This window comes from Maylandia zebra, linkage group LG23, assembly GCF_041146795.1.
Source record: "Maylandia zebra isolate NMK-2024a linkage group LG23, Mzebra_GT3a, whole genome shotgun sequence".
NCBI lineage: Eukaryota > Metazoa > Chordata > Actinopteri > Cichliformes > Cichlidae > Maylandia > Maylandia zebra.
The window spans coordinates 22,079,653-22,196,121 of NC_135188.1; the positions used below are offsets into that span (position 1 = coordinate 22,079,653).

Consider the following 116,469-nt stretch of genomic DNA (forward strand, 5'->3'; position numbering starts at 1 on the left):
TTTCCAGGCCACGGCGTTGGCCTGCCAATGGCCGGAGGATGAATGGGCCTGGACTGTTTGGGCCTCTCGGCGGTGGTTCCGAGCCAGCAGGATGACAGGAGGGGAGCGGCCATTTGCTTAGGCTCGTCAGCTGGAGGATGCAGCAGCTAGGTGGGTGCGGCCGGGACTTCACCAGAGGAAGCTCAGCTGCTCAATCTGGTTGTCCTCGAGCAGTTCCTGGAGGGGTTGCCGGAGGCTACGGCTCACTGGGTCCGCTGCCACCGCCCGGCGACTCTGACGGCGGTGGTCACGCTGGCGGAGGACCATCTAGCAGCGGTCCCAGGACTTGCACGGGAGGAGCCACGGCAGAACAGCCGGGGCCCGTCATAGCGGCTGCCCGGAGTGGCAGGTTGGAGGGGGGGATGGCGGCCGCGGCGGAAAGGAACACAAGGTGGAGCTCTAGAAACCCATTCCTACCGCTGCTTCCAGCTGGGACTCCAGTAGCGGCTGGTGCTGCCCTGGAGCCACAAGGAGCCGCACAGACGCCGGGGCCGGAGTGCTGGAAGTGCGGGTGGCCAGGGCATCTGCGCCGGGAGTGTCTGCTTATGGAGGTCAGGCAGGTGTTCCTGGTCGCTGGGACTCCAGCACCCGCCCCGGTTCAGGAGGGACATACCACATACCGGTAAGGTGTCAAGGGTGTATAAGCCATGCCTTGGTCGACACGGGCTGCACGGAGACCCTGGTGCACAAGAGCCTGGTTCGTCCCGGGGCATTGTTGGAAGCAGAGTGGGTGGAGGTGAGATGTGTGCACGGGGATATTCACAAGAATCCGGTAGCGTCGCTGCTGCTAAAATTTAGGGGCAAAACGCATAGGTTAAATCCGGCGGTTAGCCGTCAGGTCATCTCCCGGGTCGGTATTCCGAAAGAAATACTGACTAACCAGGGCACATCGTTCATGTCTCGCACTTTGAGCTGTAAGAATTACTGGGCATTAAATCTATTCGGACTAGCATCTACCATCCTCAGACTGATGGGCTGGGCTCAGTGGGCTCGTTAATATTTTAATCAAACTTTGAATTCTAATTTAACACAAAAACAAACACTGTAAACAAATCCACAGAACAAAAGCAGAACCAAACTCAGTAGCCAAACAGTATGTCCTCAGTGCAGGTTAACATTCAGAAAAATCAAATGCCTCAGCTTTGATAGGCTGATGCGGTTCCTCCTCTTAGTTAGTGTTGCAAAATCTGTTTATGTTGTCCTAGTAAGGCTACCATGGGGGCAGCCACTAGAGGTCACTAGAATACTGGTGTGTATATGTTTTTCAGAAATTGATGTAGCCACGTACACTGCTGCTACAATTCAATAAAAGCGGTTCATGCTTGAGAACCCTGCGTCTTATTGCCTCCGATCATGACAGTATCTGCTTCTTCTTCTTTTAACTGCAGTCAGATGCTGCTTCATTTATGGGTGTCAGTCATATTTTGCAACGCACTCACACTCTCCTCCTCACTGCTGTCTACCATCGCATTCACTTACTGAGGGGTAGTGATGTGAGGAGCGATCCTGAAATATCTATATTTCCATTACCAGCCTTTCATGTTGCAGGATCAATTCCCATATGAAAATATCAATATCCAATTTGATTAAACTTTTTAATTTGTAACTTTTTTATTTTTAATTGTAAATATGACATACAGACAAAAGCAAACTCGCCAGTTAGCAGGATAGTCAGTAATACACTATTAATAGGAACTACAATCGCCTCTCATTTATGTGTGTACTATGCTCTGCAAGAGTGCGAGCCAATGAGAAATCCGAGGCACAAAACATTAGACCACAAAACACGCAATCTTGACTTTGTTCACAGATCATAACTGAGTTTACGTTCAGCATATAGACAGTATGTTGTGTGCGATGTATTTGGGAAGACGGTTAAATACTGTGGAAACACAACACACTTGTGGTCACTTTATATCACATATATCAGTATATTGACAGGATAGACCGCTACTCCTTCACGTCCTTTCAAGAGTTCTGTCCCCTCGCGCTGGAAGATTTCTGGGGTGCTGGGAATACCAAATGGTAGCCTGCTGAAGTAGTATCTGTCAAATGAGGTTATAAAAGTTGTCAGTTTGGTGCTGTCCATATAAAGTGGTATTGGCCAGAACCTGCTTGCAGCATCTAACAGAAAAAATACTTTGGCACCTGCAAGTTTAGGCAAAATGTCATCAAAAGTTGGTAAAACATATTTTTCTTTTTATGGTGCCTTATTCAGCTCTTACAAATCAACACGGATTCTGATCTGTTTCTTGTTTCCAACAGAAATTTATCGGAGCACATCACTCAGTTGGCTCTGGAATTGGTTGAATCACACCACAGTTTGCCAAATGATCCAGTTCTTTCTTCACTTTTGGTAACATGGATACTGACATTATCCTTGCAGTCATCACACTGTAAGGAAGTGCACGCTCTCGGAGTGTGATCCTGATGGGTTTGATTTCAACCTCCCCTCACAGATTTGTTCTGAAGCTCCTATTTCTTCCATGAGTTTTATCAGGCCCATGGTAGCTGCAACATTGTGACTTAAGAGGTGAATGCCTTGTGAAGCTTTATTCATGTTGACTTTAAACCTCATTCTTTTCTCCTTCCTCATTGTGGTGGCTATAAAATAAACTACCTACACAGTTCAGTTTGCTTCCAGGGCTGTATAACTGCTTCACTGGTTTTTTATTTCTTAGTTTTGGCTTACAGGCAAGTTTATCAGATGCTGTCTGTTGGTATAACACTATCAATCTCTGAGTCAATCTTAAAGATTATTTGAGAACCTTGTATTAGTAGTTTTACAGTCCATCCCTTTGTAGAATCTTCCACATCTGTGATTCCTCGTAGAAAGTAGGTCGCATTACTTTCACTTTCTTGTGTGGTGCAAACACTTTATTGACCACACGGGAGCGACTAGCAAACGTGAAATGGCCCAGCTTTTTACAGCTACCACGTTTCACATTTCTGCCCTGACGTTTATCGTTCTTTGGATGTACTCAACTATATCTTGTACATTTGTGACATTTATTCACATTTTGGTACTGTTTCACTTTGACTCCTGTGTTCTGTGCTTTGTTTGCATGGCTTTTACTGTGCTTCTGCTTGTCCCTGTGTAGCTGGGTTTTGTAAGCAACTTAACTTAGGTTTGCACAAGCACTAGCCCCTCGCTGTCTCACAAGCTCCACTGTTTTATTGAGGGTTAAATCAGGCATCTTTTTCAGCTTGTCTGATATCTTTTTGTTGAGTATTCCAATGACCAATCATTCAAGGGTATTTTCTTCTTTAACACAGCCAAAATTACAGGTGTCTGCTAACACATGGGGTGTTCTTATGTATTTCTCTGTGGTTTCCCCCAACCTTTGAGTGTGCTGATGAAAACAAGCTCTTTCATGTATTGTGTTCACTTTGGGGATGAAATAGTTGTCTCATGCTCACCTTCATCTTCCCCTTCTTCAAATGTGAGGGTCTTTAACACTTGCTCTGCTTCTTTCCCAAGTGAATATAGCAGTGTAGCGACCCGGACATCGCCTTCCACTAGGCTGAGCTTCGTAGCAACACAGGCCACTGCTTCAGCCTTGAGAAATCAAAGGCTTCGGCAGATGGGAATTTCACCATCTTCAGATGTCCTCTGACATCATGTAGTGTTATGCTGAGTCAAGGATATGATATACAGTACTGTGCAAAAGTTTTAGGCAGGTGTGGAAAAAAGTCTGTAAACAAAGAATGCTTTCAGAAATATAAATCATTGTTTATTGGCCCCAAATGTGTTCTGCAGCAGGACAACGGCCCCAAACATACATCCAAAATCATTAAGAACTATCTTCAGCTTAAAGAAGAACAAGTAGTAGTGGAAGTGATGGTATGGCCCCCACAGAGCCCTGATCTCAACATCATCTAGTGTGTTTGGGATTACATGAAGAGACAGAAGGATTAGTTCTCCAGCTGAGTTCCTTAAAATATGTGTGCAAGTGTACCTAGAAGAGCTGATGCTGTGCTGAAGGCAAAGGGTGGTCACACCAAATATTGATTTGATTTAGATTTCTCTTGTGTTCATGCAATGCATTTTGTTGATTGATAAAAATAAATGATTAACACTTCAATTTTTGAAAGCATTCTTTGTTTACAGCATTTTTTCGACACTTGGCTAAAACTTTTGCACAGCACCGTAAATCTGGTTTAGTTGAAGCTTCCTTTGATGTCATCATAACACCTTACATTACATATGCATATGATCAACCTATCTCTCTAAGTCATCCAAGATGCTGCAGCAAGAGTACTGACAGGGACTAGAAAGAGAGCATATTTCTCCTGTATTGGCTTCCCTTCATTGGCTCCCTGTTAAATCCAAAAATTAATTCAAAAGCCTGCACCTCACATACAAGGTCTTAAATAATCAGGCCCCATCTTATCTTAATGACCTATAGTACAACTCTAGCACTTTGTTCTCGCACATCAGACATACTTGCTGTTCCTAGAGTATTTAAAAGTAGAATGGGAGGCAGGTCCTTCAGTTTTCAGGCCAGCTTCTATGGAACCAGCTTCTAGTTTGGATTTGGGAGACAGACACTATCTTTACTTTTAAGATTAGGCTTAAAACTTTCCTTTTTGCTCAATCATATAGTTAGGGCTGGATCAGGTGACCCTGAATCCTCCCTTAGTAATGCTGCAACAGGTGTAGGCTGCTGGGGATTCCCATGATGCATTGAGCATTTCTTCTTCCGTCACCTTTCTTACTCACTATGTGCTAATAAACCTCTGCATTTAATCATATGTTATTAATTTCTGGCTCTCTTCCACGGCATGTCTTTTATCCTGTCTTCCTTCTCTCACCCAACCAGTCACAGCAGATGGCCGCCCCTCTCTGAGCCTGGTTCTGCTGGAGATTTTTTCCTGTTAAAAGGGAGTTTTTCCTTCCCACTGACCCCTTATGAGTCATGCTCATAAGGGGTCATATGATTGTTGGGTTTTTTCTCTCTTTGTATTATTGTAGGGTCTGCCTTATAGTTTAAAGCGCCTTAAGGCGACTGTTGTTGTGATTTGGCGCCTGTATAAATAAAACTGAACTGAACTTAATATAAGAATTATGTATGTTGTCTCACTTCAACATCCCTGGTATATCCGTCACTTACAAGAATATCACTTACATCATATGTTTGGTTTGAATTAATGATCCAGGATCTATTACCTGACTGCTTCATGGATTGTTATTAATATTTTAGGGGGAGCAGCAAATAAATGTAGTCTGATCAGTGCCGCTATTAAATCAACTCTCATTTCATCCCTTTAAAAAATGTGAAAACACACTGGTTTCAGCAGCGTTACAGTCATATTTCCTGCAGTAGACTCACACAAGTCTGCTCTCTCAAAGCTAAATGTGAGCTCATATGTTGTGGTGACAGTCATAAATCAGTGATATCATAATACTTTAGTATTGCATAGAACTGAATGGAACTGCATAGTATACATCACATATCAGATGACTAACACTGGGTTACACTGTCAGCAATTATTAGTAGTAGTTTTTAAAAAGATGTTCGAACAGCAGGAACGAAACCTGAACAGCAGAAAAAGAATCAGATCATGTGGAAATATTGTATTATTAAAGTTTTACAGAATAACAGATGAACAGGCTTATTATTTAGCTCTGGTCTGTTGTGGATTCTATTATGACATATATATCTCTACACACTAGACATGTAATCATAGTTACTTTCATAAAATGTGTGTAATCATATATACTCATGTATACTGTGTGTCATGGTCCGCGGCCCGGCGTCCGGGGTGCTGATGGGATGCCCACGCCCACGGGCGTGGCTGCTAACCCCACACCTGCATCCCATCCCAGGCGATCACCAGGTGAACTATTTAATCCTGCCCTACCTGCTGCTTCACGCCAGTCCGTAGTCGTCTCTCAGCGATCACAACTCGGCGTTTTTTGTGAGCCACCTGCCTGTCCACCTGCCCGCCTGAGATTTGGATCACGATCAGCCCCGCCGCCTCGACCCCTTAGGAGCCCCCCCTCTGGTTCACTCTGCCCGGCTATCACCGTAAGACGCATACTCCCCCTTCCCTCGTATGCTGCCATTTTTCCGCACCCCAGTAATCTGTTTCTCCTTTTATTTTGCAGCCTCCCACAGCCCTGCTCTCGGCGTTCCCTGCGCGACTAACCTCCCCGGTCCTACGGTGTTTTCTGGTTCCACACGTTGTTTTTTCCGGCTACCCTTACGGGACACCTTTAGTTATAATAAAATTTGGTTTCTTTATTCTCTCCTACCCTGGTGTGTGAGTTCTGCTTCTGGGTCCAGCTTGCGCACGGAACTTCGGTTCATGACAGTACGGACTGGCCAGTATGGACCCAGCAGATCCACTCCGCTCCGCCATTAATAAACAGGGCGCTATCCTCGGTCGCCACGATCAGCAGCTCCAGTCTCTCCAAGACCGTTACCAAGAGCTCAGTGACACTCAGGATGAGCACGAACTAGACCGCCCGACCCCCTGCACCGCAGCGTTTCACCTCCGCCGCTGGAACCCTTCCACGGGGAGTTAGACCTGTGTGGGGGGTTCCTTTTTCAGTGCTCCTTGTTTTTCAGCCGCACGCCACACGCCTTTCCCACGGATGCTGCTAAGATCTCCCACTTCGTGGGATTGTTACGGGGGCGTGCTCTAGCATGGGCTGAGGCTTACTTAACCTCTCACCCCATTCGTGATTGCGCTTACGATGAGTTCCTGGAGGAGTTCCAGGCTACATTCTCCCCTCCGGTTTCGGAGGACGATGGAGCGCAGAAGTTGCTGGGGCTCCGTCAGGGGCGGCGCAGTATTGCGGAGTACCTTGTACCAGAGCGGTCGCCGTGGGTTGGCCTGATTTGGCCCTCCGTGGGGTTTTTTTACGGTCATTAACCGACCAGATGAAGGACCAACTAGCGTGTCACGAAGAAACGAAATCCTTCGAAGAATTGGCTTCCCTCACCAGTAGGATCGATAGACGCTTGCGGGAGAGGGATGCCGAGCGGCGGCTTAAGCCTATGGGCTCCGTATTGCGCCCCGGGATCCGCGTTTCTCCGCCCCCGCCCACAGCCGCGTGTGCGCGCTCTCCGTCGCCTCCCCCGCCCGAACCCATGCAGATCGGACGCTCTCGGCTTTCTCCGGAGGAGAGGGAACGCCGATTTCGGGCTGGGGATTGCCTGTACTGTGGGAGGCCCGGTCACCGCATCGCTGTTTGCCCGGTCCGCCCAAACGACCTGGCCCACCGGTAAGTCCGGGGATACGGGTGGGCAGTGCTCTAAGCACTACTAGACCCCGATTGTTACTGTCCGTTACCATCGTGACTAATAACCAGACTTTTACATGCCCCGCATTGGTGGACTCCGGGGCGGAACAGAACCTCATAGATGAGAAGCTGGCTAAGAGGTTAGCTGTGTCTCTTACCCCACTCGAACCGCCCATCCCTGCGTCCACATTGAATAACCAAGTGTTTGCGTACATAACTCACCAAACCGCGCCAGTACAGTTAGTCTCATCAGGTAACCACCAAGAGCAGCTGTCCTTTTTTACTTTTCCCGCTCCTGACACCCCGCTTATCTTAGGCTACCCCTGGCTACAGAGACATAACCCACACATTAATTGGGCCGGAAAGAGCATCGCGAGCTGGAGTGTGTTTTGTCTGGCGAACTGCTTGAGGTCAGCCGTTCCCTCCGCCTCAACGGAACAGAGCCCCGCCCCGCCACCCGCACTGGATCCCTCTTCCGTGCCCCCCGACTATCACGATCTTCGGCAGGTGTTCAGTAAAGACGAAGCGCTCTCACTCCCGCCTCACCGTCCGTATGACTGTGCCATTGATCTGCTCCCGGGTGCATCGCTGCCCTCCAGCAGACTGTACAACCTGTCTCGCCCCGAAAGAGAAACCATGGAGAATTACATCCAGGAGTCGCTAACAGCAGGACGAATTAGGCCGTCATCCTCCCCCGTAGCTGCGGGTTTCTTCTTCGTGGGAAAAAAGGACGGACGCTCCGCCCGTGCATCGATTACAGGGGGCTGAACGACATCACCGTCAAAAATAAATATCCCCTCCCACTCATTAGTTCTGTTTTTGACTCACTCCAGGAAGCCACAGTCTTCACCAAGCTGGACCTGCGGAACGCCTACCACCTGGTTCGGATACGTGAGGGCGACGAGTGGAAGACCGCCTTCAATACCCCACTAGGGCATTTCGAATATCTGGTGATGCCGTTCGGGTTAACTAACGCCCCGGCGGTTTTTCAAGCCCTAGTCAACGACGTGTTACGGGATTTCCTGAACGTGTTTGTTTTTGTATACCTGGATGATATTCTGGTCTTTTCCAAGACGCCCGAGGAACATCGCATCCATGTGAGGAGCGTGCTACAACAGCTGCTCGAAAACAGACTGTACGTCAAGGCGGAAAAATGTGAGTTCCACGTCTCATCCATTTCCTTCTTGGGCTACATCCTCGCAGGTGGGCAGGTGAAGACCGACCCGGTGAAGGTCAAAGCGGTATTGGAATGGCCGGTTCCGGAGTCACGGAAGAAGCTTCAGAGCTTCCTGGGGTTTGCGAACTTTTACCGCCGCTTCATTCGGAACTACAGCCAGGTGGCCGCGCCTCTCACCCAACTCACCTCACCCAAGGTGCCTTTCACCTGGTCCCCTGAGGCCCACGCAGCCTTCGCTAAGTTGAAGCGATTGTTCACGTCCACACCCATTCTAACCCATCCAGACTCTTCAAAACAGTTTATTGTGGAGGTTGACGCGTCCGATGCGGGAGTTGGGGCGGTTCTCTCCCAGCGGCCCCTGAATAAACTCCGGCCGTGCGCCTTCTTCTCACGCCGACTCACCCCCGCGGAGAGGAATTACGACATCGGCGACAGGGAACTCCTAGCGGTAAAACTCACGTTGGAGGAATGGCGCCACTGGCTGGAAGGGGCCGAACAGCCCTTCCTTATATGGACAGATCATAAGAACCTGCTGTACCTTAGAACCGCTAAGAGGTTGAATCCACGCCAAGCTCGCTGGTCTCTGTTCTTCGCCCGCTTCAACTTCACGCTCTCCTATCGTCCAGGGTCACGGAACATCAAACCCGATGCGCTCTCCCGTCAGTATTCCCCCGACAGTGAGGCGCCCCCCCCCCCCCCCCCCCCCCCCCCCCCCGCCACCATCCTACCCGCCGCCTGCGTGGTGGGCGCTCTCACCTGGGAGATTGAGGAGACCATTCGCCGAGCTCTCCTGGGGGACCCTGATCCAGGGACTGGACCACTGGACCACCCGGACAGCGCTTCGTTCCCGCCGCCGCCCGGGGAGCGGTCATCCACTGGATCCACACAGCACGATTCACGTGCCACCCGGGCGTGAGCAGAACGGCGCACCTCCTCAGCAGACACTTCTGGTGGAAATCGCTAATACGGGACGTGAGGGACTGCGTGTCTGCCTGTGCCGTCTGCGCTCGTAATAAGTCATCCACCAAGCATCCCGTAGGTCAGCTCCACCCGCTCACTACACCCCACCGGCCCTGGTCTCACATCTCCCTCGACTTTGTTACCGGTCTCCCTACCTCTTCTGGAAAGTGTGTCATCCTCACCATTGTAGATCGGTTTTCTAAGGCCGCTCACTTCATCCCGCTAGCCAAGCTGCCCTCGGCCGCTGAGACTGCCCAAGCATTGATCACTGATGTTTTCAGGCTCCACGGAATCCCCCTGGAAATCGTCTCCGATCGAGGTCCCCAGTTCACCTCACAAGTGTGGAAGACCTTCTGTTCAGGTCAGTCTGAGTTCCGGTTTCCACCCACAATCCAATGGACAAACTGAACGTCTTAATCAGGAGCTGGAGACTATGCTGAGGTGCGTGGTTAGTCAAAACCCCTCCTCCTGGGTTGCTTACCTGCCCTGGGTGGAGTACGCCCACAACACTCTCACCTCGTCCTCCACCGGTTTGTCTCCTTTCGAAGCGTCCCTCGGATATCAGCCTCCACTCTTCCCGGAAGAAGACCTAACTCTATCCGTCCCGTCGGCCCCTCATCACCTCCGGCGCTGCCAACGTGTGTGGCGCAGCGTTCGCCGTGCCCTCCTGCGCGCGAAGGAACGACATGCGCACTACGCCGATCGCCGCCGCGCCCCAGCCCCTGACTACCAGCCGGGACAGAAGGTTTGGTTGGCAGCTGGGAATATCCCGCTCCGGGGCACGTCCCGCAAACTGGCTCCCCGTTTCATCGGGCCGTACGAGGTGGACCGAGTCATCAACCCGGTGGCTGTCAGGCTCCGGCTTCCGGCCTCCTGGCGAGTGCACCCCAGGTTCCATGTGTCTCAGCTTAAGCCGGTCCGCCTCAGCCCCTTGTGCCCTCCTTCCGTGCCCCCTCCTCCCGCCCGGCTTGTCGGCGGCCATCCGGCCTATGCGGTCCGGCGGATCCTGGATGCGCGCCGGCGCGGGCGCAGCTGGCAGTGTCTCGTGGATTGGGAGGGGTACGGCCCCGAGGACCGCCTCTGAGTCCCGCACTCCTTCATTCTGGACCGTCGTCTCATCTCTGCTTTCCGTGCTTCTCTCCGCAGGTGGGGTCCCGGCCGGTCGCCTGGGGGCGACCCTTGAGGGGGGGGTGCTGTCATGGTCCGCGGCCCGGCGTCCGGGGTGCTGATGGGATGCCCACGCCCACGGGCGTGGCTGCTAACCCCACACCTGCATCCCATCCCAGGCGATCACCAGGTGGACTATTTAATCCTGCCCTACCTGCTGCTCCACGCCAGTCCGTAGTCGTCTCTCAGCGATCACAACTCGGCGTTTTTTGTGAGCCACCTGCCTGTCCACCTTTGGATTTGGATCACGATCAGCCCCGCCGCCTCGACCCCTTTTGGAGCCCCACCTCTGGTTCACTCTGCCCGGCTATCACCGTAAGATGCATACTCCCCCTTCCCTCGTATACTGCCATTTTTCCGCACCCCAGTAATCTTGTTTCTCCTTTTTTTTTTTTTGCAGCCTCCCACAGCCCTGCTCTCGGCGTTCCCTGCGCGACTCACCTCCCCGGTCCTTCGGTGTTTTCTTGTTCCACACGTTGTTTTTTCCGGCTACCCTCACGGGACACCTTTAGTTATAATAAAATTTGGTTTCTTTATTCTCTCCTACCCTGGTGTGTGAGTTCTGCTTCTGGGTCCAGCTTGCTCACGGAACTTTGGTTCATGACACTGTGCATACTCACAATAAAGTGTTTATAGTGGAGTCACTGTGTTAACCCTTGTATGGTGTTCGGGTCTGTGAGACCCGTGTTCAGTTTTTTTCAAAAGAAAAATTAAACAATTAATTATTTTTTCACGTGCAAATGTGTTGTGTCTTTCCACTCACTCCACTTGATTATAACTGATTTATTTATAACATTTTATATAAAAGAAAAACGAGAAGCACATTAATTCATAAATGTGATCTAACAAAGGTAAAGGGAAAAAATTAACCATGTTTGCTGTTCATATGTCTTGTAATTGGGATGAAGTAAACATCTGTTGAGTAATTTAACATAAAATTGTTTGATAGTGTTAATTTGGAAAGCCAAAACTCTAGCGGGTCCACCAGACCCATGAACACTGGCTGAGTAACAAAAATACGAACACCACACAAGGGTTAAGCATTTAACTTGCATGCTCACATCACATGGCCCATTTATTTAGGTTAAATATATCTACCATTATATTAAGAAAATTTTTTGCTATTTGTTCTCTGAACACATGCAGATTAATACTGTTTAAAATTGTAACAATGAGGATCAGTAAGAAACCTTTGATAGTGTTATGGCCAACTGTTACTGGTCCAACAAAAGGTTAATTCAGCTTGACACTGCTAAAGTATGCACATAGGACCCTGTAAAGGTTGTAAAGCAAATGACTGTGGCCCTTTCTGGGGCTGTAAGATAAAAGCGTATGGCCCCTTAAACGGGTGCAAGACAAAAGCATACAGCTCTGTGAATGACTGTAAAGCCAAAGCAGGCAACTCTTTAAATGACTGTAAAGCAGAAGTACAGCCCTTTCAATATCTCTATAAGTAAATAACCTGGCCTTTGCAGGGCATGCACCTGGGACTCTGGTTCTCGTCTCAAACACCAGAAGGCGAAGAAGTAAACCCTTACTCAGCATGGATAGCACTTTATGTCTGGCATGCGCACCCAACAAAATTGTTGAATGGATTTACTGATTAACAGCCTTTCTGCAGACTTTTAGACTCACTTTGGCCATAAAACTGACAAAAGAACCCAATGCAATGATGGCTGAAATGCTGGTTTGCAAGAAGTTATGGTGTAGGGTTGTTTATATCATAAGTGGAAGATGAAAAGAAAAACAAAGTATGAAAGGGTACCCAATGATGGGAGGGGGGAATCACTATCCCTATATAACATGAGTCTGATATGCATTGAGTAGCTTTTCTCTGCTGCTTCTTTCCTGTCTGTCTTTTGTGTGTGTTTTCTTTTTGTGTTTTAAGGCTCTGCACCCCAGAGTTGCTTCACTTTTCGTTTGCTTGCTTTTTATGTGTTATTTCTGCTTTTAAATGTACTGTTCTGCTGTTCATATGACAATGTTTAATAAACTCTGTTCTAAGAATTCTACTCTTTTCCAGAGAATCATTATGAGTCTGGAGGAAGCTTGACCTCCACAGCGTTGGTGGGATAAGGTTATCGTATTGGCTTCAAAATTTGTGACCTGACAGATCCTTCAATGTGTCAGAACATTAAACTCCTCCGGACCAGAAACCAGTGCCTATTGAAAAATCATATCTCTTGAAAACAGCATCACCATCCCTGTAAGATCCCTCAGTCTGCAGATGACAGGAAACAGTTTTAGGTTGAAGTGTCAAATCTTTTTTAGCTCACAGGCTACAAACAGCCAGTCAACAAGTTCAATCTGGAAATGTTCACCTGAGCCACAACCAAGATTTTTAAAAAGCTGAAACCAGGAGCCCAAAGTAAAAGACACGCCTTTATTTATCTTCCTTGAAATAGTAGAAAGTCTTATTTAAAGATCAGTCATGTCACAAAACAGATGAAGGACAACCTGAGATGAACCGGATGAACAGTATATCTTAGTTTTTACACATCTTAGTGTGCTGCCATTACATGTTCATTACAGTTTAAAACGACAGTATTTTTATGTCGTGATTCAGACTGCTCATTGAGATCTCGATATATCAGAATCTTTCCAAACATTTTCACTCTAAAAGGAATAGTGATCAATTTTATTGAAAATTGGATGAATTACAGAATGCCACGCCATGCAGCTTTCTCTGCTGAGCATCAGTGAGACAATTTTCAAGCATTTTCATAGTTCTATCAGCTTTGTGGTGGGAGTGTGGACAGACTGATGGTGCAGTGGACTCAGCGCAGTGCCAGGAGGCTGGCAGAGCAACCAGGGCTGTTTGGTTCGTCTTGTACTTGCTAGTTCAGTAGCCAGCTGGGACCGAAGGGAGGGCTGTGCCAGAAATAAGTCAGCTAGAAAGCTGCACAAAGCAACCTGAACAAGAGAATGCTGTAAATAAATGTCATGAGCCCTGTAACAATGTGTATGTGTCGGGGACTTTGTGTCACAATGGTGCCTAAAACTGAGTTGTAGGATGACAGATCCATGACCAGTGCAGCCAGTAGGAGTACTGGACGATGCTGGTGGAGCTAGCCGCCATGCTCCGGGAGCTGGGGGTGGTGCATCAAGATCAGTTCAACTGGCTATGGGACCAGGCTGAGCACCAGATAAGCTGCTTCACTCAGCTACAGTGGTGATGATGCTTCACCGGATGGATGCTTCTGCTGTTGGGGCTAGCCTAGGCAACCGACCTCAATCTGCCCAAAGTGGTGATGGCCCATCTTGAGGATGTCAACCAGGCAATAATGGACCACCCGGACCTTGTGCTCAAGGACTAATGCTGACGCTTCCAGGGGGTTGGATGGGGTTGGAGGATAACCACATTACATGCGCCAGGTGGTTGAGTGATGCAGTGGCCAGATGGCTACAGTCACACAAAGTGGAAGGGCTTATGAATCTGATTTTCTTTAAGTGGTTTGTGGGGGGCTCCCAGCAGGGACGCAACAGTGGGTCCGCTGCCACCAGTCAGTGAGCCTTGATGTTGCTGTGCCACAGGCTGAGAAACACCCATCAGCTTGGCCGACCCATCAGTCGGTTCTGGCCTTGAGGAGGCTGCTCCTGCTCCACAGGCTGGCAACAGCAAGCCTTTAATAGGTGTCCTGTGTCACCAGCCCCCTTTTGGTTACTTTGACTTCAAGGGAAATTATTTCATGTCACTACAACAATTCAAACATCAACCTTGATTTTAGCCTAAACAGTGCTGCATAAAAAGCAATCTTGTTCATATAAATGTCACATAAAAAGTTGGGTGATCAGATATGAACATGTACATGGACCCCCCAATGTTCAGGAAGCTACACTCTGTGAGCAATCAGCTGCGGCCAACTTCCCAAAAGAGAGTAACATTTCTTAGCACTTCACAGAGTTTTATATGAGAGCGTGCATCTATTTGACTGGTTAAAACTGGTGGAGAGAAGCTGCTTGTATTGCAGGAATTGCTAAAAAGTGGTGATGACTGATATCAGGTGCCAGTTATCGTGTCTGCAACTGGCCATCTAACATTCTTTTAAATTTATGTGTGCATGTTTCTAAGTAGTGCAGGTGATTGAAGCAAAAATTAACAATCAGGATATTTGTCTTTAAACACTGAAAGAAGAGAAAAGGAGAGTTTGAGAGAAAGACAGATTGGACTTTTTGGGTAAACAGTATAAGCAGTTTAACAAAAAAATGAAATACAGGTCAGGTTATTACAGTAGCTTGTTCTGCAAAGTCTAACCATATAACCTGGTCTCCAACAGCAGGTGCAGTTTGCGCAGCTCTGTTTTTAGGACTTCTTCTCTATGTTGGCTTAAATGATGAGATTAACCTGATTTTGATCTGATTTCCTCATGGAGAAAGATCGGACTGACTGATTGACAGGACAGATGATCAGAGGTGCAGAGTTATCATCATCATTAACACCAGGACAGAAGAATGGGTAGAGTTTCCCGGTGAAGGAGCAGCCAGTAAAGGAATAGATAAGAGCTGCATGATCTGCATCAAAAAAGGAGACCAGACCCTCCTCATAATCCACAAACACCCCGACCTTGTCAGGATAAGACTGAAGAGGGAGACGGACTTCAGGATCCTCAAAAGCTACACAAATGTTTTCATATACTCCTACAGTCCAGTAACCTTTCTCAGGACTCGGTGTGATTTTTTTCTTCCTGTTGACTGACTCTGTGACCACTCCTAAAGCCCATTCGGTCTTCCCTTTAACCAGAACTTCAAAGTAAAATCTGCCTGAAGAGAAACTCTGCTTTCCGGAAACAACAATCTCTTCAGAAAATCTCTCTGGGTTGTCTGGACATTTCTTCTTATCACCACAGTGTACTTGTTTTCCATCATCAGACAGGATGAGTTTAGGATGTGCTGTATCGGGATCAAGAGTCACATCCACTGCATACTGCTGGACCCTCTTCAGCTCAGCCTCAAACAGCTTCTTCATGTCTTTACTGAATATCTCTTTCAGCTGATCCACAGCTCCCACCACAGTCCCCTCATATAATGGTGGATGGATACTGACCTCTGTCCAGTCCTTGGTGGTTGGAACAGCTTTCAGGGATGAGAAGCTTTGGAGGAGGTGGAGGTGATCTTTAGCGCGTGAAAGCTGGCCCACCTCAGAGCTTCTCTTCATCAGCTCAGAGATTTCTTGTTCCAGATCTGTGATGAAACCTTCAGCCTGTTTGTCTGTTGTTTCCTGTTTGTCTTCAATCTCCTTTATCAGTTCATTCAGGCATCTGGCAACAGACTCCTTCAGAGCAGTGAAGACCCGAACACCTTCTGCTTTCTCTCTGTCTGCAGCATCTTTACTCATCTTCACTGACTCTTTGATCTCCTGAATCTTCAGCCATGTCTTCTGGATCATCTGTTGAATTTCAGCCTCAGTCTTCCCCAGTTCTGACTTCGGTCCTTCATATTCTTCTCTCAGAGGAAGAAACTCATGAGTCTTGTGGTCAACAACAAAGCAGAGCATGCAGACACATGTCTGATCGGTCTTGTTTTTCAGGTTCTCCTCAGGATCAGAATCAGCTGATGTTGTTTTAGACTTGAAGCAGCCAGGTGAGGCTGCAGGTGAGTCTGACAGTAGGAGGCAAGACACACCAAGCAGGACTTCAGGGCCTTCAGTTTGGTTGCAGTGCAGATGTCACAGGGAACTTCTCCTGGTTTGGCAGCTTGTTGCTCTGAGCTGCTGCTGCTGACTTTCTGCTGCGCTTCATGTCTGAACTGAGCCAGTGTTGGGGAGTAATGGAATACATGTTATGTATTTAAAATACAAAATATGAGTAACTGTATTCTGTCATTAGGGGGTCCTCTTGGGGGGATACTCCCACAGGGCTTAAATCTGGGACTCACCATTTGATTCAAGTTTAGAGGTTTGTTTTTTTCTTTTTTACTGTTTAAAAAACTGGACTGGATTGGATTGTTTTTTTGTGTTTTGTGATTGTGTTGTGTTTAACTACCCCTGTTATTTCATAGTGGTCTATCAACCATTATATATAACCTTATCTCCCTGGTTAGGTCAGTTTAGTTTGTTTGGGCAGTCATTTGGGATGTGGAGTCCTCATTTTGTTTGCCTGAATTCAGTCTGGTTTCTTTGACCTCTTTTTTTAGATTGACATTTATTATTTTGGTGAATGTAATTTTTAGGATTAAATAAAGGAAACCCCTCTTTTCATAATAATTCCTGGGACTGATCCTGCTTTTCAACTAAGTCCGTCACAGCAATCTGGACACACCCATGAAACCTGTAAATTAAATTCCTGGGTTTAATAGTTTTCACTTTTTGAAGACTTTGTATCTAAAACAGATAAAGGCCCTGTTGCAAATTAAAAAAAAAAGGGGCAAGATTAAAGGTACAAGGTGACTTGGCTCTTGCATTGAGTTAAGTTCAAAAACTGTAGTATCTGTTTCTGTACAGAGCTCTGGTTAGGAGGAAAATTCCAACCCTTGGAAAATTGAAATACTCAACTGTTGCCCATCTCGAAGAGCAGGATGTTACATCCTGCGGTGTCTTTGTATGCAAGGTAGCTATAATGGTCATGATGTATTGCACTTGAATAAGCACAAACTTTAATTAACATGAAATGCTCAGCTCCTATCACATACAACAATAGTTTCCTGTTGACCAAGAGGGGATTGCCAGGCTAAGACTGGACATGTGCTCTCTCAGGTATGCTTCAGAAACGGCTCTCTCAATATTAATTTAAAATATTTATATGCATATCCTCACTGTTGCATATATTTTCAGATCATCTTTACCAGCTCTGCTGTGTTGAGAGAAGCTCTGGTGCAGAAACTGATGAGTGGGTAAGATAATGAAATCCAGACCTAAGACTGAAGCACAGAATTCTGAGGTAACTGAACATTTACACATCTTTAGTTGGTTCATTAAACAAACTGACTTTAAATGAATGACTGACAACATTAAATGTTTCTCTCTTCAGATTGAATGCATCTGCTGTGGAAAGTCCCACACAAGACCCACACAGTGTGCATGGACTTCTCTATCCGGTCTTTAATTCTGACGTTATTAGCCATGTCTGGGCCCAAACTCTGCTGCAGGTCCCTAAGTCAAATGATCACTTCAGCATTACTGAGAGTTGAAAAACCGTCTAAATTCTTTCATCTGTAATAAAATGATCACTGTGGCTGCTCTACCAGGTGTAACAATTAAATTTAACATCCAGGCATCCATGAAAATAGAATTTATGACATTTAACCGAGTTAGAAGTTAGCAGGGAGTTAGCTCGCTTGCTTCCCTCTAAATATAATATACCATGTTCAGAATGAGGGATTTAAGAAACAAATTAAGACATACAGCTCTGCTATCACTTCCAACATAAATGAAGACAGGAAAGTAAACAGCAGTGACGTTTGTAGGGTTACTGAAGTTGGGCTAGCTGGTATATTATGTGCTAAGTGATCGCTAGCGCGACAAAGCTATGTTAGCATAACATAAACAGTAAAGCTGGAGGACGAACGCTAACAAACGGAGGACTTTTTTCCACTCGATAAAAGTTTATGTGAGGGTTCCCAACGGTTAGGGACAAATGCAATCGCATGGCAGGATGCTGTAAACGGACCAATCATCAGTCAGAAGAACCACCGAGATAATCCATCCACAATATGAGGTTAGTTATTAATATACTGCTGCATGGGCTGGGCTGTAGTTACATCGTAAGGATTTAAAAACTGAGCTTTAAAGTGATTAGCGGTAATAAAAACCGAGAGAAGCTGAGAGTGACCACTGGCTGTTTTTAGGGGCTTGTTGAGATTAAACAGAACTAGATAAAAAGCATTAAAACATGTTAAAAACACTACAGCCTTATTAAATGCAGACTACTTTGGGCCCGGAAGCAGGATTCATCACGTCATCACTTAAAGACCGGATTGCAGAAGGCGATTAACTATGACACATTTTAAATAAACAGAAATAAATGATTCATGCTTAATGACTGATTTTAGTCTTGATAATTCAATGTACTGGCATTGAATATTTAAACATGTTTGTGGGTTGATTTGAATGCTTCAGGTGTGAGTGCAGCCACTCAGCCTCCACTCAATGTCCTGACAGAGCCAGGTGCAGATGTGTCACAAGTTACTCTGCTTGTAGGCTATGACACATGGCCACAGGCGGCACTAGTGGACTGGACTCACTTTGAGTGCAGACACTGTAAAGTCCATGCTTTAGTCCGCAGGCAACAATGCTGAAATCAGATCAGAGTAATAAAATTTTAGAAGAATAATGATGAAGACAGCAAGATTCTCGATAACCTAAACTGACAGACTGTATTTGAACCACACAAATGTCACAGATATATCCAGTGTTTGTTTCCTGGTTTGTCTGCGGCTCCTGAAAAGCATATCTGTTTGACCAACACCAATTATTCTAAAATGCCAGATAATCTGAAAATGTGGTGACATGAAGTTATTTGCTCATGATTATGTTTTTGTGGCATGACTTTTGACATTAATATGCTTCCACACAGGGACGGTCCTAGCCTGTTTGGTGCCCTGGGTGAACACTCCCTCTGGTGCGTCCCCCACCTCCCCCTCACACACACACACACACACACACACACACACACACACACACACACACACATATAAAACATATTAAGGATTGCGCATTAACATATTTTATTGTGATAACTGTTGTCGGAACTATAATGAATTTGAACAGATAAACAAACACACACACACAGAAAGAGAGTATGCATAGTATGCAAACGGCTAACAAACAGCCATTATAATTCGTAAAGGAGACAAATCAGCAATACACCTCTTCCAATTAATGTCTAATTAATATTGTGCTGAACACTGTCTGCCCACTGTCTATTATCATGGCTTTGACCTTTCCTTGTCCATCTTCCATTGGTGTTAGTTTTGCACTCCAATATCTGATTGACTGATTGACAGAACAGGTGATGATCAATTATCATGGTCATCATCATCATCCTCATCACCATCACCATCACCTATCATCACAGGACAGATGATCAGAGGTGCAGAGTTTTTACCATCATCATCAACATTCCAGGGACAGAAGAATGGGTAGAGTTTCCCGGTGAAGGAGCAGCCAGTAAAGGAGTAGATAAGAGCTGCATCATCTACATCATGAAAGGAGACCAGACCCTCCTCATAATCCACAAACACCCCCACCTTCTCAGGATCTGACTGAAGGGAGAGACAGACTGGAAGACCCTCCAGAGCTATATAATTATTTTTATATACTCCTACAATCCAGTAACCTTTCGTTCGGTTCAGTTCAACCGTGAATTTTTCCTTCCTGTTGACTGACTCTGTGACCACTCCTAACATCAATTTCGTCTTGTATTTTACTTGAACTTCAAAGTAAAATCTGCCTGATGACAAACTCTGCTTTCCTAAAACAATGAGAAATTCAGAAAATCTCTCTGGGTTGTCTGGAAGATCATTCTCCTCTTCACCACAGTGTACTTGTTTCCCATCATCAGACAGGATGAGTTTAGGATGTGCTGTATCAGGATCAAGAGTCACATCCACTGCATACTGCTGGACCCTCTTCAACTCAGCTTCAAACAACTTCTTCATTTCTTTATTGAGTGTCTCCTTCAGTTGACTAACAGCTCTCACCCCAGCTCTCACCACAGTCCCCTCATATGATGGTGGATGGATACTGACCTCTGTCCAGTCCTTGGTGGTTGGAGCAGCTTTCAGGGATGAGAAGCTTTGGAGGAGATGGAGGTGATCTTTAGAGCGTGAGAGCTGCTCCACCTCAGAGCTTCTCTTCATCAACTCAGAAATTTCCTGTTCCAGATCTGTGATGAAACCTTCAGCCTGTTTCTTTGTTGATTCTTGTTTGTCTTCGATCTCCTTTATGAACTCATTCATACGTTTGTCAACAGACTCCTTCAGAGCAGTGAAGACCTGAACACCTTCTGCTTTCTTTCTGTCTGCAGCATCTTTACTCATCTTCACTGACTTTTTGATCTTTCGAATCTTAAGTAGTCTCTTTATGATCATCTGTTGAATTTCAGCTTCAGTCTTGACCAGCTCTGCCTTCTTTACTTCATATTCTTCTCTCAGAGGAACAAACTCATGAGTCTTGTGGTCAAAAACACAGCAGAGCATGCAGACACATGTCTGATCGGTCTTACAGAACAGCTCCAGAGGTTTATCATGCTTCATACACATCCTGCTTTCCAGGTTCTCCTCAGGATCAATCAGCTGATGTCTTTTCAAACCTTTCATTGTCAGATGAGGCTCCAGGTGAGTCTGACAGTAGGAGGCCAGACACACCAGGCAGGACTTCAGAGCCTTCAGTTTGGTTCCAGTGCAGATGTCACAGAGAACTTCTCCTGGTTTGGCAGCTTGTTGCTCTGAGCTGCTGCTGCTGACTTTCTGCTGAGCTTCATGTCTGAACTGAGAAACCATGTCAGATATGAAAGTGTTGATGTGCAGCTCAGGTCTGGTCTGAAAGACCTTTTTACACAAAGGACACTGACACCTGTCACTGATATCCCAGTGTTGACTGATGCAGCTTTTGCAGAAGTTGTGTCCACATGGTGTGGAGACTGGATCAGTGAAGACATTCAGACAGATGGAGCACAGAAACCGATCTTTCGATAGAAGACAGCTGGCAGCAGACATGTCTGCACTCTGAGTGAGAAAGAAAAGAAAATGATTTTATTTCAAATTCACTTTTCATTATGTTTAAAGTGGACTTTTTCTGCTTTTCCTTCTTTCCTGTCAAATATCTCCTATTGTTCACCTTGTGAATGTTCATTTTTAAATAATAAGGTTAGTGTATGTAATCCCTGTGAGCTCAAAGTTCAGACTACAGATTGCTCTACAAACTGAGTTTCAGATAACTTTCTCTACGTGGGACAAATGCAGCCACTAGGAGGGTCACAATCCAGTCCCCTCCTAGTGCTGACCTCAAGCCTGGGGAAGAAGGGAGGGGGAAGGCATGTTCAAGCACAGTGAGAGATAAGGAGAGGCATCCATGTGGAGATGAGAATACAGACTAAATGTAGCAGCTATGACTGGTAAAGTGCTGATATTATTGAGAGAGTATAGGTAAATGAGTTGTGTATGCATTAAAAAAAACATAGCAAGGAAGCACAACTATGACCATCAGAGGTAGCTTAAAGCTGTTCTACCACAGTGTAGGTAGGAAGAGAAACAGTGTATGGATAATCTTGAAGGATGAGTATGTCAGTGCTGTTGTGGAGGTGTTAGACATGATCAGGAATGTCTCACCAGTTGGGCAGTAGAGAAAGAGGAATTGTGGAGTAAGTTTGATGAAGTTTCACTATGTTTGTTATCATATATCTGTGAATATCGGGAGCAGTCCAACCTTATTAACATTTCCTGCCCTTTTTCCAACATTGTCTTCATTAAGTACATGTAAAATGTTCATTACTGTCACAACTCCACTTTTACACTTGGTATAATGTCCATCACTGATCACCATGCAGGGCTCGCAAAATTTCAAAATCCCTGGTGGCCCTTTGGGCAGAGACTCTTCAGTTTTTGGTAGCCCAAAATAAATTTAAGTAGCCCGAATAAAAAAGAGCAATTTTTTGATTGATGTTTTGTTTCCTGTTTTGTTTCTGTTACAATATTATACATTAAAGTATAATATTGTAACGGAAACAAAACATTAATCAAAAAATTGTTGAAACACAAATTACAACATTGTATAAAAATTACAATCATCAACTCAAATACTTGGTTCTAATTGAACAGAAATTTCTATGAACTTGTAAAAACTGTGTAGAACATGAATCAGTCTGTGTCAGATCCTGAATTTGAAATTTCCACTGAAGTCACGGGTAAGAGCATAGCTGGACTGGCCATCGGGCATACCGGGCACTTGCCCGGTGGGCCGCTGGCGATTTTTTGTTTTTATGGGCCGATGGATTATTTTTTTTTAATTAATTAATTAATTTTTTTTTAGGAAGGGTATATATAATGAAAGGTGTTGGATTGGCCAATTGGTCATGATCGACTCTGGGCTGGACCAATTACAGCCGAGGAGGCCGGATGCACCCTCCCCCTTGTTTAGCAATCATGTGATTTTCGCGCATTGCATGCCGGGAACTCGTGGCAAAACAATCCAAGTACCGCATCAAATGCAAGCATTTGCAGCACCGCAAAACGTTCATCCTCCGATTCCAATACCTTCTTGTTTTTTCTTTGCCGCACAAAAAAGGAATGTACAAAACAAAAGGAGAACAATGCCGGTCCGTACAAAGACAGACGCCACGAAAAGACAAAGAAAAGATACGAGGAAAAAAATCAAAGGAGTGAAAGGGTCAGACCCTTACGTGCACACAGAGTGGACAAAAGACGTTAGCGTGCTGCCCAACTTTCACCACGCTCATATTTATAATTATACGGTTCTTTGAGTGAGTGCATACACTCATGAAGTTTAGTAACTTCAGGTCACTGCAACAAGACCAGGTACAGTTTACCGACGGATGGGTGCAGGACCTTGAAATGCACCGTGTAGAACGAAAGACCATCGTACGAACAAAGGTAAGTTTACCAGTCTCACATATCATTGTCATAAATACACATTCGTTAACCGTTTATTAATATAACCTTTGAGCTCAATGGTAATTAATTAGTAGTGGAAATAATTTCTGGTAGCATTACAGAAATGTAGCAGTGACAATAATATTGTATGCTGTAATCGCACTGGACAATTAGTGATACAAACAACTGTTTTATCCTGTGAATAAAAGTTTATGTTTTTGTCAATGTACCATGGTAATAACAAGCGAAACGCAATATTGTGTCAGGAAAATTCACTATTTATGCACAATAAACAAAGGAGCATAGCGCGACAATTTCTGTTCAGCGCCAGACATGCTTGTAACCTATATCACCAATTATGTTATGAAAATGACGCATTAACAGCAGACTGACCTTTGTGGGAATGCTTGGAGCAGACTAACCTGTGAGCTGGAGTGTTCTGGGACGTTATATTTGGTATATCCAGACCATCCGTCGGCTCTTACTTCGGAAACATGGCTCAAAAAAATTTCTCTTCAACGACGTAATCCGATAAAAAAAAAAAACGATCTCTTTACCCGTCGGCTTCCCGTGGCTGTCATGCGACCGGTGTTGTGCCAAAAAGTGATTGCCTGCCAAAAAGTGATTTCCAATGTTTCCGTGTATTTTTTATGTGTAATATCTTTACGTATGTTGGTAAATAGACTTCGGTGAACAGCGTTTACAAAGGGGTTATATATAGAATTAAAAGATTATCTGTTTTTTCAAGTATCTTTATAACTCTGTGTTATTGTACTCACATTATAACCAATCCGGTCCTTTTTCCCCACTTACAATATTTTTACAGAACTATTGTAATATTTGCTGCCATTTCTGCTGTCTTACTCTTACAAAAGACATTTTTAATGTTAATGAGATTTTTTTTAACTGCATAAATAAAGGTTCTATAAAAGTCGCTGCCAAAAACTGATTGCGGCTTCTACCTTGTTACACGAATGTTGTTTGTGGCTCAATATGACTTTGTGTCATCCATGAGGGATGCATTTGACATATGTTTCACATATTATAGGCCAACAAGTTACTTATACCAGTTTAAATACGAGCAATCAGTTTTTGGCAAATACCGGAAATCAGTTTTTGGCAGACAATCACTTTTTGGCACAACACCGGCTATTGCAGTTAATAATACAACAGCTTCTTGCCATTTTTTGTGTTTCTTTTTATCGCTGTGTAACTGAGTTCAATTGAAAGCCTGCGTGCGCTAGTACCTCTTGCCACAAGTTCCCAGAATCCTTTGCGGTTTTACCCCTGAATGACGTCACATTTTCAATCTTTATCCTGGTGGGCCGGTCTCTAGTCAAAATGCCCGGGCCGATTTTTTGTCCCAGTCCAGCCTTGGGTAAGAGGCAAGTGGAACCAAGATCTAGGCCATTTGCTTTTTGAAGTTTGCAAAGACTGCTAAATTGTGCCAGTGGTAGTTCACTCTTTGCAACATAGTACGCTGTTCTAAACAGATTTTTCAGGTTTATTTTTAGTATGTTATTTGCAATTGGTGTTTGTTCTGGAAAAGATATTGCAGACTGAGCAATAATGCATTTCTTGCATTTCTCACAGGTTCTAATGGAGGCCTTTCTTAAAATGACTGGTCCCAGTAACAAAGGCGCTTGTCGACTCAGAAATCGAGGGAAAACCAACAACACACCCGGCAGAACATTATGTTATTTACACGGGTGCACATAAGTGGTCCGCATGTGCGCATTCGCTGTCAAAATAAAAGACACACCAGACGCACCAGATAAGAAGTTGCAACGCGCGTTTGCGTCCATATAAAAAGCACTGTTTTTGAGTGGGCACATTCCGCACCACATCTCTGTGCGTTCATCATTTGTTTGAAGCCAGCTCACCTCCTGCAACCACTTTTCCGAGAATACGCGCTTCTTTTGTGGTTCGGACTCCTTCTGACATTTGTTTGGAGGTGGAGGAACTCCAAAGTAATTGCTTAAAGGAGCTTCTTCGACATCTTTAAGAGTTCTAAACAAATGTCTGTCCTCCTCCTGAAAATCTTATGTACACAAACACACGTTGCAACTTCTTATCTTGTGCGCGTTTTTTATTTTGACAGCGAATGCGCACCTGCGGACCACTTATGTGCAGCCCCGGTTATATAGCTCGTCATATCGCAGCCACAAATTCTTTTGTCCATGAAACCATAAAGCTGCACTTTCTTTTTGCCTTATAGTCTGATTTGTCATAACTTCTCCGTTTTGTGGTAAGCTTTTCTTTGGCTGTCACTTCTTCACCCTGACCTGTCTTATCTGGCTCAGCAGAACTAAAATATATATCCTGCTGCTTTTACACACACACACACACACACTCAGCGATTCTCTGCCCGATCAACCGCTCATATGTTTAAGCTTGCTGCGGGAGATTTCACTTGTCATGTTTGCATAGTAAGCTAACGACTGATAAGACGATGTCAGAGGAATTGGTGCGCAAATTATCGTCACTCACCAATCAGTGCTGTCGCTCTCTATACACAGTTCGCGCGATTGCAAAGTGAAAGCAAAAAACAAGCGCAAATTCAAACGCGATTTCAATATGCCACATATTGACAGCGGCTCACCGATGCCAATGACATAATTACCCAGCTACATTTCCGAAAGAATGCAAAAGCATTGACATATATTTTTCCTTCCTATGATAGGCCGATGGGCAGGGCAGAGATAAATTTTGGTAGCCCGACTGGAAAAATCGCTAGCCCCGGGACGTCGGGCTAGCGATTTTGCGAGCCCTGCCATGTCTATAAATTTCCCGTGAGCTTCTCCAAGATCTTATCCATATTGCATTCAAAACACAGTCTGAGTACTCACAGCTTGCCCATCGTCAATCATGTCGGCCAGCCTTGTGGGGTTTTAAACAGCTCTGCTTCAATAAGCCAGGTCCGAGCCAGCTCCAATCAGCCAGAATTCTGTTATCAGGATTCCTAATGGTAGATAGATGTCACTCAATGTCCTACATCGAGAGTGTCACCAGGCACACGATGCAACCGACCATCGCGTAACGTCTCTGCAGGAAAATCGGGCTCTCCTGAGCCCAGGCTTCTCTAGGGTGTCAGTTTCGTTCAGGGACCAGTTGATCAATGATCAATGAGTAATCTCTGCCAAACCAATTTACTCACGAACAAATAAAATACTGAAAAAAGTCAAACAATAACATTCATAAGTTATCTAAGAGTCTTATATATATGTCCACAAAGGCTTCTAGACTTCTGATTGGCCAACATTTCTTCATGGTTAGGAATATATTGCCACCTGTTGCTTTGACATGTTTCTAGCAGCGTTTTCCTTTGTTTTTGGCGTTTATGTGTGGACAGAATTTTTTTTTTTTTTCTTTAAAAACGAAAACGGAAAATCTCCGTTTTAAAAAATGCCCATGTACATGTGAACGTAGCCTGAAATTCTGGATTCTCCCGGAAAAATCGGGAGGGTTGGCATGTATGGTCCAAGACAATTGTCATGCAATGCTACTCTAGGACAGTCCAAGTATAAAAATGTGTAGCTGGAAACAAGCAGAATAAGTCCACTTTAAAAACTGTTAGGATGTGATCATCAGTCATTTGGATGCTGTAAAAGGTAGAGTGATGAGCAGGTTAAACAGGATCAACTGTTACTGATAAATGGTTCATGTTCTGTTGTGTAGATTGTTTTTTATTAAAGAACATCCCTGTTAACAAAGCTCTGCTTACTCAGTGTCACACGTACTATATTTCCTGTCACTCCTTCACAATAAAATAAATCCTTGGCTATGTTTTTACTGTGAACGATAAAAAAAAGAAATAGAAACAGTAAGTACAAGAAGTAGTGAATAAACGGTAATAAAAGCAAGCAGACTGAAATACAAACCATGTAATTCACTTCCAAAGTCCGGAGAAGTGACAAGTTTCCACAGTGGATTTGTGGCTGAATGATAGCATTTTTAGAAGAGATCATTTTTCTGATTTTCAGACGCAGGACCACACCTCCATACATGCCCTTTCCTGTTCTCTGTCTATATATGATCCCCCTGCACTACAGGCTGTTCTTATTTCCATGCCCCTCCCTTTTTCAGTTAATTTACTTCTCATTAGTACACAATGATCTGCCAGGCCAGGGGAGCCACCACCCTCCGCAAACCGGAGCCTCAAGTCATGCTCAAGTTATCTGCCAGTATCTGTTAGAAATGCTGTCAAACCTCATGAGGATGTGGTCCAAGCTAGTGAATTGGAACTAATGTGACTGTGATGAGATCAAAGATTTTAACTGTAAACTTCTTTGTCTCAATCCAACACATGTAGTCTGATGAGTGCCGCTATAAAGTCAACTCTCATTTCAACCTTTTTGAAACAACAACTGAAGAACAAAACAAGTTTGTTGCATTTCAGCCTCTGTGCAGAGCTGAAGTTCAGCATCTGGAAAGAAGAAGCTGCACCGCTGACCTTTGTAGGTAATCCTGATGTCTTTAACTCATTAAGAATATTTCTAGGGTCTTTTTATGAGTCTCCTCATGCTCTGAATCCAGTTCATTCCCCTTTAATTGGTTAGTTTTACTCTGAATCGGCACTGCTGACGGACTTAATGAACAGAAAGTGTCTTGTCACACCGGGGTCTCCCCTCATCCTGTTTACAGGTTTATAAAGTAGGAGGATCAACAGTTGCCCTTTACAACAGTGTGATCATGGACATCTGTACTTACCAGTGTTGAACAGAAGCTCTGCTGTGCTGCTGAGAAAGGTTGGATGAGCAGTTTGATGCACTTTTGAAGAGAAACTCACTTTTTAGATTCTTTCAGATGCTGCTCCGCCTCTTCCTTCTGCCGGCTCAGCGGCAACTTTTAATGTAATGTATACCTTATTGATCCCCATGGGGAATCAATATGAATATTTATCAGGATACATTCAAATGTAGTCTGATTAAGTTGAGTCTCCGCTTCTTTCTGTAGTTCCTGCAGGTACTTATGGACCTGCATGCATGTGTGTTATATTTCAGTCACATGGAGCAGGCTTTTTGGAAAAGCTGAATTCAAAATCTTTGTGCTGATATTTTCTGTTTGGTTTGAATTCTGAAATGCTGTTCTGTCTTAATCTGCATTTTTTATTTCCCCAAATCTGTACAACATCTGTTGAAGAGCACAAAGTTAGTCATACCATTGTGACACATTACACCTGAAATTGAATTTTTAAATGTCTATCTTTGTGTAACTAATGCTCCAGATATGAGAAGACCAAAGCCACACAGAGCATCCTGGCAGATAAGCAGCGCCATGTGGAGAACGCTCAAGACACTCACACAAGTGGCGAGCACCAGGAAAGAGGAAGTAGCAGGACTCAGACCTTTGTTTCAGTTCTTCAGCTGAAACAGTGATGAGACAAACAAGGACTATCTTGCACACTTATGGAAAAACAGCAAAACTTTTTTTTTTATGATGGAATCAAAGAAAGTGAATCGTCTGCTGTTTGATATGAAGCCTCAACTCAAGTATATTCAAACACTGAATCTGGAAAAAAAACACCATTTACACTGAGTCATACTTTATTGTCCTTTAGGAATATTTGCTGTGGGCTCAGTTGCTGTCATTGAAGCTTCCTTCACAAAGTGTTAATAAACATTTGAATAAAAGAGAAATAAATAAATTGATAAAGAACAGAAGTCTATCTGTTAATAACCAGTCAATTTAGTGAAAACAAACACTCCACAATTCTCATATTGCACAGATAACTTTAAAAATGATCATTAAAAACCCTGATTGACATGCAGACAAATTAATTTTTAATGCTATTCAGCATTTTGGGACTCTGTTTCTTCTGCCAGAAGGCAAGAGCTACTCCTCAGGGTGGAGGATAGATGAGGGTCTAATAAAGCTCTGTAACTCAATGAATACAGGTCACTCATGAATGGATTGTATGGAGAGGTCTTCAGCCCTCCATCACCTTCATGGCAAACTGCACCAGACACAACAGCTTAGATTTTACCTCCACAGAGAGCTTGCCATACCATAACAATACTTCATACCTCATGATGTTCTATCTTGATGAACAGAAACATTGTTCTCTGGTTGACATCAAGCACATTAGTCAAAGCCATAAAGTCCTTTTGCTGTAAATGAGAACATGAGTTGTCAGTGTGACCATTCCAGCTAAAGAGGTAGTCGAGGTGAATACCCTGATATCTACAGAAAACGGTTTAACCTGACTGAATGTTTACCTCAGTGAAGCGCTCTGAGAGATCTGTTCTCGTATGCCAAGCTAAATTTGGCATCAGAACACCTGAAAATAAAGTTACTTGGGTTACAGTCGTTTGATTGCTTGTTCATTGTCATGTGCCGAGGCACGCATGCACAAAAGGATCCAGAAGCAGACTCAAGTGCTAGCAGGAAAAGACACTTTATTATAAATAACAAAAGGCGGCCCGGGAAAACCAGAGGAACAAACGAGGAACAGAAAAACCCGGGGAAACAAATGACACGGGGAAGCCGGGATCGGGACCGTGGGAGGCTGCAACAGAAAGGGGAGAAAATTACTAGTAAGCAGTGGAGCACAACAAGGCAGGATAGGAGTAGTAGGCTTATGATCGGAGTGGGATCGTGGGGGCTCGGGAGGGAAGTGTGAAAGTCCGTGAGGAGGGAGTCCGTGGAGTTAGTGACGAGGCCAGATGATGCACCGAGTGATGTAATCGAGCAGGAGGACAGGCAGGAGGCAGACACTGGACGCCGGATTGAAATCTTAAACACAAGAAGGCAGATTTAACACAGTTCCAATAAATCATTAGCACAACGCTTTCGCAGGAGTCTAGTTACCACAGAGAGGTGATTAACAGACTGACGTGGAGCATCCGTCAGCGCGGGTTTAAGTAGTTCTTCCGGTAATCACCCCGATGGAATGCAGGTGTGCCGGTGATGGCCCAGCCTGGGGGTGTGGCTACCCGAGCATCACACACACACACAGACTCCACAGACACAGGACCATGGACCATGACATTCATTTTTATTTCAATTATGTAAACAATCTACAGAAGTTAATTGAGCAAAGAAAAGAAAACAAAATTGCTATACAAAATTTTAAAAAATGCAATTCAGTATTGCTTCACTTTTTCTGATTCAGTTACTTATTTATAAGGATTGGGAAGAAGTGTACACGTAAATATAAAGATTATAAAGAGTAAACAGGACTAGTGAGCTAACACAGCCATAAGGCACACCAGTGCTGATGGAGCACTTATTTTTCACCCTAAAATTTTGAGTTCTGTCAGTTAAAGAGAATTAAAAGCATTTAATAATAAGTGGGGAGACAGACATCTGACTTGCGTTCTGTAAAAGGAGATGAGGCTGTAACATATTAAAAACAGATGGTTTCAACAAACAAAACACAGGTGGAGTCTTTGGGATTTCCCAAGTGCTTCAGAATTCAGTTTCTCTGATGGTGTCATTTCTGTACCAACTGTCCCCACAAACATGCAGCTGCCAACCCTCTCGGTTCTTCCCCCAAGTTTTTTTTTTCTTTGCACGCACAAGAGAAAGGCCATGCAGTTTGATCAACTCCTCCAATTTTCTTCTGAGTGACAGTGTGTTACAGAGTATCATGCTTACCAGTGGAGATCCACTGCCTTGCCCGGGGAACGCTGTCGTATCACTCCCTCTTTTCCCTCTTTTTTAAAAATAGTTTTCTATGAAACAACTGTATTTTAATAGCCTTGACGGATTCATCCAGCATAACAGAGGTATAGTGGTGCGTCTCTGGTGTAAGTGTAGGTGAGTGGTGGCTCGACTTCAACTTGAGCAAATGTTTGGCACACAGTCAGCGTCTGCCAATTATTCAGTGGCAGTAATGGTCCTTGTACAGGTCACACCCAGTCAATACAGCAAAACAAATCTGCTTGACGTCACTATTCTGACGTATCTTTTAAGCCCTCAGAGGTAAAACTCTGTGACTCTGGTAACATAAATATCAGCTGAATTATACAAAGGGAAGTTTTTTTTTTCTCACACTTGCAGGAAACCAGGTGATAAACTTCCTGTTTTATGTGTATTTGTGTTTTGGGGAGCCATTAGGAGCTCTGCAGTTTTCTTCAATCCAGCAAACCCTCAGCTTCATCATCCTGAGGGTTATTTAGGCTGTACTGATTCACCATTTTCCCAATTTGATGATTAGCCTGCATTAACATGACAGCTCCAAATGTAAATGTATCACTTTGAGTGAAAATCCAGCAGAGGGCGCTCTGAGCTTTAATACTTGATTTAAACCATTTAAACCCGTGTGTATAAAAATCACAATGTAACTGTGAGGCCGCTGTGAAGCTCAGACTCGTTTTCCCACTTAGGACGAGTTTACAGTACGGTTGTTCACCTCTCGATGGGAACTAGAATATCTGCAGACAGCTGGAAATGTATTCACCCAATGTCTATACTATATATACATGTGCAAAAATGGGGGGGGCTGTAGATGAAGAACATATATATATATATATATATATATATATATATATATATATATATATATATATATATATAATGTTCTTCATCTACAGCCCCCCCCCCCCCATTTTATATATATATATATATATATATATATATATATATATATATATATATAATGTTCTTCATCTACAGCCCCCCCCCCCCCATTTTTGCACATGTTGAGGAGCGTGTCAGGCTACATTTCACTGTGTGTTATACTTGTATAACTATGCATGTGACAAATAAAGAACCTTGAACCTTGAACCTTGAAATGAAGTCTTTAAACTCTTTATTATAGCACATTACCCTGATCACTTCATGTTTTAATGCTCAAAAGACACGTGTTTTTATGAAGACCTTAACAACAGAAATCAGACTTTATTATTACAACAACAGCAGAAACATCTACTTTTGATTTAATGACACCCATGAACAGGAAAGTTTCTGTGAATCAAAGATTTAAATTCACAGTCAAATCTAAAACATTAAACACTGCACACTGATGTATAGGCCCTCAGCTGTCTGCTGAATATCTGACAGGAACAGGAGAAATAAACTCATTCAGAGATTTCTACCACACAGTGGACTGAGAAATGAATCTGAGTGGAGTCTGTATCTCTACATGAATACACCTCGTTTAGAGCTCATCTTTATTTGTTTAATGCTCGGTGAATTTTAACAAGCTGTGTTCATGTAATCTCAACAAGACTTTGACAAGACTGATGATGTTTTCTATTGTTAGCTCTACTTAGACAGTTTCAGGAATCTGTTTCACCTTTTGATTCATCTTTAAGTTGGATCCAGTGTTCGGAGTTTCATGAGGAATACTTGGTGTAATGAGGAGTAAGTTTAGCTTCACAGCTCTCTGTTTGAATGATTCTGTCACATAAGGTATTTGTAAATTGACACAAGATCCTTATCAGTCCAGCAAATCACCTCCAACTTGTGATCAAAGACCAGGGTCAGCACATCCAGGATCTCTTTTCCTGACTTGGCTTCTCTTAATCAAAAATCTTCACGTTAAGTTTCGTGCTAATGACGCACCAGCGGTTTTAAACAGTGCTTAAGTTGCTGCCGTGGTGTAACTCGGTTTAACACAGTAAACTGAAACTGTCCATCATAGAGGCTGTGGTGTCACTGCTTTAAAAATGAGATCACAGCTCCCTGCAAGAGTGAGAATCTACTGCAGCGCTGCACTAACATGAATGATGGCTTCTTTGTTCGTGAAGCTGCGGCGTTCTTTTTTTTTTTTTTCCTTTTTATTAGTATCTATTGTTGGCTGAAAAACAGAAAAATTGTGCATTACGACCACCAACTGGTATGGAGTGTGGAGAAGACAGAAACCCCTCAAATGCTACCAAAGAAATTACTCTGTCTTACAAAATGGAATATGGCCCAAGATCTTAATTCTAACTTCTTTCGTTGTTTGGAAGGAATCAATAAGGTTCGGTTTAATTTTCATTACTAAGATTCCTGCGTGGTGTTTTTCTATTATGAGTAATCTCCTATTTATATCAGTATGCCCATGTCTGAGCAATGAAATGACTGTATCCTTTTTCCTTTTCTTCCCAACAAAGAACTGAGGGGAGACAAAGGATATAAATAGAAACAAGGTAAGTAGGAAAATGGGGATCATCAAAGAACACCTCTGAAATTAAAGACAGGGAAAGCAAAGCTAAATACAATGCACACAACACAAGAGACTATCGCAATAAAACAGGAAAGAATTAAACATGGGAACATCAAACACAGAAACACAGACTTCACAGCCACAGGGAAAACAGGATGGCAGGAAAATTCAAACCCAGGGGATCAAGTATAAACAATAACTAATTACAAATAACAAAGGAAGACCCAATCAAAACTGGGAATTAAATCATGGAAAACAAAATGAGATTGACAAATGACATTTCTTTGTGCCAGCCACTCTCTTCTTCCTCTGAGCATCCCCCAATAGTGCTTTCATTGCTGCATTTCAAATATGAAATACAATGGGGAATAATGACCTTATAACAACCAAAGGAACTTCTGGATTGCCTGCATCCATTGTTCCTGCATGACTGCATCACAGTTCAGTAATAGAATCCTGAAAAATGTGCAGTTCTTAGCAAATTTAGGGCTTTGTGGTAGAACTTGACTTAAGCGGTCAAAGAAGTGCAGGAGACTGATGCTGTCCAGTGTAGCAAGTAATTTATTCACCATTTTGTGAACCAAACAATATTTACAAAGAAACAAATAAGAAACTCAACTCTATAATTAACTCAGTTCAAATAAACATAACTGAACAACTACAGGCCGATCTCAAATCTCCCGTTTTTAAGTAAGTTCATTGAAAAAGCAGTTTCTCAACAGCTCAGTTACTTCTTAAAACAGAATAATTGCTACGATGCCTTCCAGTCAGGTTTTAGACAGAACCACAGCACTGAAACCGCTCTGACCAAAGTGTTTAATGACATATGTCTGAATACAGACAGTGGAAAAATGTCAGTCCTAGTTTTACTGGATCTCAGTGCAGCATTTGATACAGTTGACCACAACATATTACTCAAACGACTGGAGAACTGGACAGGTCTTTCAGGAACTGTACTAAACTGGTTCAAAACATACGTAGAAAACAGGAAATACTTTGTATCAATAGGTAACTTCACATCTGAGCAGACAAGTATCACATGTGGAGTTCCCCAAGGTTCCATCTTGGGACTCCTTCTGTTTAACATCTACATGCTCCCACTGGCACAGATTATAAACAACAACAAAATAAACTATCACAGCTATGCAGATGACACACAAATATATATCACAATGTCACCAGGAGACCAAGGCCCTGTACAGGCTCTTGGTAAATGCATTGAGGAAATCAATGACTGGTTGTGCCACAATTTTCTCCAGCTAAACAAAAACAAAACTGAGGTAATAGTCTTTGGTGCCAAAGAAAAACGATTACAGGTCACCAGAGAACTTCAATCTATACATCTAAAAACCACAAACCAGGCGAGAAATTTGGGTGTAGTGATGGATGCAGACCTAAACTTAGAAAAACACATTAAGACAATAACAAAGTCAGCTTACTATCACCTCAAGAATATATCAAGGATAAAAGATCTGATGTAAATCATGCTTTTTATTTGTTCTTGTTTCTAATGTCTCTGTAAAGCACTTTGAATCACCTTGTTGTTGAATTGTGCTATACAAATAAACTTGCCTTGCCTTGCCTTAAATCAACGGAAATTAAGGTCAAACTGCACACAGCTACACTGACCTGAACCTTTCTCTTGAAACACCTGAGTTCTTCTGCTTAAATAGTCCACTTAACCAAACAATTTCTCCTCTGGACTATTCCATTCAGTATGTAGGTAAGATGAACATGATTATATTCAAACCTCTACTACTCCTCTTTACTGGCAACAAACTCTGTGGTGTAATCAATACATATTACAACAATAAATCTATTTCTTCATAAACCCTCTAAAATCAACTTTATTAAATTATAAGAGTTCTTCCCCTTCTGCACTTAGTCTCTTCCTGTGACCTCCGATGAACCCAGAAGGTATAAAGCAGGAAGTAAAACTACATTTCCTCCTTTGGTTTCTGGAAGACAGGTAGGTAAGGTAAGTTCTAAACAATACAAATTAACAGTTGAAATAAAGAACATGTTAACTTAACAAACTTGTAGGAATTGATTTAAACCAAGATGTTATATTTAGTGATGGGCAGATGAAGCCCCATGAAGCACTGAAGCTTTTCATCCAATTGGTTCACCCCAACGCGAAGCTTCATGAAGCTTCATTTGCTCTAGCAGGACACCTACTGGACGTAAAAATAATAGCTGGCATGAATTTGAAGAGTGTGGCATTTTGCACACAGCCTGTAAATGTCAACAACAAAAGGAGTGTGTAAAACATGTATATTGTAGTGATGGCAGTATACTGTGTATATTTATAGTGGCAGTATGGGAAATGATTATTTGGAAATGCTTGAAATGGAAATGATCATTTACTGTGAGGTGAGGTGTGGTTGGGGTGTGGACAGTGGTTGTGCTTTTGTAACGTTGAGGTATGGACAGCTACACACTGAGGCTTTGAGCCTCAGTCCTGCCTGTTCACATTTTATTCTGTAAAAACTAAATTTTCACTGCTTTTATGACCTTTTTAGTGGGGAGAACATAGCTAGGATTTAATGATTTAACAAATCTTTTGAATCCTTTGTCCTCCACAATGCTAAATGGCTGTGAGTCCTCAATCACCATGCTGACCAGGTCTTCATCTATTTGAGATTGTTCTCCTGAGGAAAGACAATAAAGATAAAGCACAAATATAAATATCACATACGTAACTTATAACAGTTGTATAATATTGTTATATCATTTAGTAACATTACTGCATGCTATATTATCATGGCATTTGATGGCTCACCTGGTCTTGCTCCACAATCGGTGTCCCCCTTATTCTCATGCAAAGCTCTGTAGTGCCTAAGCATGGATGAGGTGTTGTTGTTATATCCCAGCTCCCTGGCACATAGAAAACACTTCACCTTGTACAAAAGTCAAGACAGCTCAACATAAATTGTATTGCACCATCAGTATCATGAAAATACATCTTCTGTAGAAATTTACATACCTTGTTGGGAGGAATAAGATCAAAATGTTCCCACACAGGGGAGGACAGCCTCCTCTTCTTAGCTGGCTCCATTCTCTCCTGACTTTCTCTCCTCACTCTCATAAACCTCCAAACGGTCTCCAAACTCTCACTAACCGCAACTCTCCATCAAACACCCACATTTTTGAATGAAGTCTGAGGGGTTTATATCGCTGTCATAGCTCGCGGCAAAGTTCGAACCACTTCATGAACCAGTCACGTGGTACAGCCGGGCAGCGAGGCTTCGGACGTCATCATTTTCAGCTCCTCCCATAAATGAAGCAAGCCTCGATACGCGCTTCGCGGAAACGCCCCCTCCATTACTCGACACACGCTCCGAAGCCTCGATACAGAACGTCCCATCACTAGTTATATTATATAATCTGTAAAAGTGCAAAACATAAACAAACCCGGGATAGTAGATGTTTGCCTATTGCAGATTACATGTGAAATATGGTTAAATCAAAACAAGAATGTTAACTAAGAATATAGACAAATGATCTTCTCACCCACTTTGTCACACTCCCCCCCCAAGACCATTACTCCTCTGAGTCACGGGACAGGAAATCAGCAATGACATTCTTATGTCCGGGTCTATACTGGACCTGGAAACGGAAAGGCTGGAGAGATAAATACCATCTTGTTATCCTGGCATTAGTGTCTTTCATATTATGAATCCATTGCAAAGCACGATGATCAGTCTCAAGAACAAACTCTTTCCCAACGAGATAATATCGTAAGGTGTCTAGAGCCCATTTAATCGCCAATGCCTCCTTTTTAATGGTCGAATACCTCATTTCCCTTGGAAGAAGTTTTCAACTGATGTACTGGACAGGCAACTGCTGCCCTTCATCTCCTTGCAGTAAAACAGCTCCCAGACCCACCTCAGAGGCATCTGTTTGTACTGTGAAGGGAAGGTTAAAATCTGGACACTGCAAAACAGGTTTCTGACACAGTCTTTCAAATCATTAAATGCATTCTCAGCATCTTTCGTCCACCTGATCTTTGTAGGACTAGATTTTCTTGTCATGTCAGTCAATAAAGTTGACCACTTGATTAGTCGACGGTACCAACCTACTAATCCCAAAAATGATCTCAACCTTTTCTTTGTGTTTGGCAAGAGTGCTGCAGCAACTGCATCCACTTTCCCAACCTGAGGGCGAATGCCTCCACCCCCTATTACATAACCCAGGTACTGCACCTCGGGCTTGGCGATGTGACATTTCTTGGCATTTATGACAAGTCCAGCATTCGTGATACGTCGAAACACATCAGCAAGATGTTTCAGATGATCTTCCCATGTACCACTGTAAACAACAATGGTACATTGTTGTTTACAGTGGGCCGCTGTCATCAATGTAGGCCGCTGCATATTGTTCTGCACCCTTCAACACTCGATCCACCAACCTTTGGAATGTAGCTGGTGCTCCATTCAAACTAAAGGGCATCACTGTGAATCTAAACAGTCCACTCGGCACTCTGAATGTTGTTAAGTCCTTAGATGAGTCTGTCAAGGGAACCTGCCAATAACCTTTACAGAGGTCAAGGGTAGTCAGAAATTTAGCATTTCCCAAATGATCAATTAGTTCATCAACCCTTGGCATTGGATAACGATCAAAAGCAGACACAGAATTTAACTTAGAAAAGTTTACACAAAATCTAAGCTTAGGATCATCTTTCTTTGGTACAAGCACAACAGGGCTACACCACTCACTGTGCGATGGCTCAATGATTCCTGCAGCCAGCATCTCCTCCAACTCACTTTTCAACTCAGGCAATAGCTTAGCTAGGATACGGCAAGTGGTATCTCTAATTGGCTGTTGGTCTGGAGAATGCAAAGTGATTTTGTGTTCAATGAGGTGTGTACGACCTGGCTTTAGACTGAAGAGTTCCTTGGTCATAAGCGATTGCACCTCCTGACGTCTTTCCAAAGGCAGATGGTTTAAGTCTGGAAACACAGTTTTGACAGCTGAAGAAGGGAAGTACTGCTCCCGAGGCTCTTCCTCATCCACAACTGTACATGCCCACATGGATGTTGAGTCCTGTGGCTGGTCAGTCCACTCTTTCAAAAGATTGACGTGGAACACTTGATGGTTCTTTCGACGAGCTGGTAAATGAAGCTCATATGTGACTGGGCCTGTCTTCTTTGTGATTTCATATGGCCCCTGCCACTTTGCAAGAAGACTGCTCTCAGAAGTTGGCAACAGTAGAAGAACTTTCTGTCCCTCACGGAAGACTCTTCTTCTTGACACTTTATCATATCTTTGTTTTTGCTGCTGTTGCGCATGGGCCAGATTGTTATTAGCAAGTTCTTGGAAATGTTCTAGCTTGTCTCTCATTTTGAGGACATGTGAGAGTTCACTAAACCTCTGCTCTGACATCGAACCCTCCCAAGCTTCTTTCAGAACATCCATTGGACCTCTGACAGGATGCCCATAAAGTAGCTGGAATGGTGAAAACCCAGTAGAACTTTGTGGAACCTCTCGGTAGGCAAATAACAAAAATGGGAGCCATTGGTCCCAATCTGACCCTGTTTCATTCACAAATTTCCTGAGCATTGATTTTAAGGTCTTGTTAAATCACTCCACAAGGCCATCCGTCTGTGGGTGATAGGGACTGGTCTTGACACCCTGGATCCCTAACAAACTGTATACTTCTTTGAGCATCTTGGAAGTGAAATTTGTACCCTGATCTGTGATGATTTCTTTTGGGATACCTACTCTGGAAAACAACTGAATCAGGCAGTTAACAATCTGACGAGCCTTTATTTTCTTCAGGGGGAAAGTTTCAGGATATTTTGTGACATAGTCACAAACTACAAGTATGTACTTGTGACCTGCTTTACTCTGTTCTAGTGGGCCAACAATGTCCATGGCAATGCGTGAAAAGGGTGTATCAATGATGGGCATACTGATAAGCGGAGCTCTATCTGCTTTCCTGCCTGGAGCTGTTAACTGGCACTGTGGGCAAGCTTTACAGTATTGTACCGTATCACTGAACTGTTGGGGCCAGTAAAATCTGGGAATCATTCTAGAAAATGTTTTAGATTGTCCCAAATGTCCTGCCCAGGGAATCGAATGACTCATTTTCAAAATGGTAGATCTCAAACTCTGGGGGATCACCAACTGGTCACCAATCTTGCTACGTCGATGCAACAAATCTCCCTTAACCACAAACACTTCCTGCCTTCCCTCAACTGTAGTTGACTCTGGAACACATTTAGAAAACAATGGTTTCAGTGTTAGATCCTCTTTCTGAAGCCTAGCAACCAGACTAGCACTGGGGAGAGACTCAGTCTTTAAAGGATCTAAAATGTGTTCAGCTATTCTTGTTCCCTTCACCTTTTCATGTCTTCTCTGTCTCTTGCTCTTTTTTTGTTTAGAACGAGTACTAGACTCGTCCAATGGTGCATCCTCATTTGCAAAAGGTAATTCATTCCAGCCCAAAACATTAACCTGTTGCTCCTTAGCTTTTGACTTTGTGACTGCCAACAGACTTTCAACGGTTTCAGTCTGACAGGAATGCTTGGCTATTAGCTCTGTGAGTACAGGGAGATCACGGCCCAACACCACTTGATAAGGCAGAGTTTGCAGCACTCCCGCTGAAAGAGTGTAACACTGGCCTTCTACTTCAATTGCAACTTCAGCAACTGGGTATGATACCTTATCACCATGAATACAGCACACATCCACTGTTGCTCCTGAAAAGATCACATCCCTAGGAAGACTGTCTTGTCTAACCAGAGAGCGATTACTTCCTGAATCGAACAGAGCTACACAGGGTTTGTCTTCAACAAATACCCCAATTGATGGTTCACGTTGCTGACATTCAATTTAATTTTTGTGATTCTCACTGACTTCAGTTTGTCTAACAGAACACATGTAATTTTTACTAACAGACATCTTTGTACACTGAGCTTTAAGATGACCTATTTGACCACACAAATGACATGCTTTATTGGTTTTATTTTTTGTCTCAGATCTGGCAGGATCTGAGTTATACCAGTTCTGTCTTGTGTGCTTAACTTTCAAGTCAGTGCCACCACCTAACTTGTTCAATGGCATGTTGGAATTTGACTTAACTGGCGTGAAGTCTTTTGATGGTCGACAAGCTGCTAAGAAAGCTTCAGCCAGTTCTGCTGCTTCCTTGGAAGTCTTTGGGTTACGTTCCTTAACCCATGTCTGAAGATCAGGATTCAGAACCTTGAGAAACTGTTCCATGATGATGGTGTCTCCAATTTGATCCTTTGTCTTTGTTTCAGGATTCATCCACTTGATGTACAACTCCTTTAGGTGGACCTGCAGCTCCCTTGGTATTTCCTCTGCTCCAAAGGTACTAGAATGAAACCTCATTCGATAGGTGTCAACACTTATTTCATATTTCTGCAAGACAGCACACTTTACTTTTGCATAGTCCATAGTGTCATCAATATCCATGGCTACATAAGCGGAATGTGCTTTACCAGCTAGCAGTGGTGCTAGGTGAAGAGCCCACTCATCTTGCGGCCACTGGCAAGCATGAGCAATTCTTTCAAAGGTGATTAAATAATGTTCAATGTCCTCACCTTCATTGTAAGGTTGCATTTTTGGCCCCTTCCAGCCTGATTGTCTAACCAGTGTTGAAAGCTGTGCCTCACTGCGTTGATGTACCGGCTCCAAGTCAAGCCTATTTGATTCTTGTGTGCTGGCAGATGGTTCTGGAGTAGGTGCTCTCGAAGAAGCCGATGTAGATGCTTGTACTTCAAGTAACTGATGCTCTAGATTGCCATGCTGCACCTGCTGTTGAAGCTGGGCAAACTGATGCCGGATTTGCCTCCATCTATCCTCCTGGCGCTTGTGCTCTTGCTCCAGTTTAGAATCGCGTTCAGCCTGCTGTTACATCAGAGTTTGTAAAAGTTTGGACAATTCAGCCACTGTCACGGCGGGGTGCGCCGATGTGTGTGGAAACAGGACCCAAAAGCAGATGATGACGAGGAATTGTAATGATTAACAGAAAGGTGAACCTTTAATGCGATGACGGCAGGGAAATGAACCAAGAGACCAAAAACAAACAGGCAAAACACTAAGAAACAAAATACTAAATGGTACTGAGACCAAAACCTAAACTATGACTGTGGTGGAAAAATAATAAACAAAGACCATGACTAAGACTAATAATACATAACAGATGAAAACTAGAACTATGACTGCGGTGATGTAAACAGACGAACCGACAATGGCATGGAGAAAACAAAAGGCTTAAATACAGACATGAGGTGATCAGGGGAAGTGGTGACACATGGGGGAAAACAGCTGACAGACATAAACCTAATGACAGGACCAGGAGAGGAAAGCTAAATACAATCAACAAAGAACACATGACATTGCCAGAATAAAACAGGAAATACTAAAACATGACAACACAACTTAACAGACCTAATACGTGATGAATAATTACAAAACCCCAAAACATAGAAAACCAAGAACAATAACTGCCTAAACTAAAGGAAAATACGAAATAACACAAAACTGATCACATAACAAAATGAGACAAATACAAAGAAAACTCAGAGTGCTGGGTCAGAGACCCAGCCTGTGACAGCCACATTCTCTTGTCCAGCAATATGGCCACCTATTGCCCCTTGTTGGTCGCTGCCATCTTGTAAATCATCTGCTTCACATTCTGGAACAAGCCCCCTCTTTGCTCAGGTAGACATCTTCTCAATTCCTTAATTGGCCTGGAAACCCACTGCTGCTGCTACCAAATATACACACAAAGAGGACGACAAGGGAACAGGCCACAGGTGGGAACACAGCTGACACTAAACTGAATGACGATGCAGGGGAAGCAAAACTGAACAGAATACACATGAGATGGAAGATTAACAAAGCAGGAAGTACAAACACTGAGAGCATGACTAAGACACGTGGGCTTGACACTGGGACTAGGGAGAAAACAGACAGTCATGGGTTTGTGACCGGGAAGGCTGAAAGACAGAGACTATACAGCGGAAAACTGAGCTGAAGAAAAACTAATATAGAACTAGGACATAAACCATGACAAACACAAAAACTAGTTCAAAGATGTCTTAGAGGAGAAGAGAAATTAATTCCGAAATAAAGCCAACATGTGCTGCACAGTGAAGCTGGAATAAAGAAAAAAACAGAGTGAAACACTGAAGCAGCTCTGATGAGCTGAATAATCACTAATCAAACACACACAATGATTTAAATGTTTTAAATAAAGAACAGAGTGGGCCTGGCTAAGAGCGCCCTCTGCTGCATTTTCACTTAAAGTGCTGCATTTTTGTCATCTTAATCCGGGCTGAACATCAGAGAGAAAAAATAATGAAAACTTAGCTGACTAGATGTAACTAAAGAATTGCATTTTCCAAATTTATTTATGACATGTATGATAGATTTCATGCTACTGGCGTAAATGTGGGTCTTTCTAAAAGAACTGGTCTTGCTGTCACTTCAGAGGTAAAAAGGCTGAAGTTCATCGGCTGATTATCTTCAAAGAAGAAATAAAAGTTTAGAATTGTATTTATTGTATTCTGAAAAAGCATGGTGTACATATTAGAAAATATTTTCTGAAATCCTGATTTTGATATTTAAGAAAAGGTGAATGAAAATAATAAAATATTAACATGTTTCCTCAAACGTGTGTACAGTATATGCTTTAATGTCTGTGCCTTTGAACACTGAAAGCAAAAAAAAAGGAGAGTTTCTATTTTGTTATGTTGTAATCATTTTTTCAACTTGAAAACAGTTTAACAAAAACTCAACTGACTCGACTCGGCTTACTGGATTAATTTGCAGCTTCTAACTGTATATCATGATCATGATCAGCAGCTGCAGTTTTCTCAGTTATGTTTTTTATGACTTCTTTTCTGTGTCCGCTGAAAGGTTGAGATGATTCTGTATATGGTCCAGTTTCCACATGGTAAACTATCAGACTGACTGATTGACAGGACAGATGATCAGAGGTTTAATTTTTTTACCACAACTGTTCTCATCATCATTATCAACATTAACGTTGGGACAGAACAATGGGTAGAGTTTCTCAGTGAAGGACCAGCCAGTAAAGGAGTAGATCACATCTACATCATCTACATCATAAAAGGAGACCAGACCCTCCTCATAATCCACAAACACCCCCACCTTCTCAGAACCACGCTGAAGAGAGAGTGGGACTGTGGGATCTTCAAGAGCTCCACAAATGTTTTCATATGCTCCTACTGTCCAGAGACCATTCGCAGGACTCAGTGTGATGACTTCCTTCCTGTTGACTGACTCTCTGACCACTCCTAAAACCCAGTCAGGCTTTTCTTTAACCTGAACCTCAAAGTACAATCTGCCTGAAGAGAAACTCTGCTTTCCTAAAACAAGACGCTCCACAGAAAATCTCTCTGGGTTGTCTGGAAGATCATTCTCCTCTCCACCACAGTGTACTTGTTTTCCATCATCAGACAGGATGAGATAAGGATGTGCTGTATCAGGATCAAGAGTCATATCCACTGCATACTGCTGGACCCTCTTCAGCTCAGCCTCAAACAGCTTCTTCATGTCTTTACTGAGAGTCTCCTTCAGCCGACCCACAGCTCTCACCACAGTCCCCTCATATGATGGTGGATGGATACTGACCTCTGTCCAGTCCTTGGTGGTTGGAGCAGCTTTCAGGGATGAGAAGCCTTGGAGGAGGTGGAGGTGATCTTTAGAGCGTGAGAGCTGCTCCACCTCAGAGCTTCTCTTCATCAGCTCAGAGATTTCCTGTTCCAGATCTGTGATGAAACCTTCAGCCTGTTTCTCTGTTGTTTCCTGTTTATCTTCAATCTCCTTTATGAGCTCGTTCAGACGTCTGTCAACAGACTCCTTCAGAGCAGTGAAGACCTGAACACCTTCTGCTTTCTCTCTGTCTGCAGCATCTTTACTCCTCTTCTCTGACTCTTTGATCTCCTGAATCTTCAGTCGTCTCTTCTGGATCATCTGTTCAATTTCAGCCTCAGTCTCCCCCAGCTCTGCCTTCTTTCCTTCATATTCTTCTCTCAGAGGAACAAACGCATGAGTCTTGTGGTCAAAAACACAGCAGAGCATGCAGACACATGTCTGATCGTTCTTACAGAACAGCTCCAGAGGTTTATCATGCTTCATACACATCCTGCCTTCCAGGTTCTCCTCAGGATCGATCAGCTGATGTCTTTTCAGCCGTGAAGCTGTCAGGTGAGGCTCCAGGTGAGTCTGACAGTAGGAGGCCAGACACACCAGACAGGACTTCAGGGCCTTCAGTTTGGTTCCAGTGCAGATGTCACAGGGAACTTCTCCTGGTTTGGCAGCTTGTTGCTCTGAGCTGCTGCTGCTGACTTTCTGCTGAGTTTCATGTCTGAACTGAGAAACCATCTCAGAGATGAAAGTGTTGATGTGCAGCTCAGGTCTGACTTCAAATGCCTTTTTACACACAGGACACTGACACCTCTCACTGATATCCCAGTGTTGACTGATGCAGATATTGCAGAAGTTGTGTCCACATGGTGTGGAGACTGGATCAGTGAAGACATTCAGACAGATGGAGCACAGAGACTGATCTTCAGATAAAAGACAGCTGGCAGCAGACATGTCTGCACTGAGTGAGAAAGAAAAGAAAATGTTTTTATTTTAAATTCAGTTTTAATCATATTTAAAGAAGACTTGTTCTGCTTTTTCTTCCTTTCTGTCTTATGTCTCCTTTTCCAGTGCTGGATAGTCAAGATAAACATGATGAAAGTTTGAAATAATAAAGTCAGTGTATGTGAAATTAATCCCTGTGATCCCAAAGTTCACATGTCACACTGCTCTAAATAAAAAGTATCACACTGTTCTTTTAGTCTTAGATCTGTTTGAAGATAGAAATCGAAGGGATGATGTTGAATGTCATCAGTGTGAATGCCCCTGAGAGCTCAAGTTAGTCTCTCTTCTGATTTCTATCCCCAGACCACCGGGCAATGGAGAAAGCTAACCAAGAGGTATAAGCTGCCCTTTGGTGTTTTGCCTCCTTTAACCAGTCCTCCTGAGCTTCAAACTGTCCTGATCAAATACACACATGACTTCCACTGCTCTCTCTACTGGTCTTTCCCCATTAAAGTCTTTACTGGGTTACCAACTACCATAAATCATCTGCTGTCAAAGATAAGATTACTGTTTCCTCACTACAACATCTTGCATGTTGGTAGTTAGGGAGGTCCACATGAGAAGGCCCTCTAAGCAAAATAGGCATCTGGCCAACCACTGGATCCCATCACCAAGATACCGCCCATGTCAGAAAGTCTGACCAAAAAGTCCACAACGTATGTGTCTTTACAATACAAGTCAAAGAAACTCTCACCCCTTAAAATTTAAAACAATGTGAATGAACAAGTTGCTGTGAAAGTGAGTGTCATGAGTTCACTTACCAATGTTTGTAAAGACTCTGCTGTGTTGTTGAGGAAAACCTGATGGATCCAGTTAACCCTGAGATTAGAGATTTAATTGTAAACTTCATTGTCTGTGGAGGATGATCCACATTTAGACTTTTAAACAGTTCAATCATGATCATCTGTACTCACCAGTGTTGGAGAGAAGCTCTGCTGTGCTGATATGAAAGGATCAGTGAGCTCAGTTTAATGTTCCTTTGAAAAGAAACTGATTCCGCTCAAGTGAATTTCTATTGTTACACATGCTTTTAGTTTCATCCTTCATTAACATCCAACTTTCATCAGTGGAATGTCATCCATCTAGAGTTTTGTGTCACATCTTACTACATTTATTTTAATGGTTTATTTAATTCTAATAATTTACAATACACTGTATCGGTTCACATGGTTCAACAACCAAAGAAACAACAAAGTTTATCAGTTTTCAGCCAATCACAGCTCAAGATTACCAAAGAGTTGTCCAAATAAGAAAACTCATGTTTGTCACAGAAGTGGGTGTAGGGTTGTTTTTGTATTTGATGTTTGATTCCTAAACTGTGAAAGAGGAGAGTTTAAATGTAGACATTTAAAACAGCCTGATCATGGTCACCTGTATAAGCTGTGTTGGACAGAAGCCCTGCTGTGTTGTAGCAAAAGACTCAATGAGTAAAGTTTTAGGTTCTTTTAAAGAGAAATAGATTTTTGCTCAGGTGTATCTCTCACTTTCATTTCTGAATTCTGACGCTGAATTTCTCATCCTTCAGGTTTTCCCCCACCTCTTTCAGCAGGTGAGAGACATTGTTTACCAGTAGACATTCAATTGGAAGTGAAGCTCACTGTAATGTTGTAAATATCTTTAAACTGGTGTTGTAACTGCTTTTTTTTTCAGGGTGGGGTAAACTGCACATCATGCATCTTTACTGACTTTAAAAAAAAATAAGAATTGGGTGCACAACTTTGAACTTATTTAGGTTTTTCTCTAAACGTAGTCAAGTTTACATACAGGCTCAAATATAAACATGCACGCCACTAATAAATGTCTCTTCTGGCAAGTTTCCTTTTGATCAGAAAGCTTTTGAACTCTGGCTAGATATTTGCAGAGACTCTCTTTGGTAGAAATGCAAATGCCAAGAGTTTCCTGATATGGACTTAACCCACACATTTTCAAAGAATTTCACAGCAAATCAGCCCCAGAGCATGATTTATGACAGTTCTTAGGTCCAATTGACTTTTCTCACCCAAACATACTCATCATTGTGTCCGAATAATTCCATCTTTGTCTGATCTGACCATAAAAAATTCTCCAGAAGACATTTAGCTTGTCCATGTAGTCAGCTGTAAATTTTAGTCATTGAACATTGGACACTTTTAAAACCCGTCTGAAAACCCAGTTTTAATCCTTGACTTTTAAATCAGAATGAGCTTGTATTACTTTTATTTATCTTATTTCTTACTCAAATCTTCTAATTTTATGATTCTTTTTCTTAACTCTTATCATGTCTCCCTTTGTTTTTATTTCTCTCAATTATCTTAATTGTACACCACCTTGGTCAACGGTTCTTGTTTTAAATGTGCTATATAAATACATTTATAAATCAGGTTGCTCTTCTCTCACGAACAATTGCAACAGTGCAGTAGGACGAAATCGCACCAATCACAAACTTTTGACCTATTGGATTTGACTTGACTGAACACTGACTATTAAGCCGGCAAGACTGACATATCTGAGCTGAGATAGGATTCTGACTGTTATTATTATTGCTGTCACTGTATTTTATTTTATGTTTTCATTCCTGTTCATGAAATGCTGTTAAATTGTTGCTAAATAGTTTAATACAATTCATAGCAACTTTACCTGTGGCTCCAGTCATTCTTCTCCACGCAACTCACTTTATCCCTCCTACGAATCTAGCTATTGGCCCATTCTCTCCATCTTACTTTAATTTCCCCTACCCTATCCTGTACTTGGCTACAGAAACCTCAAGGCCACTGGATGTTTGAAATTGCTACATGATGATGTGTTTCCCTCTTTATGCACTGAAGCTGGCACGTTCCCTGAGTTTTTCCAGCAAGATGGTGCACCACCACATTATGGGTGCCAGGTCCGAGCATTCCTAGATGAACAGTTTCCTGGAAAGTGGATTGGTCATGTCATGGGCCAGTTGAATGGCCCCCAAGATCTCCCGATCTGACCCCCTTAGACTTTTATCTTTGGGGTCATCTGAAGGCAATTGTCTATGGTGTGAAGATACGAGATGTGCAGCACCTGAAACTATGGATACTGGATGCCTGTGCTGGCATTTCTCCTGCGGTGTTGCTATCAGTGTGTGAAGAGTGGGAGAAGAGGGTTGCATTGACAATCCAACACAATGGGCAGCACATTAACCACTAACCCTCCTATGCAGGGAAAGACACATACACCGGTGGCGAGGCGGCCGCCGATCGACCGGTGGTGGCTAACGTGGAGCTCAATCGTGGATAAGGGAAACCGAAGGCAGGAGAAGCAGGCTGCTGCCGGTCCGAGCGTGAGGTGAACTGAATTTCAGGTAAGAAGTTACGAACTGCACTCTATTTGGGTCAGATATAAACCGAGTTTAGGTGTAGTTTATTTTCGTTGTGCTGACAGTTACAATAACTCGTTCTGCGTGCTAGCTAGCACGACAGCTGTGTGCACCTAAGTTACTGATGTTGAACTTTATGACAGCCTCCCCTGTCATTCTCTCGCCTGTTGAAACTTCAATCATGAAACTGATCAATGATCGGCTTTTCTCTCGTTTGTTCATTGCGCTAAACAACAGCAGCACGGTTAAGCTTGATCAGCTGTTGTTAGAATTCATTTAATTTTAATTTCTAGTATCAGCTGATGTTTGCTGGAGCCACAGCTGTAAAAAAGGGCTGGTCGAAACCAGGAGATGTCCTTACTGAATCATCAGAGCTGAACTGGTGATGGAGAAACAGGTTTACCTTTTAGGTGACATGAATGAGTTGAAGGAAAGTTATCAACTGTTTCTGAGAGACAAATAACACCAAGCTCCTTTTTTTGTGTAGCTGACAGCTGGTAACTGTGCAGGGGCGGATCTAGCAAAGCTTTTGCCAGGGGGCCAGGTAGGGCATTAACAGGGAGAGGGGGACACAAAGATATACTTTTCTTTCTTGCTCTCATATAAAATATTTACCTTTTATTAAATAGTTATCTGAATCTTACAACCAAAGTTTGTATAATAATACACAAGATTGGCTGTAGACCATTGTTAATCATTCAGAACACTGTGTAAAAATAACAAAAAACAAAAAGTGAATGCAAAAGTGCATAAATATTTATTTTACGTGTTTGATGTGTGTGGCAGGGCGTGGTCTGCAGTGCCGCTGCAGGGGAGGTGGACCCACGGGCGTAAAGTCTGTGCTCTCTCGGCTGGTTTTTTTTTGGTGTGTGTTGGGCTGTGAGTTGAAAAGCTACAGCCGGCTGTGTGGGTACACCAACCATGTGTGAAAAGTGGTCCATAACGTAATGCTTCAAAGCGTGTTCATGCAAACATTGTTGGGTCTGCCGTGGTACAATGGGACTTCTGCTCATGAACCTCTGTGCACAGCGTCTGCAAATCGGGGCTGTACGAAGTCACCTCATCTTTACACAAAACTGTAAGCTGTCATCTGTGAGGCGCGAGCGGTGTTTGTTTTTACCATAGTTCATGGTGGAGAATGGCTGCTCTGCTGAGTTTTGCTCTCTGTAGCCGTATGAATGGCAAACTACACTGATTAGCAGCAGCATAGGCAGACTTAAAAATTTTTCTGAAATTTTCGCTTTCTAGTATTTATTTAATATTTCTTTATGTTATAAAAATGACTTTGAATCCTGATAAAAATTCAAAATCATGGGTTAAAAATGAAAACAAGAGAACTAAGAATGTATTAATATTTGTTGACAGAAAAACAGAAACTGTATATGTGCAACCAAAGTGCCGTTTTAATTCAGATGAAAAAAAAGGGATTTATTCATTCATTGTCCATTCAGGATCTTAAAAATGTGATAATAATAATGAAATAATACAAATAATGTAATAATAAGAATGATGTAATAATAATTAATGTAAATCTAAATAATATTGTCCTTCAGAGAAATAGTTTGTAGTCCTGAAGATGGAGAAGTTTACTCCCGCAGAGCGACTGGGACTGTCTGTGGTCATGATGGTTGAACCTCCAACGACTTTCCCAGCTTAGCCTCAGAGTGCTGCTGCTACTGTAGCAGCCACTCTTCTCCTCTGTACTCGTCAGGACTTGCATTGTCACATCTGGGGAACCCAGGCCCTGCTGGAGAGGAGAGCCTAGTCTGGATGCTGACCTGCTGCCTGTAATTATTAGCCTTTTTCAGGCTCTTGTTACGTTCTGGTCCCGGCAAGTAAATAAACGTAACAAATAGTTTGCCCCACTCACTTCCCACCCACGCACAAACCCCAACAACGACACCTTTTTCAAGTATTTAAGCAGCCATTTATTTTCATCGGCAGTGAGCAATGCCAAAACAATAAACAAAACTCCCTATAAAACAATCCCTACTCTTCCCTACACCAAAATAAAAAGAAGCCAAAACAAAAGACAAGTCACTTAACTAACTATCTAACGAAAAACAGGAGAAAACTTGTTCAACAAAAGAAAACGGCTTCTCACGGCTACTAGGCTGCGACAATGAAAGTTATACAGCAAAGGAACAAAAAGTGACCGCCACTTGTTAACTTATTTACAATTATTTACATGGCAAGGCTAGAGGTACACGTGAATACTCCAGCCTGCACTACAATGACACAACACACAACTCCCTGCTCATGGCAAAAAAAACACACGCGGTTCTCAATGGATGAGGGGATGGCACGGCGGGTGCCCCTTGGAGACCATCTGGGCGGGCTACCGGAAGACGGAAAACTGTGAGCAGGAACCGAAAACACCACTTTGTGTGTCAACACAAACTCATCAGCCCGTATAGCAGCAGCGGCGAGAGTCGTAACCTTCTGTTCATTTAAGTAGGTTACCACAGTGTCTGGTAGTTGGTTTTTAAACTCTTCCAACGTCACCAACTCACCCAGGTCATTCAAGGTTTTTACTGCTGTAGCATGACACCACTTATCAAACAGAGTTTTCTTTTCTCTGGCAAACTCCACATAGGTCTGGTTGGCGGATTTTTTCCCATTCCTAAATCTCTGCCTGTAAGCCTCTGGCACAAGCTCGTAAGCACGCAGGACAGCAGCCTTCACCATATCATAGTCAAAACTGTCCTCCAGAGAAAGAGCGGTGCACACCTCTTGAGCTTTCCCCACCAATCTACATTGGAGTAGAAGAGACCACACATCTTTTGGCCAGTGCAGCGCACCTGCGATACGCTCAAACACTGTGAAATACGAATCCACCTCAGTTTCCCGAAACGCCGGCACCATTTTGATGTGTTTACTCGCATCAAAGCCACCACCTGGCATCAAGGCCGGTGGCTGCGGAGATGGCGACTGCGGGGATAATGACTCCGGGGAGGGTGCCTGCGGGGATGGTGACTGGATGGTGAGCCCTGATCCTCAAGTGCATAGCTTCCACCTCCAACTGCTGTTTCTTTAGCTCCACCTCCTTAATGCGCAGCGTTACCCGCAGCTCCTCCGCAGAAGGGCTAGGTGGAGAAGGGAGATTTTTCAGTGGGGCAAAAACACCAGCAACAGACACACACACAGCCTGCACTACAATGACACAACACACAACTGACCGAGTCAACGGGGTTCCAAAAAGCACTCCCAGGTGACTGTCATCCGGACGTTAAGTACTGGAGGTGGTCCATCAATTATCCAGTCCGAAGATATGTAGAGACTCCACCCAGATACCTAGCAGCCACGCCCAGGTGTCCACCTCCTAGGAGAGAAAAAAGGGAAAATACCGCCAGCCATCCTCCGGTGGGAGGCACAACACCAACAAACACATCACTGGGTCATAACAGTTTCCCCCACCCAAAAAAAATCAAACATCCAACCCCACACAAAGATGTTTGATTTACGACCTAGAGAGGGCATCAGCCATAACATTCTCTAAGCTCTTATATATCGGATCTCAATGTTGAAATCCTGTAGGAGTAAGGACCAACGCATGAGGCGCTGGTTGCTGTTTTAGAAATTTTCTAGAAAAGAAACAGACTGGGTGGTCAATGCCATTTTCATCCTCCTGCACGAGCACTGCACCCGCCCCCAAAACACTGGCGTCCACCTCTGAATCCTTGGCCCCTCAGGAACCGCCCAGGGACACCAAAAGTCTCCAGATTGCGCTTTCGCTCCTCTGCCCACGTCAGTCTGAGCCCATTATCAGATGAGATGTTGTCAAAGAAAGACTTTGCTTTGTCATAGTAGCACTTTGGACCAAAATGATCCTCCCCCGAACTCAGCTGCAACCCCACCTTTTCTCTTCCCTCAGAATTCCCATCTTTTAGATTCAGCCCCTCCTGTAACTTCTTCTCAAGCGCCTCCTTAATGAATTGCGCGTTGGAGGAATCAAAATCAAAGTCTGTGTCAAATTTAAGGGGTGGGAGATGGAGCATTAGCCACCATCAGCTGGCCTCTTCTGCGGTTCCTGTGCCGTCGAGGTCCTTGTCTTTTTCTAGCAGGTGGCCTGGTTTCAGCATTTTGCTGCTGACTGTCCTGAAAAGTGACTCTACTTGGGTCTGATTGCATGGTGGCTTCAGTGACCCTTGTGGTTTGAATATTTGTTCTTCTCGTCCCCTTGGGCTGCCTCCTATTCTGCTGCTGCTGTTGCTGGGATCCACTCGCACCTCTCCTCTGCCTAAATGTCTTTACACTGACGGTTTGAACAGCCTTTGATGTGGCACGATCGAAACCACTGTTATCTGTAAGTGGTATATCAACTACTTCTGGCGACGGAAAAACTGTGCCGCCAGCTAGATCGTTTCCCAAGATGATGTCAATACCTGCAACCGGTAACTGGGGTCGCACCCCAAGCTTAACCTCACCAGACAAAAACTGAGATGAAAGCTGCACCAAGTGTAAAGGAACCCGTATTACACACATCCTAACTCCCCAGGCTAACACATCCGCCCCACAACAGGATTGAGCTGAAAACGGTAAGACCCCCTCACGAATGAGCGACTGTTTCGCACCAGTGTCTCGCAAAATACTGACAGGAGTCCGCCGATCTTCTCCTATCAAGGAAACAAAGCCGTTTGACACAAACGGCTTAAACTCCTTATCTACTTTATCATTGTCGGGTGCCATCACCTCCCCCCAGGTAGGAGAGTTTGTCTGTAGAAGGATTATTGGGGAAGGAGATGTACCCTCCCTGGTCATTTCTTTTCTCTTCAGAGCAGGGCAAACCGCAATAAGGTGTAAGGCAGAAACACCAGCAACAGCCCCCAGCTCAACCTCCCCCGCAGGACCCGGCTCACCAAACAACCCCTTGTCCGTCAACTGGACACACAGGAACTCCCTAAGCTCTTTCTTCTTCGCAGGACGCCTGTCTTTTTCAGGCTCTTCTCCACAGGACGCCTGTCTTTTTCAGGCTCTTCTCCACAGGACGCCTGTCTTTTTCAGGCTCTTCTCCACAGGACGCCTGTCTTTTTCAGGGACAATCTTCACCCACAAATTCATAAAGTCCTTGTGAAGGGTCAGTTTCTCAATGATTGTTCGCCCATGGTACCTGTGGAAGATTACAGTTGTCATTAATTTTCATTAATTGTGTAAACTCACAGAAAATAAAACATTGATGCACTTCAAACCCATTTAAAAGTACCCACCTGGCTTCAGGTGCAGCATCCCCTGACATTCTAGAGGCAGCAATTAGAAATCTTTCAGTGAAGGTTCCTGTTTTCAGGGTGACGGCTGCTCCAAGTTTGTCAGCCAGCTGGTGCAGGTGTTGAGCCGTGCTATTCCTCACTGCAACACAGCGATGGCTGAGCAAGGACAATATTAGACACACAACTCAGTGAACATGATCTCTCTTTCATGTCTTCTAATAAAATCACTACAGCTTCTTCTCTCCTCTTACGTCAGTCCTGTGTTAAACAGAGCGCTCAGAATCCGTCCATGGCTGCAATTTTCCACCATGGCATCAAGCGCCAGATTGACCTCCTGATGTAGAAAGTTGTTGTTGGTCATTGCAAGCTTCAGCAATAGAGCTCGGCCTGTTGTTTCAACTTCTGGGTCCATTGTTCTCTGGAGCTGAATGTAGAGCTCATTGATGGCATGTATGGCCTCAAAGGCTATTGATGAGCGTTGGTTTTTCACCTAAAATGTGAGTGAAAATCATCAGTTGAGGCTGTAGTATGCACTTGAAGGGAAACTAGCTGCATGAAACACATATAAGAAACATAAAGTGTGCAATACCTCCTCAATGAGGACCAGACACACTTCATGTAGTTTAGTCTTCAGGATGTCCGAGTGGTGCTTTGCCAGAGACTGAATAGTTTGCAACCCCTGTCTTTATTTCTTTATTTACACAACACAACATTGAACACGACTTCAGGAACACCACAAATAACACAGCCACATTATGCAGCACTGTTTCTGTGCAGTATTTAATGTCTCCTTACTACGTTTCTTACCAGTCGTCTGAAGACAGCAGACTAAAGCTGTGGGACAGGCTCTCTACAGGTGTAGCTACAGGCGGGAGTTTGACCCTGCTCTCTCTTGGATTATTCTGACTGCACTGACTGTCTGCTTTCTTGTCTGATAATCAACGAGGTTAGTAAAAAGAAACTGTCATTTCTTCTAATTCGAAGCATGATGCAGTGATTAATTGTTCATTAAAATCTTTTTAAAAAATCTCTTAATTTAAAGTTTGATTATTCAGCATCTTCTACAGTTACTGAGGAAAACCACTTACCGTCTATAGGGACGACTTTTGCACGGCGCAGCAGCGTCCCAGGCCGAGGTCCTCGTTTTTGCGGTATGGGAGGGAACTGTTGGAGGTTTTGGAGTCAAAGGCTTTACTGCAGTAAATGTTTTGGTTGGTACTGTGTGTCCAGGTGAGGTTACAATCCCATCCTGGAAATGCTGCAGTTTTTCCAAAATAGGCCCAAATTTGTCTTTTGCTGTCAAGACTCTTATTCCACGAATGACCTTCGTGTCTGTTTAGACAAAAAAATAACTAAATAACTACAAATTGACATCTTACAAAAACAACAATAAACATTTTTCTTCCTGATTTTTTTTTCTTCAAAAAAGCATATAAAATGAATGGACAGCAAGAATGTGTAATTTAGCATTAAAATAGATAATCTACAGTGTCAAATTTTAAAATCTAAACTAACTGATTAACAGCAGGTGTAACCACTAAAGAAAAGCATCACCTTTGAACCGACCTGCTCCTGAATGTTTAGCAGAGAAAACAGGCAATTGCGATGGACAAGCTGCTCGAGGAGGTGGAGGAACTGGAGTGAGCGGTGTCATCTCAACAGGACTAACAATGAAAGGAATGGCCCTCAGATCACTTGGTGTGTGTGTGTCTGCAGAGCTGAGGCTACTCAGACTTCTTTCAGGGTCCTCCTGATTCCAAAAGGGGTCATCCAAACAGTTCCAGCTTCCCTGGACTATCTCTGGAGAGCCTGCGCATTGCTCAGGTAAAGGTGGGAGTTGCACAGCATAACCTCTGGGTCTCTGTGCGATATGCAATGTGTCTGCCTGTTGAAAGAACACATTTGTCTTACTGCTCTGAGCTTTGTGAAAGTCCAGGATCCTGGACTCTGTGGTGAAGCGCTGACAGTTGCTCTGTCTACAGTGACTTACACAAAAATTACACTGTGCAAAGCAGCAAAATATAACACATCTCTCAGAAACATTTACATTTGATCAGCAGAGAAGTCAAGAATGAGTATGTTTAGTTACTTACATCTCCACCTGTGCGTCCCCTTGTCCGTCAACTGGACACACAGGAACTCCCTAAGCTCTTTCTTCTTCGCAGGACGCCTGTCTTTTTCAGGCTCTTCTCCACAAGACGCCTGTCTTTTTCAGGCTCTTCTCCACAGGACGCCTGTCTTTTTCAGGCTCTTCTCCACAGGACGCCTGTCTTTTTCAGGGACAATCTTCACCCACAAATTCATAAAGTCCTTGTGAAGGGTCAGTTTCTCAATGATTGTTCGCCCATGGTACCTGTGGAAGATTACAGTTGTCATTAATTTTCATTAATTGTGTAAACTCACAGAAAATAAAACATTGATGCACTTCAAACCCATTTAAAAGTACCCACCTGGCTTCAGGTGCAGCATCCCCTGCCATTCTAGAGGCAGCAATTAGAAATCTTTCAGTGAAGGTTCCTGTTTTCAGGGTGACGGCTGCTCCAAGTTTGTCAGCCAGCTGGTGCAGGTGTTGAGCCGTGCTATTCCTCACTGCAACACAGCGATGGCTGAGCAAGGACAATATTAGACACACAACTCAGTGAACATGATCTCTCTTTCATGTCTTCTAATAAAATCACTACAGCTTCTTCTCTCCTCTTACGTCAGTCCTGTGTTAAACAGAGCGCTCAGAATCCGTCCATGGCTGCAATTTTCCACCATGGCATCAAGCGCCAGATTGACCTCCTGATGTAGAAAGTTGTTGTTGGTCATTGCAAGCTTCAGCAATAGAGCTCGGCCTGTTGTTTCAACTTCTGGGTCCATTGTTCTCTGGAGCTGAATGTAGAGCTCATTGATGGCATGTATGGCCTCAAAGGCTATTGCTGAGCGTTGGTTTTTCACCTAAAATGTGAGTGAAAATCATCAGTTGAGGCTGTAGTATGCACTTGAAGGGAAACTAGCTGCATGAAACGCATATAAGAAACATAAAGTGTGCAATACCTCCTCAATGAGGACCAGACACACTTCATGTAGTTTAGTCTTCAGGATGTCCGAGTGGTGCTTTGCCAGAGACTGAATAGTTTGCAATCCCTGTCTTTTCTTAATCCTGAATTTACACAACACAACATTGAACACGACTTCAGGAACACCACAAATAACACAGCCACATTATGCAGCACTGTTTCTGTGCAGTATTTAATGTCTCCTTACTACGTTTCTTACCAGTCGTCTGAAGACAGCAGACTAAAGCTGTGGGACAGGCTCTCTACAGGTGTAGCTACAGGCGGGAGTTTGACCCTGCTCTCTCTTGGATTATTCTGACTGCACTGACTGTCTGCTTTCTTGTCTGATAATCAACGAGGTTAGTAAAAAGAAACTGTCATTTCTTCTAATTCGAAGCATGATGCAGTGATTAATTGTTCATTAAAATCTTTTTAAAAAATCTCTTAATTTAAAGTTTGATTATTCAGCATCTTCTACAGTTACTGAGGAAAACCACTTACCGTCTATAGGGACGACTTTTGCACGGCGCAGCAGCGTCCCAGGCCGAGGTCCTCGTTTTTGCGGTATGGGAACTGTTGGAGGTTTTGGAGTCAAAGGCTTTACTGCAGTAAATGTTTTGGTTGGTACTGTGTGTCCAGGTGAGGTTACAATCCCATCCTGGAAATGCTGCAGTTTTTCCAAAATAGGCCCAAATTTGTCTTTTGCTGTCAAGACTCTTATTCCACGAATGACCTTCGTGTCTGTTTAGACAAAAAAATAACTAAATAACTACAAATTGACATCTTACAAAAACAACAATAAACATTTTTCTTCCTGATTTTTTTTTCTTCAAAAAAGCATATAAAATGAATGGACAGCAAGAATGTGTAATTTAGCATTAAAATAGATAATCTACAGTGTCAAATTTTAAAATCTAAACTAACTGATTAACAGCAGGTGTAACCACTAAAGAAAAGCATCACCTTTGAACCGACCTGCTCCTGAATGTTTAGCAGAGAAAACAGGCAATTGCGATGGACAAGCTGCTCGAGGAGGTGGAGGAACTGGAGTGAGCGGTGTCATCTCAACAGGACTAACAATGAAAGGAATGGCCCTCAGATCACTTGGTGTGTGTGTGTCTGCAGAGCTGAGGCTACTCAGACTTCTTTCAGGGTCCTCCTGATTCCAAAAGGGGTCATCCAAACAGTTCCAGCTTCCCTGGACTATCTCTGGAGAGCCTGCGCATTGCTCAGGTAAAGGTGGGAGTTGCACAGCATAACCTCTGGGTCTCTGTGCGATATGCAATGTGTCTGCCTGTTGAAAGAACACATTTGTCTTACTGCTCTGAGCTTTGTGAAAGTCCAGGATCCTGGACTCTGTGGTGAAGCGCTGACAGTTGCTCTGTCTACAGTGACTTACACAAAAATTACACTGTGCAAAGCAGCAAAATATAACACATCTCTCAGAAACATTTACATTTGATCAGCAGAGAAGTCAAGAATGAGTATGTTTAGTTACTTACATCTCCACCTGTGCGCTTTCTCTGAATCAAATCTTCAAAGCGATGGAAAAAGTTATCTGATGTCTTTTCAGACATGCCTGAGATAAAAAGTGAACAAATTGTTTAGAAATAGAAAGTTAGTGAGTGCTGCTCAGTGTGTGAGTGGCAAGTTCTAACTGAGCTGCTCAGTAAATAACTGTTATGATGTGGAACTCACAGAGCATTTTTTGAAAATATTCATATATATACACTATTTTGTGTTTACAAAAATATCAGACATGTCTAAATCAAAGGCAGCTTATGATCTCTAATTATGATCTTTAATCAACAAATTTAAATAGACGTCCTAATCACAGCTTCTAAAACTAGACAACACTATACTGATAAATTCATATAAAACAGCAAAAAGGAGATAAAAGCACTGTCATAAATAGAGAAATAAGTACAGTAAATAAATAAATACAGTTTTTAAAAAATACAGAAAAAAAACATGTGTCATTTGTTACAACGACAACAAAATAGCAGCTTGGACAAAGCTGTTTCTTCAAGCTTCGCCTGCATTTAGGGGCTGCAAACCTCTGTCCCACAGGAAGAAGCTGAAATCCTCCAATAAGGGGTGGGAGTCATTTAAAGTAGAGTAACTCATCCTCTACAACTGCCTAGTATTCAAGGACTCTATGTTAAGATGCTCTAACATGGTACAGTACCTTCAGAAACGCCTCAAATTTCTTAGATACTGAAAATTAAATCTCTTCTCAGGAACCTTTTCTCCATTCAGTAGAAGTAGATCTAGTATTCATTTTAAAGTTCTAATGAAGACAGCAGACTAAAGCTGTGGGACAGGCTCTCTACAGGTGTAGCTACAGGCGGGAGTTTGACCCTGCTCTCTCTTGGATTATTCTGACTGCACTGACTGTCTGCTTTCTTGTCTGATAATCAACGAGGTTAGTAAAAAGAAACTGTCATTTCTTCTAATTCGAAGCATGATGCAGTGATTAATTGTTCATTAAAATCTTTTTAAAAAATCTCTTAATTTAAAGTTTGATTATTCAGCATCTTCTACAGTTACTGAGGAAAACCACTTACCGTCTATAGGGACGACTTTTGCACGGCGCAGCAGCGTCCCAGGCCGAGGTCCTCGTTTTTGCGGTATGGGAACTGTTGGAGGTTTTGGAGTCAAAGGCTTTACTGCAGTAAATGTTTTGGTTGGTACTGTGTGTCCAGGTGAGGTTACAATCCCATCCTGGAAATGCTGCAGTTTTTCCAAAATAGGCCCAAATTTGTCTTTTGCTGTCAAGACTCTTATTCCACGAATGACCTTCGTGTCTGTTTAGACAAAAAAATAACTAAATAACTACAAATTGACATCTTACAAAAACAACAATAAACATTTTTCTTCCTGATTTTTTTTTCTTCAAAAAAGCATATAAAATGAATGGACAGCAAGAATGTGTAATTTAGCATTAAAATAGATAATCTACAGTGTCAAATTTTAAAATCTAAACTAACTGATTAACAGCAGGTGTAACCACTAAAGAAAAGCATCACCTTTGAACCGACCTGCTCCTGAATGTTTAGCAGAGAAAACAGGCAATTGCGATGGACAAGCTGCTCGAGGAGGTGGAGGAACTGGAGTGAGCGGTGTCATCTCAACAGGACTAACAATGAAAGGAATGGCCCTCAGATCACTTGGTGTGTGTGTGTCTGCAGAGCTGAGGCTACTCAGACTTCTTTCAGGGTCCTCCTGATTCCAAAAGGGGTCATCCAAACAGTTCCAGCTTCCCTGGACTATCTCTGGAGAGCCTGCGCATTGCTCAGGTAAAGGTGGGAGTTGCACAGCATAACCTCTGGGTCTCTGTGCGATATGCAATGTGTCTGCCTGTTGAAAGAACACATTTGTCTTACTGCTCTGAGCTTTGTGAAAGTCCAGGATCCTGGACTCTGTGGTGAAGCGCTGACAGTTGCTCTGTCTACAGTGACTTACACAAAAATTACACTGTGCAAAGCAGCAAAATATAACACATCTCTCAGAAACATTTACATTTGATCAGCAGAGAAGTCAAGAATGAGTATGTTTAGTTACTTACATCTCCACCTGTGCGCTTTCTCTGAATCAAATCTTCAAAGCGATGGAAAAAGTTATCTGATGTCTTTTCAGACATGCCTGAGATAAAAAGTGAACAAATTGTTTAGAAATAGAAAGTTAGTGAGTGCTGCTCAGTGTGTGAGTGGCAAGTTCTAACTGAGCTGCTCAGTAAATAACTGTTATGATGTGGAACTCACAGAGCATTTTTTGAAAATATTCATATATATACACTATTTTGTGTTTACAAAAATATCAGACATGTCTAAATCAAAGGCAGCTTATGATCTCTAATTATGATCTTTAATCAACAAATTTAAATAGACGTCCTAATCACAGCTTCTAAAACTAGACAACACTATACTGATAAATTCATATAAAACAGCAAAAAGGAGATAAAAGCACTGTCATAAATAGAGAAATAAGTACAGTAAATAAATAAATACAGTTTTTAAAAAATACAGAAAAAAAACATGTGTCATTTGTTACAACGACAACAAAATAGCAGCTTGGACAAAGCTGTTTCTTCAAGCTTCGCCTGCATTTAGGGGCTGCAAACCTCTGTCCCACAGGAAGAAGCTGAAATCCTCCAATAAGGGGTGGGAGTCATTTAAAGTAGAGTAACTCATCCTCTACAACTGCCTAGTATTCAAGGACTCTATGTTAAGATGCTCTAACAGTACAGTACCTTCAGAAACGCCCCAAATTTCTTAGATACTGAAAATTAAATCTCTTCTCAGGAACCTTTTCTCCATTCAGTAGAAGTAGATCTAGTATTCACTGGAGGTACCCAGGTCCAAGAAAAAGCTCAGAGGGGTCAGGGCCCTCTCTATTGCTGCTCCTAATCTCTGGAACAATCTGCCCCAGCACATTAGGCCCCTTCACTGTCCACTTTTAAAATGCGTCTTAAAACCCATTTTGACTCCTTGGCATATGACACTGTATGACCCTGAGTTTATTGTTTTTAATCTATTGTACTCATTTTATTGTTTTTAATTCTAATGATCATTTTATACTTTTTATTTTGGGCTATTTGTGCTCATTTTATTATTTGCTGTCACTCTTATTTATTTATTTTGGGTAAATCTTTTTATTCATGTATCATTTTTGGCATGCCAAGTGTACAGCACTTTGTGTTCAGCTGTGTTGTTCTGAAAGTGCTATATAAATAAATTGCTTGCTTGCTACAGTGACACATGCTGGGCAGTTTTGTGGTTAAGCCTTTCTCAACCCCGAGGCAAGTTATTGAAATGGCAACGGGAGGAAACAACCCGGCAAAATAACACATGACAGCGAGATAAATTTATATTGGCATGTGTATTCAGAGTGTTACCACTATTCTAGGATTTCTATTGTCAGAATAATATTTGTGACTTTAGACCTTTATTTAAACTGTAGACTTGCTTGAACTTAAGAAAGTAGAAGGTTGGTTTGTTATGCTTCAAGGTTGGATTTTATTAATGAAAACATTAAAGGGAAAAATGTTAACAAGCAAACAAACCTTACTAAAAATGTTCATGTTATTCATTGCATTATACAACATAGTGAAGAAAGCTGCAAGCTTGACTAAAATTCAAGTATTAGAGAGCTCCATTAGCATCTAGTCTGGCTTCACTCTACAAGCCAGGACAGGTTTGCGTGACTGGAGGCTCAGACTGTGTATGCAACCCATAAAACTGGATGGAGCATTGTTTGACATATAATATTAATTCAGCAGTGGAGTTCTCTGCCTGGGCATGACTGACATTTATGAACATCGCTGTGAGGCATTTTATCACTCTTGGAGCCATATAGAAAATATTGCAGCTCCTCTCCCTGTCAGATAATGGCACTAATTTCACCAGCATGGTTTAAACCTCTGTGACTGCTGAAGGGCAAGAATTACTGGTTCTTTGTGCGTCTTAATCCTTACCAAATAATGAGAAAAAGTCTGTCATTTTTCACGGCTTATAATTCAAAAGGTGGGCTTTTTCAAACCCCACATTAAAACAAATGTTTCTTTTTTTGGCATGTATTCATTTATTTATTTATTTTTGATGCATCATTCCAAAGTAGTTATGCAATATAGAAAAACATCTGCAATGAGGTAACCAAGAAGGTCACCAAGGGACAGTCGCCATGGCATTTTGTCCTGATTGTGTCAAGAGCGTGGCTGTAAGCATAAAGGAAGAAAAATTCCATCCATCCATTCGCTTCCGCTTATCCTTTTCAGGGTCGCGGGGGTCACTGGAGCCTATCCCAGCTGTCATAGGGCAAGAGGCAGGGTACACCCTGGACAGGTCGCCGCTCTATCGCAGGGCTAACACATAGGGACAGACAACCATTCGCACTCACATTCATTTGCACATTCACACCTAGTGACAATTTGGATTATCCAATTAGAGGCTTGTTGCTACCTAGTTAGCGATGCTACACACCTGTTACTGTGTATTTTTCAATGATTCAGCACTCCTTGGATTTTTAGACAGTAATGAGATCATGTGCACACTCCACAGAGGTCCAGAGTCCAAATGTGACCTCTAGCACCAAACGCTTGCTGCAGCTGTTGGTGTCAGAGGTGACACACAAGGTATCAGGTTTTCTGTGTGATTACTTTTTCATATAGGACCAAGTATGTTTGGATAGCGTTTTGCCCTTGAAAACTGCCGTTGAATATTAGACATTGTTGTCTAATGTTATAAATGTATTGATGTGAAAGGTGTAAGTGTGACAAATATGGAATAAGATAGGAAATGAGAAAGGAGGCAAATACTTGTTGACAGGGCTATAGTCTGTAAATGGTCTTCTTTTGGCTATAGTAGATCTTTTACTTGTTCCTTTTTTAATTGTTTGTTAAAATAGTTTTTTCGATCATATTGAGTATAGAGGAATGCAACTGTGAGCTTTAGCAATTAGCCCGTTTCAACAGGACCGTGATCCCGATGTGTGAGACAGCAGGGTGCTGCCACTGGTGTTGTAATGTGTGATTTAGTTCCTCCTAACATTTCAGTTTTCTTCCAGTATCTATCCTCTGTGATTACTGGCTCTTTAGACAGATTTAATAGAAGTGTGTGAGCTATTGGCTCAGTATAAAGGGTCAGTAGTGTTTTCATGTCACCTATCCATCCTCCATTTAGTCACCCAAAGCATGTAGTAAATACTGCTCACTTTTATTCACCTTCTCTTAAATCCAGAAAAATTCCCACTTGTTAACGTTGAGTGTGTGTGTGTGTGTGTGTGTGTGTGTGTGTGTGTGTGTGTGTGTGTGTGTGTGTGTGCGTGTGTGTGTGTGTGCGTGTGTGCGTGTGCGTGTGTGTGTGTGTGTGTGTGTGTGTGCCAGTTGCAGCCTCCAAGTTGAACACCATCACCAAATCCAACCTGGGTCAGTGTGTCAGCAAGTACGACCTGCTGGTCTGGTTTGAGATCAGCGAGCTGGAGCCCACTGGAGAGTGAGTATCCATCTGGAGTGTTATATTCACGCACAAGCTTTAAAGGAACCATAAAAATGATCTCCAGGAAGAATATTATAAGTTGGGATGTTGTGTCACCTCCTCCCTCCATGCACAGGTACATCCCAGCCATCGTGGATCACAGTGGAGGCCTGCCCTGTCATGGTACCTACCTGCTGCACCAGGTACAGGATTGGTGCACATGTTGTTTCCTTATTACTCACACAGTGGTAACTGCTTCCTTTGTACACAGTTGAATATCTTCTTTTAAAGCGTAATGTTGCTCTAGCTGTGCTCACTGTGATCCTGAGCTCCTGTTATGTTTGCTGCAGGGGATCCAGCGGAGGATCACAGTGACCCTCATCCACGAGAAAGGCAGCGAGCTCCATTGGAAAGATGTTCGTGAGCTGGTTGTAGGTGAGCAGCCTGCCTTTAGGGTCTAGTCGTGCTATACCTCTGTGTAGAAAACAAAACCCCAAAGCACCGAAACAATGTTTTATAGTGTTTGTGTGCTTTTGATAGAGGAAGACAGGACAGAACATCATTAAAGGGATTTGACTTTGTGAGATCACCCTGAAAACGCACCACTCGGTTCACTCTGAGATATTTTCAGTCTGGAAAGATGAATCTGTCGGGCTTCAGGCTGCTTCTCACTTTAAGCAGTTCATGCTGTAGCTGATGGACCAAAAATGACATTTGATATTTTAGACATTCAGCTGCTGACTCTGAAGCCAACAGGCTCTTGAGTGTGGATGATTGTGTTGGTACTGGATGCTGTGATCAAACAGCTGTTCTGATCTGTCTTCATTCATGCCTGTTGTTATTAAGCCTCCTAAGCTCCAAACCAGTAAAAGCAATCTTTGGAGGCAACACCCTTTTTAGTACTTTGCTGTATTTGTTTGTGATTGTGTGACACTGAACCACAGTGCTATGTATATCCTCTGTAACACTCAGACGTTTCCAGATCAGTGTTTCCCCCTCAGCTGTTTCTCACTATAGAGTCTTTCCTCTGTAACAATGAGGCACCAGCAGAGCATATCTGGCTCCCAGTCTGTGGCTGATAGTGCCCCCTGCTGTTAATAACAGGAACAGTGTAACCTTGTATGGAGCTCATAGTGATGGTCTGAAGATTGCTGCTGCAAGGCAGTAATTTGTATCCATGTGTGCTGTCTATTCTGAGCATATGCAGTTATGTGAGCTCTCAGGTTTTATGTATCAGGACATAATTAAAAACAATCAGGTCCTTAGTAGGTCTTAATATGAGGTAAATGCAACCTCAGATGAACAGCACAGAACACATTATACCAGGTCATTATTTATTTAACACACACTGAGCCGAAATTCAGATGTTTCAAAAACTAAGACATCCAAGACTATTTCCATAATTATTTAAGAGGGTCAGTATTAGCCAAGTGCTAATCAAGTGCACTAGATCATCAGTAAGTGTAACCACTACTGTCAGTTTGCTGGTGTGGCGTATTCAGGTAAGTGGTAACATACTGAGGAGGAGAGAAGCAGTTGTTGATACCCATGAATGTGGGAAGGCTTTGAAGTCGATCATTTTACAGCAAGAAAGATTATTCGCAAGTTAAAAAATCAAAAATTATCTTATATCTTATCTAACTATGAAGATGATGTTCTGGATAATCTCTACATGGACTTTTGGTATGTGTTTTACTATAGAAGATGATCAGTAATCTGTCTCATTCTCAGGTTTTGCAGCTAAACTCATCTGATTTATAACTAATTTACAGATAATCTGGGATGGAACAGATGTTGACCTGGATCCTCAAACTCCTGGAAAGCCACTGACAGGTCAAAATAAGTAAGCATATAAAACATGAAGTGTTTGTGAGGTTCATCTGCAGCACCTTTGTCTCTGTGAAATGTTTGCTAATTTAACATTTTCCCTCCTAAACAGGAAGGAGTTTGTGGAGGCCTATGTGAATCATGCCTTCAACACATCAGTGGAGAATCTGTTCCAGGAGTTCAAGCGAGGCTTCTTCCTGGTGTGTGAGCAGGATTTGGTGAGGCTGTTTTGACCAGAGGAGCTGCAGGGAGTGCTGGTCGGCCAGGACGTGCATGACTGGGAAAAGTTCAAACAGGTACAGTCAGCCAAACAGACACAGGCTGTAGTTTCACAGCTGTCCTGTAGCACAATAACTGTGTACTGCATACTGTCAAAAGCATTCAGTCGGCTGCTTTAACACAAATATGAACTTGAGTCACATCTCAGTCTTAATCCAGACTTTTGTATGATAGTATAATATAATAGTCAGCCCACCCTTCGCAGCTATAACTGCTTCCACTCTTCTGGGAAAGCTTTCCACAAGGTTTAGGTGTGTTTATGGGAATTTTTTGACTATTCTTCCAGAGGTGCATTTGTGGTGTCAGACACTGACGTTGGAGGAGAAGGCCTGGCTCACAGTTGCTGCTCTAATTCATCCCAAAGATGTTCTATCAGGTTGAGGTCAGGACTCTGTGCAGGCTAGTCCAGTTCTTCTACACCAAACTCACTCATCCATGTCTTTATGGACCTTGTATTGTGCACTGGTGCCCAGCCATGTGCACACATGCCCACACTTTACACTTGGCACAGTGCAGTCAGACAAGTACTTCTGGCAACCACCAAACCCTGACACATCCATCGGATTGCCAGTCAGAGAAGTGTGATTCGTCACTCCAGTAAACACATCTCCACTGCTTTAGAGTCCAGTGTTGAGATGCTTAAATCACTCCATCTGACGCTTTGCATTGTGTTTGTCAGTGTAAGGCTGGGATGCAGCTGCTCAGCCATGGAAACCAATGAAGTTTGGACATCTGTAACAACAGCAGACTGCAGATATTGGTGACTTAAGTGCACTATGAGCCTTAGCATCAGCTGACTAGCTGTCATTTCCAATTACTTCCACTTTGTTATAATATCACTAACAGCTGACTATGGAATATTTAATAGCGAGGAAATTTCATGACTGGACTTGTTGCACTGGTGCATCCTATCACATTACCATGCTGGAATTCATTCAGTTCCTGAGAGCGACTCGTCCTTTCACACATGTTTGTAGAAGTAGTCTGCATGCCTAGGTGCTTGATTTAATACACCTGTGTCCATGGAAGTGATTGGAACACATTAATTGAATGATTTGGATGTGTTAGGGAATACTTTTGGCAACATAGTGTATGCCTGACCTTACAAACTCTATGATTATAACAGTCATTTTCACTGTTTTCAGAACACAAGTTATGGTTGGAGATATCATGACCGCCACCCCACCATACAGATGTTTTGGGAGGTATTTGATGAACTAACTGAAGAGCAGAGGAAAGATTTCCTTCGTAAGTACTTGCTGAAGCCTCCATTATGATATGTTACTGAAATCACACTGTATCATATAAAACATTAGATTTTTCTGCGCTTTACCAAGATACATTAGAGAGCAGCATTGTTCTGATTAATATACTGTAAAGCTGCTTCTAGCTGGTGGACTGAGCCGCCTCACCTTTCACCTGGCTCACGTCACACACCTGGAGAGACTCGACCTCCACCTGTGTTGCCTCACGCGAGATGATCTAGAGGCTCTGAGTCAGTTGCTACCAATCTCACACGCCGGACACTAATCGCATGCTCGCTGCAGCAGTCATGTGACTCGTTGTTTTTCAGTCCAGGTGCTGCCCTCTCTCACTGCACTGACCGAGCTTGATGTGTCATCCAATAAGGAAGTGGGAGGTGTGGTCCACCTGCTGGTCTCCGCCCTCCCTGCGACACAAATGAGGAGGCTGCCATTCAACAGCTGCTACATGAGCAACGAGTCCTTCACTGCTCTGGGTAACACACACACACACACACACACACACACACACACACACACACACTTGTTTATTTATAGAAGTTTTCCTTCAAGTCATTCTCCCTGAATACCTCTTCCACCCTCTAGCCTGAAATGGTGAAAACTTTGTGTTTATGCATCAGCCCTGGCGGTGTCCTATCTGCGCACGGTGGATATTTCCTGGTGTAAAGTGGTTGGCGGTCACTTGGCGCTCCTGCTGGATGCTCTGCAGCCATCAGTCGTCAGCGAGCTCCGTCTTTGCAGCTGCGAGCTCACCACTGATGACATGCAACATCTGGGTAACTAACACACAATGACATTATACTTTTTCTTTTTTGGTCTGTAGTGGATCATTAGGCTGCATAAATGTATATTAAGACAAGTAAAGCCTGAAGGAAATTGATATTTCTTTCATTTATTTCATGCTGCCAGCATCTGTAGCTGTCGTATAAAACAAAACAATGAAACTATTCGGTGTTATTTTTGTCTCCATCAGAAACATTGTGAACAAAACAGTAAAGTGAACAGGCATAAAGTGATCAGTTATCAATGGGTCCTCTTCCTCTGTGCAGCTGCCGTGTGCAGACGGGGCTGTCTCTCCTCACTCCGTGCACTGGATCTGTCCTACAACAGCTTGGTGGGAGACAACGGTTGGTGCAGTCTGTTTGCAGCAGGAGGTCTGGGCTCTCTGGAAGACGTGGATGTCAGTTTGCGACCTTCAACCTCTGCTCCGTGCTCAGCCTGGCTGCCCGCTCTGCTCCGAGCTCTGCCTCAAATGCCGGCGCTGGCTCGACTGGCCATGCAGAGGTGGACAGCTGACTGTCAGGAGAGAGAGCAGCTGAGGTACTGTCTGAAAAAGAGGAGCGTCCTGCTGGAAAGGGATCCAGATTTACAAGACACATCATCAACATGTAAAGGGAACAGTCAGGAGAGCCTAGAAGAGAGTCAGCCTGAGGAGATTGGAGTGGACCGCACTGGAATTTACTGTCAAAGAGCGACCCACTTTGTTGCTTTATTATTATTTTTTTAAGTCTCTGTTACCACAAGAAGGTCAGTGTTGACGTCAGCTGCATCACGTCTGATGTAAACTGTGTCACACGTGATGGTTTCAGGGAATACTGGGAACTTACAGAGTTAAGCACAGCTGGTGTGGGTTATCATATTTGTCGTCTCTCACCTTGGCTGCAGGGTCTGGGTCTTTCGAATGCAGCAGTCCTAACACTTGAGACACACATGCCGAGAAGTGGGGATACCTGGAAATGGACAAAGGCTTTCAGCAGAGTTTTAAAGCAGCTATTCAGGAAAAGAGCTGTGAATTATCTGCATACCTTGTTAGGTAATCAGCTATTTTGGGGTTCTTTAACAAATCAACCAAAAGGTCGACTGAGTATTTTCTCGTCAGAGTACCTTCACCGTTCACGATGATGTTGAGCACAAGCTGGAGCGTTTGATGGATGTTCTTTGCATCAAAGAGCTACGAGGAAATCCCAGAGAGTAGAGACAGGATATTATGTGAATCAGCATGAATGTTGTTTGTTGTTCAACAGATAAAAACAAGAAGAGAAAATAGAAACAAAGTAAAAAAGGAACAATTGTTTCTGCCGTTAAGAAAAAAAAATTGAGTCATGGCAGAGACCTGCAGAAGTCTTGAGTCTCATTTGATGACATTTTGTCAGATTGCCTTGTAATTTAAAAAAAACAAAACTGTTTTTTGAGCAAAAGTTCTCCAGGTTTTTTTGGAGTTCTTTCAAAGTTTTCTTATTTTTGGACGTTAGCTGCTTTTTCACTCTTTTTCAGTCCAGTCTGTGCATCTGAACATTTACAGAAAGATTTCTTTGTTTCGTCTTTAGACACTTTGTTAAACGCAGATCCCAGCAGAGTTCGCCTACCTTCTCTCCAACCTTCTCAGGTTTTGTGGATATTATACATGGTTATGCTGAGAATATGTCGGCTACTTTCCACTGGAAATGCCTTTTGGTTAAACTGTCAGCGAGGAATTTGCACTGTTACATTTTTATATAACTTTAATGCAAAAAAAACAGCTGCTTGTTTAAGTGAAAATACACTGATGGGGTTTTTTTCTATTCATGAACAGGAGTGTGATCAGTTTAATAAAAGAAAAAATAACCATAACCAAGATATGAGGGGAAATCTTGGACAAATACAAGCAGACTGGAGCAGCCAGCGTTCAAAACACCGACGTTCAAGGTAACAGAAGGTTCCCGAGCCACATCCACCCAGCTGGTTTCTGTGTTTCTTGTGTATTTGTGTACACTGTGACTTCATGGCTGTCTTGGGCTCCAGCTCTTGTTTTGGTGTCTCATTAATTTGATTTAATGTCCTGCTTAGTGATAACATCACTCTTGGCCTCCCTGCACTGGCTTCCAATTGAATTTAGGATTCATTTTAAAGTTCTTTTATTGGTTTTTAAATCTTTAAATGGTCTGGCACCTGCTGAAGCCCTATGTCCCCACTCGTTCGCTCCGGTCAGCTGAGCAGCTGTTGCTCTCAGTCCCCAAATCACGGCTGAAACTGAGAGGAGACCGAGCGTTCTCTATCGTGGCTCCTAAGCTTTGGAATAATCTTCCTCTTCACATTAGGCAATCGACATCAGTGCTGGTTTTTAAATCCAGATTGAAAAAGCATTTTTATTCACTGGCTTTTGACTCAGTGGTTGACTGACTTGTATTTTATTGTTTTTCGCTATGTTTATTATTGTATCGTATTTATTATTCTTATGGTATCTATTATGTTTCTATTGTTCAGCAGTTTGGTCAGCCTTGTGTGTTTTTAAAGTGCTATATAAATAAACAATGATGATGATGATGAACATAGTAACGTGTGTTGGGTTGCTCTGTCTTCAGACTCACTGTCAGACTGATTAGACAGTGAGTCTGAAGGTGAGAGTCCTCACTGCCCACGCATGTCTTTGGGTCTGACCAACACCGTTTCCTGTGTGTCATTCCCCCCTCGCCTTCCCCCCATCCGTCCTGTCTGCACTGACCTCTCCAATAAAGACAAAAGGCCTCATTTTCTGAAACTCTTCCTATCCCATCACCTTGCGAAGAATCACTTCACCATGTTGATTAATAAGGACGGTGGGAATGGTTTGAAGTCTCGTCACAGAAAATGTGCCAAAGGCAAAGAATCTGAGCTTGAAATAAAATGAAATGAAAGATCAGCCCCACACAGGGGTTAAATTCAGATGGAAACTCTTATCACACAAAGAGAACAAGCGAATAAATATATCTGAGTGTGGCCCCTCGACTGTCACAGTGTAGCTGACATTTGATCTTATCATGTGTTAAAGCTATTTTAATTACTGAAGAGAACCAGTGTCAAACTCAGCCCAAGTATGGTTGTACGTTAATCCTTAAAGCAACAACGTTTTTAAAGTTGCAGCGTCATTTTTACACCACACCTAAAATCCCACTAATCGTCCGGGCTCTTCACCCTATGACCACACGCTGGGGTATCTAACACCACATGACCCAAATGGAAACTATGTCAGCTGAAAGAAACCCATCGAAATGTGCAACACTTAAAACTTTGCCTGATTGGAGCATGGCTTCAAATACAGCCCTGAAAACAGACAGGCGGTCGTTGGCATTTCGTTACAAAGTTTCCTTGTTCAAAACTTCTGCTTCATTATAACAACCGAGTGACTGGGATCTACGAGCTGAGCTTGTGTAAGATGTCTGACACTGGAAGCCCAGGTGAGCGGCCATGAAACATGTTTAAAGAACGGCAGCTGTTTTATCATAATTCTGTGGAGAGCTTCATCCTAATGAGGGCTCATGTCCTGAGCAGGGATGCAGAGGAGGAGGAGGAAGGTCCTGGACACATCAGTGGCTTATGTGCGTGGAGAGGAGAACCTGGCCGGCTGGAGGCCCAGAGGAGATAGCCTCGTCCTAGAGCACCAGTGGAAGCTGGAGAAGATGGAGCAGCTGCAGGAGGTGGGGCCTTAAAAGATTCATAAAGAAATAAATCTGTTTAATATCATTGAGGGAAAAATGACTTTTCAGCTCAAAGACCAAAGTGCTATTCTAAAAAGTTTTTTCTTAGAGTACAGACTTTACATGACTAACCTCCCCTCTTCTCCCCACCTCACATTCGCCCCCATCTTTCGTCCAGGTGGAAAAGACCCGTCACCTTCTGGGAGAGGCGGCTCCCGTGGGAACAGCTCCCACCACCAAGTCCCTAAGTGAGTCTCTGTCCCCCAGCGTGAGCTCCGGCACTCTGTCCACATCCACCTCCGCCTCCTCGCAGATCTCCAGCACCACCTTTGAAAGCGTGAGAAGGAGCTGGCCACCAAGGTGAGAAAAACGTGGGCTTAGTGGGCGTTCTTGTTGCTGCCTTCTTCCTTCTCTGCTCGGAGCTGATCGGTCTTGTTCCTGTTGTGTTGTAGTGCCTGCGCCTTCTGACACACACCTTCAATACTGAATACAAGCAGCTGGTGAACAGCATCAGTGACTGCAAGGTGAGAAATAATACAAAGAAATAAAAAAATAGCCTTTCTGTGTCACATCAGGGAGTTCCTATATTGACGTCTACCTCATCCTGCTGTTGTTTCACTTCAGCTTTCTCTCATCTCACCGATCGGACGTGATCCATCCGTGACGAGCTTCAGCAGTGCCACCCTCACCCCTTCCTCTACCTGCCCCTCTCTCTCGGACTCGCGCTGTGGCTCCATGGGCCAGAAGTAAACATATTTTTAGGAACATTGACCTCGATCTGCAAACGGTTATTGACAGGTTATCTATTTGATTCTAACTTGGTGTGATTTGTGTTAAAGGACCCCTGAGAACAGCTCACGTGCCTCCAGTCCCTCCTGCTCAGACTGTGAAAACTTCCCGATGGTTCCCACTCTGGAGACCTCCTACCTTGCGCGGGCTGCAAAAGAACGAGTTCCTGAACTTGGTGCCTGATATTGAAGAAATGCGACCAGGGTGAGTAATGCCATATTAACCCAAATACTGTCACTATGACATGTGTCTCACAGACCAAATGTAAGTCGACACTCATGTTCTCTAGTTCAAGCAGAAATGATGTGGATCGATTCAAATTCCTGAGCCTGGATGATTTCAGCTGGAAACAAACCAACTCTGCTTCTTCTTCAGATAATTCAATTCAATTCAATTTTATTTATATAGCGCCAAATCACAACAAAAGTCACCTCAAGGCGCTTCATAGATACAGAGAAAAACCCAACAATCATATGACCCCCTATGAGCAAGCACTTTGGCGACAGTGGGAAGTAAAAACTCCCCTTTAACAGGAAGAAACCTCCAGCAGAACCAGGCTCAGGGAGGGGCGGGACCATCTGCTGCGACCAGTTGGGGTGAGAGAAGGAAAACAGGATAAAGACATGCTGTGGAAGAGAGACAGAGGTTAATAACAGATATGATTCAATGCAGAGAGGTCTATTAATGCATAGTGAGTGAGAAAGGTGACTGGAAAGGAAAAACTCAATGCATCATGGGAATCCCCGGCAACTATGCAAGTTGTAAACAGTTGTAGGATTAAAGATTATTGAATGTACAGAATGATTATTTACACAGAGCTATACAGTAGTGCAGTTAAGATAAGTGAGGGTGTAGATAGTTTCTACAGAGGCTATATAAAGTGCTAGTGGTTGTGAGTGGTGGTTCACTCCATGTTATTATTGTGTGTTTGAGGGTACAGTTGTCCATTGTGGGGGTGTGTATGTTCAGTGCATGAGTTTAACGTGGGTCAGATGTCAGGAGGCAGAGTTCAGGAGTCTGACAGCTGTGGGGAAGTAGCTGTTCCGGTACCTGGTGGTCTTAGTCCGGAGGCTCCTGTGGCGCCTCCCAGAGGGCAGGAGGGTGAAGAGTCCATGTGATGGGTGACTGGGGTCTTTGATGATTTTCCCAGCCCTTTTCAGACACCGCTTCCTGTAGATGTCCTTTATGGCAGGAAGTGGTGCTCCGGCGATGCGCTGGGCAGTTTTCACGACCCTCTGCAACGCCTTCCGGTCCGAGGCAGAGCAGTTCCCGTACCAGACTGTTATACAGTTGGTCAGGATGCTCTCGATGGTGCAGCGATAGAAGTTCACCAGGATGTCTGAGGACAGGTGGTTCTTCCTCAGAGTCCTCAAGAAGAAGAGGCGCTGGTGAGCCTTCTTGACCAGCTTGGAGCAGTTGGTCGTCCAGGTGAGATCCTCGGAGATGTGGACTCCCAGGAACTTGAAGCTGCTCACACGCTCCACAGCCGTCCCCTTAATGTGGATGGGTGGATGTGGGTCAGCATTCCTCCTGTAGTCCACGATGAGCTCCTTGGTCTTCTCGGTGTTAAGCAGCAGGTTGTTTGTGTCGCACCACTCAGCCAGACGATCCACCTCCTCCCTGTAGGCGGCCTCATCGTTGTCACTGATGAGGCCAATCACCGTGGTGTCATCTGCAAACTTAATGATGGTGTTGGAACCATCAGCAGGTCTGCAGTCGTGGGTGAAGAGGGAGTAGAGGAAAGGGCTCATCACACAGCCTTGTGGTACACCGGTGTTCATTGTGATGGTAGATGAGCAGTGGTTATCCAGCCGGACATGTTGGGGGCGGTTGGTCAGGAAGTCCAGTAACCATTTGCAGATGAGGGAACTGATGCCCAGGTCTGTCAGTTTCCTGATGAGTTGTGAGGGGTGGATTGTATTGAATGCTGAACTGAAGTCTATAAACAGCATTCTGGCGTAGGTGTTGTTGTTGTCCAGGTGTGAGAGGACAGAGTGCAGTGCGATGGAGACTGCATCCTCTGTGCTCCTGTTCTGGCGGTATGCAAATTGGTGGGGGTCCAGGGTGGGGGGGAGACAGGATTTGAAGTGTGCTAGGACCAGCTGCTCTAAGCACTTAGCTATTTACAGTTCATAACAAGAGACAAGGCACCATTTCTCTCCTTTGTGTTCCAGTCATCACAGCAGATTAAACTTTTAAAATATTTGCAAATAGTATAAAGAAATATATAAAGAAGTAAAACACTAATTTATTAATACTTAGAAATACTAAAACTTACATTTGTCAGCAACTGCTGCCATCTGAACCGAAACGTTACAAACCAGCTTACCCACAATCTGTGTATTTTTCTATGCTGGCTACTTAAATTGGCATCCAACAAGCTATTTGCTTTAATCTTTTATTAGACAAAGGCTGACTGGTTAGTTCAAGCTTCAACTGCATCCAAAGGACTGAAAATGTTTTAACACAGTGACTGAACTTGATTGAAGTCTCCGTAGTTTGTTGAATCTGTTTCGAGTGACTTATTTTCACAATTCCAGGAATTTTTAAAAGGCACCAAAAAGCATTACAACGCTGAGCTCGAGTCTGTGGACTTCAAAGGAAATGCAGAGGAGGCCAGGGTCCACATCAACAGCTGGGTGGAGAAGCAGACACAAGGTAAGCATAATGTAACTTTAAATGATCTCCACTGTAAATCCTTGGGGATCAGTTGTGTTGTGTTCAGTTGAGACATTATTACCGGATTGTCCACCGTCCACATTATTTTCTGTTTCCAGTTCTTCCAGTCTAATTTCTATTCAGTATTAAGCAGCACTATCTCTGGGTTTTACTGTTTGGTTTCATGCTATTAATAAAACCATCACAGCAGTATGTTGCTGTAAATAGCAGGCCAATTCTTCTATTCTTATTATATTATGTGATGGGTACTTCTACTTTGATCACTTGTGTCTTTAACATATTTTTATTTTTCAGGCCCATTTAGGATTGGCTGCTATTGATTCTATATCTTTATATTATCTTAAGTGCAGCAGGAAATTCATTCATTGTTTTTATAAAAGCGCGATACAAATACAGGCCATTTATAAATCTACCATCTATAATAATAGGATACAAGGACTTTCTATGAGGGTTATAGGACTGTGGTGCCACCTGCTGGAAATGAGACAATCTTAATCCCAGTTGAAAGAAGACATTATTTTTGTAGGAGCCATTTTTGGGTTGATACCTCATGTTGCCGCTAGAGGTAACCTTTTTAAGTTTTTTCTTTTTTTTTTTAAACTTTATTTAACAAACAATGAGTATACAACATACGAACAGATGAAGTATACAAAACAACAGAACATGAACACAAAAAGCCAAGAGTAAAAGAAAAAGGTAACAATTATAAGAATACACATACATGTATTGTTTTGAGAGCCTTTGTGTTGGTGGAGTCTGATATTGATTGTATGTACATTTCCACATCCTTAAAATAATGACAGAAATATGGTGTTTTGTTAGTAAACTTACATTTATGGATAAAAAATGTAGCTAAAAGTATGAACAAATTCATCATAAAAAACATTTCTCATACTTCTTGGGGAACTTAAACAAACAGAATAAAACATTTTCCCATCGTAAAGAAAACTCCCTTAAAATATGGACAATAACAAACCTGCTAAATTCCTTCCAGAATCTCTGTGTAAAAGAACAGTACCAAAAAAGATGCGTCACAGTTTCTGGATGATCCCCACAGAAAGTACAATTAGTATTTATGTCCCTTTTACATTTGACCATGTAGTGACTGGCTGGATAACATTTATGTAGAATTTTAAATGAGACTTCTTTCACCTCATTTACAATCAAATATTTATGGGGGACCATCCAGACTGTCTTCCACTTGATATCTGGAACATATCGGTTCCAATAAGATGTTATATATGGGAGAGAGACGATATCTTCTTGGAATAAACTACGTATTCTCTTATTGCTGTTACCAAGTTCCTGTGAAAAGCAGATTTTTCCTATTGGTGACTCAGCTGGATCAGGGAGAGTGACTGAGGCAGATATTGAGCTGTCAGTGTTTTTATATAACATTAAAGTCCCTGAGGGTGTGGCACCAAGCACCACTGAGGATTCCACCTTTTTAAGTTCCTGTATGGTAGGTTTATGTAAGGTATTTAAGGTGGACGCACGTAATCAGCGTCAGGTGTGTTGTTAATCATAAGAAGGCAAAACGTTTGTGACCGCTGCGCTTTTATCTTAAAATGTTTGGAACAAAGACCAAAAAGGACAAGATAAGTACTGCTGGAGTTATTGGACTGTTTAATTAATTCATGCATACCAGAAGCATCGCGTCACCCCCGCTAACAACCACCTCAGTGGCTTCAAGCCTACGCTGTCTACTACCCAGCTGCAAACGGAGCAATCGAACGGTTTCATCGTGCCCTCCGCACCTGTATCCAGACATCAATCCAGCAGTCGAAACCATGGAAGGCGACTGTGCTGGATTGGCTTCAAGTTTACTGTGCAACACCGCATGCAACTACTTCCCTCTACTTCCCTCTCCCTAAGAACTCCTGTGTGGCAGGAAGATGCGTACTATACTGGATGTACTCCCTTTGCCTCCTGCTGTGTCTCCACTGGATACGTTGCACGTCACTCAGTTCAGAAATATCAGTTGAAAATGCAACGTTACACTGATGGTAGGCGTCACGCACGGAAACCTTCTTTTCTACCAGGAGAGAGTGTGAGGATAAGGAAACCCCACCATGTTCCCAAAGGACATCCCAGATTTACCCCTCCTGTAACAGTAACAAAAGCCAAAGGCTTGAATGCCTTCTTGCTGAGTGATGGAAAGAGTTGGAATGCCACTCATCTAGCACGCTGTCGCCCAGTGACTGAAAAGAACGCTGACACTGTGTAAAAGTAAGTAAAGTGTAAAGTGAGCTTGTTAGTCCCCATAGGGAAATAATTCCTCTGCATTTAACCCATTCACCCAGTGAAGCAGTGGGCAGCCACCAGTGCAGCGCCTGGGGAGCAGTGTGTAGGGACGGTACCTTGCTCAGGGGTACCTCAGGGTAGCCGTTCAGTGGAGTCGAACCCCTGACCTTCCGATCATGGGGCCACCACTCTACCTACTGAGCTGCTAGGCTGCACCACACTCAGACTGGCTCACCTACTGCCAGAAGACTGCCACGCGTCAAGTACAAGCCTCGCTGGCACAAAGACTATATTGTAGCATAATAGGTTGCTTGAAAAAGAACATTAGAGAAATGTTATTACTTGTTCTATCTTGAGTTTAAAAAGAACTGATTTTCTGCCACCAATGCACTAAGAAAAAATTGTCATGGAAAAACTGGAATAATAATTTCTTTTCATTTTACGTAGGAGTGCAATATAGTTTCAGGCTTATTAAACTTTGCTAGTTGTAGTATTCTGATGGTATAACTATTGCGACATTTAAGTTCACAAGTGTATGTGTGACTTGCTAAACAGTGAATTACTTTATTTCTGTACTACGCTATTTGGTGAACTCTTTTCATAAAGAGAGAGGAGATGTTGTCCTGTAATGATCGTACCATATTGCACCACTAGAGGGTGGTGTCGTGAAATAAGAGTAAAGTGGAGTTGGAAAAGTTTTAGAGTTAGAGTATAGTTAGATGGCTAACTGATAACTTGTTGTGTCTCCCTGTTACCTCTACGATGTAAAGTCTGTGCTGAATTCATTAAAGAGCACTGTTCCTTTATGAGGACTGGTTTATTACCGGCCGCTACTACACTGTTCTTTAAGGATGTCTGCATTTCACACAACTGTCTAATAGGATAAAATAATTGACATTGTATACCCAAAGGTCAAGTCTGGATAAACGTGTATATGATCTCCAACTTGAGTGCAAAGCCAAGGCATATAATTGTGGTGTGTTGCTCTAATTTGTTTCCTCTCTGTGCAGGGGGATGACTGAAGGGATCACCTTGCTAATCCTTGCTGTCCAAACTGGCCTCATTGAGCTGCAGGTCATCCACAGAGCCTTCCTCCTCTCTATCATCCTCTTTATTGTTGTTGCTTCCATCCTGCAGTCCATGCTGGAGATAGCTGAGTCCTAGCCCTGGGAGCATCTAGAGGCAATTAAGATAATATACCAAAGACTTTTTTCATGTGTTTATTTTTAAGAAAACTCTGTGTCCCACTGTTTGTTTTATTTTTTACTGATCATAAACAACTATTAATAACTATGGGCAGTTAGTTAATTATCACAGAATTCATTATTTATGGTCATCAGTACAACTCATGCTAACATCATAAGTTAAGTAATACTACGGTGTACTGTCCTTCTTTCTTCATTCTTAAACAGGCAGTTTGTCTTTTTGACATCAATAAATGTAATCTGACTGAATGTGTGTTTGCAAAGCCTGTTATCAACCTGACTGCTTTCTCATACGCTGGTTTTGCTGCCCGTCCCGTAGGAGTTTGTGGAAGCACTTCCGTGCAGTTTCTCTCTGTCCCTTCCTGCTGATCTTTCCAGCGTACATGGCTTTTATGATCTGCCAGTTCTTCCACACGGACTTCTGGCTTCTCATCATCATCTCCTCCTCAATCCTCACCTCTCTCCAGGTAACACACAACCGCATCGCAGTGTGCAAAAACATTAAATTAAATAGTTTAAACTTGCTCTACCCAAACAGTTCAGGCCAATAATAATTAAACATGTATATTTGCTTGTTTTTTAATTCCATAATAACTCTGAAACACTCTACCGCCAGGTGCTTGGCACTCTGTTGACCTGTTGTTCTCTTCATGGTGGAGGAGTTTCATAAAGCTCCAGTGGAGAACATGGATGAAGTCATATATTGTGTAAATGGGACCTACAGATTGCTGGAGGTTCTGGTATGTGTCACACACACGTACAGCAACTCTTTGCTAAGTTCTGACTGTAAACCAACACTGTCATGTAATGCATCAGCACTGTCTCTGCCTCACTGTCAGTGATTTGTTACCTCACCAGGTTGCGGTGTGCTGTGGTGCATCAGAGAGTGTATTTGGCGAGTGGAGTATGATGGGAAGCACCATCATCTTGGTCCACTCATACTATAACGTCTGGCTCAGAGCCGAGCTGGGCTGGCAGAGCTTCCTGCTCAGGAGAGATGCTGTAAACAAGATAAAAAGCCTCCCCACAGCTAGCAATACACAGCTGGAGCAGTATAACGACATCTGTGCTATACCTTGTGTGTCACCTCTGACACCAAGAACTGCAGCAAGCGTTTGGTGCTAGAGGTCACATTTTGAGTTTGTGAAGATATTTAAGGTAGACACACGTAATTAGCGGCAGCTGTGTTGTTGATCGGGAGGAAGCAAACAGTTTGTGACCGCTGCGCTGCTGTTAAATCCTAGAAATAAAGAATCTGAAGGACAAGATGAGTAAGGCTGGAGTTATTGGACTGTATCAAGTTTAATAAATTCATGCATACCAGTGACATCGCGTCACCCCCGCCAACGAACACCCCAGTGGTTTCAAGCCTGGGCTTAGCCTCTACAGGAGAGGTTTCAGCCATGTGTGTCCATCACAAGCCCACCACCATGATCTCAGGCCTTGAGGCAACAATCATGAAAACTAATCTTAACTGAGAGTGTTGGATGTCCTCATTGTTGCAGAGCACATGGACAGCTTACTCACCTGGTTCTGTGGGCCAGCAGCACATGTCACACCATTCATCACCCTTGTCATCACATTCAATCTTGGTCTGAGAGAAACCTGAAGACAGAAACGTTCAATGATAAAAACACACAGTGGAATAAAATTGTGAGAAGTCATCAGTTGATGCAGTTTAAGGACACTTGTTCTTCTGTGCAGTCTCACCTGGAGCTCGCGCTTCTAGTTCATGCCATCATCACCAAAGATTCTTCAAATAATAGTTTAAAGATGTCCATGAATGCACTGCTAACTGCTCTTCACCCTGATAAAAATCAACATGCATTTAGAATAAGAAACACTTTTACAAAACCAAAAGCTTCACTGTACTTAGTGATTTATACGTCTAAGAAACAGGTTCAGTTTGTAACTGAGAGAGCGGCTCAGTGGTGCTGAATTATATTTCCAATAGAAACACAATTTCATATGTTGTAGTAACAACACACTGCCACAAGATGGCAGCCTAGGCCTACTTTACCATGCTGTTCCAGTCAAAAAGAAAAAGTGACAGAGCCTTGAAAGAGTGACAGAGACACTTTTTATGAACTCATCTGTAATGTGTCACCTTTTCTGTAGAATGAAGAAGTGCTTCCCTTCTTTTAAAGTAAATACAGGCTTACAAAGATCCTCTAAACAAAAAATCCTCGCCTGCAGAGAGCAAAATCTCTTAAATAAATGGGGGTAAGCGTAAGCTGAAGCCATCTGATGTTTATGTTCATGAATATAACACACTGAAACATTTTGTCTTTGTTTTTATTGTTTATTAAAATACTTTTAAATGTCTAGTTTTAGTTTAAGAACCATCTAGTCCAGCAGGTGGCGGTAATGCACCTTAAAGCTCTAACCGCCAAAGAAAAACCCCAAAGAAGAAGAAGCCGCGAAGTTCCCGCTTCATTGTGTTTGTGTTTTAGTTTATTTTTCTTCCTCATCTAAAGTGAAGCACTAAGGTAACTTTGATCTGAGTTCAGTCAATCTTGAATTTAGCTCCTGAGTGAAGTTTTCTGTTGCTCTCCTCGGTCTCTGTTGTCAGTTATTTGTGAACCAGTTGAAAGAAAAAGCCTCTACATCAAGTCAAGCTGCTATAAACTAATTTACAAGAAAATATTAACAAATGCTAATGAAACACAGAGAAGAAAACAGTGTTATTATTAGAAGAAAGCTTTTAAATTAGCTAAGTGTAATCAGAGTTTCTATTATTTTATTAGTCTGTTACTAAGCGCTAGTTAGCATCTCTGTCACTGTGTGGCACCTGCATAGTTTTTGAATGCAGCGTGCTATCCAAGCTAGCTAGCTAGCTAGCTAACGCCAGCCATCATCAATATAAGGTCACTTCCAGCGCCAAAAAATCCAAATATGTTGGCGGTAAAAGTGCTATAATGAAATCAATTTAAAAGAAAGGTAAAAAATAAATGTATTCCAGACTAAAACACAGCTGCCTTTGTCTTATCAGCGCAAAGTTGTGTCAGCCCACAGGGCATGTGATTGTAAAAACTGGCCTCACTCTGAGAGGCCTGTTGTTAGAATCATTTCAAAGATAATTTGATAAATTCTGATCAGTATTCAGTAAATGAGCCTGATTAACTGTTAGCAAAATAATAATGATAGGCCAGAGATACCAGAGATTCATTTTTAAAACAAATACAGCCTCGAACCCCAAGAGGGGATCTGTGTTTTAAAAGTACTGCAGAGTTTTTAAAATAGAATAGAATAGTCTTTTATTGTCTTTGTACATATTCAACTAAATTGTGGGTGCTCCACACCAACTGTGCATGGAAAACAATATAAATAGTAAGACAGTAAGAATAAATTAGAGGACAGGTTGCAGAATGCTTGAAAGTAGTGCAATGGACTTGATATAAGTAGAGAATCGGAGTGTGACTGAGTGATGAGGGTTACTCAGATCATGGCTCAGATTTCTACACCCACTCAGATAGGATAATCTTCCACGGCACACCTGATCAGTTCTCACGGCACACGTATATATGCCGCGGCACAGTGGTTGGGAAACACTGTACTCGTTTATGCAGGTCCATCGATTGTTCTGTTTTTGTTCTTTGCCAGGGCTTTTTTTAAAGAGGAATTGCTCTCCTGGTACTGGTGTGCCATACTGCTGAATTTGGTATCGGTGCTCAAACCTTTTGTGTATGTTTTAAACAAGTTGCTCACCCAGGGAAGCTAAAATTTGTTGTTTGTGCTCTCAGATGAACATATGAGACACTTTGACTCTTCAGTGCAGTGTGGAGCCTAACAAAGTTCTGTTTTGTGTCCCAGCTGATCAGGAGGAGGAGAAGAGTCTGACGGAGCAGCAGGGGAACATTTACGCTACTTGGACTCAGCTCAGCCACTGCAGAGAAAACAATGAGTTCGACAAAGAAGGTGACAGATACTAGTGTTAAGAAATACTCCATTAACCCTTTAAGGCCTATTGGAGCAGGAATGCTCCGTTTTGCGTAACAATTTTAAAATCCCGGTAGAACTGCACTTAAGCTAACACAATTATTTTATTTAGGAATAGTTGTACTTACATCTTATGCCATCAGCTTGCCCTAGGTCACGTTTCCTTCCACATATGTATTTGCAGAAATTGCATAAAAAGCACTTGCAGCAAAAAAACATAATATACCAGAAACACGCTTTGCTGTTCATAGCACTTCCTATGTTGGAATAGATGCCAGCGCGAACTATCACATGTCCGACTTTACCTGCCAAAACCTGCCTTCAGCGACACCTATACTGGTGTTTTTAAAAGTCATGTTTGACTTTATTCTTTTCTGTATTGTTTCTGGGATGCTTAGAACTCAAACTGCACTGTTGGTAATAGTTTATTTTGATGCACATGCTGTTTGTTTGCAAATTTGCATTATAATATTTATTTTTGTTTTTCCTCAAAAATGCTCAAAAACAAATTTCCTGTGGTTGGAAACAATGTGCAACTTTTTTAAATTTACAGTTTTGAGGGATACAATTTTCTAACTACAAATATGTGTAAAAAACAAAACAAAAACAATTTAAATTTTTTTGTATTTTATTGCAGTTTTTTTGCACTTTATGTAGTTACTATGGACTTAATGCATAGATATTATTAACATTTGGGATATAATGGTCATATTGATGTATAGCAACTTGAAATGCTCCCCAAAATGGCATTAAGGCAGGGCTCTAGACTAACTTTTTGCCAGTACGCCTAACTTTAAAAAGTTAGGTGTACCAGCACAAAAGTTAGGCGCACACAAATTTTATAATAATTTATATAATATAATGTGTTTTTCTGGATACACTGTGCTTTTTCAGCATTCAAAGATTGATGACACCGTGTCAGAGCACTGGCTATGAATTTCAGAAGGATCAGGCCTTAACTTAACAGAAAAGTTAGCAATAGTTCTTTTCCTATTACAGCTACATCCACTTCTGTCGTGCCTAGGCTGCTCACTAGGGCTGGGTATCATCACTGATTTCTATAATCCATTCGATTCCGGTTTTCAAAGTCCCGATTCGATGCAACTTAGCCTCAGACAGTCAGAAATATTATAATTCTGATCATTTATCAGTACTGACTTCTTCAGAATTGTGAACATCACAGCAGATGCCTTTGTGTGAAAGTAACTGAGAATAAAACACAGAAAAACATGAAGGAGATTTTCCTTGTCTGGCTTTTTATAGCAGATAACCTTCAAAATATTCTACAATGTTCTGCATATAAAGTTCGCAGGTCGCATTTGCGACCAAATTGGTCGCACTCTAGAGCCCTGCATTAAGGGCATGTAAAAATTAGAGATGGACCGATCCGATATCACGTATCGGTATCGGTTCGATACTGACGTAAATTACTGGATCTGATATCGGAGAGAAATAAAAAATGTAATCCGATCCATTAAATTTCAAAAAAGCACCTCACAAAACTTGCGACATGGCGTAACTCGGCTCATAACCGTAGCACGTCGGAGCAGTGTGCTCACGTGATAGAGCGGCTGTGTGTATTTGTAGCCTCGCTACCAATCCGGCATTTCATCTCCGAGGAAGTTATCCCAGAGAGAAGTAAAGCAAGTGTGTAAGTTCATCTCTGAATGTTTGTAAAGCATTCCTGCGATGGAACATATATGGAGCGACTGCCTCTTCTCTCCCCCTCCCTCTCCTGCTGCTACTTCAGTCATGAAATCATGATCAGCTGATCGGCTTTTCTGTCGCGAGTCCGTCTCTCTTGTTTGTTTATTGCCCACTTCGCGCCAGAAAGAGGAAACCAGCAGCTGAACAACAGCAGCATGTTTAACCTTGATAAGCTGTTGTTAGAATTTATTTAATATTACTTTCTACACCAGGATCCTTTTCTAGCTGACGGCTGGTAACTGTGCAGGGGCGGATCTAGCAAAGTTTAGCCAGGGTGGCCGATAGGGCATTAACAGGGAAAAGGGGGCACAAAGACATCCTTTTCTTTCTTATTCTCATTTAAAATGTCTAGATTTTAATAAATAATTATCTGAATCTTACACCCAAAGTTTTAATCTGATGTAAAATGTATAGAAGTCCATGACTGTATATAGTAACTAAGCCTAATATACCCTAGTAAGCTTTACTACTTTTTCCTTTGGGAAGGTACCATCTGTGCAGTCTGCAATTCTGTTGAAGAAAGATGTTGAATCTATTTAATTATTCTTGAAAAATAATTGATTTCTGTGAATCTTTTTTCACACTGCATCAAATTAAAGTTGATTATGTTGATTAAGCATCATGAAGTGGAGGGTGGGTGATTCCCTATCTATTTTTTTTTTTTGCTGGGAGTTTTAGAGCCCTATTATTTAGGTTACTTACTCCTTAAAATACCAGAATAGGGAGGATGGAGTAGGATTAAGTGTATTAGATTGATCACTATTACTGAACTATGAAATATTTGGGTGCTGTGTATTTTTTGCATACAGGTATAACAGAATAGCTTTAGTGTTTTGTTTTTTAACTTGAGTATGAACTTATACAAAAACAGTCATAAAACCTAAACATTCACATTCTTTCTCTCTTACGGCGCCTAAGTGACGGCCTTGGCTCCCTGTTTTATCTCCTCCTGATGAGATGGGGCAGAAAACCTCTCCGGTATGCTCTGTTCTCTTCTAATCAGACAAATAAGGCCATGACTCTCTGAAAACAGTATTTCTTATACCTCAGCAGTATAATGCATCATAAAACAATATCACTCATTCACAATAAATCAGCAGTCTAATGTAATACAAATCAGTTTAATAACTGTAATAGTTGTCACCTTCTTCAAAGTCAGGAGAATAATGCAAACTAAAACTACATAATAATTTCACTATCTTTAATTAGGGGTATAACGTGGCATAAGATAATATAATAATCTCACACCATGAACTGACAGATTTCTTTGCTGAGCTCAAAAACTCTATTGAGAACTTTTCCCCAACTCAGCCAACGGAACTCTGTATGATAAGGATGTCGCCAAACTCTGAATCATAGAAGGATGAAATTGACGGTGATTTAAACCTTTAAACTCAGATAAAATTTACGGTTTGTGTTACAGTGATCGCTACATGCTCCATTTATAGGACTTTACCACACAGCCTGGTGTATGATGCAGGATTGGATTTCATGTGTTACTGTTTAGGCTCAAATCAATTTGATCTTTGATGCCCGCAGTGATGAAATAACTCCCCTCAAATGACTTAAACCAAAAGTAACAAGCCTGTGTTGAAAATGTAAGGAGTAGAAAATACAGATTTTTTTTTTTTTTTAATGTAGCGAGTAAAAGTAAAAAAAAACGTCAGGTTACAGTCAGACTCTGACATCATCCTTCACTGAACCAAGCTAGTAACTGTTACATATGATTTATTATTATCGAATAAATTATACAATTATAGAAATATATAATAGGAAACAAACAGGAAATATAAAAAAGTACAGACCTGGTAAACATTTATTACTATTCTGAGTGTGTTAGCATTAATATTTGTGCACAGGCAGGAGGGATGGGCATGATTTTAGAGTGTTTGAACAATGATTAATTATCTTTAACAGCAGGTTGGATGTAATGTGTTACTACTACCAGTAGGTGGGGATAAGAGACCTTTAAGGTGTTTGGTGCCACACTCCACCTTCAGGTTTAAAACTAGTGTTAATGGAGGGAGTTTGAAGCTTCAGTTTGCTTAATGACTGCATTTCACTCACTGCCTCTGTTTGTATCTCTGTCACTGCAGGACCAACGTGGACCGAGAAGTCAGCGCTCTCAGGAGGCCGACAAACCTCACAGAAGAAAGAGAGAGAAAAAATACACCTGTGACGAGTGTGGGAAGGATTTTACCTGGAAGTTTAAACTAAAACAACATCAGCTCATCCACACTGGAGAGAGACCGTTCAGCTGTGACTTGTGTGGAAAGTCGTTTTCCTGGAAGAATTCCCTGAAAACACACCAAGTCGTCCACAGTGGAGTTAAAGCTTACAGCTGTGATCAGTGTGGCAGAGCTTTTACTCACAGTAGCCACTTACAGAGACATCTAGTTACCCACTCTGGAATTAAGGCATACAGCTGTGACATCTGTGGAAAAACGTTCAGCCAGCTAGGGTACCGAAATATACACCTACGCATTCACTCTGGAGAAGATGTGTACTGGTGTGATCAGTGTGGCAAATACTTTACAACAGACACACAGTTACAACGCCACATGTTTACCCACACTGAGGAGAGACCTTATCAATGTGACCTGTGTGAGAAGACTTTTAAAACTCCACAGTACCTGAGACAACACCAACAGGTCCACACCAGAAAGAGACTCTACAAGTGCAGTTACTGTGAGGTTTGTATTTTTATTTTATTCTTGTAAGTTCAGTCTGACTGTTTGGAACAAGTCTGCTCATTAAATTGTGTTAGCATGTTAGCACTTCTACTGCACCGAAGAGTAGCTCTGAGCCATTATTCAGGTTTTCATTTCATTTAAGTGTAAGTCAGATGTTACTGTAATATTAAATAAGTATTGCTGTAGTATTATGGTCGTAGTATTGTAGTTATTGTAGCCCAGTAAACTGAGTGTGTTAATTGAAACAGTAAAATGTAATTGGACGTCTGCAGAGATGCTCTTTATTTCAGGCGACTTTCAGGATAAAAGTGTTGAAGGACTGACTTACACTGTCTTTGTGTCTTTGTTTAGAAGCAGAGTGACACAGATGGATCCACTTCTCAACCCTGTCATCGCTGTGGTGGTGGGAAAGACTTTCGTTGTGACATCTGTGGAAAAACTTTCAGTCAGCAAGCCGGCCTAAAAATGCATCAACGTAAACACACTGGAGACAAACTGAAATACTGCAAAGAATGTGGGAGAAGCTTCCCCACATCAGCTGAGTTAAAACAACATGAACTCTTTCACAGTGGGGTCAAAAAGCACCTCTGTGATCAGTGTGGGTCATCCTTCACCACTGCAAGTCAGCTTAAAACACACAAACGAGTCCACACAGGAGAGAAACCATACAAGTGCAGACACTGTGACAAAAGCTTCTCACAGTCAGGTAGTCGTAACGAGCATGAACGTACACACATGGAAGGAAACTACAGCTGTGAGCAGTGTGACAAGAGCTTCAGTAATCTCAGTTCATACTCTGCACACAAACGATCCCACGTTACTAATAAACTGTTTCACTGTTACCACTGTGCCAAAACATTCACTTCATTATCTGCTCTGTGCAAACATCAGCGCGATCACGCAGGGCTGAAACCGTTCCCATCACAGGACGACAGCGAATCTGAAGAGAGAGAAACATCCTCTTCTGGTTTCAGAGTCCAACTTAAAACCCTGGAGATCAGGCTCCACAGAGTTCAGGTCGGCTCTCCTTAAGTTTAAGTTAAAGTTCTAATGAGGCTATGAATCAAACTGTTCCTATAGTTCAATGTTAATCTTTATAAATTGTTCTTCTGTTTGTGTTCAGTCGTTACCTTTTTTTTCAGTGGTTGGATTAAAAATCAGTTTCAGTTGAAGTTTTTATTGAATGTATTTTGTTAAATAAAGTTAAAAAAATGTTAAATAAAGAATTGTTTGAACGACAAAGATTTTGAGCCATGATGTCATTTCCTGTATTTCAGAGTAAAGACTGAAGTGACGAATGGAAACATGTTTACAGTCATGGAATAAACACTGATGGGTCATCTGTAGGAAGTACTATTGCTGACCTGACAGACTCGACCTTGTTTACAAAGAAAGAAAGGAACTGATGACACGTGTCAGCAGAGGCTTTCAGGGTTGTTTAGAGTAGAGCTGATAGTCTTAAAGAGAACACGGCGATTTTGACAATTTAACACAATGATCTGAGAAAAATGTCTGTTTCTCTCATTTTCACCGTATTCTGATCAAATTTCCAACATTCTTTTAACATGACCGGTACCGGTCCATGAGTCGTTTGGTACCGGGCCGCGAGAGTTGAGGCTCAGGTGTGAAATGTATGGTTTTCAGGGTTTTTATCGGTTTTCAGTGTTATTTTGTTAGTGTTTTTATCGTTAACTCGGTTTTCCTGGGTCTTTTCACGTGTGTTATGAATAAATCTTCTTTTTTTCAGTATCGGTACTAGTTTTATTTTGTTGAATTTATCCGCAACACCTTAAAGGCCGGTCCGTGAAAATATTGTTGGGCATAAACCGGTCCGTGGCGCAAAAAAGGTTGGGGACCGCTGCTGTAAAGTATAAAAAAAAACTCCTCCCCCTGCTACGCCTCAGTAATCTAATGTATTCATCAATTGTTCTCTTAATTATTCAAAGTTGGTTCAACTTATCATGTTCTGGGTTCTATCCTTTATGTATTTAATCTTCAATTTTATTTATTTGGGTAAGCGATATTTTTGACAACCTTTAACACACTTAAAGAGCCGCTTTCACCGTCTTCCCTCCAGCTGTTTCCTGTTGCTCGCTCTCTTCTTCTCTTATCTGATCATCTCGAGCACGTCTTGTACAACACTGTTACTTTTGCAGGCACACATTCAGTTACAAGCTCAACCACATTTTGCCCTATATACAGTGGGGCAAAAAAGTATTTAGTCAGCCACCGATTGTGCAAGTTCCCCTACCTAAAATGATGACAGAGGTCAGTAATTTGCACCAGAGGTACACTTCAACTGTGAGAGACAGAATGTGAAAAAAAAAATCCATGAATCCACATGGTAGGATTTGTAAAGAATTTATTCGTAAATCAGGGTGGAAAATAAGTATTTGGTCACCTCAAACATGGAAAATCTCTGGCTCTCACAGACCTGTAACGTCTTCTGTAAGAAGCTTTTCTGTCCCCCACTCGTTACCTGTATGAATGGCACCTGTTTGAACTCATCATCTGTATAAAAGACACCTGTCCACAGCCTCAAACAGTCAGACTCCAAACTCCGCCATGGCCAAGACCAAAGAGCTTTCGAAGGACACCAGGAAAAGTATTGTAGACCTGCACCAGACTGGGAAGAGTGAATCTACAATAGGCAAGCAGCTTGGTGTGAAAAAATCAACTGTGGGAGCAATCATCAGAAAATGGAAGACATACAAGACCACTGATAATCTCCCTCGATCTGGGGCTCCACGCAAGATCTCATCCCGTGGGGTCAAAATGATCATGAGAACGGTGAGCAAAGATCCCAGAACCACACGGGGGGACCTGGTGAATGACCTGCAGAGAGGTGGGACCAAAGTAACAAAGGTCACCATCAGTAACACACTACAACGGCAGGGAATCAAATCCCGCAGTGCCAGACGTGTTCCGCTGCTGAAGCCAGTGCATGTCCAGGCCCGTCTGAAGTTTGCCAGAGAGCACATGGATGATACAGCAGAGGATTGGGAGAATGTCATGTGGTCAGATGAAACCAAAGTAGAACTTTTTGGTATAAACTCAACTCGTCGTGTTTGGAGGAAGAAGAATACTGAGTTGCATCCCAAGAACACCATACCTACTGTGAAGCATGGGGGTGGAAACATCATGCTATGGGGCTGTTTTTCTGCCAAGGGGACAGGACGACTGATCCGTGTTAAGGACAGAATGAATGGGGCCATGTATCGTGAGATTTTGAGCCAAAACCTCCTTCCATCAGTGAGAACTTTGAAGATGAAACGAGGCTGGGTCTTCCAACATGACAATGATCCAAAACACACCGCCCGGGCAACAAAGGAGTGGCTCCGTAAGAAGCATTTGAAAGTCCTGGAGTGGCCTAGCCAGTCTCCAGACCTCAACCCCATAGAAAATCTGTGGCGGGAGTTGAAAGTCCGTGTTGCTCGGCGACAGCCCCAAAACATCACTGCTCTCGAGAAGATCTGCATGGAGGAATGGGCCAAAATACCAGCTACTGTGTGTGCAAACCTGGTAAAGACCTATAGTAAACGTTTGACCTCTGTTATTGCCAACAAAGGTTATGTTACAAAGTATTGAGTTGTATTTTTGTTATTGACCAAATACTTATTTTCCACCCTGATTTACGAATAAATTCTTTACAAATCCTACCATGTGGATTCATGGATTTTTTTTTTCACATTCTGTCTCTCACAGTTGAAGTGTACCTCTGGTGCAAATTACTGACCTCTGTCATCATTTTAGGTGGGGGAACTTGCACAATCGGTGGCTGACTAAATACTTTTTTGCCCCACTGTAGGTGTCTCACTCTCCATATGTTTCCTGTCGACTTATTCATGGCATGAATATCTTTAACACCTTCTGCATCACTACTTGCTAAGCAAAGACAAAGCAAAATGTTTCACCTCTACCCTAGAAATAAATCTACGTAATATCTGTGACCATAAGCGTGCATGCATTGACCTTTTACTGCACTCTAAGTCACCTTTCACAACAGATCATCTCTTCATGAGCACTTTTTCAGTATGTGTAAGAAAGTGTGCATTATAACCGCTTATTCTACTAAAAGATCAAAGAGAAAACAAACATTTTCAACGTCACTTCCTCTGCCTCCGATATCGGTCATCCTACCTTTTCGACAGATTTAAAAGCCTCTAAGCCCAGGTTTGCCCACCTTGCTGTTCAATTGACCGTTCTCTGTCCAGGACAGCGGCCCGATTTCTAAGTCTTATGTTAATTTATAAGCGCTTCCCGCAGCTTAACAGGAAGCTCCACTTAACCGGCATCTAAGTATCCCACTTTTTTTTTAAACAATGTCTTTTTTATTAAGAGGTTTCCTTTTGTACACATAAACATCAACATATATATTATACATATAGACAGAAAGAAAAGAGAAGGATTACAGATGATCTGTACATTAAGGTTTTTTTTTTTTGTGTCCCGTTTGGATCTATAGCCATCAGAATTGTTGTCTTAAGGCCAAGAAAGATGCCAAGCGGATTTATTTTACCAAGTGGATCATCATGGCCTTGCGATATTGGTCCATTTGATTGACCTTTATTATAATTATGAATTTATTTTATTTACAGTTGCTACAAACGGGACAGACATGACTGGGGGATAGGACAGGGAGAAAGAATGAAAGAAAGAGAGGGAGAGAAAGAAAACCAAAGGGGAGAAGAGACGGTGAGAAGGGGGGGAAGAAAGAAAAAAAACAAACAAAAAAAAACAAAAAAACACCTGGGTCACCTGTATGGAGAAAAAAAACAGAAGAGAAAGCAAACAACAAAGAGCAACATAATAAAAAAAACGGCACCATCACAATAAACTAGCTAGCAGTAGATACTAAATAATAAACGATATTGTGCAGCACGCAAGATAGACAGCGCACAATGTGCTTTGAGGCAGCAGCCAAGAAAGCTGTAGTCCGCGTCTGTGAATATCCGTGTGTACACCTGTGTGCATACCTGTGTGGATCAGCATGCTTGCATTCCAAAGGTTTCTCCATGTAATGATCTGCTAGAGGGTGTGGGGGGGCCACAGCCCCGTCCACCAGGGCATGAAGCAGGTATGGAGGAGATCAAAACTCCAGACATCCAGAGGCCCCCAGAACACAACAGACCAAGGAAGACCAACAGAGGGGCAGCCGCGCCACTGTCCCAGTAAGAGCTGAGGAGAGTCCCAGATGAGGGCTCACTCAGCAGCCACGGAGCAGAAGCCAGGGGGAGTTGCAGTGACGCACCCGTGAGCTCCGCCGGCAGCCAGCTGTGCCTGAGTGACCGAGCCCCAGGCCGAGAGGCCGGGGGCACCCCACCTCCGAAGTGGCCCGAGTGAGCCCCAGGCTCCAGGCCCCGATAAGCGGCCGCCAAGGAGTGAGCCGGTGTGTACCCGGACGCCCACCCCCAGACACAAAGAACCACCAACGCACCGACACCTGAGGGAGTCCGCCACTGGCAGGGGAAGTGGTGGTGGGTGGAGATAGGCCTCCAAACCTTGGAGGGCCTGAGATGTCCCCAGAGAGGTGGCGTCTGATACCCAACCTGACATATAGACACAAACATCCATTCCCACCCTCATGCTCTCATATGCACTTACTCCACACTCAACCAACGTGGAGACAGACATAAAGAGACGCTGTACACACGATCACACTCCCCAAGCGTACTCTACGAACCGGGTCTAGGTACCCTTGCCCCTGGAGGGGGGAACTGCACCCAGACCCAGGTGGTCTGTACATTAAGGTTAAGTAGTACATTTAAGCTGTGAAATGAGTCCAAAAATGTATCTTCGGCTGTGAAATAAAAGAAAAAAAAAGAAAAAGAAAAAAGGGAAAGAAAGAGAAAAAAAAAGAATATAAACAAATGTATAATATATCCCAAAGTAACATAATCCCTGCAAAACAATCCCATTCATTCCCACCCAGGTCACTGCCTGCACCCGCACACTGTATTTCCACACCTGACTTAAGAGAGTTCGCTGAAAAATTCTTATAGATTTTGAAAAGCATCAAGGAAGGGTCCCCACATGTCTTGAAATTTCCCAGTGGAGTTCTGAAGTGAGTGTCTTATCTTTTCCAGTTTTAGACAGGCCATGAGGTCATATAACCACTGTTTGTGAGTGGGAGGGGCAGCGTCCCGCCACCTCAGTAGGATTGCCCTTCTGGCCAACAGGGAACAGAATGATAATGCCTGTTTTTTAGAGGCCGGTAGAAGCACCTCATTCCCACTGATGCCAAACAGAGCAAGAAGGGGGCCGGGGGCCAGCGTCACACTGAGAATTCTGGACAGGGTACGAAAAACCTCTGACCAGAACTGAGTGAGATTGGGACAAGACCAGTACATGTGGACCAGTGAGGCTTCAGCAGTTTTGCATCTGTCACAGTATGGAGTGATTTCAGGGTAGATACGGGATAATCTGGATTTTGAGAAATGGGCTCTATGCACCACTTTGAACTGGATTAAACAATGGCGGGCACATAGTGATGTAGTGTTGACATGTTTGAGTATAGAGGCCCATGTTTCATCAGAGGTTGTCATGTTTAAGTCTTCTTCCCACAGTGTCTTGAGCTTGGATGAAGAGGTATGTGTCAAATTTAACATTTTATTGTAAAGCAAGGAAATCAGCCCTCTATTGGTTGGATTGAGTTGTAGAATAGTTTCTAGTAGTGTAGGCTCTGGTGGAGGGCTTGAGCCTGAAATCTGGGAACAAATAAAGTGCCTGACTTGCAAGTATCTGAAAAAGTGTGATGGTGGAAGAATATATTAATTAGCAAGTTGTTCAAATGATGCTAGTTTGTTGGCTATGAATAGGTCCTTAAAGCAAGTTATTCCACTTCTGTGCCACTCCGCAAACCCACCGTCCTGGGTAGAAGGTTTAAAGAAATAGTTAGATGCAATGGGGCTGAGGAGGGAGAAGTCACAAAGTTTAAAATATTTCCTAAACTGGCCCCATATTTTTAATGAGTGCACCACTACAGGGTTGGGAATGAAGTTGAATGAAGAGGATGGGAGTGGAGAACAAAGTGCAGCTAGTAAGGATATACTGTTGTCACTATGCAATTCCATAGTGACCCAGTCAGGACAACCACTCCGATTATGGTAAAAATACCAAAACACCAAACATCGTATGTTAGCAGCCCAATAATAAAAACGAAAGTTGGGAAGTGCAAACCCACCCTCAATTTTAGATTTTTGAAGATGCATCTTATTGAGCCTTGGGCGTTTACCCTGCCATAGATAAGATGAGATGACAGAGTCCAGCTTATTGAAAAAAGTGTTGGGAATGAAAATGGGTATGGCCTGGAAAAGGTATAGAAATTTGGGTAGAATGGTCATTTTAATTGAATTGATACGTCCTACCAGAGACATAGAGAGTGGTGTCCAGTGGGTAAGGGACCGCTTCACTTGGTTCAGCAATGCACTCACATTTTCTGTGAAAAGGTTTTTATGTTTTTTTGTCACTGTGATTCCCAAATATGTAATTTTTGTCCTTTCAACTCTGAAGGGCAAGCAGGTGAAGTCTAACATACTGGCTTTGCTACTTAGCGGGAAGAGCTCACTTTTATTAAGGTTCAGTTTATACCCTGAAATCTGACCAAATTGACTAAGCAGATTCAATGCAGATGGTAGTGAGGCTAAGGGCTTAGAAATAAAGAGCAGGAGATCATCTGCATAGAGCGAGACCTTATGTTCTGTATTGTTTCTCCAAATGCCGTGTACCTCTTTGCAACTGCGGAACGCAATGGCAAGGGGTTCTATGGCCAGATCAAAAAGCAGGGGCCTGAGAGGACATCCCTGGCGTGTGCCTCTGTGAAGTTTGAAGGGTTTTGACAATTGGAGGTTAGTTCGTATTGTAGCAGATGGTTGAGAATAGAGTAATTTGATCCATGAAGTAAATTTCGCTCCAAAGCCAAATCTATCAAGGACTGCAAAGAGATAATCAAACTCAACTCAATCAAAGGCCTTTTCAGCGTCAAGCGAGACCACACATTCATCAGAGTCTGTAGAGCTGGAGTAGACTATGTTAAATAGCCTCCTTATGTTAAAATATGAATGACGACCTTTAATGAAGCCTGTCTGGTCTTTCGAAATAATTTTTTGGAAGAACTATTTCTAGTCTACGGGCAAGTATCTTGGCTAATATTTTAGCGTCTGTGTTCAGTAGAGAAATGGGTCTATAGGAGGCACATTCCAACGGATCTTTTCCTTTCTTTTTAATAAGTGTAATACAGGCTTCATAGAATGATTGAGGAAGAGATCCTTGTTCCTTGCAGTCCGTGAGGGTTGCACTAAGCTGCGTGGACAGTAATGAAGAGAAGTGTTTGAAAAATTCTGACGGAAAGCCATCCGGACCTGGACACTTACCAGAATGCATCGAAGCTATAGCCAAGGAAACTTCTAACTGGGAGATGGGTTCATCCAGCCTTGTTTTAAGTTCTGTTGGAATTTCAGGAATGTTAAGTTTAGCTAAAAACTCATTAATTGCATTACAGTCAGTTTGGGACTCTGAGGTGTAAAGCTGTGAGTAAAAATCCCTGAACACTTCATTGATTTTTTCATGATCTGTGACTATGTTGCCATCTTGTGCTCAAGAACTTCTACTCCTGCACCATCGAGAGCGTCCTGACGTCAAACATCTGCACCTGGTTTGGGAACAGCACCAAGCAGGACAGACGAGATCTGCAAAGGGTGGTGCGCTCGGCAGAACGCATCATTCAATCAGAGCTCCCTGACCTGCTGTCCATCTACACCAAGCGGTGCAAGTCCAAAGCTAGGAAGATTATGATGGACCTCTCCCATCCCAACAATGGACTCTTCTCACTGTTGAGGTCTGGGAAGCGCTTCTGCTCCCTTAAGGCCAAAACAGAGAGAATGAGGAGGAGCTTCTTCCCCCAGGCTATTCGGGCCCTGAACCAGGTGTAGGACTGGACTCTCCCAAACACGTCACTATAAGACTGGACTCTCACACACGTCACCACACGCACCACCACACATTTCCTATAATCCTATAATTCCTATAATTTACAATCCTTATCTTTATAATCTCTTCTGCTATTTGCACATTTTTACTGTAAATTCCTAAGTTAATTTGTAAATTTTTGTAGTAAATTGTAAATATTGTAAAACTTTTCTTCTGTCATTTAATGGTCGGGCATTGTACAGCTACAAGCATTTCACCCCCATGTCATACTGTGTATGGTTGTGTGTGTGTGACAAATAAAATTTGAATTTGAATTTGAATTTGTTGTCAAATTTTAAGAATACTTTGCCTTGCCCGAGAACCTTTTAGAAGGCTCGCCAGTAATTTATCAGGTTTGTCACCATGCATATAAAATTTGGATTTGTCATGTAAGAGTAAACGTTCAGTCGAGTACGTTGTGAGTAGGTCAAGTCTTGTTTTAAGTTCTACACGCTTTTTAAATATTTCATGACTCTGTTTGAGAGCATACTGTTCATCAGTCTCCTTAATCTGTTGCATTAACTTGTTCCTTTCATGGGTGGACTGTTTTTTAATTCTTGCCGAATAAGCAATAATCTGGCCTCTGATATACGCCTTAAAGGCATCCCATACGACAAGGCTGGAAGTCTCTGGGGAAGAGTTGGTGGCAAAGTAAAAGCGTATCTCATCCTGGATAAACTTTACAAAATTTTCATCCGACAGGAGGGTCGAGTTGAAACGCCATTGTGCAGCTTTAACAGGAGGATGTGGAAGAGACAGAGACAAAGTAAGAGGGGCGTGATCTGAAATAACTATGCTATGGTAGGCACAGGAGTGGACCTGCTGCAGACAATTAGTGTCAATGATAAAGTAATCAATTCTTGAATATGTATGGTGCACATGTGAAAAATAGGAGTAATCTCTTTTATGAGGATTTAGAGTACGCCAAACATCACACATTCCATATTCTGATAGAAAGGCATGAATGACAGATGCAGATTTGCTTAAAACATTGCTCTTAGTGGATGAGCGATCCAGGGCTGGGTCTAACCAGCAGTTAAAATCACCCCCCAGAAAAAGAGAGTAGACATTTAAGTCGGGCAAAGAGGAGAATAGTTGTTTAAAGAAATTCTCGTCATCTGTATTAGGAGCATACACATTTACTAGAGCAACAAGACTGTTATACAGTTTCCCACTGACAAGATAAGATAAGATAAGATAGAACTTTATTAATCCCTCGGGTGGGTTCCTCTGGGAAATTCGACTTCCAAAAAAAGCACAGCAACGACCGAAGTTACAGTTACAGAATTGTTATATATATATATACACACACACACACACACACACACATATATAAATACAGAGACAAATATAAATAAAATATACAAAGGGGATAAATAGAATAAATAGGAATAAAAAATAAAAATACAAGTGAATTGCACATTTCAAGTATTGAGTCTATTGCACTGTTGACTATTTACAAAAAGTATTGCACAAGGTATTGTACAGTGAGGTGAAGAGGCACTACAGCTTAGTTGTTCCCCCCTCCTTTGTCCTCCTGTCTCCCCTCCCTCTCGCCTCCAGAGAGGAGTTAAACAGTCTGATGGCGTGTGGGACAAAGGAGTTTTTAAGTCTGTTAGTTCTTGTCTTGGGGAGAAGCAACCTGTCACTGAACAGACTCTTCTGATTGTTTATGGCCGTGTGCAGAGGATGCCCAGCATTGTTCATAATGTCCATCAGTTTCTTTAATGTCCTTTTCTCTGCCACTGTCACCAGAGTGTCCAGCTTCATGCCGACCACAGAGCTAGCCTTCCTGATCAGTTTCTCCAGCCTGGATGAGTCCCTCTTTGCTCTGCTGCTCCCCCAGCACACCACAGCATAGAAAAGTACTCCAGAAACCACCGACTGGTAAAACATCCTCAGGAGCTTCCTGCAGATGTTAAAAGACCTCAGCCTCCTGAGGAAGTACAGTCGGCTTTGGGATTTTTTATACAGGTGCTCTGTGTTGCATGACCAGTCCAGTTTATTGTCCACCCACAGCCCGAGGTACTTGTACTTGTTGACCACCTCCACCTCCTCCCCCTCTATCTGAACCGGCAGTGGACCTTCTCTGGACCTCCCGAAGTCCACAACCAGTTCCTTAGTCTTTGAGGTGTTGAGTTGCAGGTGGTTTGTGTGACTCCATGCGACAAAGTTCCTCACCAGACTTCTGTACTCCTCTTCCTGATCATCCCAGATACACCCCATGATGGCCGTGTCATCTGCAAACTTCTGAATATGGCATAATTCAGAGTTGTAGCAGAAGTCAGAGGTGTACAGGGTGAAGAGAAGAGGGGACAGCACAGTTCCCTGTGGTGCTCCTGTGCTGCTGACCACAGTGTCAGACGTGATGTCCTTCAGCCTGACGTACTGTGGTCTGTCGGTGAGGTAGTCGGAGATCCAAGCCACCAGGCAGGGGTCCACCTCCATCCTGTTCAGTTTTTCCTGAAGCATACAGGGCCGGATGGTATTAAAGGCACTGGAAAAGTCAAGAAACAGGATCCTGACCGTGCCTTTTCCCCCATCCAGGTGTGAGTGGGCTCTGTGTAGGAGGTACAGGATGGCATCCTCCACTCCGACATCCGCCTTGTATGCAAACTGTAGTGGGTCCTGGGCATGTTGTACCTGTGGTCGGAGGAGGTTGAGGAAGAGCCGCTCTAGAGTCTTCATAAGATGTGACGTCAGTGCCACCGGTCGGAAGTCATTCAGCTCATTGGGCCGGTTCTTTTTGGGGACCGGGACGATGCAGGATGTCTTCCATAGGGCGGGCACTCTCCCCAGTCGCAGACTGAGGTTGAAGACTCGTTGTAGCGGCTCCCCAAGTTCAGCAGCACACGCCTTAAGCATCCTAGGACACACCTTGTCTGGGCCTGCTGCCTTTCTGGGGCGAAGCTTCCTCAGTTGCCTCCTGACCTGATCCACTGTGACACTGGGAGGTGTTTGGGAGGAGGGGAGGGGGGGAGATGTCTTGCTGCTGAGAGAGGGATTGGAGGAGGGGGGTGTCATGGTGTCAGGAAGGGGGGGAAGCGAGGGAGGCAGGAGAGTGGGGAGAGGACTCTGTAGTGAAGGTGAGGGTGAGGGTGGGGGGGTTGTGGGCTGGTCAAACCTGTTGAAGAAGTTGTTGAGTTCGTTTGCCTTCTCCACAGTCCCCCCCGCTGTGCTTTTCTTGGTGTTGTGGCCTGTGATGGTTTTCACACCATTCCAGACCTCCCTCATATTGTTCCTCTCCAACTTCTGCTCCACCTTCCTCCTGTAGGTGTCCTTTGCTTCCCTCAGGCAGCGTTTCACCTCCCGCTGTGCTGCTTTCATCTCCTCCTTCACTTTGCTCCTGAAAGCCTTCTTCTTCATGTTGAGGACTATGACTATGACATATCTACCATATTTGTCTGCTATGACATTGTGGGCCTCAAAGGGAATGTTCTGCCTGACCAATATAGAGACCCCACGTGCCCTAGCTTGGAAAAGTGAGTGAAAACACTGGCCCCTCCAACGGGAGAAGAGACGGACATTATCAGAGGCCCTGACGTGGGTCTCCTGCAGGAAAGCCACGTCAGTGTTACGGTGTTTAACATGTGACAAAACCCTCCGTCTCTTGACTGGATGATTTAGACCTTTAACATTCCAGCTTAGAAAGTTCAATTGCAGACTCATCTGATTTGTAGAGCAAAGAAACTATGCACACTGGCCTTAGATGATAAGAACAGAATAACTTTACAGTGGGTGGAAATTAGTTCAGAACAGGTTAAAAAAAAGAACAGTGTATGAGGTTCAAAGCAGTGACCCTTACCCTCCCCAAACCCTCCCCACAACAGAAAATGGCTGCCAAAAAAAAGAACAAGAACAAGCAGCGAGCTCTTCAAACTTAACATATTTAGAGTGTTACTCCTCCTGTCTATGATACCAATAACCTAGGTATTGAAGCAGTCGAACCACTGCTCCGGTGGCCATAGCATAGTAAGCTGAAACCCCTTATAATACTGTTAAGTTTCGAAACTGTATCAGCCACCAAGTCCAAATGTAATTGCTGGAGTGTTTCAAAGCAGAGTCCAAGTATGTAAACAAACAACCAAACACAAAAAGATGATGTAGTTCAATAAGTACTACCGTTATAACTGAATTATTGAATAAGAACAGACAGAAGGCTACGAGTAGATAACAAAACTCCCCGTCTCCGTGCAACAGGTATTACGTCATTAGCCAACGGGTAGAAGTCAATGAGGTTGTCTCCTTATTTAACAAAGAAAACAAAATAAGATTATCGAGTTAAATTAAAGTAATAATCAGCATTTCAGTGCTATAGCACTCAGACTACATCGCTACACTCGGAGAGGAAAAGCAACGTCTTACGTGGATCCCGACTGCGCCTCCATACCTATATGGAATGTTTGGTACCTGCATTTGGTGCCATTGTTTTATCAGTAATAATTCTTCACGGGGCTTCCAGAGCCTTTGGGAGCCTCTCAATGCACTGTTGAGCCTGGTCCACGGAGCTGAAAAACTTTCTGGTGCCTCTGGCCTGCGTTATGCGAAGCCGTGCTGGGAAGAGGAGAGCCGGCCTCAGGCCTCGCCTGTAGAGCTCCGACATAATGTCCTTGTACTGCGCCCGCTGATTGAGGACCTCGGGGCTGTAGTCTTCCACAATTCGGATAGGCACGCCTTGGTAGTCGAATTTCCCTCTCCTCCTAGCTTCTCGGATGATGAGGTCCTTGATCTGGTATCGGTGCAGGCGGATGATCACCGGGCGAGGTGGGCGTCCCACGGGCGGCTTCGCTGCGAGGGAGCGGTGCGCTCTATCGAGCTGCGGTGGAGACTGAAGTATTTCTTTGCCCAATAACTCACAGAGAAGGTTGGAAAAGAAGTGAGTGGGGCGCCCACTTTCAGTGTCTTCAGGCAGTCCAAGGACGCGGATGTTCTGACGCCTGCTACGGCTCTCCAGGTCAGTGACTTTGTTCTTTAGCTGGTTGTTGTCTTCGCGAAGAGCGGCACACGTGTTTTCAAGGTCAGCGACACGTTGGCTCAGGTCTTCAGTTGCAAGCTCCAAGGATGAAACTCTCTCGGCCTGTTCCTCTTGGGCTTGTCGTACCTGGTCCAGTTTTGAATCGAGGGCGTTAAATGAGGTCTTAAATTCAGATGCCAACTCTCGGTGCTGCTGGAGCAGCGTGGTGATAGCCTCCAGTGTTAAGCTAGCGTCCTCCTTTTTGTTCGCTTTTGCACTCTTAGCAGCCATTGGAAAGGGTCAAAAGTGTTCAAAACACTAGAAAAGTAGTTACGAGTGTAAGCGACTTAAAGGTGGCAGTTGAAGGGGTGAAACTGGTCAAAGCGGAGTTAAGTTCACCACAGCAGCTCGTTCCTGCGTCTATTCGGGTCGCATGCTGACCGGAAGTCCTAAATATCCCACTTTAAGCTTTACTTAAAGCTTACCTGTCAGCCACGTTGAAATGGTCACGCCTGAGGCCCGCTCTTTACTCAAACAGCACGGTAAAGAAGTGGTCCTTGACCACTTGGTTTTTAATGGGTTCCCGAAGTCCCGCGGGCGCCACTCGGGCTAACTGGACGCCGCCAGGCCTGACCACGCATCTGTGATCAGGAGTCGATGCCACACGCTGAGCAACCGCGCTCCTAGGGATTACCGTCCCCGTCCTAAATAATTTAAATAAATTTAAAAGCACCACTGTCGATTCCACAGTTAAATTATCTGGTGCCCGAGTCCAACCCTGCTAATCAATGTGGGAATAAAATCCCCTATCCAAATGTCCTAATCTAATCTCGTTTCTTGGCTGACGTAACACATTCACACACATAACACACCAACTTCAAACAGACGTCACATCAACTTTGAAATTCACCCCAGCATTAATCACAATAAGCTTTCATCAAATATTCCCCAGACTCTACTTTTATTTATCACAAATTATTACAATAGGGTTTTACCATGGGTGTTTGTGTAACTATTGTCACTGAATAAAAGCCTGCTTGGGGACGCTGGATTTTTGGAGTTGTCTGGGATCATGTGAGGAGCTTGTAGCTCCAAGATCCTGATCCGACACTTCCCTTGCAAGTTTAAAACCGATCGAGCTCTGATCGTCTTGATTCGTTCATGGTGATAAATCTCTGAACTAGTGGAGCCTGCGAGTGCAGACCTAACAGTAGCGATAGTGTCTGTCTCCTGAATCCAAACTGGAAGCTGATTCCACAGAAGAGGGGCCTGAAAACTGGATTCTACCTGGTGCGCTGTGCTGATCATGCGTGTTCATATACGTGGCAACAGCAGACGTGCGTAGATCAACAATGGGTAATATGGAGTGCAGGAGAGAGTACGACCATGCAGCGTTAAAAGCGTGGAAGTACTTATATTACTTCAAGTGTTATTCTGTAAAAAGTGGCAAAAACATTAGCGTCCGTTGTACACTCTGCGAAAAATTACACTTCAAATCTGAACAAGCACCTAGCACGCTACCATGGGAACGGAAATTCACAGAGAAACCACCAGATCCCCCACTGATATGACCACCGGCCCCACTCCTGCTAAACAGGTGAAAATAGATTTTTTCACATAGTTTTTTTTTAAAAACTGTTGTATAGAATTACATTTTTGCTTGATGCGATTTCCCTAAAATTAAGAGATTAAAAATAATAAAACAATTTTTAAAAAGAGACTTTTCCATTTGACTGAATTTTTATATGATGGATTATGCATAAAAATAGAACTGGGCTGAAAGGTCTATTGCTTTATTAAGTATTCAGGTGTGTACCAAAAAGTAACTAAGTAATAAGTAAATAATTACTTTTGAAATTAAGTAATCAGTAATGTAACGGTATAACATTTTTTGAGAAGTAATCAGTAATAAGTAACTAATTACTTTTTTCCAAGTAACTTGAACAACACTGATCCACACACAAACACTAGAGAACAATCAGCCACCGCTTCTATTCTTACAAACGTCACAATTTGCAATAATAACAGTTTGAATGTTTTTATTCACATGAAAGTGTTTCTACATATGAATCATTAACAACTGTCAGATTTAATGTGATTTCTAAACAGAGAAAATCTCAGCTTTGTGTTTTGTGTTCGCATTAGACCTGATATAACAAAGAAAAGAAAGAAAGAAAGAAAGAAAGAAAAGATTTTTTTCTCATCAAAGTTTATAAATCAAGTGTACAGTTAGCTTTGATTTAGAAGCAGCGCAGTATGAAAGAGATGTTTCACAGAACATTTACCAGAGACAGACGCTGACTAATATGCTACAGTTCATCTTTATTCTTTTCTAGTTGTGTTAGTGTTGCCATAACTCTGCGTAGGTTCTCTTCATTGTGATTGATTTCTGCAGCTGTTGTCTCAAAGTACTTATTCATGTACTCCTTGCCGGCTCCCACGAAAGTCTGTAGGTCATCCATTAAATCCAGCACTGGTGTAAGCAGTGATGTAAAACGTTTCACTGACTTCAAAAGTTCGTACAAAGGATCCATGAGACGTTTAACATCATCAAGGACAGCAGGAACATAGGCTTTGTCTAAATTATTTTCAGCCTGGAGGACAAAAATAAACCAAATTAATGTAACAAAATATACAAAAGTATGTAGTGTAAAGAGTGCAAACAGACTTTTGTATGATGGGAAATTGTTTTTTTGTTTTAGTTGTCATAGCAAAGCATGTTTTTCTGTTTGGAGTCTGTCAACATCCATGCCATTGACAGACTCACCTTCCTTCTTGCTGTTTCCTTTTGTAATTTTTCAACGTTTCCTTTCAGCTCCTCCTGCAAAACCAGAAAGAACGTCAACAAACATGCGTGCGAAACATGTAACTGGGACAAAATGAGCATTTTAAAAGTAAGGAGAAAAGCTTAACCAGTGATCGGACGGTCATGATTTAATGGTAAAGGTGGTTAATTAAAAGTTACATTCTTTATTAAAACAACAACAACAAAAAGAAAGTTAACAGTCAGTTTACCAGTTCGCCCTTGTTTATCAGTGAACTTGAAAGATGGAGCAGACACAGCAAAATCCTAACTAAGCCTTCGGTAGTTGTGACACCACTCATGGTCAACTGTGCCGCTGCCATCAAAGTTTCTGAAACACATGAGAAAGTATCAATAAGGATTTAAGGAAATAAAGATTTGTAAAGAAATGTACAAAGAGAACTTTCTAAGTTTAAGAGATGTTGCATGAAAATCTGCCTGCAATATGTTTTGAGTCAAAGCACCTCTTTCATTTGAATTCCAAAAAGTCACGTTCTGCTTACATGAAAATATCAGCTTCTTTTACATGAACTACTGTGACCTTGAAAGACCTTCCACAGTGAACAAAACGAAACAGAGACTATATTCAGAATATGCATGTGCGTGCATGGATTTATACTAGCTGTCTGTGTATCCTAAATGCACAGACACTGTGGGTACATCAGGGAGTGCATCTGAGATCAGATATAAGATAAGATAAGATAAGAATAACTCGTTATTGTCATTGCACATTCATATTTGGTACAATAGTACAATGGAATTGGAAACTGTCCCACATCGGCACTAAACACAACTAAACACAACACAACATGTAGTGGATTTTTAAAAAGTGAAAATAAAAAAAGGATGAATTAATAAATGACACAATGAATGTTTATTGCACATAAAACTAAAACTAAAACCTCTGGAAAAGGCTGCTGCTGCTGCCATCGCTTGTAAAAGTGGACCAAGTGCTCAGCTTGAGAAAAAGTTGAGAAAACAGAGAAATTTGGAACAATAGATTTTTAAAAATGCTGCAAATGCTTTATATACAAAGTGACTCAACCCACAGGGAACACAGTCAGATGTGAGTCGCCCTTTCACTTTTGTTTTCAACAAAGTGTTTCTGTCCAGGGTGTACCCCGCCTCTCACCCTATGATAGCTGGGATAGGCTCCAGCGCCCCCGCGACTCTGAACAGGATAAGCTGAAGCGAATGGATGGATGGATGGTGTCATGGCTACTGAACGGACCCACGCGCAGACAGTTCTTTCAACGAAACAAAAAGGGGATTTATTTACAATAGGGATCACCTTAGTGCAAAATATATGTACAGTGAGTTGGGAGGGGGTCCAGGGCTCCAGGGAGAGAAGGGGGGGGGGGGGAATCCACACACACGCTTCCTCTTCCACTCAGTCACCGCCACCGTTCCTCCGCACACACGCACTCCTCTTCAGCCACACTCGCTCCAATACTCCACACACTGCCCCACTTGGACAGGTCCGGTGATTCGGTCCAGAATCTACAGACAGAAGGTCAAGGTTAGTTCCACAACATAAAACACGTGTAAGCGATCCTTCTTTGAATATGCCGCGAGCACGAACTCAGGTGGTTCGACGTTCCAGCGGTGAGCTGCTCTGTGCCACTGCCTTAAATAGCAGCTGGGGAAATCAGCCGGATCAGCCGCAGGTGGACACCATCCACAGGGGTGCGTGGGCCAAGAGTGAGAGCCCGTAATGAGCTCCACCCAGGCAGAGAGGAGGAGGAGAGACAAAAAAACCCAAAACTAACAACAACAAAACCTGTAGCGAGCGTGGGCCAACCAGAGAGACACGGGGACCGTGACAGATGGTTTCTGTTTGTCTAGTCTGCTTTATAGGAATAGAAGCCCATCAGCTATTGTTATGACATACCATGACAAAACACGCTTTTCTTTCAGTTTGACACTTCATAAAACGTGTCATAAGTGGATTGTGAATTATGTTATATATTTTTATTAGTGTTTAAGAAGTGTCCTGATTTCGTATTTGAGGTAAGAGACAAACGACTGGAGGTCCATTGTGCGTCAAAACAATGATTTTATTAAAGCATACACGTGTGTGGGAAAGATGAGCTCTGCAAAACATCAGCCTCGATCTCCCCAGAACAGTAAACGAGCAGTCATATATATAACATAGTCGATGACAAGCATCATGCGTCAAAGCAGATAAGAAACATGCATCAGTTCCAGTAATTCCGACCTTGGACATATTCTAAAAAAGAACAGTTCCTTCCTCTGTTCCTCCGCCACCGCCAGATGCTTCCTGTTATTTCACTTACTGCACTTCACTTATTTGTGGAACTAAACTGTCACGTATGCAGGTAAAACAACTTTGCAGTTTCGAGCAAAACAAGTCTATATACTGTGTATGTGTGTTCAGGCAGACTATGTGTCTTGACCTCAGTGCATGACCTCACTCGACAAACAAAGACATCTTAGAAGTATACTTCCTGACTCCGTTCGAGTCATCTGTTACTAGGCAAACTCCAATGCAGCAGGCTGCTGAACACACACAGGCCTCTATTCTGTTTACAGGTTATATGTAGTGTATTGTATTGTAAGCATGTATGCAATTCTTTCATGGCTCCAGGTCACCTTAACTTCCTATTGATCGGCCAGACGTCGCGCTGACCGAAGCTTCAGACCATTAATTAACTTGACCGAGCTTCAACTCTTTAATTAGCACAAAATGCAATATGGATAACATGGTTACAGTTGCACCTGCAATGAAAGATTATTATGTAATTATGCTCACACCTGAAATACAAACTTTAATGTAACATCAACAGTTTCAATAAATGCTCTAATGAAATGATAATGATAAATGATACGTAATGCAACAGTAATGATAATGTTATGAATAGTAACAGTAAAATAATATTCTAATCTCTACACTCCTCCTCTTTGGCAGAAGAGGTTTGTTTTCTTTTGGTACAGTATGACTCTCAACTTGCTATACTAGTTACATACTTGTAATTCTTTCAGTTTAAGGGAAGAAAGAAAATAATATATACTAGGCTTTTATAAAGCATGTCTGCTATATTCAAATGATAGAAGATTCTTTTAAAAAGTACACACAGAGCAGTTAGTATGATATGATTTATTTTAACTTTATTTATTTAGGGCCAGCCCTCATTGTTGTTGTTGAGAATTCAAGTTAAATAGAATGTGTCCTTATAGTATGTCCAATAAATCTCTACTGAATTAATCCTAGAATAAAATCTAGAATCAAGCACACAAACAGATGATTCTCTGAGCGTTCAAGACAATCTTTCACACATTCTTCTTCATCTAGTTGCTCTGATGTGTGACTTTGTGAAAAAAGACTTGCTGGACTGTTTGTGTGGCTCGTTGGTCTAGGGGTATGATTCTCACTTTGGGTGTGAGAGGTCCCGGGTTCAAATCCTGGACGAGCCCACGTGTTGTCTATAGAGCCTCTCAGCTGCCACATGCTGTTTAGGCTCCATTTGAAAGAATCTCTGCAGCTGCACACATGTTCCCATAGTCCCTCATACAGGGACAGCTAACAGATCTGATATGAAGGATGTTGTTGGCCTTGTTCTTATTGTTTACCATTTAAATTCTCCAAAAAGTTTTTCTAAGGTAATTATTTGTTATTCAAGATAACACAGAGTTTTATTTTAGATTAAATAAGAGAATTCAATTCAAACTTGTACACAGAACTACTACAATACACAGTTATGTATCATATATTATAAATGTGTAACTCTCTCACACGACTTTAACAATATGCATGTGGAAGAACGCACATCAGTTTTACTGATACACAAAAGGGCCAAAAATAAACATCAGTAAACATCAGTACTTCAGTACCACGAAGGAATCTCTTTCAGTGAATTATGCACACATGTAACTTATGTACCAAGTGAAATAAAATATTACAGATGAAAATTATGTGATGATTTTAACTGCAAAATTCAGATTTTAGGGTCAAAATGTGACTTAATTTGTGGTGTAAGGTTTCTGGTTATGAAGCTTGACGCTGTCATGCTCATCTGTATGACTATATGCTCATGCCACTGTGTTGATTGCAGGTGGGTGCATGCTCCATGTTGCAGGGTTTTTCTTCAGGTACTCTTTTTTTGTCCGCCATGATCTAAACACATGCACCTCATTGGAAGCTCTAAATAACCCACCTAAATTGGTTCTTAATTTAAAATTAAAAGTGATCATCTGAAAATTAGACGAAAGCTTATTTGTGACAATCTAAGAAACATGTAATTGAAGCTGCTCCTCTTTGCTGTGGGCAGGTTTGAGAGCTGCCACCTGGGCTTCGCTGGAGGGCAGCAGGAGCAGCCTCAGCACCTCACTCCTCCTCCGCCTGCAAGCACACCTCTGCTGTGACCTGGAAAATGCCTAAGGAAGCTTTTCCCTTTTCACTTTGGGTGTAAGCGGTCCTGGGTTCAAATCCCTGATGAGCCTGTTTGGTTTTTGGGGCTTTGCTGTTGAACTGTTCATGCAAGTCCTGGGAAACTGTAATTTGCTATTTTCAGATGTCATAAAAACTCCCTCAAAAGCCTTCAGCTGATCCAAAATGCTGGAGCGAGAGTACTGGCAGGGCCTAGAAAGAGAGAGCATAACGTTCAAGACTGAAGATTTTTTATTTGTCACATGCATAGTCATTAAATTACAAAGCAAACAGTGAAAAGTCTCCTGAACTGCTCCTTTGACTGTACAAAAAAAGACATTATATACAATAAGTAAATAGATTTTAAAAGTCTGGAAATTTTAAATCAAAAATCTGAAAATGTACTTTGTGCAAATGGAGTGTTAAAGTGTCTTGTGCCATATTAGCACAGCAACGTATTGACAGAGCTGTGCAAGTAAACAAGTGACCAGAGTAATATAAACAGAGTAATTCAACTGAGTGACCAGAGAAGTGTAAACAGTAATGCGACCAGGGTAGTGTGAACAGATTGATATAAGGTCCTGTTTCAGTCACTTATTGATGCTATGAGGGGAGTGGGGGCGTGTTCTGGTTTAGGACTCGTACGGCCTGAGGAGAGAAGCTCCTCCTCGAGTGTCTGTTTTGGCCCCGATGGTGTGGAACCTTCTGCCTGATTGCAGAAGTCGAAACATTTTGTTACTGGGATGGGACCAGTCCTTTAATATCTGAGATGCTCTGGACCAACATCTCCTGGTGTAAATGTCCTGTAGGGAAGTTATATTTGTGGATCATACTGTATTTGCATTTGTAACGCAGCAGCGTTCTGACGCACGGATCACTCTGCTTCTCAATCCTGGACACAGTTATTCCCACACCAGGAAGTGATGTTCTGTGTGAGGATGCTCTCCACAGCGCCTGAATAGAAAGTTCTGAGGACCACTGGAAAAACCTGCTAACTTCCTGAGTTGTCGAAGACGGTACAGGCGCTTGCCTAGCCTTTTTGGACTGGACGTGAATGTGAGCAGACCATTTCAGGAATGAGGAGATGTGAACACCGAGAAAGACAATGAAGCAGAAACTGCTAAGAGTGGGATTCAAACCCACACCTCCAGGGGAGAGTGAGCACTAAACACAGCACCTTAGACCACTCAGCCATCCTGAAACAGATCGAGCTGAACTGATTTTCTGATAAATCCAGAATCCAGTTTAAAATCCTTCCCTTCACATAAAAAGTCTTGAATGAACCTTTGGTCTAACTGCTCTTCACACCTGACTGGTAACAAGATGGCGCTGCTGTGTGTGGTTGCTCGTCTGTCACTCTGAAGTTTGTTTCTGTTTCTATTATTTCTGACCTGTGTCATTCACCAAACAAAGTCTCTGCTGAGGTATAATCGCCAGACATGATGATCACCTTTTATTGAAAAGGTCGGCACCACCAGGCCTCTTATCACAGCTCCTGACTCTGACCCCTCTGTCTCTGTGTTACTGTCTTGATTAAGGAATACACCTGTTTACTCGGGGATGTGCCAACTTGCACCACGGTGCTAGAGCATGATATTGATGTCCAGGGAGCTAAACCTATTAAGCAGCATCCTTATCGAGCCAGCCCCCATAAGCGCTTGCTCATGAAACAGGAGGCTGACTATCTGCTGCAACATGGCTTAGCGAAGCCCAGTCAAAGCCCCTGGAGCTCGCCTTGTATAGTGGAATCTAAGCCAGATGGCTCGCCCCGTTTTATTACAGACTTCCGGAAGGTGAACTCTGTGACTGTGGCTGACTCACATCCTCTCCCAAGAGTTGAGGATTGTGTGGACAGTATTGGACTGCTCAGTATGTCACTAAATTAGATCTTCTTAATGGTTACTGGCAGGTCCCTTTAACTGAACGTGCCTCTAACATCTCTGCCTTTGTTACACCTGATGATTTTCTACAATACGCAGTCATGGCTTTCGGCATGTGTAACGCTCCTGCCACCTTCCAGAGGCTGGTAAATAAAGTCCTCCGTGGCCTGTCCAACTGCAGTGCCTACGTAGATGATCTAGTAATTTATACTGAAACATGGCAAGATCATTTGGAAACGTTACAGCAGGTATTTCACCGTTTGGCTCAAGCTACTCTGACTCTCAACTTAGCTAAGTGTGAGTTTGCCAAAGCTATAGTGATGTACTTAGGCAGGGAGGTGGGACGTGGACAGGTCCGGCCCATAGATGCCAAAGTGGCAGTGATTAAAGAGTTTCCCACACCTACCACCAGGCGTGAGTTGCGTAGGTTTCTAGGGATGGTGGGCTACTACAGAAACCTTTGTAAAAATTTCTCCTCAGTAGTCAAGCCATTGACTGACCTACTCAGCCCAAAAGTTGAGTTTATATGGTCAAGTGAGTGTCAAGATGCTTTTGAGAGTGCGAAAGTCCTCCTCTGCCACACTCCTGTGTTAGCTGCACCTGATTTGACACGACCATTCAAACTGGAGGTTGATGCCAGTGCTGTCGGGGCTGGGGCAGTGCTGTTGCAAGAAGACTTGCAGGGTTTGAACCACCCCGTTTGTTACTTTTCCCGCAAGTTCAATAAAAATCAGTTAAACTACTCCACCATTGAAAAGGAGACCCTGACTTTGTTGTTGGCTCTTCAGCACTTTCACGTATACCTGGGGTCCAGCATGTTACCTCTTGTTGTGTACACCGACCACAACCCACTTGTGTTCCTTACTCGCATGTTTAATCATAACCAGCGCCTTATGCGCTGGGCTCTGTTGTTGCAGGAATACAACTTAAGTATTCACCATAAGAAGGGGTCTGAAAATGTTTTAGCTGATGGTCTGTCCCGCTTGTAAACATGTTTTGCTGTGTTTGTTCTTTGTTTTTGTTCACACTCTTTAATGTCTGCTTCTGCCCAACATAGGTGGTACTTTAAGGGGAGGGGTGGCCCCGCCTTCCTCTATGGAAATCAACGTGTTCCAGGACTCACGGGGGATTGGCTGGCCCGGACCTATGCCCGCCCCACCTTCATTCAGGTCAGAGCGTGCCAGACCACTCACACCATTGGCTGCTGAGGGAGCCTTGAGTACGACAGACCAATGACACAGCTGCCTGCAATCACCTGAGAAGATAAAAGGCTGAGGATTCTTCATTCGTGGAGGGACTTGTTGATTTGAACAGACTGTGGAGACGGTCCCTCCTGCCTTTGCACTGCTGCCATGTGAGCCTTTGTTTTGAGTTGCCTCCTGTGAGATGTTTAGATGAGTAGTGTTCTACTGGTGTTATTGGTGTTACTGGAGTTGTTATGTTTGTTTAAAATCACTCTATTGCCTAGTGAGTTGTTTCACTAACGGTTTTCAGTTGTGTTAATAAACCTTATGTTTTTCTTTTTATCTAACCCCCTAGTCTCTGGGCTCGTTTATGTTACGTCCGCTGAGCCGGGTCGTAACACAGAGCATAAACTAACACGTCACTTGGAGATAACTGTAGATTTTTCCTTCATGGTTTCAAATGTAAGCTGGCTGATTTGGTTCATTTTTGTTTTAAACTGAGCAAACCTGGTCTTCTCCTGAGGACTGCTGCAGGTATCATGCGAGCATGTTAATTTATTAAAAAACCAACAGCAAAAACCCCCAAAATAGAATGAAACTCATTTCAGGAGACAAATAACACTGATAGAGACATTTTTTTTGTACAGATGACGGGCAAACGGAAAGTTTCTAAAGAGTCGTGCACACACAAGTAGACTACTACAACATGCTACTTAGTTAGGAGAGTTTGGGAATGACAACCAAGCGGAACAAAATTAGACCCAAACATTGTCATCGAAACGAAAACACAAAAAGCTGAGGGGAGGGAATAGAGAGGAGGAAAGCTGAGCTGGCAGCGGGGTTGCTGGAGGAAGGCTGCGCCGCCTCGCCAGCTTAGATCTGCAGGGAGATTTTTACGTTGTGAGGAGAAGGGAATGTTTTTGAAGGGTGCAGAAGCTGCACGTTTGACTGTGGTGTGAGAGGAGCGTGTGTGTCTGTGTGTGTGTACCTTATCGTTCCTGCTCGCAGAGGATTAAAAGCGTACAGCCAGTCGTTCATGTCGTTCTCGTTGTTGGCCAGCAGGAGGATGCCTCCATGTTTTGTGCACACTGCAAATGTGTTGGGCGTCTGAAAAGAAAACATCACATTATATTCATGTTCATTCAAATGATAAATCCCAGTCCATTTGCCATTTCATCAATCAACGTGCACCAAAACAATTTGAATGAATTCTCATTAAAGACAAACGTGTTACATCCAGCCTTTCTCTATCCTGCCTCAAACCTTAAGCATGGCCTGCTGGTCTTCGCTGTATTCCACCTGTGCTGTGGAGAGGTTGAGGACGCCTCGCTCCACGGGGTCCTGGTCGCTGTTGTAGATGAAGTCGTAGGGCCGGCGAACAACCACAAAATGCTTCCCCCATGAGTTAGAGCGAGGCTCCACGAAGCTTAGAAAACCCTTCTTGGACACAACAGATCTGAAAAGAAGAGATTTTATTCATTTATTTATTTTTTAAGAGAGCGCTTGTTTTTCTGAGGAAGAAGCAGAGTTGGTTTGTTTCCAGCTGAAATCATCCAGGCTCAGGAATTTGAATCGATCCACATCATTTCTGCTTGAACTAGAGAACATGAGTGTCGACTTACATTTGGTCTGTGAGACACATGTCATAGTGACAGTATTTGGGTTAATATGGCATTACTCACCCTGGTCGCATTTCTTCACCTTATATTATTTCTCACCTTGCAGTCACTGATGCTGTTCACCAGCTGCTTATATTCAGTATTGAAGGTGTGTGTCAGAAGGCCAAATTTTCCAAACAATGAAAAAACCATGCCCTTTTTCTCACCATGTCTAGAGTGTAGAGGTCAGCCAATGTCGCTCGGATCTGCTGCACAGCTTGAGGCTGGTCTGGGAAGAATCTGTCCAGGACTCCAGGTCTGGGGAGCACTTGCTGAACCTTCTTGGTACCAGCCAGGTGAGCGCTGATATCTGGACACAAAACCATAGAAAAAAAAAATTAAAAAAATGCATCTATTAATCACCTGGATCACCTGTTGAGAAAGAAAAAAGAAAACAAGCAGAAGAGAACAAGAGTAATAGAATAAACAACATCACAATGATATATGGGAATATGACAGTAAATACTAAATATTAAACATTATTGTGCAGCACATAAGATCAACAGAACACAGTGTGCTTTGAGGTAGGAGCCAAAAAGGGTGAAGTTTGTGTGTGTGAGCACCTGTGAGCATGGACGCGCTTGTTTTTTAAAAAGGTTCCTTCATGTAATGATCTGCTAGAGGGTGTGGGGGGGCCACAGCCCCGTCCTCCAGGGCATGAAGCAGGTATGGAGGAGATCAAAACTCCAGACATCCAGAGGCCCCCAGAACACAACAGACCAAGAAAGACCAACAGAGGGGCAGCCGCGCCACTGTCCCAGAAAGAGCTGAGGAGAGTCCCAGATGAGGGCTCACTCAGCAGCCACGGAGCAGAAGCCAGGGGGAGTTGCAGTGACGCGCCCGTGAGCTCCGCCGGCAGCCAGCCGTGCCTGAGTGACCGAGCCCCAGGCCGAGAGGCCTGGGGCACCCCCACCTCCGAAGTGGCCCGAGCGAGCCCCAGGCTCCAGGCCCCGATAAGCGGCCGCCAAGGAGTGAGCCGGTGTGTACCTGGACGCGCATCCCCGGACACAAAGAACCACCAACGCACCGATGTCTGAGGGAGTCCGCCACTGGCAGGGGAAGTGGTGGTAGGGGGAGATAGGCCTCCAAACCTTGGAGGGCCTGAGATGTCCCCAGAGAGGTGGCGTCTGACACCCAACCTGACATATAGACACAGACATACAGGCACACACAGACACAAACATCCATTCCCACCCTCATGCTCTCATATGCACTTACTCCACACTCAACCAACGTGGAGACAGACATAAAGAGACGCTGTACACACGATCACACTCCCCAAGCGTACTCTACGAACCGGGTCTAGGTACCCATGCCCCTGGAGGGGGAACTGCACCCAGACCCAGGTGGTGTTACCCTTTTCCCTGCGGTGGGGAGAGGCAGACCACCCCAACTCCGCAGCAGCAGGGAGGCCCCACACTCCAGACCGCAGTCGGACGGCCAACTCCTCCTCCTAGCCCCCCCGCTCCAGCAGGCCGCAGAGAATGGGGGTGAGAGAAGACTCCAAACCTCCCTCAACCCGCTCATTGTAGTGTTGATGCATGTGTTCTAAGGTGCAATTAAAACCCAGGAGGGCATGGAGGTACCTGCCAGAGAGCAGCAGGTAAGCGCATAGTCCCTCCTGATAGCCCTCAATGTCTACGTGTATTTAAAATTGAGAGGTGGGCAACGACACCAGGGGTGGGGTGTACATGTATCGTGTATCCATGTATCCATGTATTGTGCCCACCCCCAAGATCCTATATGTATGTGTAATGAGAGTGTGAGTAATGTGAATGTCTAAGTTGTGGGATAAAATTGAGGCAGAGGCAGCCAGAAGGGGACAGAGGGGGGGTAGCCTCCTCTGCACCCTGGTGACACCCCCATACTCCGCGCCCCGCCAGGGAAAGGGGGCCCAGGCCCATCCAGACCGGGGCCCAGTGCAGCAGCGCCTCCCGGCCCCACAGAGCCCGGGACAGTCCACCCAACCCCACCACAGAGAAAACTGCACCCACCCCACCATCCACTCATCTTCCAGACTACATAAGACAATAGACGCCCAGGCTGAGATCTTCCTCCACCTCTTCTGTATCTCCCCCTCCTGCAGAGAGAGTTCCTGAAGAGCGGAAAGCTCCAGAGAGTTGCAGCATGGCCTGGAGGTGTCACTATCACAATCTGCGGGGAGTATGATCATTTGTTATGAAAAAAGAAGACCCAAATGCAGACTCACAGGCTGGCAAGGATAAACTAAAGGCAGCCTGTTTATTTTGGACGGAGAGAATGATATGAAATATCTGACAGGGAACTGAGAAACTCAGAAACCTATACTGGGGGATAACACTAGGAAACATGACCAGTGAAGCTGGGTGACGAAAGGAGAAGATTAAACAATAAACACACAGGACGGTTATTAGGGAAGAGGAGACGGCAGGGACAAATCAGGAGTAACGAGACAGTTACAGCAAAACTCAACATAACCAACAAAATAAAATAGGAAGCACGTGTTTTGATCGCTGGCTCCAGTCTGCATGCTGAAGCTTCCTTTGGTTACAAGATACAGAACCAACGTTAGTGTGAATGAGACTATGAGAATGTTATATAGCATTTGCTCCACTTTGAATTCAGTTTGAAGAAGTAAAGAGACAAACAAACTTAAAAGAGACCATAGGATAAAAAAAAACACAGACACCGCAAAAGGATGAAACACGGGCAAGAAGCAAAGTAAACAGAAAAGGAAGCAAGGAAATAGAAAGATAAGATCCACATGAATAGAATAGACAAAATATGAGTGCTTCAAGCAAACTGTGCAGGAATAAAATATAAATAGCAAACAGCAGAAATAAATAACAAATGGGGGAAAATATGTAGGATGAACAGGAACAAAGACACTGGAGAACAAAGTGGTGAGGGTTACTCAGACCACCATTAACTGATTAAATACATGGGAACTGGCAAAGTGAGACGCGGTCACAGAGAGTGACAAGGTACAAGGCGCACAAAAAGAGGGACTGGCAAAATTAGACGTCTATCAGAAGTACAGAATACAGAGACAGACAGGCAGACAGTGAAACAAACATGGAGACAAAACCTGCTACACACAGAGACAACACTAACACGGCCTGAACATGAAAGGAAACAAATTTAGATCAGCAACTAAGAGGAAGCACTAATTTGGAAGGGAAATAATACCAGACATATGGTGCACTCTGAATATCACCAGTCTGTTGCAAAGCTAACAGAGAGACAGACAAGCATTCACACCTACAGCTAATTTAAAGATACCACTTCAGCGTCACAGCTGGGTCCTTCTCTGTGTTATAAACGACACAGAGAAGGCCCCAGCTGTGACGCCACAGTAGTTCATTTGTTGACTGATACATCGATGTAGTCTCTCAGGAACGAGGGCGAAATGCCAACGACCGCCTGTCTGTTTTCAGGGCTGTATTTGAAGCCATGCTCCAATCAGGCAAAGTTTTAAGTGTTGCACATTTCGATGGGTTTCTTTCAGCTGACATAGTTTCCATTTGGGTCATGTGGTGTTAGATACCCCAGCGTGTGGTCATAGGGTGAAGAGCCCGGACGATTAGTGGGATTTTAGGTGTGGTGTAAAAATGACGCTGCAACTTTAAAAACGTTGTTGCTTTAAGGATTAACGTACAACCATACTTGGGCTGAGTTTGACACTGGTTCTCTTCAGTAATTAAAATAGCTTTAACACATGATAAGATCAAATGTCAGCTACACTGTGACAGTCGAGGGGCCACACTCAGATATATTTATTCGCTTGTTCTCTTTGTGTGATAAGAGTTTCCATCTGAATTTAACCCCTGTGTGGGGCTGATCTTTCATTTCATTTTATTTCAAGCTCAGATTCTTTGCCTTTGGCACATTTTCTGTGACGAGACTTCAAACCATTCCCACCGTCCTTATTAATCAACATGGTGAAGTGATTCTTCGCAAGGTGATGGGATAGGAAGAGTTTCAGAAAATGAGGCCTTTTGTCTTTATTGGAGAGGTCAGTGCAGACAGGACGGATGGGGGGAAGGCGAGGGGGGAATGACACACAGGAAACGGTGTTGGTCAGACCCAAAGACATGCGTGGGCAGTGAGGACTCTCACCTTCAGACTCACTGTCTAATCAGTCTGACAGTGAGTCTGAAGACAGAGCAA

The 116,469-nt window shown here is 43.1% G+C and overlaps 5 protein-coding genes, 4 long non-coding RNA genes, 1 other non-coding gene and 2 pseudogenes across 10 annotated transcripts; 6 read left to right on the top strand and 6 right to left on the bottom strand.

Moving 5' to 3' along the window:
- Positions 1–14,922: 14,922 nt before the first annotated feature.
- Positions 14,923–16,364, bottom strand: LOC101472287 (pyrin-like; annotated as a pseudogene).
- A 3,183-nt stretch (positions 16,365–19,547) lies between these two features.
- On the bottom strand, positions 19,548–21,248 carry LOC112430392 (E3 ubiquitin-protein ligase TRIM21-like). The gene has a single exon (XM_024798642.2). The coding sequence runs from the start codon at positions 21,246–21,248 to the stop codon at positions 19,548–19,550; it is 1,701 nt and encodes a 566-aa protein (XP_024654410.2).
- A 21,536-nt stretch (positions 21,249–42,784) lies between these two features.
- Positions 42,785–45,690, bottom strand: LOC106675022 (E3 ubiquitin-protein ligase TRIM21-like). Its single transcript, XM_014408761.3, has 2 exons — positions 45,648–45,690; positions 42,785–44,842 (listed from the first exon to the last, which is right to left on the bottom strand). The coding sequence occupies exon 2, from the start codon at positions 44,833–44,835 to the stop codon at positions 43,174–43,176; it is 1,662 nt and encodes a 553-aa protein (XP_014264247.2). The 5' UTR covers positions 44,836–44,842; positions 45,648–45,690; the 3' UTR covers positions 42,785–43,173.
- A 9,576-nt stretch (positions 45,691–55,266) lies between these two features.
- On the bottom strand, positions 55,267–56,623 carry LOC143412394 (TOG array regulator of axonemal microtubules protein 1-like). Its single transcript, XM_076880152.1, has 6 exons — positions 56,616–56,623; positions 56,455–56,560; positions 56,117–56,355; positions 55,866–56,021; positions 55,509–55,768; positions 55,267–55,300 (listed from the first exon to the last, which is right to left on the bottom strand). Exons 1-5 carry the CDS (start codon positions 56,621–56,623, stop codon positions 55,627–55,629), a joined length of 651 nt encoding a protein of 216 aa, XP_076736267.1. The 3' UTR covers positions 55,267–55,300; positions 55,509–55,626.
- LOC143415035 (uncharacterized) lies at positions 56,590–59,797 on the bottom strand. Its single transcript, XM_076880364.1, has 6 exons — positions 59,486–59,797; positions 59,024–59,263; positions 57,959–58,035; positions 57,420–57,750; positions 56,958–57,197; positions 56,590–56,800 (listed from the first exon to the last, which is right to left on the bottom strand). The coding sequence occupies exons 1-6, from the start codon at positions 59,583–59,585 to the stop codon at positions 56,673–56,675; spliced, it is 1,116 nt and encodes a 371-aa protein (XP_076736479.1). The 5' UTR covers positions 59,586–59,797; the 3' UTR covers positions 56,590–56,672.
- A 3,144-nt stretch (positions 59,798–62,941) lies between these two features.
- Positions 62,942–78,107, top strand: LOC112430465 (kinesin-like protein KIF1B; annotated as a pseudogene).
- Positions 65,409–70,109, top strand: LOC112430354 (leucine-rich repeat-containing protein 31). Its single transcript, XM_076880365.1, has 6 exons — positions 65,409–65,553; positions 65,823–65,918; positions 66,682–66,784; positions 67,110–67,274; positions 67,419–67,574; positions 67,848–70,109. The coding sequence occupies exons 2-6, from the start codon at positions 65,901–65,903 to the stop codon at positions 68,303–68,305; spliced, it is 900 nt and encodes a 299-aa protein (XP_076736480.1). The 5' UTR covers positions 65,409–65,553; positions 65,823–65,900; the 3' UTR covers positions 68,306–70,109.
- A 188-nt stretch (positions 78,108–78,295) lies between the features above and the next one.
- On the top strand, positions 78,296–79,478 carry LOC143415051 (uncharacterized). The gene is made up of 3 exons (XR_013095661.1): positions 78,296–78,615; positions 78,765–78,888; positions 79,007–79,478. It is a non-coding gene; the product is annotated as an uncharacterized LOC143415051 (long non-coding RNA).
- Positions 79,479–80,168: 690 nt separating this feature from the next.
- LOC143415050 (uncharacterized) lies at positions 80,169–86,456 on the top strand. Its single transcript, XR_013095660.1, has 3 exons — positions 80,169–80,637; positions 81,962–82,066; positions 85,891–86,456. It is a non-coding gene; the product is annotated as an uncharacterized LOC143415050 (long non-coding RNA).
- Positions 86,457–106,574: 20,118 nt separating this feature from the next.
- On the top strand, positions 106,575–106,646 carry trnap-ugg (transfer RNA proline (anticodon UGG)). Its single transcript has one exon. It is a non-coding gene; the product is annotated as a tRNA-Pro (tRNA).
- Positions 106,647–107,534: 888 nt separating this feature from the next.
- Positions 107,535–112,628, top strand: LOC143415059 (uncharacterized). The gene is made up of 3 exons (XR_013095672.1): positions 107,535–107,637; positions 110,536–110,832; positions 112,497–112,628. It is a non-coding gene; the product is annotated as an uncharacterized LOC143415059 (long non-coding RNA).
- LOC143415058 (uncharacterized) lies at positions 107,621–112,227 on the bottom strand. The gene is made up of 3 exons (XR_013095670.1): positions 111,926–112,227; positions 111,651–111,769; positions 107,621–107,811 (listed from the first exon to the last, which is right to left on the bottom strand). It is a non-coding gene; the product is annotated as an uncharacterized LOC143415058 (long non-coding RNA).
- Positions 112,629–116,469: the final 3,841 nt, after the last annotated feature.

Bases quoted from the DNA above. Each gene is read 5' to 3' on its own strand.
- LOC143412394 (XM_076880152.1), bottom strand. The intron at 56,022-56,116 runs GTAAGAGGAGAG...GTCCTTGCTCAG, and splicing joins CTGTTTAACACAGGACTGAC to CCATCGCTGTGTTGCAGTGA. The intron at 55,769-55,865 runs GTGGGTACTTTT...AATCTTCCACAG, and splicing joins GATGCTGCACCTGAAGCCAG to GTACCATGGGCGAACAATCA.
- LOC112430392 (XM_024798642.2), bottom strand. From the start codon at position 21,248: ATGTCTGCTGCCAGCTGTCTTCTATCGAAAGATCGGTTTCTGTGCTCC.
- LOC106675022 (XM_014408761.3), bottom strand. From the start codon at position 44,835: ATGTCTGCTGCCAGCTGTCTTTTATCTGAAGATCAGTCTCTGTGCTCC.
- LOC112430354 (XM_076880365.1), top strand. The intron at 67,275-67,418 runs GTAACACACACA...TTTATGCATCAG, and splicing joins CGAGTCCTTCACTGCTCTGG to CCCTGGCGGTGTCCTATCTG. The intron at 67,575-67,847 runs GTAACTAACACA...TCCTCTGTGCAG, and splicing joins TGATGACATGCAACATCTGG to CTGCCGTGTGCAGACGGGGC.
- LOC143415035 (XM_076880364.1), bottom strand. From the start codon at position 59,585: ATGACACCGCTCACTCCAGTTCCTCCACCTCCTCGAGCAGCTTGTCCA. The intron at 59,264-59,485 runs GTGATGCTTTTC...TTGTCTAAACAG, and splicing joins AGGAGCAGGTCGGTTCAAAG to ACACGAAGGTCATTCGTGGA. The intron at 57,751-57,958 runs GTAAGTAACTAA...TTCTTTCAACAG, and splicing joins GAAAGCGCACAGGTGGAGAT to GCAGACACATTGCATATCGC.